We start from the raw sequence: 144,179 nt of genomic DNA, 5'->3' as shown, positions 1-144,179 counted from the left end.
CTCTTGCGTCCTGGAGTCTTATTTCTTACATCACTGGGCACTGTTACCATACTGAGAACCTTCGGTTCTCATACCATATTCTGTTGTTATTTTTCAGATGCAGGTCGCAACCCACCTCGGTAAGTTGCTTCGATGGTGACAGAGCGAAGGATCCTGGATATATTTTGGAGTCTTTTTACTTTTTTTTTTATATCTCTCACTTTTGTATTTATTTTTGCCTAGAGGCTTACTTTGAGGAAAAAACTTGTATAAGCTGTTTTAACTTTCAGATTTCTGTATTGTCTGTATATAGCTATCCCGCTTAAACTCTGCGAGCCGTGGCTAGATCTTTATACTATTATACTCTAATATTTTGTTATATTATATCTATATCTTGTGCGTTAAGTTTGTAGCTTCATGTGTACGTTTTGCGCTTTTCAAATCCTATTTTTGAGCTGTATCCTTCATCGGGCTTCTAGAATATATTATTTCTTCTAGATATAAATATGTATAAGCCTTATAATTGTTGTAACCTTTGATTAACCTTTACTTTACAACACGAGGTAAGGCTTAGGATAATTAGGGTGTTACATTTTTTCTCTGCTAAGTTAACTCCTTCTCGAAGCTTACCCCTCTCCCTATGATTAGAACTAAGTTTCAAGGTCTTAGAGAGTAAAAATAGAGGTTTATAGGTTCAAAATCATGTTTAAATCATAAAACTCAAGTTGCTGAAAAATAGGCCCCCACATACGCAAACGATGTCCCGCGTACGCAGAAGTGTTATTTTTTACAACTTGCGTACGCAACCTTTGCTCGCGTATGTGAGTTTCCTTGGTTGAATGGTTTGCTCGCACCGTGTGCATGTGCCCGCGTACACGAACGCATAAATTTTTACCTCTTGCATACGCGAGACACCAAACCCGAATAGAATGCCCGCGCCGCGTGTGTGTCTCACATATGCGAGTTCTGCATGAGGCTAAAATTGGTTAAGTGATGCAGAATTCACCTTTACAAACTTCGGACGTGCATAACTTTTCCGTTAGAAATCATATTTTTATCGGTTCTTCGAACGGCGTGAACTTCACGGATCCAATTTTCATATAAAACAAGTTTGAGGAAAATCGAAGGTTTCGGAAGCCAAGTTATAGCTCGTCGAAGTTCGGCCAAAAATTCAGTTTTTCACAAAATTTCTCCAACCTCTATTTTACCAATCCATAACTCATTTCTAACATTCCAAGTTTACAAACAATATCAAAACATACCAAATCCTACCTCATTATCCCACATTCATATTATGACATCCTTATATACAAATTCATAAAAGTCCATCAAGTTTGTCAAATTCAATCCCAAGAATTTCATAATCAACACAACCTTATATTCAAACATTAACATATTACCATTATTTATTCAATTCATTATTTTATCAATCATCAACCATAAGCATCAACCATCAATCCAATTCTCATACTAATCCAACATTTCTCATCAATTCTACTACACATTCAACATAATCATACCTTCCAACCTATCCTACGGTCACCATGCCTAAGTTTTCACAAAATATTATATATTACGTATGAGAAATCAAAACCATACCATGGACGATTTCTTGCAAAATCCAAAGCTACCTCATGGTCAATGTTCCTCAAGAGTCCACAGTGCCAAAGCCTCTCCAAATAGAATTTCAGCCACCAAGGTCTAACAATCAAGCTTCCAACATCATCAATATACTCCAATTCAACATTATTCAAGGGTTTGTGATTTGGAATTGTTCTTCCCCCTTTTACTTCCAAGTTCAACGTGAATGGCATGAGAAAGAAGGGAAGAGCTGGGCTCATTAACTTAAGTGGCATTTTAGTTGGGCCCGTTCCGCCCAATTTTAAGTCAAATGCTTTAAAATTAGTGTCAAAATTCATATTTTAGTTAATTCTACTTCATTAAATTATAAAATTTTATTTTCTAATTTCTTTTATTGATAATTAATTTATTGGCTAATTATTCGTTAATTATGCTGGATTTACACAGCACAAAACAGAAATTCAAATCGGAACTGAACTCCAAGATAGAGAAATTGATGAGCGGATAATTTATACGCTTTTTGACATTGTTTTTAGTATGTTTTTAGTAGGATCTAGTTACTTTTAGGGATGTTTTCATTAGTTTTTATGTTAAATTCACATTTCTAGACTTTGCTATGAGTTTGTGTGTTTTTCTGTGATTTCAGGTATTTTCTGGCTGAAATTGAGGGACTTGAGCAGAAATCAGATTCAGAGGTTGAAGAAGGACTGCTGATGCTGTTGGATTCTGACCTCCCTGTACTCAAAATGGATTTTCAGGAGCTACAGAACTCGAAATGGCACGCTTTTAATTGCGTTGGAAAGTAGACATCCAGGGCTTTCCAGAAATATATAATAGTTCATACTTTGGCCAAGAATAGATGATGTAAACTGGCGTTCAACGCCAGCTTTCTGCCCAAATCTGGCGTCCAGCGCCAGAAAAGGAGCCAAAACCAGAGTTGAACGCCCAAACTGGCACAAAAGCTGGCGTTCAACTCCAAGAAGGACCTCTACACGTGCAACACTCAAGCTCAGCCCAAGCACACACCAAGTGGGCCCCGGAAGTGGATTTATGCATCAATTACTTACTCATGTGAACCCTAGTAGCTAGTTTATTATAAATAGGACCTTTCACTATTGTATTAGACGTCTTTTTGACCATCTTTGAACGCATAGTTCTTAGACCATGGGGGCTGGCCTCTCGGTCATGCCTGGACCTTTCACTTATGTATTTTCAACGGTAGAGTTTCTACACTCCATAGATTAAGGTGTGGAGCTCTGCTGTTCCTCAAAGATTAATGCAAAGTACTACTGTTTTCTATTCAATTCATCTTATTTCGCTTCTAAGATATTCATTCGTACTTCAATCTGAATGTGATGAACATGACAATCATCATCATTCCCTATGAACGCGTGCTTGATAACCACTTCCGTTCTACCTTTGACTGAATGAGTATCTCTTAGATCTCTTAATCAGAATCTTCGTGGCGTAAGCTAGAATGATGGCGGCATTCAAGAGAATCCGGAAAGTCTAAACCTTGTCTGTGGTATTCCGAGTAGGATTCAATGAATGAATGACTGTGACGAGCTCCAAACTCGCGATTGCGGGGCGTTAGTGACAGACGCAAAAGGATAGTAAATCCTATTCCAGCATGATCGAGAACCGACAAATGAATAGCCGTGCCATGACAGGGTGCGTTGACCATTTTCACTGAGAGGATAAGATGAAGCCATTGATAAGAGTGATGCCTCCAGACGATTAGCCGTGCCGTGACAGGGCATTTGATCATTTTCCCGAGAGATGACCGAATGTAGCCATTGACAATGGTGATGTATCACATAAAGCCAGCCATGGAAAGGAGTAAGACTGATTGGATGAAGATAGCAGGAAAGCAGAAGTTCAAAGGAACGAAAGCATCTCCATTCGCTTATCTGAAATTCTCACCAACGAATTACATAAGTATTTCTATCCCTATTCTATTAATTATTATTCGAAAACACCATTATCAATTTATATCTGCCTAACTGAGATTTGCAAGGTGACCATAGCTTGCTTCATACTAACAATCTCCGTGGGATTCGACCCTAACTCACGTAAGGTATTACTTGGACGACCCAGTGCACTTGCTGGTCAGTTACACGGAGTTGTGAACCATGGTTTTGGCATCATATTTTTGGCGCCATTTCCAGGGAAAGAAAGAGCAATGAACTCTACATAATTAAAGTGTAATCACGATTCCGCGTACCAAGTTTTTGGCGTCGTTGCCGGGGATTGTTTGAGTTTGGACAACTGACGGTTCATCTTGTTGCTCAGATTAGGTAATTTTCTTTTTGTTTTCTTTTCAAAAAATTTTCAAAAATCTTTCAAAAAAAAAATTTTCTCACCTGTTTTCGAAAAAATTTTAGATTCAAAATTTTTAAGAATGATTTCTAGTGTTTCATGAAGCATGTGAAGCCTGGCTGGCTGTAAAGCCATGTCTAAATTTATTTGGATTGAGGCAGCAATTTGTTATCAAGAGCAAGCTAGTTGTTGTTAATCCACCTGCTGCTGTTCCTGATTTACATGCTAAAGCTTGGCTGGCCATTGGCCATGTCTAGTGTTTTGGACCGGAGCTTTCATTGAAAGCTTGGCTGGCTAGTGAGCCATGTCTAATTCCTGGACTGAAGCTTTAGACTAACAATGCAAGATTCCTGGAATTCATATTAAAAATTTTGGAATCCTTATTTTCTTTTTTTAATTAATTTTCGAAAAATACAAAAAAAATTAGAAATTCAAAAAAATCAATAATATTTTTGTGTTCTTGTTTGAGTCTTGAGTCATGTTATAAGTTTGGTGTCAATTGCAAGTGCATCTTGCATTTTTCGAAAATTTTCATGCATTCATAGTGTTCTTCATGATCTTCAAGTTGTTCTTGGTGAGTCTTCTTGTTTGATCTTGATGATTTTTTGTTTTGTGTTGTATGTTGTTTTTCATATGCATTCGTGAATTCTTAGTGTCTAAGCATTAAAGAATTCTAAGTTTGGTGTCTTGCATGTCTTCTTTGCATTAAAAATTTTTCAAAATATGTTCTTGATGTTCATCATGACATTCAAAGTGTTCTTGGTGTTCATCTTGACATTCATAGTATTCTTGCATACATCACATGTTTTGATCTAAAATTTTCATGCATTGCATCATTTTTCTTGTTTTTCCCTCTCATCATAAAAATTCAAAAATCAAAAAAATATTTTTCCCTTTTTCTCCTCATCAAATTCAAAAATTTGAATTGACTTTTTCAAAATTTTTAAAATTTAGTTGTTTCTTATGAGTTCAATCAAATTTTCAATTTGAAAATCTTATCTTTTTCAAAATCTTTTTCCAAAAATCATACCTTTTTCATTATTTTCGAAAAATTCAAAAATCTTTTTCAAAATATTTTTCAAAAATCTTTTTCGTATCTTTATCAAAATTCTCGAAAATAATATTAACAATTAATGTTTTGATTCAAAAATTTCAAGTTTGTTACTTGCTTGTTAAGAAAGATTCAAACTTTAAGTTCTAGAATCATATCTTGTGATTTCTTGTGAATCAAGTCATTAATTGTGATTTTAAAAATCATTTCTATCATATCTTTTCAAAAATATCTTCTTATCTTATCTTTTTCAAAAAAAAAATTTGATTTCAAAATATCTTCTCTAACTTCCCAACCCCTTATCTTTTCAAAATTGATTTTTGTTTCAACTAACTAACTAACTTTTTGTTTGTTTCTTACCTTTTTCAAAACTACCTAACTAACTCTCTCTCTCTCTAATTTTCGAAAATATCTTCCCTCTTTTTCAAAAATTTCTTTTTAATTAACTAATTATTTTTATTTTTGATTTCAAAATTTTTCGAAAATTACTAACCTTTTTCAAAAACTATTTTCGAAAATCACTAACCCTTTTTCAAAAATTATTTTCGAAAATTCTCCCTCTCCCATCTTATTCTATTTATTTATTCATCTACTAACATCTCATCTCACATCTATACCCTCCTCACAGTTGTGTTTCTTCCATTACATTACATTCTTTGTCTCCCTCTTTTCTTCCACTCACAAAGGGATCCCTATACTGCGGTATAAAGAAACTCTATTATTATTATTTTTTCTGTGCCCTCTTCTTTGTCATATGAGCAGGAGCAAGGACAAGAATATTCTTGTTGAAGCAGATCCGGAACCTGAAAGGACTCTGAAGAGAAAATTAAGAGAAGCTAAATTACAACAATCCAGAGAGAACCTTTCAGAAATTTTTGAACAGGAAGAGGAGATGGCAGCCGAAAATAATAATAATGCAAGGAGGATGCTTGGTGACTTTACTGCACTAAATTCCAATTTACATGGAAGAAGCATCTCCATTCCTTCCATTGGAGCAAACAATTTTGAGCTGAAACCTCAGCTAGTTTCTATGATGCAGCAGAACTGCAAGTTTCATGGACTTCCATCCGAAGATCCCTTTCAGTTCTTAACTGAATTCTTGTAGATCTGTGATACTGTTAAGACTAACGGAGTAGATCCTGAAGTCTACAGGCTCATGCTTTTCCCATTTGCTGTAAGAGACAGAGCTAGAATATGGTTGGACTCTCAACCTAAGGATAGCCTGAACTCTTGGGATAAGCTGGTCAAGGCTTTCCTAGCCAAGTTCTTTCCTCCTCAAAAGCTGAGCAAGCTTAGAGTGGATGTTCAAACCTTTATACAAAAAGAAGGTGAATCCCTCTATGAAGCTTAGGAGAGATACAAAGGACTGACCAAAAAGTGTCCTTCTGACATGCTTTCAGAATGGACCATCCTGGATATATTCTATGATGGTCTGTCTGAGTTATCTAAGATGTCATTGGATACCTCTGTAGGTGGATCCATTCACCTAAAGAAAACGCCTGCAGAAGCTCAAGAACTCATTGACATGGTTGCAAATAACCAGTTCATGTACACTTCTGAAAGAAATCCTGTGAATAATGGGACGCCTATGAAGAAGGGAGTTCTTGAAATTGATACTCTGAATGCCATATTGGCTCAGAATAAAATATTGACTCAGCAAGTCAATATGATTTCTCAGAGTCTGAATGGAATGCAAGCTGCATCCAACAGTACTCAAGAGGCATCTTCTGAAGAAGAAGCTTATGATCCTGAGAACCCTGCAATAGCAGAGGTGAATTACTTAGGTGAACCTTATGGAAACACCTATAACTCATCATGGATAAATCATCCAAATTTCTCATGGAAGGATCAAAAGCCTCAACAAGGCTTTAATAATGGTGGAAGAAACAGGTTTAACAATAATAAACCTTTTCCATCATCCACTCAACAACAGACAGAGAACTCTGAACAAAATACTTCTAATTTAGCAAACTTAGTCTCTAATCTATCTAAGGCCACTGTAAGTTTCATGAATAAAACAAGGTCTTCCATTAGAAATTTGGAAGCACAAGTGGGCCAGGTGAGTAAGAGGATCACTGAAATCCCTCCTAGTACTCTCCCAAGCAATACAGAAGAGAACCCAAAAGGAGAGTGCAAGGCCATTGACATAAGCACCATGGCCGAACCCAAAGAGGGAGAGGAGGACGTGAATCCCAAGGAGGAAGACCTCCTGGGATGTCCAGTGATCAATAAGGAGCTTCCCTCTGAGGAACCAAAGGACTCTGAGGCTCATCTAGAGACCATAGAGATTCCATTGAACCTTCTTATGCCCTTCATGAGCTCTGATGAGTATTCCTCTTCTGAAGAGAATGAGGATGTTACTGAAGAGCAAACTGCCAAGTTTCTTGGTGCAATCATGAAGCTGAATGCCAAATTATTTGGCATTGATACTTGGGAAGTTGAACTTCCCTTGTTCATCAATGAACTAAGTGATCTGGATCAACTGACATTGCCTCAGAAGAGACAGGATCCTGGAAAGTTCATAATACCCTGTACCATAGGCACCATGATCTTTAAGGCTCTGTGTGACCTTGGTTCAGGAATAAACCTCATGCCCCTCTCTGTAATAGAGAAACTGGGAATCTATGGGGTGCAAGCTGCTAAAATCTCATTAGAGATGGCAGACAATTCAAGAAAACAGGCTTATGGACAAGTAGAGGACGTGTTAGTAAAGGTTGAGGGCCTTTACATCCCTGCTGATTTCATAGTCCTGGATACTGGAAAGGAAGAGGATGAATCCATCATCCTAGGAAGACCTTTCCTAGCCACAGCAAGAGCTGTGATTGATGTGGACAGAGGAGAATTAGTCCTTCAATTGAATAAGGACAACCTTGTGTTTACAACTCAAGGATCCCTCTCTGCATCCATGGAGAGGAAGCAGAAAAAGCTTCTCTCAAAGCAGAGTCAACCAAAGCCCCCACAATCAAACTCTAAGTTTGGTGTTGAGAGGCCACAACCAAATTCTAAGTTTGGTGTTGAACTCCCATATCCAAGCTCTAAGTTTGGTGTTGGGGAGTCTCAACAAAGCTCTGCACACCTGTGAGGCTCCATGAAGAGCCCACTGTCAAGTTATTGACATTAAAGAAGCGCTTGTTGGGAGGCAACCCAATGTTTATTTATCTAATTTTTATTTTCATTGTTTTTTCATGTCTTTATAGGTTCATGATCATGTGGAGTCACAAAATAAATAGAAAAATTGAAAACAGAATCAAAAACAGCAGAAGAAAAATCACACCCTGGAGGAGCATCTGTCTGGCGTTCAGCGCCAGAACAGAGCATGGTTCTGGCGCTGAACGCCCAAAATGGGCAGCATCCTGGCGCTGAACGCCCAGAACAAGCATGGTTCTGGCATTCAACGCCAGAAGTGGTAACAAATGGGCGTTGAACGCCCAAAATGGGCACCAACCTGGCGCTGAACGCCCAGAGTTGTGTGCACATGCCTAAATTGATGCAGGGATGTAAATGCCTTGACACCTCAGGATCTGTGGACCCCACAGAATTCCCACCTACCTCATCATCTCTCTTTCCATTCATGATCATCCCTTCTGTTTTCCATTTACCACTCACATCCATACACCCACTACCTTCAAAATTCAACATCTCTCTCCCACCCAATCCCACCCATATGGCCGAATACACACTCCCATCCATCTCCTCCATATCTTCTTCTTCTTCTTCTTCTATTCTTTCTTCTTTTGCTCGAGGGCGAGCAACATTCTAAGTTTGGTGTGGTAAAAGCATAGCTTTTTTGTTTTTTTCCATAACCATTGATGGCACCTAAGGCCAGAGAAACCTCTAGAAAGAGGAAAGGGAAGACAGAAGCTTCCATCAAGGGTCTATAGCTCAGTGGTAGAACATTTGACTGCAAATCAAGAGATCCCTGAGATACCTCAGGGGATACATTTTCTTCCACACAATTATTGGAAGCAACTAAGGGTGGAACATCAAGAGCACTCCATCATCCTTCATGAAATCATAGAAGATCTAAAAAGCAATGAGGGAGGAGCAACAAAGACAAGGAAGAGACATAGAAGAGCTCAAGGACATCATTGGTTCCTCAAGAAGGAAACGCCACCATCACTAAGGTGGATTCATTCCTTGTTCTTATTTCTTCTGTTTTTCATTTTCTATGTTGTGTGCTTATTTGTGTTTGTGTCTTCATTACATGATCATTAGTAGTTAGTAACTATGTCCTAAAGTTATGAATGTCCTATGAATCCATCACTTCTCTTAAATAAAAAATTGTTTTAATTCAAAAAGAACAAGAAGTACATGAGTTTCGAATTTATCCTTGAACTTAGTTTAATTATATTGATGCGGTGACAATGCTTCTTGTTTTCTGAATGTATGCTTGAACAGTGCATATGTCTTTTGAAGTTGTTGTTTAAGAATGTTAAATATGTTGGCTCTTGAAAGAATGATGACTAGGAGACATGTTATTTGATAATCTGAAAAATCATAAAAATGATTCTTGAAGTAAGAAAAAGCAGCAAAGAACAAAGCTTGCAGAAAAAAAAATAGGCAAAAAAAAAATATAGAAAGAAAAAGAAAAAGCAAGTAGAAAAAGCCAATAACCCTTAAAACCAAAAGGCAAGGACAAATAAAAAGGATCCCAAGGCTTTGAGCATCAGTGGATAGGAGGGCCTAAAGGAATAAAATCCTGGTCTAAGCGGCTAAACCAAGCTGTCCCTAACCATGTGCTTGTGGCGTGTAGGTGTCAAGTGAAAACTTGAGACTGAGCGGTTAAAGTCAAGGTCCAAAGCAAAAAAAAAAGTGTGCTTAAGAACCCTGGACACCTCTGATTGGGGACTTTAGCAAAGTTGAGTCACAATCTGAAAAGGTTCACCCAAATTATGTGTCTGTGGCATTTATGTATCCGGTGGTAATACTGGAAAACAAAGTGCTTAGGGCCACGACCAAAACTCATAAAGAAGCTGTGTTCAAGAATGATCATACTGAACTAGGAGAATCAATAATACTATCTGAACTCTGAGTTCCTATAGATGCCAATCATTCTGAACCTCAATGGATAGAGTGAGATGCCAAAACTATTCAAGAGGCAAAAAGCTATAAGTCCCGCTCATATGATTGGAGCTATGTTTCATTGATAGTTTGGAATTTATAGTATATTCTCTTCTTTTTATCCTAATTAATTTTCAGTTGCTTGGGGACAAGCAACAATTTAAATTTGGTGTTGTGATGAGCGGATAATTTATACGCTTTTTGACATTGTTTTTAGTATATTTTTAGTAGGATCTAGTTACTTTTAGGGATGTTTTCATTAGTTTTTATGTTAAATTCACATTTCTGGACTTTACTATGAGTTTGTGTGTTTTTCTGTGATTTCAGGTATTTTCTGGCTGAAATTGAGGGACTTGAGCAGAAATCAGATTCAGAGGTTGAAGAAGGACTGCTGATGCTGTTGGATTCTGACCTCCCTGCACTCAAAGTGGATTTTCTGGAGCTACAGAACTCGAAATGACGCGCTTCCAATTGCGTTGGAAAGTAGACATCCAGGGCTTTCCATCAATATATAATAGTCCATACTGTGGCCAAGAATATACGACGTAAACTGGCGTTCAACGCCAGCTTTCTGCCCAAATCTGGCGTCCAGCGCCAGAAAAGGAGCCAAAACCAGAGTTGAACGCCCAAACTGGCACAAAAGCTGGCGTTCAACTCCAAGAAGGACCTCTACACGTACAACACTCAAGCTCAGCCCAAGCACACACCAAGTGGGCCCCGGAAGTGGATTTATGCATCAATTACTTACTCATGTAAACCCTAGTAGCTAGTTTATTATAAATAGGACCTTTCACTATTGTATTAGACGTCTTTTTGACCATCTTTGAACGCATAGTTCTTAGACCATGGGGGCTGGCCTCTCGGCCATGCCTGGACCTTTCACTTATGTATTTTCAACGGTAGAGTTTCTACACTCCATAGATTAAGGTGTGGAGCTCTGCTGTTCCTCAAAGATTAATGCAAAGTACTACTGTTTTCTATTCAATTCATCTTATTTTGCTTCTAAGATATTCATTCGTACTTCAATCTGAATGTGATGAACGTGACAATCATCATCATTCCCTATGAACGCGTGCCTGATAACCACTTCCGTTCTACCTTCGACTGAATGAGTATCTCTTAGATCTCTTAATCAGAATCTTCGTGGCGTAAGCTAGAATGATGGCGGCATTCAAGAGAATCCGGAAAGTCTAAACATTGTCTGTGGTATTCCGAGTAGGATTCAATGAATGAATGACTGTGACGAGCTCCAAACTCGCGATTGCGGGGCGTTAATGACAGACGCAAAAGGATAGTAAATCCTATTCCAGCATGATCGAGAACCGACAGATGAATAGCCGTGCCGTGACAGGGTGCGTTGACCATTTTCACTGAGAGGATAATATGAAGCCATTGACAAGGGTGATGCCTCCAGACGATTAGCCGTGCCGTGACAGGGCATTGGATCATTTTCCCGAGAGATGACCGAAAGTAGCCATTGACAATGGTGATGTATCACATAAAGCCAGCCATGGAAAGGAGTAAGACTGATTGGATGAAGATAGCAGGAAAGCAGAGGTTCAGAGGAACGAAAGCATCTCCATTCGCTTATCTGAAATTCTCAACAACGAATTACATAAGTATTTCTATTTCTATTCTATTAATTATTATTCGAAAACACCATTATCAATTTATATCTGCCTAACTGAGATTTGCAAGGTGACCATAGCTTGCTTCATACCAACAATCTCTGTGGGATTCGACCCTTACTCACGTAAGGTATTACTTGGACGACCCAGTGCACTTGCTGGTCAGTTACACGGAGTTGTGAACCGTGGTTTTGGCATCATGTTTTTGGCGCCATTTCCAGGGAAAGAAAGAGCAATGAACTTTACATAATTAAAGTGTAATCACGATTCCGCGTACCAGAAATCTTGGAAAAAGATTTATGGAAGCAAAAAACAAGAGAGGTTTCGAAAGAAATGATGCAAGTTTTCAAAAGTTGAAGCAAAAAAGAAGAAAGAGAAAATAATTGTGTTTATATAGCCACTAGGGGCAAAATGGTACATTTATCCCTCATTTAATGCTAGGAATGATTACCAAGATAACTGAAAAGACGTGCGAATAGTTACGAAAAGACGCAACATAAATATTCAAAAACAAGTCGAGTACCTGACCTAGAAAGGCAGTATACCCCACGTTATGCAACTAGAAGCTACAAGAGATCAAGAATGACTTAAAGATGCTTGAGCTCGACCTAAAGATGCTTGGTGAACAAATACTAAACACTGACTTAGAAATTTTCACAAGTTAAAGCACAATATTCGTCAAAATTCTAAACCGGAATTTAACGTTCTTCAAAGTTTAGTAAAAGTTGTCACAAATTTAAATTAATAACCGGGAGTTTAATCTCGGATCTTTCTTCCTAGGAATCACAATCGAGTATCTAATTATTGGCTATAGGAGAAAATGGGATTTGTTCGCAATTGACGGGAATTTAAATAACAAAAAATTAAAAGAGCAAGCAATAAGTAAATATAAAAAAGAATTAAACTAGGATTAATTAAGGAAATTAACTAAGAATAAGTAAGCGAATATCAAATGCAAAAATGGTCTTGGCAAGGATTGAGGGTCAAGGATCACTATCCTTGTCATTAACCACAAGATGATAATTACAAAGAGCAAATCCAATTCGTCAACCTTTATAAATCGATGAGCAATTAGGCTTAATTAATCCTAATCCATAAGTCCTAACTAACTTACTAATTAAATTAGTAAAAGATTAGCATTAGTGAAAACAAGATCAATTAATATCTCTAAATTATCAATCAGCTTTGACATTAGTAACTCAAGTTCACCCAAGTTCCCAACCTAAGCCAAGAGTGCAAAAATCTACTCTATAACTAAGTTTAAATTTTTTATCAATCACTTGGTAAGCATAAAAGTGAAGCATCATAAATTGCAAGAAATAGAATCTATAACTATCCAATTCAAGGAATCAATAATAACAACTCAAGCAAGTAAGAATAAAGCATAAAACATCAAATTCATTCATAAGAAGCATAAAATTCAACAAGTGTTCATAAACTAAAATGATATAAACAAGAAACTAAAAAGAGAAATCTATCAAACCAAAGTAGTAGACTAAGAAATGTAAATAAAACTAAATTAAAACCTAAAACTAGGAAGAAAATTCAAGAAAATTCTTGAATTTTAGAGAGAAGTTGTAGCTTCTCTCTCTATAATTCAAGGTTTAAAACCCTAAAAAACCTAAACTAAGACTACTTAGAGATTCCTTGGTGTTCTCCCTTCCATTCCTTCTTGAAATACTTCAAAAATCTAATGCTTGGGCCTTTTGGGGCCCAAATTGCGAGTCCACGTACTCATTAACCCAGGCACATGATAGCATTGTCGCCTAGGCAAAAAACCTTACCTAGGCAAAATTTTGCTTAGGTCACAAATTTTGCTTAGGAGAGATTTTGCCTGGTCAACACTTCTTCATTTGGGCGAAACCAGAAATGTTGAACTTCTTGTTTTGTGATTCTTTTCTCTTTTAGCCATGTTTCATGCTTCCACTTGAACCTAAATTAAGGATTATAGATTCAAATATATTTAATTTATAGACAAGAATCATACGAACTTGTCATTAATCGTAATTAGAATGAAGAATCACAAATCTAGTCAATTAAGAACAAAAATAGAGAAAAATTACATGAAAATCCTAAAATGCATACAATAATTCACATGAAATTGGACTTCATCACTTAGTCTCAAGCAGGGACATTGTTCATACACTGGCTCACAACTTAGCTAGGCTTAAAATGAATAAAGCCCAAGCAACACTCTACAGATATTAGTATTCAAATCTTCATTGCTACTTATCCGACCCTATAAGAGGTTGGACATGACGACATGGCCCTAGCACTATTTATTTAAATAAGTAACTAGCTCTTTCAGTATCTCCTATTAATCTAGAAAGGAGATCTTAATAAGTTTCCTAATAAAAGGGAATGATTCCTCCATCAAAGGTAGAACTACTCTAAAAAGTAGTTATTGACTCTACATCTACATTTAAAAATACCCTAACACCCTCAAGCCAATCTACCAAAAACTTGCTTAAAATCCTTGCTAACTTAAGCATAAGAGTTCCTTGGGGAACCACCCCCACTTCCTCACAAGGAACTCGGACGATGGCTCCTCGACACCAGAAGACGTCAGACGCTGATAAACCACTATTTTATGATTTATCTTGTGCTCAATTGAGTGTTTTTTATCAATTCTTCACCCACTTATTCACATAATTTGCATGGTTTTATAATTCCTTCCTTATTCTGTGATATATGTGAAAACATGTTGCCTATGCCTTAAAAATATTAATTTTAAATATCCTTTATTACCATTCAATGTCGTGATCTGTGTGTTAAGTATTTTCAGGCTTCATAGGGCAGGAATGGCTTAGAGGACAGAAAGGAAACATGCAAAAATGGAAGGAACGCACAAAATGGAGTTTTAAAGAAAATGGCAGCGACGCGCACGCATGGACGACGCGGACGCGTGCCTTGCGCAGAACACAAGCGACGCGCACGCATGGCCGACGTGAACGCGCGCCTAGCATAAAGCACGAGCGACGCGTACGCGTGACTGACGCGTACGCGTGACAAGAAAATTTGCCAAATGACTCGCATGTGTGACCCACGTGTATGCGTGACCTGCGCAATCTGCAGAATTAATAGAAAATGCTGGAGGCGATTTTGGGCCGTGTTTTGGCCCAGTTCTCGGCCCAGAAAACACAGATTAGAGGCTATAAAGTGAGGAAATCAATTCATTCAAAATAACAACATTCATAATTCACAATTTTAGGTTTTAGATGTAGTTTCTAGAGAGAGAGGCTCTCTCCTCTCTCTTAGGTTTTAGTATTAGGATTTATCTTATTTTATGGTTAATTCTTCATTCCAAGTTCAATATTCCTTTAATTTATATTTCTCTTCTACTTTTATTTACTCTATTACTTTAGTTGCTCTATTTCACTTGCTAATTACTTATGTTGCCAAATTGGCTTATGAACTCTTCATGTTAGAATTGATATCTTTATTTAATATAATTTGAGGTATTTCAGATTTAAGATTGTTTCCTTCTATTTATAATATAAATAATTTAGATTTTTTCCCCTTTGCTTTGGTTGAGTAATTGGTGACACTTAAGTTGTTAAACTCAGCTATTGATTGAAAATTGGAAATTGCTGATTGATGTGGATCCCTCTAAAGCTAGTCTTTCTACAGGAGTTGACTAGGACTTGAGGAATAAAATTAATTAGTCCACTTGACTTTCCTTTATTTAGTAAGGGTTAACTAAGTGGGAGCAATAACCAATTCTCATCACACCTGATAAGGATAACTAGGATGGAATTTTCAGTTCTTATACCTTGCACTGGTGTTCATGATAATTAATTTACTTTATTGCCAGTTTATTTTCCTGTTCCCTATTTCAAAAACTCAAAAATATACCTTTTTTCATAACCAATAATAAATCATACTTCCCTGCAATTCCTTGAGAGACGACCCGAGGTCTCAATACTTCGGTTATCAATTTTATTGGGTTTGCTTAAGTGACAACCAAAACTTTTGTATGAAAGGATTCTTTGTTGGTTTAGATACTATACTACCAACGCGGTTATTTTTATAAAATTCTAGACCACACAAAAATCAGATCGTCAGACGCCACCACGAAAAGAGTCTGGACCTCACGTTTAGGCACACGTTCATCCATTTCAGGTAAATCTTGGATTAATATGTTTGTTTATCGTAGTAGATTTTTTCTTTTCTATGCAGATATTTTGAATTTTTTTATACTATACTATTGTTTAATATTTTTACTATGACAAAAAAATATGCAAGGTTATTTTGTAGGATTTTTTTCTTAAATAAAATAAAAAAAATTAATTATTTTCCAAAACAAGATATTTCAGCTTTATTTTCCAGAATACAGTTTTTTTTTTTTTGTAATAAAGGCAAGTTCACCGTACCCCCGGTGATGAGCAGATATTTTATACGCTTTTTGTGGGTATTTTAATGTAGTTTTTAGTAGGATCTAGCTACTTTTTAGTATATTTTTATTAGTTTTTATGCAAAAATCACATTTCTGAAATTTACTATGAGTTTGCGTGTTTTTCTGTGATTTCAGGTATTTTCTGGCTGAAATTAAGGGACCTGAGCAAAAATATGATTCAGAGGCTGAAAAAGGACTGCAGATGCTGTTGGATTCTGACCTCTCTGCACTAGAAATGAATTTTCTGGAGCTACAGAAGCCCAATTGGTGCGTTCTCAATTGCGTTGGAAAGTAGACATCCATGGCTTTCCATCAATATATAATAGTCTATACTTTGCTCAAGCTTTGACGATGCAAATTGGCGTTTAACGCCAAGTCTTTACCCTATTCTGGCGTTAAACGCCAGAAATAGGTTGCAAACCAGAGTTAAACGCCAGAAACAGGCTACAACCTGGCGTTTAACTCCAAAAAAAAGTCTCTACACATGGAAGCTTCAATGCTCAGCCCAAACACACACCAAGTGGGCCCCGGAAGTGGATTTATGCACTAACTATCTTAGTATACTTCATTTCTGTAAACCTAGGTCATTAGCTTAGTATAAAAACTACTTTTAGAGATTTATTTTGCATCTCATGATATTTTTCACGTTTTACATTGTATCTCTACGGCATGAGTCTCTAAACTCCATGATTGGGGGTGAGGAGCTCTGCTGTATCTCGATGAATTAATGCAATTACTTCTGTTTTCTATTCAACACGTTTGTTTCTGTTCTAAGATATTCACTCGTACCTAACCGTGAAGAATGTGATGATCCGTGACACTCATCATCATTCTCAACTTATGAACGCGTGCCTGACAACCACTTACGTTCTATCTGTAATAGCTTGAGTGTATATCTCTTGGGCTCCTGGTTCAGGAGTTTGATTGCCTTTCCTGACAAGAGAGCGTTCAAATCCCTTAATCCAGAGTCTTTGTGGTAAAAGCTAGAATCAATTAGCAGTATCCCTGAGATCCGGAATGTCTAAATATTGTTTGTGGTATTCTGAGTAGGATCCAAAAAGGGATGACTGTGACGAGCTTCAAACTTACAAGTATTGGGCGTAGTGACAGACGCAAAAGGATCAATGGATCTTATTCCAACACAAGTGAGAACCGACAGATGATTAGCCATGTACATGGACCCTTTTCACTGAGAGGACGGATGGTAGCCATTGACAACGGTGATCCACCAACATACAGCTTGCTATGGAAGGAGCCTTGCGTGCGTGAAGAAGAAGATGGGAGGAAAGCAGAGATCCAGAAGATAGAGCATCTCCAAATCCTCAATCTGTTCTCCATTACTGCATAACAAGTATTATTTAATTTGTGTTATTTACTCTTCATAAACCCAACCATTTTTATTATTAATTTCCTGACTAAGAATTACAAAATAACCATAACTTGCTTCAAGCCGACAATCTCCGTGGGATCGACCCTTACTCACGTAAGGTATTACTTGGACGACCCAGTGCACTTGCTGGTTAGTGGTACGAGTTGTGAAAAGTGTGATTTACAATTCGTGCACCACCCGGCAAACTCTATATAAGTTATAGAGTTCGTTGCACCCCCGGCGAACTCTATAATTTATATAGAGTTCGCCGCAGCCCCAGCGAACTCTATAATGAGTTCGCCGCAGTATATAAACCCAGTGGGACCATTTTCTTTTGTCCCCTTCTTTTTCAATATCTCTTCTAAATTTACACTGTTCCTCGTTTCTGTCTCTTCGACATCTGTAAAATTCGTTGTGGATGACATTCTCATTTCCAGGTCAGTAAACAATAAATTAGTTATAGTTAATTTTTTTAGCTCGGTTAGAGTTATTTTTTTGACTTAGTTAGAGTTACTTTTTATATGTTAGATAAAATTACTAGTTATAGGTTTCATGTTAGTTAGAATAATAGATTTACTGTTTATATGTTAGTTTGACTTACTGTTAACTGTTGTTATGTTAGGTAGATTTTTTATGTTACTGTTTTTAAGTATAGTTGTTATTTATTGTCTATAAACATGGTAATTAGTATAACAAAGTAAATTGTTAGTTAGTTTAGTCAGAATAATTAGTTTACGTTGTGAATTAGAAGGTAATTAGTGGAATAATTAATTAGGTTAAGTTAGACAAGAAAGAAACGTGATTAGTAAAATTTAGGGTTCAATTAGTTATTAATTAATTAGTTAGTTGACGATGTCAGTTAGTCGGGGCAGAATTAAAATTAGTTAACGTACAGTTTAATAATTTAGTTAACGTAAAAGGAACTGAATTCTGTTTGTGTGATTTTATTTTACTAGATTGTATTTAGATGGAGCAGCAGTTATTGGGTTATGAGGATGAGATGTACAGATTGGATCACACTAAGCACATTGCTGAGAAGCTTGATCGAGTGATATACTTTTTTCACTATTTTTATTTTATTGGAATTAATAAGCAGTGAACTTGCTATTATATGGGTTCACCATCCCGTTTTTTTATTTTTTATTTTTCTTTAGTTGGTGCCTCGAATCTTGCACAAATAAATTTCAAACAAAATGAATAACCTCAAAAAAAAAAAATACAATGTAGTTTCTTACTAGAATATCTGAACCATTAGTTTTTTTGGTGATGTCTAATTGTAAGTATTAAAGAATATTATTTACATGATCTTTTAATATTTTTTTAATATATTTTTTATGGTATAAAAAATAAATTTTTTATTTTTAAACTTTTTATTAATTAATTTTTTTACCGGAGCATATACCTAAAAATTAGACATAGGAGATGGGCTTTAGACTAGGAGGTTTGGATGCTCCAAACTGACTTGTCAAATCTCAAGGTACCTATAAAAAACACTAATACTTAAGTCAGTATGTGAGCTAGTTGAATGTGCATAACATGAATTGAACTTTAGTTTAAGTGGATAGTTTATAAAATAGTCTGACATTATTAATTGTTTCAAAGAGGAAATTTTTTCGCTAATGGTAAGCAGTTATCCCCCGCATAATGTGGATGGTTTTGTACGGTTGGTACCATCCATCCCTTTTGCACGTAATAGAAACGAAGAGATAGGAATTAATTTGCGTTAATTTAGTAATTAGTTCGAGTTTGCTTAAGTAAATATTGGGTATTTAAATATTTTTTTGTGAATGTTGTAATTTATTTACTAACGACAAACTCTTGAATGAGAATTAGATCCGCGACAAGTTAGTCCTTATCCTGCTAAATTGAAAGACACCATAAAAATAATAATAAAAATACGAAGTAATAGTGGAGAAAGCTCTTTACTTGCTTTTTAAATTGAGTCAGATCTTAGGTCGTAAAACCTAAAAGTAGACCCATTCAAAAACAATGGACTATTATATTTGTTGGGGCTCCTACCCAATTTATTGGGCTTGATTGGTTGGTAAGCATGTTTAGGCCTTAACAACATAAATCACATTAGTCTCTAACCCACTTCGCTCCGTCCACTCCTAACAAAGCTATCCTATATGTCATGTTAAGTTGCCGCGTCAGACGTTAAGTGTTACGACCCGTATTTTTGAAAAAAATCTAAATATAAAAAAAGTTATAATTTATTTTATTAATTTGAGTTCTTTATTTTTAGAAACTAATTTATTAAGAATAGTTAAATTGATTTTATGATAACTAGAGTTCAAATTAATTAAGATTTTATATAATTTTTATTATAATGAGATCTTTTGAGAAAAGTTAAAATCATTATTATTACTATTATTATTATTATTATATTAATATTTTATTTTTATCCGCTTGAATTAAAAATAAGGATTTGTTTAATAATATTATTATCAAATTCAAAATCTGCCGGGAGGAATATTGGCTCTAACAATTCCGTCTCCGTCTATCAAAACAACTGAAAATATCTCAAAAAAAGTAGGCATACGCCTTTCAAAAAGTTCACGCCTCTCTTTATCTCTAAAGATAAGATGTCCTAATGAGTAAATATCGGTACTCTTCGGTAAACATAGCTTTGCTAATATTTTATCATATATCTTCTATTCTTATAATCATTATGTTACTAACGTCATTTATATTAGTAACTCATACATATCCATCTCTATATATATTATTACTTGTGTTTTAATATATCTATCTTTCGTATTATCCATTTAAGATTTTTATAACTTGAACCGCTGACTTAGTAGTTTCAAACCATGACATTCAACCTACCTTTTGACACCTCATTATCATTGGTGCAGGACTTCGAATTTTCCACAGCTTAACTGGCAAGTGCACTGGGTCATCCAAGTAATACCTCAGGTGAGTGAGGATCGATCCCACAAGGATTGTCGGACTGAACAAGCAATGGTTGTCAAGTTGGACTTAGTCAGGCGAATCAAAGGGGTTTGGTGAGTTGCAATTCACATAAAGCAGTAAGTAGGAAAATAAAGAAAATAATAAACAGTTTGGTGTGAAAATAGGATGAGAAAATAGTTAAGGTTTTGGAGATGTTTATCTTTCTGGATTAAAATTTCTTACCAACTATTTTAACAATGAATGATTCATTCTATGGGAAACTTTAAATGTCTGAACCCTAATCTCTTAGTGATTTAGCCTCCTTTAACCTTCATTAACCACCACTCTCGTGGTCACTTAATTCCGATTAGAGGGTGAAGTTCAAAAAACTAGTTTAGCACCACGAAAACCCTAATTACCCAAGACTAACAGGATTATATGTCACATATCCAAATTAGTTAATGCAATTAGCAATTTAGGAGGAATTTGTTTTCAAGCTGTAGTTCAAGTGAGATAACTCTCTCGAGAATCACAATAACTCATGTAGAAAAAGGTCATACTCTCGTTCCACCCAATTCATAAGATTAAGAACAAAAACAATTCTTAGTATTGAATCAAAACATTAATTAAAATAGAAGAATAATAGTTCTAATCCATCGAAATAAACAGAAAATAGGGTTCTGAAAAGTGCAGAAGGAAGAAGATCCTAGACCTAAGTTATCTTTTCCTTTAAATACTAACCTAATTTGAAACGGAAATAAAATAAAGTAATAAATTATAAACCTAAAAGATAATGTTTGTAAATAAAAATTACAAAGAAAAAATAAAATAAAACTAATAAGTGTTAAATCCACTTGAAAGCCCAAAGAGAGGGTGACTTCGGCCTGCTCCTGGCGTTTAACACCAGAGATGGGCGTTAAACGCCCTAGGGGGAGTAGAATTGCACATGCCTGAGTCCCCTGCTGGCACTAAGGCGTTTAACGCCCAGGGAGGGTGCTGCATGCTTTCTTCCTTTTCGCTCCAAACTCCGTCAAATTGCTCCAAATTTTACTTGAAATCATAAAAATACCAAAATAATTCAAAGTAGCATCCAAAGAGGATTTTTACACCAAAATCAAGTAAAACTAATTAAAATCTAACTAAAGACAACTAGAAAATGATACAAAAAAGGGTATAAGATGCTCACGCATCACAATACCAAACTTAAACTGTTACTTGTCCTCAAGCAACCAAAACAATTTAGGATCAAGAAGAGAAAAATGGATGAGACTTGAGTTATCATTTAAGCTCAGGTCTAGTTACTGAATGAGGCTTATGATACACCAATTCTAAATAGCTTTGGCATCTCACTATGCTTTGAATCTCAGAAATATCAGTATCTTTTAGAACTAGAACTCAGATAATATTATGGATTCTCTTCTTTAGGCTCTAACTGATTCTTGAACACAACTTTTGTTTTTTCTTGGTGCTTTGCTCCTTGAGCCTAGCCATGACTCTAAGTGCTTTGTCTTCAAACTTAACTTGAAACAAGAACACCACAAGCACTTAACTGGGAAACTCCTTTGGGTTCAAATTTCTCTTTCTTTTTCTCCCAGACAGTGGTGCTCAGAGCTTTAGGCATACTCAATAACAGTAATGGGTCACGACTTTAAGTGTTCAGTCTCAAGGGTTACTTAACACTTTCACACCACAAGCATATGGTTAGGGAAAACCACTCTTTTGAGCTTTAGATTAGTTTTGACCCTCCTAACCATTGATGCTAAAAACCTTGAACCTCTTTTCTTTTGATTTTTTTTTTTCTTTTCAATTCTTTTTGCTGTTTATTTTGCTTCAAGAACCAATCTTTTTCTTATTTCATAGAATCAATAATACTTCTCTAAGTTTCTATTCCTCAAGAACCAATATTCTCAACTCCAGTATCAAATATGCATAGTTAATTCATATATTCAGAAATAAAGATAATGCCACCACATCAACGCAACTAGAATACGCAATATATAACTCAAAATCTCATGCATTATACTACTTCTTTTTCTTTTGATTTTTGTTTAAGCTCAGCAAGTGATGCATAAGACATCTTTTATTAAAATAAACATAAAATACTAAAATAAATAACTAAACTAGAAAGCAAGAAAATCCTACTAGTGATCATGCAATCTCATAATAGAAAATAGAAAATAGAATAAAATACTGAAAAAAAACATAAACAAAAGATAAAAGAGGGGAGAATGAAACTCAACCACCTCAATGATGGTGGCTGCTGCTCCCTCCGGAAAATCCTCTAGAGCGCTTAAGCTCCTCTATATCACGCCCTTGCCTCCTTTGCTCTTCCATCATCCGATGGAGGAGTGTAGCGTGATCCAAATGCTCTATCCTCAGTTGATCAACAAATAATATCAGCTCCTCTATAGATGTGGTCAGCTGATCCTAGTAGTCACGGGGAGGGAAGTAAACTCCCTGAAGCATCTCCGGAAGATCCTGTGGGTGGAACTGGCTCCTACTGCGGTCCCTGCCCGAGCTCTCTAGCGTGCTCTATACCCTTTTTTGTGATCGGTCTCTCAATGCCGATCGGGGCATCTCCATCAATGTGAGCTCCAGTTGCTGCAAATAGGTGGTAGATGAGATGAGGGAAATCTAGTCTCACAGTAGTGGAGGGCTTGTCAGCTATTCTGTAGAACTCTTAAGGGATCACCTCGTGCACCTCCACCTCATTGTCGAGCATAATACAGTAAATTATCATTGTCCGCTTGACTGTAACCTTAGAATGGTTACTCATAGAAAGGATGAAGCGTTGGATGAACTCCAACCATCCTCTACCTACTGGCTTAAGGTCATGCCTACCTAGCTGGTATGGCTTGCCTTTAGAATCCCTCCTCCACTGAGCTATGGGGAGGCAAATATCCTCAAGGACCTAATCTAACCGCTGGTCAGTGTTGACCCTCCGAGTGTATGAGTGAGGGGTCCTTTCTAGATGGTGGTAACTGTAGCGCCACCTTCACATTCTCCGAGCTGAAATCCATGATGTGCCCTCTGATCATAGTGTGCTAATTCTTCAGTTCGGGTTCACGCCTCAGACATGCTTGTATGTCACCCAAGTATTGGTGTAGAACTCCCGCACCATCAACGTTCCAACCTTAGTCACGGGGTTGACCAGAACTTCCCAACCCCATCTCAAAATCTGATATAAAATCTTCGGGTACTTTTTCGGCTTCAGATCAAAGCGGACCTCGGGAATCACCTTTTTCTTGTGCACGACCTCATAGAAATGCTCCTAATGTGTCTTAGAGGAGAACCGAGTAAAGTCCCATGGGTCAGGGGTAGGCGCCTTTTCTTTCCTCTTTCTTGCAGAGGATTCTCCCTTCTTGGGTACCATGGAAGTAGTAAAAAATTGAAGGGCCAAAGCAGAGCGCCCAACACCAAACTTAAAAGTTTTGCTCATCCCCGAGCAAAATAAAGATAAAAGATAAGAAAAGAGAAAATAGAAATAAAATGGATAAGGGGAGAGAAGGTGAAGGCTTAGGCCTTGGCTAAGGGAAAAGGAAAAAGAAAGAAAAGGGAGTGTGTATGGTGGAGAGGAAGGAAGTGAAGAGATAATAGTGTAAAGTGTGGTGAAAATGGATGAAGAGAGGGGTATTTATAGGTAGGGAGGGGTTTGGTTTTGGTTACCGAGATGTGGGGGGGAGTTGAATTTGAATTTGGGTTGTTGGGAGGAGAGATGGATGAGATAGATGAGAGGGGATTGGGTGGAGTGGGAGGTGGTATGAGAGAATCAAGGGAAGTGGTGGGTGATGGGATAGATGAATATGGATGAAAAAGTGGGTAAAATAGTAGAGAGAATGGAATAAAGTTTGAATGGGTAAGAGTGGTTGGGAAGTGGGGTAAACTATTGGCCAAAACCATGCCTCTATCTTCGAAACCCCCCCCCCCCTTTCTGGGCATTAAACGCTGGTTCAGGCATTTAACGCCAGCAGGGGGCCATGCTTCCCTTTTTTTTTTTTAGCAAAGGGGACGAGCACCCCTGGCACTAAACGCCCTCCCTGGCGTTTAGCTCCCTAAGAGGGTGCTAATTTCAAGTAAAACACCCAAAACGGGTGTTGAACGCCCATTACTTTGCTCCTCTCTTAGAAGGTCTTCTCCAAGTGTGCTATTTTTCTACCTAAGTTTTTCTGCTCCTGTTCTAAGTGCTATACATGATCACAAGCGTTAGAAAAACTAGGAAAACTATGAAAATCAATGCGAAATAGAATGAAATGAAAATGAAACTAAAATAAAACTGAAATAAACAGAAGTAAACTAAAGAATACTAATGGTTGAGATGCCTCCCAACAAGCACTTTTTTACCGTCATTAGCTTGATGGACAGCTCTATAAAGAGGATCATAGGGGCTCAGATCTTCACTTCTTATTGTGAACTTCTTTCCTATGCTCTCATGAATAAGCTCAACATGCTCCAGAGACAGGATCCTGTTTACATTGTGTGGTATGACTGGATTTTTGGTGAAGACTACTCTCATGCCAGGTGAGAAGTCCTTTGTAAGAGTCTTCTTATTCCTCCAACCCTTGGGTACTTTCTTTTTGGGGCCTCCTCCATCTTTGGTGGGTGGTGAATACCCAACACCAAATTTAGGTTAGATGTCAAGGGGTACTGTATGGCTTTTCACCAAATGAGAAGGCTTGAGCTTTGAACTCTGCAAGGAAGTACCTCCTTTGTTAGAGAGTGGTAGATGTTTAAAGATCTTGAACAGCAAATAGTTCTTATGCATCCTCAGGCATAACTCTCCTCTCTCAATGTCAATCAGGGCTCTTCCTGTGGATAAGATTGACCTTCCTAGGATGATGGAGTTGTTTGTATCCTCTCCTGTATCGAGTATCACAAGGTCTGTAGGGAAGTAAAGGTGGAAGACCTTTACTATGACATTCTCCACCAATCCGTATGCCTACTTTCGAGACTTGTCAGCCATCTCCAATGCTATTCTTATAGGTTGTGCCTCTTGAACTACCAGCCTCTTCATCACAGAGAGAGGCATTAGATTTATGCTTGAACCAAGATCGCACAGTGCCTTCTCAAATGTGATGCTCCCTATGGTACAGGAAATTAAGAAGCTTCCAAGGTCTGGCATCTTCTTGGGTAGCCTCTTTTAGACCAATGCACTGCACTCCTTGGTCAACACCACAGTTTCATCTCGCTTTAAGGCCTTTTTCTCAGAGAGTGCGCTTTTTAAACAGACCATATCTAACACCTCAGCAAAAGGAATATTGATGTGCAGCTTTTTAAATATTTCTAAAAATTTAGTGAATTGCTCATCCTTGGTCTCTTCTTGCAGTTTCTGAGGGTGTTGTACCTCAGGCTCTTGTGCCACCAATGGGGCATGCTTCGTTGCTTTTCTAGCTTTTCCTTGAGCCTTTTTCTCCTTCAATTCCTTAGCAGTATGTTCCTCCTTAGGGTCGGCCTCGTTGCCTATGATTAGGGCCTTGCACTCTTCTCATGGATTTACCTCTGAGTTACTAGAAAAAGTGTTAAAAGGTCTCTCAGGTATCCTCTTACTCAACTGACCCACTTGCACTTCCAAGTTCCAAATTTAAGCTCTTGTCTCTTGCATGAAGCTGTGAGTGGTCTTGGAAAGCTCAGAGACTATTATGACTAAGTCAGAATTGTCTTGGCTCTGAGAGGGTCCTTGCTGCTGCTGAGAGGGCTGGAACTGCCTGCTGTTAAACTTATTCAGATTGGTTCCACCTTGGCTATTGTTGAAGTTCTGTTGGGACCTTTGTGGCTACTTCCTCCACCCAAAGTTAGGGTGATTCCTTCATCTTTGATTGAAAGTATTCGCATAGGGATCATTGTTGGAATTTCTGGAGGAGTTTTCCATATAATTTACTTGCTCAGTGGTGGGTTGAGCATAGCCACAAACGTCCTCTTGGGTGTAGCTCCCAGTCACATCATAGGATGCATCTTGAGTGTTGACAGCTGAAACTTACATCCCTGTCAAGTGCCGAGAGATCATACTAATTTGTTGGGATATGATCTTGTTCTGAGCCAAAATGGCGTCCATTGTGTCCACCTCAAAAACTCCTTTCTTTTGAGTAGTCTAGTGTTCACAGGGTTTCTCTCAGAAATGTAAAGATACTGGTTATTGGAAACCATCTCTATGAGCTCATTCGCCTCTTCAGGAGTCTTCTTCATGTGTAATGAACCACCTGTAGAGTTATTTAATGACATCTTGGCCATTTCAGAGAGACCATCATAAAAGATCTGCAGCCAAGTCCATTCAGACTCTCCTGGTCATCAGCTTGAGTGCCTCCCAGGCTTCATAAAGGGACTCTCCATCTTTCTGCCTGAAGGTCTGGACATCCACCCTAAGCTTAGTCAGCTTCTGAGGTGGAAAAAATTTAGTCAGAAATCCATTGACCACCTTGTCCTACGTGTCCAAGCTCTCCTTGGGCTAAGAATCAAGCCACTGTCTTGCTCTGTCCCTAACAGCAAATGGGAAGAGCATGAGCTTGTAAACCTTAGAATTCACTCCGTTCGTCTTCATAATGTCACAAATCTGCAGGAAGTTAGAGATGAATAAATTAGGGTCCACCTGTGGGAGTCTATGAAACTGACAATTCTGCTGCACCAGAGTGATCAGTTGAGGCTTAAGCTCAAAATTATTGACACCAATGGCAGGTACTGCTATATTGTGCCCATAAAAGTCAGGAGTTGGTGCATTTTATGAGCCAAGCGTCCTTCTTCCCTACTCATTAGCGTTCAAATTTTCACTATTAGCTTCCATGGTGAGCTCTTCAGCTTCCTTTTCAAAAGTCTCCTTGAGATTCTGGTGCACGAAATTGTGATTACACTTTTTACAACTCCACACAACTAACCAGCAAGTGTACTGGGTCGTCCAAGTAATACCTTACGTGAGTAAGGGTCGATCCTACGGAGATTGTCGGCTTGAAGCAAGCTATGGTTATTTTGTAAATCTTAGTCATGAGAGTAATGATAATAGTGGTTATACTTATGAAAATAAATAACATGAAATAAACAATACTTGTGATTCAGTAATGGGGAACAGGCTGAGGTTCCAGAGATGCTCTGTCATCTGAATCTCTGCTTTCCTACTGTCTTCCTCTCCAAACACGCATGGCCTCCTTCCATAGCAAGCTGTATGATCCTCTCGGATGACAAATACCAAGCGCTGTCACTGCACGGCTAATCATCTGTCGGTTCTCACTAGCGTCAGAATAGGACCATTATCCTTTTGCACACTGCCACTGCGCCCGATATTCGCGAGTTTGAAGCTCGTCACAGTCATCCCCTTCCAGATCCTACTCAGAATATCACAGACAAGGTTTAGACTTTCGGGATCCCAGGAATGCTGCCATTGATTCTAGCCTATACCACGAGGGTTCTAACCTCCAGACTCGGTCCGTGGATTAGAAACCCAAGAGATACGCACTCAAGCTGTCGCCCAATGACTACGTTGAGCTCAGATAGAACGGAGTAGTTGTCAGGCATGCGTTCATAGGGTTGAGGATAATGAGGAGTGTCACGGATCATCATATTCTCCATATTGAAGTATGAGTGAGTATCTTAGAATAGAATCAAGCGTAATTGAATAGAAAATAGTAGTAATTACATTAATCCATTGAAACACAGCAGAGCTCCTCACCCCCACCTATGGAGTTTAGAGACTCATGCCGTCAGAGGTATAATATGAAATGTAAAAATGTCATAAGTTACAAAATGAATCTCTAAAAGTAGTTTTTATACTAGACTAGTAACTTAGGTTTACAGAAAATGAGTAACTAAGTACAGATAGTGCAGAATTCCACTTTCGGGACCCACTTGGTGCGTGCCTGGGCTGAGCTTTCAGGCTTTCACATTCATATGCCCAAAGTTGGCGTTAAACGCCACCCTGGGTGCCAGAATGGGCGTTTAATGCCGAAAAAGGTGCCAGTTCTGGCGTTTTACACCAGAAAGTTTTAGGCTGACTTTGAATGCTAGTTTGGGCCATCAAATCTCAGGTAAAATATAGACTATTATATATTTCTGGAAAGCCCAGGATGTCTACTTTCCAACGCAATTGAGAGCGTGCCAATTGGATATCTGTAGCTCGAGAGAATCCATTTTGAGTGCAGGAGGGTCAGACTCCAACAGAATTTGTAATCCTTTTTCAGCCTCTGAATCAGATTTTTGCTCAAATCCCTCAATTTCAGTCAGAAAATACCTGAAATTACAGAAAAACATAAAAACTCATAATAATTCTAGAAATATGATTTTTGAATAAAAACTAATAAAAATATAATAAAAAGTGACTAAAATATACTAACAACTATATAAAAATAATGCCAAAAAGGGTATAAATTATCCGCTCATCATAACACCAAACTTAAATTGTTGCTTGTCCCCAAGCAAATAAAAACAAAATAGGATAAAAAGAAGAGAATATACAATAAATTTCAAACTTATCAATGAAGATTAGCTTCAATTAGATGAGCGGGACTTGTAGCCTTTTTGCTTCTGAACAGTTTTGGCATCTCACTTTATCCTTTGAAGTTTAGAATGATTGGCATCTATATGAACTCAAAATTCAGATAGGGTTATTGATTCTCTTAGTTCAGTATGTTGATTCTTGAACACAGCTACTTTATGAGTCTTGGCCGTGACCCTAAGCATTTTGTTTTCCAGTATTACCACCGGATACATAAATCACTACAAGATTTTTTTTATTTGTGGCAGTTTTTTTTTCTTATTTGTGGAGGTTTATAACCCCATCAAATAGTTTGTGGGAGTTTCTAAAACTCCCAAAATTTGAGCTGCCACGAGGTCTTTCGTGGGGGTTTTTAAAAACCTCCACAATCTATTCAGTGGGAGTTTTATATTAGACTTTTGTGACAGTTCTTGGTCAATGTTTGTAGCGGTTTAAAACCCCCACAAAAGGACTTTTTCATTTTAAAAATAATAATTATTCTGTGGAGGTTTCAAACCTGTTAATATAATTTTTAAAAATTAATCTACACTATTATTACAATTCTAATAATTTATTATTAAAAAGAAATATTTAACCAAGAGATTAAAAATGTAGAAGAAAATTAAAATAAAAGAAATACTTTAAAACAAAATATAGCACATCATTTTTCAATCACATTAATTACAACTACTAAATATTAAAAAAAAATGATAAAATACAAACTTATGTCCAAACTCTTGAACAATGAAAATAACTAGATAAATGTATTTGCAAACAATGCAAATAAATCTTGACTTCTAGCCATACCATTATCATCCAGAAATAATAACAAACTAACAATGCAGTTAACAAGCCCTAATGCTTACACTAGCTGTTGTAGTAGTTGTTGAAGCTAGAACAAGAATATTTAGAAATTTCTGTTACAATGAGGAACCTTTCTTTTAATCTCTATAGCCATTACTCCAAACAACAATACCTGTTTATGTTCAATATATCATATCAAATCTTAAGCTTATTTCACTTTCTAAATTCCAAAATTTAAGAGGACTGAAATTTGAAAAAGAAGAAAATAAAAAAACAGCAACATGCAGAGGAGATATTTAATGTAATATAAGATTCATGCCTGAATCATTGCTTCACTAGCATATCAAAAAGGACCACTGACCTCATATTCTCAAACAATATTTGAGCTTTGCAAGATTGTAGCAGCCCATGTCCACTACACCACCAATTCATAAAAGGTTAAATTGGTATTAAGTATTCATTTTTTTTTTGTCAAATTTATTCATTGAAAATAATGAGTTACAATAGGAATACTCTCAAGGTTACATAAGCAAAAGTAAAATTTGATTTTTTTTATTGCAATCTAACCTTCTATTTATATGTATGTATTTTGAAATATTTTAAAGAATATAAAAAAGTATGGTTGGAATTCTTTTTGAATTTTTTTTTAATTCTTGCACTTCTTTATTAAAGAAAGATATTTGATATAGTAGAAGCTTATTTAGATTCATGAGTATAACTAAAAGACATTGGTTTTTAATCTTGACAGAATTCTTGATAATTATTTTATTTACTATTCCTGATTTTAATATGTGCACCTCAATCAAAAATTGCCAAATTCAATATGTAATTTTTCTATCTTTTTGAACCAAAATATGTAGAACTTTATATTGAGTCAAATAATAACAACTCTCTAATAAATGATAGGTAAGAGTTGCAAGGTGATTTAATCCTAATAATTTTAGCAAAATACAAGTGAGGACAGGGTATATAGCTAGCAGCAGTAAAAGTATGTAGCCGGCATGCATGCAGGAGAAAGAAATTAAATTTAGATTCATTCCCATTATATTTTTGTGTCTTGCTTGTTTTTAATATGTGAAATATTACTTGCCTTTTAAATTTTTAGTCTTTAATTAATTTTTAATCTTTCCAATGTAAGTGTTTGATCCAATAGAAATGATTACCTGTGAAACAATGACACTAGCAATGAGCCCTGTCTTAACATTTCTGCCTGCAGTATTTAACCATTCCAAAGTGTGGCGAGACCCAACATATCTCTTCTCCAACCATATCTGATCCATAAAAATCAAAGTTTCTATCAATAATTTCAGCTTGATGAAAAATTAGAAACTAAAAAATTTCATCGAAAATGAAAAATATGCTTCTCAATTAAAAGGGTTTTAAAGCATAATGGCACTCACTTGGTAATCTTTTCTGGTGTATGATAACCCATGTCAAATCTCATTACATGGATATCTAACCGAGAAAAGGCATATAATTAAGTTTTCTTTCACCAAAAACTAACAAAATAATAATGATAAAGTGTTCGTTGCCAAGGTTGAGACATGGGAGTGTTTAAAAAACTTTTAGATTTAACTTTTTAGTGTGCTTGATTATTTTTTGTGACCAACTATTAACATGCAACTCCACTATTTTAGGAGCTAAAACATTGAAAATTTCTTTTCCCAGTAGGTAGTGGTAAATCATATTTTCTCATGAGATAAAAAAAATAGCACAAGGATATGTGCTACTTACTATTCTTTAAGCCAGCAGGCTTGGCAAGCAAAATATCATTCATATTAGCAATATCACTAGTCAGAGTACCTAACTGTAAATCATATTCACCTTCGATGTTTAGACCATTAATATTGAAACATGAGAAGAAAAAGATTTAAAAATTAAAAAAAATAAAGAGATAGCAGATGTATTCAAACATATATAAAAGGCATATAGATTTTGAGGCTTGATATCACGATGGCAAACTCCAATACAACGATGAATATAAGACAATGCCCTAAAGATCTGCAGCATATCACACAAATTGTCACAACACCAACAAGGCAATGGCTGAACATATTAAGGGCAACAAAACATACCTGGTATGTGTATAGCTTCACATATATAAGTGGCATCCTTTGGTTCAACTTGTAATGTTTGATAACACGAGTAGCCAATGATCCCTATAAACCACACATATGGCATCACCCAATCCCTATAAACATAAGCATGGATAGAATGAATGGAATGAATTCTTGCAGTACTTTCTCTGTGGAATTTACTTACTGAAACCCTCATTATATTATAAACATAACTCCATATATAAACTGCTCCAATCTAGAGATTATAATCAAAACAAAATAAGAGCTATCTTTATCTTTGCATATAGATAGTGAAGAATATGTCATCCCATATTTGTAGCAGACATCAGGATCTCTAAAAGGGCTACCTTTATCTTTGCATATAGCTGGGATAATGATTATAGGCAAGTTTCCTAAGTTTTCTGTTCAAACATTAATGAAAAATTGAAGATTTTTCAGATCCATTAGTGTTAATACTTATTAGTATACAAATTAAGAGAATTTAGAGGGTTAGTAATTACTATGCCTGCTGAATAGACACCAATTATCAAACCTTCTAGGTTTTTGGGAGCCCTTGTGATTTTGACTAAGATCCATCCCAAAATTGATTCTATTATAAATGTAATGAGAATGTTCACTGGCATAAACCACCTTTAACAAAAGAAACAAAGTTAGAACACGTGAATCAGAAGAAACAAAATTAAAGTAACATAAACATAACTACTACTCACAGTGTAACAAAATTTTCAAATGTTATAGTATCTGCCAAATTTCCTCCAACCAGTGCAGGATTGAACACATAATGCACAAGCTGTTACCAAATAATAAACACAATTCACAACCATTAGTTATCCTCTGCATAGGTGAAAAATGGTACACACTTCAAAAGTTCAAGGTGCATACACGTCCACTTAATTAATTAACTAATTAATTACAATACATAAGAATGTGAATGACATAAAGAAACAAGTGCTTTTAGTTAGGAGATCAGAGGACGAATAATTCGGATGAACAAATATATAGTCCAAGAAATTAATAAAATAAACTAATTAGCTAGATATAATAAAATTGGCGAAATGATGGGAAATAGCACTATATGGAATGAAGTCAGTGACATTCATGTCCCAAAAAGAAGCTCTAGCCTAGAAAGATGACCCAATGTGCAACCCTTTATTTTTGGAAAAGTTTAATTTGCTTATTTTATTCATTGCATGGCCTTTAGTTTTTGAAATTTGATATGAAATATCAAATGTATAGAAAGACATCTCACATGACATCTCACTGCATGGATAGTCCCTAGTAAGAATGAAGTGTCAATATATAGCGGAAGACCTCCTCCTTAGAAGTGTAATGACTAATATTTTTCACATTCAAGCTTGCTTTAACTTTCTCAATGTACAGAAATACCAACTCTTGCAAAAAAAAAAAGAAAGAAAGAAAACAAACAATCAATGAATATATAAGATTAAAATGGTCATGTTTGATGATATGAAAATAATGCATGCCTCAATTATAGAAACTTACTACATAGATAATGGAGTGAACAAATTTCTTAGAAGCAATGATGACTCTCTTAGGGGTAATCTTCCAGACGTTATATAACTTATTCTAATTCTGGAAAAAAACTAAGAATGCCACCCATTAGCAAATAGAGTTCCAAATAGAGTTAAATCGGTTGATATTGAGTTGATTTTTGAAATGGTTTCCTTGAGGTATGCCATTGAGGCGACTGTTGGATTTAGCTTGCTTTTGAATTGATTTCTGGTTTTGAGCTGTTGAAAAGGAATGAGAAACGGTTTAGTTGGGACCCGAACCGGGTGGCAAAAGTCCAAGTTTTAGGGGAGGTGCTGCCGAAATTTCTATAAAATTCGAGTCTTTATTGAAATGTTGTCTGGAAAATGATGAGTTAAAGACTTCTACTATTTTATTTGAATTATCGAGAAAAGGATGATTCATGCTTTCGAAATGAATTAATAAAGAGGAAATTGTGATTTAGTCTTGCTTCTTAAGAAAGGCATTGTATCTCTTTCAGGAGAAGGTTTTTTTTTAGATGAACCTTGTGTTTTAAAGCTGTTTGGATGTGAAAAGGGTTTATGCCTTTGAATTCGACTTGGGGGTTTCAATTAAAGAAGTTTCAATGACTTTGAAAGAACCTGAATGTCTATTGACAAGTTTCATTTTGAAATGTTTTGAGAAAGGTTTTAAGTACTCTTTGAATTCTGAATTCTTGCAAGACTAAAACAATTTGAACAGTTGAAACATTCTAGAATTTATCATGGGGGTCGAAGTTAGTTTTGCCTAAGTAAAGGAAACGGCTTTGAAAGAAGTAAATGATTACATGACTCGGTTTGGCTTAGATCTTATTTTATTACTCAATTCGGAAACCCAAGGTTTTAATGATTTTAAATGAATTTGGCAAAATGAGTTATGTTATTCTCCCCTAAGGACTTGGGACTCTGCCAAGGAACGTTTGTTATAAAATCCCATTGTTGGATGGGTGATTTTGAATATCTCAAAGAGGCTTTTAACTTACCATGATTATGGAAGTTTTGGAAAGAGGATGCCGAGAGTGGCATTGTTTTAAAAGGGAAATTTACCTTGAGTAAAAATTGGCTTATGAGCCTGAAATAATTTGAGAAACGAGATCTTTAAAGCCAAGGCTGAAAAGAGTTGAAACTTGATTTCAAAGTGAAATGAATTGAGAAAATGATTTATGGCTTAAATGCCGATTTCATGAATTTGATGATTTTGAATGTGGAAGTGCTGTTTTGTTGAGAGCCGGAATGGCTGTGTATGTTTATACATATTGATTGGTTCTGGATTGAACCATGAGCCGGAATGGCTGTGTCTGATATGAATATTGGCTGGTTTTGGAATGAACCGTGAGCCGGATGGCTGAGATGGATGTTGATCCATGGATGAGATTGAATGCATGTTTATGCTGAATCATTGATATATATGAATGTTGCACTTCCACTATCTGAGATACGAGTTTCCCTGGGTAGTAGCAATGGCTAGCCACCATGTGCTTCAGGTTGAGACTCGAAGCTCTTTTGACCCTATGTCGTAAGTGTGGCCGGGCACTGTGAAAGGCCCGGATGAGCTCGCCCCCATAAATATTCACCAGTGATGGTGATGGATAAATATTCACCAGTGAGGGTGATGGATATGGATCATGATTATGATCAAGTTTATGATGAGTATAACTCGAGTTGGGGATGCACGACAGAGGGACAGTCCAATGGTTAGCTACCAGGACTTGTCGGGTTGGCTCTATAACCGACAGATGATATCATCAGCCACTAGGGACAGGCATGCATCATATGCATTTGTGTGACATTGGTTGGGTGTGCATATTATACTTGGTTTGCCTATGTGATTAATTGCTAACTGTTCTACTTGTAATAACTGTTTGTTTGTGCACTGAACTTCCTATCTGTGTTTGCATCTGGAACTCTGTTGGATTGTGGTGTTTGGTTGTTGGTTGGATTGTTTGGGCCTAGGGCCGTGGTTGGAATGAGATGAACCAATGGTTGATTTTGGTTTCGTGTTTCTAGTTGGGAATAAAATATGAAAGGCTACTTTGGTTCAGTATAGATAAACCATTTTGAAAGGCTTTGATGTTTTGAGAATTGAACGGTTCCTCTTTTAGAAAAGATTTCCGACATTACTTTTATTGTAAACCGTTGTTTTTGAAAAGAGGCATAAGATGGTTATTAATCACTGGTGCGATTATCTTCACGTATCCTATTACAGTAATTCCCAAAAACCCTCTACTGAGAACCCTTTCGAGGATGATGTTCTCACCCCCCCTACATTTTTCCCCTTTCAGGATATGGGCGCAGAAGTTACGAAGAGCTTATTTAATTGTTGTTATGATGCTCTGTATTGTTTTAGTTATGGTTTATTGTACCCTCGCCTTTATCTTGATATAATCTGTAAGAGGGATAGGAATTGTATTGGATTATGTTTGTAATATTACTTGTATATATGTACATATATATATATATATATATATATATATATATATATGGATGTACTCTTTATGAGCTTTTGTAAGTTGTATGGTATTTATGGATATACGTTATCGAACGAAAGTATTTTTGGGAACGGTATTGCGGTTTAAAGTTTCAAACAAGCTCATATTTTAGTATTAAATAATGTAAATGTCGTCGTAATGTCCGAGCTATCAGAGTCGCGCAGCCGGAAGTGTGAACTTTGGTAGTTAGGGTGTTACACATATTTCTCTGTCCTATATTTTCTGTGTATGTGTGTGTGTGTGTTTATTGTCTTGCCTATATGATGTGATATTTCTGTGTATTCCTTGTTTGTATATTGCTTGTTAGTTTTCTATTATTGTCTACTAAGAAGTAAATAATCAATGAACTTCACTGCTACCGCGACTCTATTAAGGACTCCCCAGTTCTTATTCCCTCTTTCCAATCCTTTCAGCTACAGGTGTGAAAGCTTATTGTGAAGCTGCAGAAGTATAGAAGAATTTGTTTGCGAGTTGAGTTGTTGTTAGGATTTATTTTTTCCTCGCCTTGTTAGTTGAAGTTTTATTCAAAAAAGTAGATTTTGCAATTGATTTTGTATGTAATACTATAATATATTATTAATATTAAGTATGTGAATATGTGTAATTCTGTATTAAGTTTTAAGTTTCTAGTAAAACTGTCAACAGATTAACGCATAAAGACTCAATATTAAATAGATAATAAAGAAATTAGGTTAGTAATGTCTTACTTTTGGTACGATCATGACATATTAGAAGTTGAGTCGTTATATTAAGTGTCACATGTACAAAGAAGATAAATTGGTCTCTGAACAAATTACAGTCAATTTGGTCTCAAAATATTAATTGTCACTTGTTAGAAACAAATTACTCTCCAAAATTATTCATTACAAGGCAAATTAGAATTCAAAAATATTAATTATGAAAAAATTAGAATATTACTCTCATACTGGCCTTCTCATTGTCAACATATCTCTCCCTTACTAACTTAAGAGCTCTATAATTTTTTTTTTTTTTGCTACAAATCACATTGAATTCAACATTTATATAATCAAAACTTTACACATGAGAATAAGTAAGCGACCTCTTCTTCAACTTGGCTATCACCCAACTTTGATTAGCTAGACTAGATCCAAAATCCCTTGCACAAGAGTGATTTGGATTATAAGTTTTGTTGGTTGTTACAGGAGTTTGAGGTTGAAGACCTCTACTGCTCCAACATCCTTCATATTACTAGTAGCTAACTATCATGAGCTCCCTTGTATCTAGGGGTGGAAAAAGGTCAGGCAACTTGTCAGGGGTCTGCAGCCTGGCCTGTGTTTGGCCTGGCCTGGCCTAGCCTATTATAAAATAGGCACAGGCTCAGGCTGTTATAAAAGCCTTATTATGTTAATAGGTCATGCTCAGGTTCACTAATTAACCTAGCCTAGCCTGTCAGACCTGTTTAGGCCTTTTAATATATAATTATATATATAAATAATTTTTTTATTATTAACAAAATAATGAGATATTTTAAATTTTATATTTAATTATAAATAATTTTATATATTTTAAATACTTTAAAATTTAAAAATTCTTATAAATATTAAATATGATATTTTATATATAAATATGTTTATTAAAAAATATTTTTTAAATAATATTTTTATTTTTGCAAAAAAAAAAAAGTTAGCAGGCCTTTTAACAGGCTTCAAGTCAGAGCAGACTGAATAACAGGCCAGGTTTAGTATTTTGAAAAAAGTCTATAGCAGACTACAGGCCAGACTCAGGCCAATCAACTACATGACAGGCCAGACCTGTTAAGAGCAAAGCCTGACCTAGCCTGACCTGTTTCCACCCCTACTTGTATCCTAGTCTCGATTACTATTTCTTGTGCTCTAATTTTAATGGCTACTCCCTTTGTTTCTTCGTCATTTTTTGGTAGAACTCCATTAACATTATCTTGTCCAACCTCTTTAGTATTAGTCTTACTTTTTCTCTTAGCTTTGTCTTTTTTCTTAATCAATTCTATATGATTCTATATACTGTAGTCTGTAGTAGATAGTGAGACCAAAGAGAGCTAAAAGTGATTTTTTGGAATTATTGCAAGATGATTTAGACAGTTACTATTAAAGGATGAAATTTCGCCTATGATCAACAAAAGGTAGATATTCTATCTTAAAACAATTTTTATATTTGTGATGGTCTAATTTTTTTATAATGAATATCTTTGGAGACTGATTTACCTTATAATGAATAATTTTAGAGATTAATTTATCTGAAAATGAATATTTTAAAAGACCAAATTGACTATAATTTTTTTAGAAATTAATTTATCTTCTTCGTACATATGACATTTAACGTTTAACACACCAACTTAACATAGAATAATTTTGTTAAAATTTAGAAGTGGACAAAATAAAACCAAAAAAGACTAATATAACTTATATAGTTAAATATTAGAGACTAAAAAAATTAATTGATTTTAATTGAGAACTAAATTGTCTAATTTAAAATTTCTTAAGAACTAATATATATATATATATATATATTCCTTATATTTATCAATTGTTTTTAACACGCAAAATGTAGACTACATGTAACATCTACTTAATATACTAAAACTGGGTTTTTCCCCAACTAATAAAAGTGACGTGGTGATCCTTCGTAAGTCCGTTTTCCCTCCACAATGCATGAAATTTTCCATCTATTCTAAATTATTTTATAAAAAATATCTTTATTATAATTATATTATAATTAATATTTAATGAATAATATATAATTATACCAATTTAGGAACATATCTTCGTTATTATTATATCAAGTCAATATTTAATACACTATTAAACTACTTTTTAATTATCAATTAAAAATATTTTTAATCATTTTAATAACAATTATTATATCAAGTCAATATTTAATACACTCTTAAACTACTTTTTAATTATCAATTAAAAATATTTTTAATCATAACAATAATAATAATAATAATAATAATAATAATAATAATAATAATAATAATAATAATAATATGATAATGGCACTGGTCGTGGTAATCATGATAAGAATATTTGATTCTAATCATAAAATGATCAAATCTTATAATATTAATAACGCACGTTAATTTTAAATATTTTTAGTTATTTTAATTATATTAATTATAAAAATATTGATATAATTTTAATTTTTATTCATTATTTAATAATAATAATAATAATAATAATAATAATAATAATAATAATAATAAATTGTAATAATAACATTGAAATTATCACGTGGGTAAAGTAACATCTTAAAATTATAATAATTTATTGCTGGTAATCGAAAAAATTATAATAGGGTTATGTAAAATTATTTTTAGCATTAGCATATAATAATTCTACAAGTTATTTTTTTATTACTTTAACCCGATATAATTCTATCTTCTTATGATATTTATTTCAAATATTTTTAGTTATTATACCCGTCCATGATAATATATCTCTACCCCCTTTCTATTTTAATATGTGTATATTAGGTATAATATTTTTATTTATTGTCCGAAATTTCCCTAATTATGATTAAAGATAATGATTCTAATTATGATATGATAAAATTATATAATTTTAACAATATTAATATATGATACAAAATTACTGCATATAATAAAAAATTACCTTAATAATAAATAATTTACATATTTATTTTTGTTTTACTAAAGTCTATATATAGTATTTTTCTGTGATACATGAATCTAAATTTGAGAGTCAACTCATAATTTTATATATTTTTTTTACTACTTCATAGAATAAAAATGTATTCTTCGTTTTTTATTAAAGTTGATCCTTTTAAGGTACAATTTATAATTTTTTATAATGTTTTTCATATACTCATTCTATTATATTGTTCTTTTGATAATGTGTTAATTGAGGTTGCTCTAAGTTATTCTTATCGTCTAATATTCCAGTTCGATTGTCTTTTGCCACAATCGTTTACAATGCATCACATCCATAAAATACCTCATCGAGTTGTCATCACTGATTCGGGTTCCAACTACATGGATGTAAGCGTTCAAAGAAGGGGCAATAATCTCTACTTTACCGAAGGATGGTTGGATCTACTCACCTATTATGACCAACCTAATGGAATGTGGTTAAAGTTAGCTTTCTTGGGAGGAGCTCGATTTTTTGATTGAGGAATTGTTTCCACGGAACTTAATGGAGAAAGTTCAAGTTCCATCCCCTCCATTTTTTTTCTCTGTCCGAGAATCTTCGAAGTGGAGCACATAATGAGATTGAATTCCCTCAATTTAAGTTCAATTTTGCTAAATTCGTGACAAATTCGGATATGCAATTTCAACGATTGGTAATATATTTAAATTTTCTTATTTTAAGCTTTTCATTATTAGAATAATTTTATAACATACTGTGATTTTTTTTTTTCAGAAATTACCGGTTTTCTTTTGCATGCAATGCAATGCCATTTAGGGGAATAAGGGTTAGATTGATTTCTCGGTGTGGCAATTTTATACCTTGTCGCATTGCATGGATAGCGGATGATGAAGCTTATTTAACACGAGGATGGTTTGAATTTGCACGAATTCTAAATATTCAAACTTACGATATTGTTTCAGTTAATTGTCGTTACGAGAATGACTCTATTCTATACGTGACTAAGGACTAGAATAGAATCAATATTGTTTACATATTTTGGTTTTAATATTAGTATTTAATTAAATTAGTATTAAAAAATTTTAAATTATTGTCTCAAATTATATATTATGAATATTTTTTGTGAATGTGCTATTTTTAAATATTTTAATAAAATGAAATACTGTAAGATATATTTAAGTTTATTTTTATCCTTTATTTCTTTAGTTGTATTTTCATTAAATTCGAAAAAAATCTCTACCTAAATATATAGTAAATCGTTGACCTAAACACAATTTCTTTGCTGAAAAAAAAAAGATTTTATCTAGAAAAAATAATAAAACATGCATCTTCTGATGATATATACAAAGTGTAATAGAATGAAAATAAATATTATGTCATAATAATATCTTTAATTGCATTATAATTAGCTCATAAATAATGTATGATTATATTATTTTGGGAAAATATTTTCATTATAGTTATATCAAATTAATATTTAATATATTATTAAACTAATTATCAATTAATGTATTATCATTTAACTGAATTAATCTATAAAGGATCAATTTTAATTTTAAATATATATTCTTTCTGTATTAATATACATGTGCATGTCACTTCCATATTTATTTTTTAGATCACTCAATTTTCATTAAGTGTAATAGAAACAAAAAAAAACCAATAAATAATTACTTGAGTTTTTCGTTATTTCTATATATAGGCTTTATTTTTTTTATAATACAGTTTATATCTATTTATTTTTATTTTTTATAAAAAATTATATTATATATATTTATATATTACTTTTTTTAACTCATTCTTATAAATATTGGCATATAATTAATATAGACAACATATATATCGAATAAATATTTTTATTGAATTAATTATAACAACTGATACAAGATAATAATATAGGAATAACTTAATTATAGCAAGAATTTTCATTAAAATAATTGACTAATAATTTGAATATAATTAATATAGTTAAATTGATATAATGAATGTGATTGAGAATATATGGCAATTATAGTAATTATATCAATTTCAAGCATAATTTACGTGACTTCATAATAATAATTCACGTGACTAATAACCTATTATGCAATAATAATAATAATAACAATAATAATAATAATAATAATAATAATAATAATAGTTTCGACTTCATATAATTGATATATGCCAATATAGTTCTAATCAGTATATAATAATAATAATATTATATGGATATAAGATTAATTAGTTAACTAATTAAATTTAGATTATGGAATTTAATTTCTCAACCAAATTTCTAATCATTAGTGATTTTATTTTTTACATTTACAGTAAATTTTGACTATAAAAAGAAAAAAATAATTTTGATTGTTTTTTATTTTATTTATTTACAGTCATAATTAAAATTGATATAATTATAATAAGTCTCTATAATTATAACAATATAAACCTGTTTCATATATAGTAATAATATTATACATATTTATATATCTCCTGTTTTATTTCTTTTTTCAAAATTTTGTAATATAATTAATGTGGACAATATAATCTACTATATATACTTAACAGGTGTCTCTATTTATATAAACTTTTTTTAATAGTAGCAAGTATCTCCATTAAAAATTCATATCCTTTGCAATTAGTGTGTATATAAGTTGTATTAGTCAATCTATCTACTTAATATATTAAAATTGGGTATTTCCCCAACTAATGAAGGTGACGTGTTGATCTCTCATGACTCCATTTTTCCTCCAAAATGAACTTTTCTATTCTCTATTCTAAATTATTTTATAAAAAATATATTTATTATAATTATATTATAATTAATATTTAATGAATAATACATAATTATACTAATTTAGGAACATATCTTTATTTTTAGAAAGTACTATTTTCATGTAATTAAAGCACTCTTCTCTCTTCTAAAATTATTTTTAGAAAAATATCTTTATTATAATTATATTACAATTAGCATTTAATGAATAATGCATGATTATACTAATTTAGAAAAATATCTTTATTTTTAGAAAGTACTATTCTCAAGTAATGAAAGCACTATTCTCTCTTCTAAAATTATTTTTAGAAAAATATCTTTATTATAATTATATTACAATTAGCATTTAACGAATAATGCATAATTATACCAATTTAGAAAAATATCTTTATTATAATTATATAAAATAATCTACTTAATATTCTAAAATTGGATTTTTTCCCAACTAATAAAAGTAAGGTGTCAATTTCTCATGAATTTATTTTCTTTTCAAAATAAAGGCACTATTCTCTCTTCTAAATTTATTTTAAAAAATATCTTTATTAGAATTATATTACAATTAGTATTTAATGAATAATGCATAATTATACTGATTTAAAAAATATCTTAATTATAATTATATAAAAAATTAAACATAAATTTATAATTCTAATTGCTATAAATATGATACTAACGTTCATAGTGGTAAATTGATATTGCAATAATTAATTTCTATAATTATTTTTGTACTATTAAAGGCTGTATATAGTGTTTCTTTATTTGTGGTTAGTGAGTCTAAATCTAAGAATAAAAGTATTTTTTTCTAATCTGTTATTCTTTTTTGATTGGGCAATTATTTCTAAGGAGCTTTTGTAGGTCAAGTTCAAGTCACATCCCATCTACGTTTGTCCAAAAATATTCGAAGTAGAGCATATAATGAGATCAAATTTCCTCAATTTAAGTTCAATTTTGAAAAATTCGTGCCAACCTTGAAGATGCAATTCAAAAATTGGTACTATATTTAAATTTTTTTCTCTTAAACTTTTTGTATTAAAAATAATTTTATAACATATTGTATTTTTTTCAGAAATTACCGGTCTTTTGGGACATTAATGCAATGCCATTGAAGAGAATAAAAGTCAATTTAATTTGACAATTTTAACAAGAAGATAGTCTGAATTTGTACCGATTCTAAGTATTCGATCTTATGATGTTATTTCGGTTGGTTGTTACGAGAATGACTCTAATCTATACGTATCTAAGGATTAGAATAGATTAAATATCATTTAAATAATTTAGTTCTAATATTGGTAGTTGATTAAATTAGTTTTAGAGAAATTTAAATTGTTGTCTCCATTTATATATTATGATTATTCTTTATGGATATGTTATTTTTAAATTTTTTAATATTTTTTTTAAGTTTGTTTTCTTTTTTGATATATGTATCACCTTTTTTTGTATTTCAAATTAGTAATGCAATTATTAAGAGAAATATAATTCATCAATAAATTAGAATGATTAAAAGTTTAATTAAGATTAACTAACATCTGTTTTGGACACAAGATTGATTAATTAAGATTAAGGCGCGAAAAAGGAAAAAGAGTCACAATACGTAATTTTGTTTTCTTGCTAATATATAAAAATACGTGAAAGAAAAAAATTAAAATATCACCATTTAAAAAAATTGTTAATCATACATATGAAAAAGGATTGAGAAATATGTATGGATATAAAAAATAAAAAATTATTACTTGATTGTAGAATAAAAAATAATCATATATATATAAAAAAATAATTAGTATATGTGACTTAAATTTTTATATGTACACTATATATATATATATATATATAAACAAATATTTAAAATTATTTAACAAAATTAATATATATGTATAGATAAATAAAGAAATTATTATAATTTATAAAAAGTACACATACGATGACATTAATAATAAAGAATAAAAAATTATTGAATGATTATAGACTCAAAAAAATTAATTAATATATACAATTTAAATATATTTACATACAATTAATATATATATATATATATATATATATATATATATATATATATATATATATATATATATACTACATAAAGAAGTATTTAGAATTATTTAAAATAATAAATATATTCCAAAAATTAAAAAATTATTAACTAAACAATTGATATATATATATATATATATATATATATATATATATATATATATATATATATGAAAATTAGTATGATTTATAAATATTATTACGCATATGATGGTATTAATGGAATAATAAAATCAGTATAATTATTGTAGGCTAAAAAAATTATTTATAATAAAAAAATAAAAAAATAATTAATATATGTGACTTAATATATGTATTTAAATAAGAAAAGATTTAAAATTATTTAAACAAAATAAATAAATATATCCTACGAATAAAAAAACCATTGACTAATCAATTAATATATACCGGTAGTATAAATAAAAAATTATTAAATAAAAAAGAAATAGTATGTTTTCAATTTTGGGAATAAAACGTAAATAATTATAATATTATAATTTGTTTAATTATTAATATTTATAATTGTTATTTTAAATCATAAATTTAGAGAAAAAAAGTAGATTAACAAAAACGATTAGTAACTATATTAGAGTTGATACACATAACACTAGATTAAGAAAAAATAAACGCAATTACTACAATTTAAATTAATTTTAATAAAATAATTTAAAATTATAATTTCAAACTTATCACGTACATAGTACGAATTATTGAACAATTTATTATCATGTACATGGCACGAATTATTAAACAATTTCTCATGTGTTTTATTTCCAAAATAAAAATACTATTTTACTTATAATTATTATTCTTTATCAACTCTTTCATTTAAACACTAATATTATTTATTAATTTTTTTATTTTTATTCCTCACATTTATTAAAAATTCCTTTTCAATAATTTAGGTATTAATTGTTGTTATTTAATTAACTTATTTTAGGTATTTACTTATTAAAATTTTAAGTATTAATTATACCTCAATTACGATATTAAGACTTTGAACTTAATTTTAATTTAATTTTGGACAATATCAAATATATATATATATATATATATATATATATGATATTTTAGGTATTAATTATTATTATCTATTAATTTATTTTAGGTTTTTAATTATTAAAATATTAGATATTAATTATATTCTGTTTACCATGTTAAGTCTTTAGACATAATCCTAATTTAATTTTAGACAATGTAAGAAGAAAAAATATATATAATATTAAATTAAAAAAGTAGATTTTAATTTTACATAAAATAATATAATAGATATAGGGTATAAATAAATTTACTTAACAAATATAATTATTCATAGTGTGATATTTTATTACGATAACATATCTTTGTGCATTGACTTCCTATGTAGCAATAATATATATATATATATATATATAGTTTGTTATTTTTCCATTACAAGACGTATTTATTATTATATTTCAAATTTAAAATTTCTTTGATCTAACATTGTAGTGAAAGAATAGCAAGCAAAAAAAAATGAAAAAAAAACATGAGAACATTTTAAACATGATTATGGCGAATCTTTTTTTCTTTAATTTTTAAATATATTATTTATTTTATTTATTTAGAATAATAACTAAATTTATTATAACTATAGTAAAATTAAGGGGTTATTACACTTGTTACTTATAAAAATTAGGAGGTTGTATAAAGGGAATGAAATTATTTGAAAAAATTACTAATTTAATAACATTCACATCAAATTAGTTTATAACTTTAGCTTAAATGACATAGTCTTTTCATGCTCAATTAAGAGGTTGTCGAGTCTCCTATTTTTGATAAAAAAAAAAAAAAACTTTGTATCCATTTTCAGGTTATTACTGAAATATTTTCTGAAAGGTTGTTTATTATGCTTATTAATTATTACCTCAATAAAATAATTGGAGGTTAAGTAAAATTTAAGAGAGGGCAATTAGGTCCACCGGTTCTTGGGTCCGCAGCTGCACGGAATATCTCCAAAAGGAGCAGAGGCAGCCCCACGGCGGTGACTGTCTAAGGCGGTTTCTTTCTCCGGCGACTCAACCACAAATAAATTTTCTGTAACTGTCATTTTACGAACTCTACACTCAACTATATCTGTGAGTTACTCCATTCTATTCGTGTATTTTTTCTTTGCTCGAAACAGTCTTTGTTGGTAAAATCTTTTACTACTTCACATCGCTGCAGTTTTTTATTCCCCGTAGCTTTTACGATGTTCAGTATTTGATCTGAATGGGTAGCTATTGAATAACTTCCCTTTATTTGTTGCTGAATTGCTTTTCTATTCTAAGTGGGTAATCAAAGTTTTTTACTTTTGGGTTACTATAAACATTAAAAATTTTAGGATGCTTTCGGTTTGTGTTTTTTTTTTTTTTCAATATTTTCTGTTTTTTGGATTGCATGAAGGAATTTCACTTTTCTGTTTTCACTTTTTCTTCACAAGATTCAGAAAATAGAAAACACACGAAATAAAAACAGCAAATAAAAGAGAAATAGGCAAATACACACCTAGTTTTTCACATTTCGCCCCCATAATTTTAGCAAAAAGCATTTTCTGGTAAAATTTCTTGTTATAAAGTATTTACCATAATAATATTGGTTGTTTCACAAAGTTTAACCATTGAGCTTGTTATTAATTTCTGGTAGGGTTCTTGCAACTTAATGCCGATTTTGGCTAGTTTTATAGTAAACTTGAGATATTTTCTCAATTGTTATTAAGGTCTAGTTTTTATTATATGGAATTTGTTTTATGTAGAGGGAGTTTAATTTATTATTATTTATTACTTACTATTATTATTTTTCATGTATATATTGCCATATCCCTATTTCAAATTTTACAAATTTTCTTAGTTTGTAGCTGTATGCATGCAACATAAGCCAAAACACTTGTACATAAATAATTTGTTTGTTGTTTTTGTGATTTTCTAGCAAACTGCAGAAGATGAGAAATGAGTGAACCAAAACAAAACAATAAATTTATAATTGCCACAACACCACCTATTACTTTTGACTAAGAAGCAAGAAACCAACCAAGTCTTTAACCTTTCCTAACAAGCTTTTATTGCAATGGCATCATCATCATCATCATCATATATTGTGGCCACTTTATCACCTAATAACTCTCTACTTTTCTCACAAACCAGACTCACTGGTGCTAACTGGGTTCATTTTCCATCAACTAGTAGGAGGAGAGTAGGTAGGGTAAGAGCAGAGACTGAAAGTATGGCTACTGTCACAGAGAAACTTGGCATCAAGGTTGAGAGGAACCCTCCTGAGACAAAACTCACTGAACTTGGTGTCAAGCAATGGCCTAAGTAAGCATAATATCTATATCTATATCTTTAGTTTTATGTTGATTTGAATCAGTTCTTTTTCCACATATCTCCATGACTCCATAGTCCATGCAACTGTTGTTATGGACTTGTGGTTTGGTGGATGAATCTTGTTCTGTACTATGACTGTGAACATTAATCTTATGGGGAAGACAATTTTGTGTGGTTCTATATTTAAGGAACCAAGCTAGAGTATAAGATCCATGGACCATGTTGCTGTGTCAATTTTTTGTGATTATTAGGTTCCGTGCAGTCTGCCCTTGCGTCTTCAATTCAAATAAGACACATCACTGTCATTGAATTTTGTGATGGTTAAGTTTGATAGAGTGATGGAATTGATGGTTACAATTTTATTTCAGTGTATCTGAAATTATTTGCTTCTTGGTCTTGGATTTCCTCATATGAAGCTAATTTATAAAATCATTCCCTTTTTTTTTTTCGCCATGCCAGACACACCTTGAAACTTCGATATATAGTTGGCAAGTAGCTGTCTTTCTTATTACCTTTCTCATTCTCAAGTCTTCACTATGAATATTTTGTATTGAATTTTAGCCCTTGTTACAAATGCATATCTCTGGCTATTTGTCTCACATTTTGATGATAAACAAACAGATGGGGTTGCCCTCCAAGCAAATTCCCATGGACATATGAAGCCAAAGAGACTTGCTATCTTTTGGAAGGGAAGGTGAAGGTTACACCAAGTGGGGCAGATGAGTCAGTTGAGATTGGCGCCGGTGACTTGGTTGTGTTTCCAGAAGGGATGAGTTGCACTTGGGATGTGTCTGTTGGTGTAGACAAGCACTACAAATTTGAGTAAATCTGCTGTAGTGATCTATAAGTAGCATCACTCTCTTAATATCCTTGTATTTGGAGATGTTTAGTTCTTAGCATATTAGTGTTGAGATGTTAGTTCTTAATATCACTCTCATGTTAGTGTTAAAGAAAAAATGAATAAATCTTATGTGATGAATAAAGATCATGACTTTCTGGAAAGTTTGGACATGGCAAGATTTTGAAGTGGTTATTAGGTTTTGTGGCTCCAGTTTCTTTGTGATTTCATGACCAAATGCTCAAAACTTGGACAGGTTATTGAGCTTCAAAGATTGTTATTATTTCACATTGATGTCAAGCATGATCATGTTTAAATTGCAAGTAAATACTTTCTGGAGCAAGGCAGGTACCCGTGGAATGGGTGTGTCTTCTTTATGTTATTCAAAGAGACATGTTAGAAAAAAAATTTCTCAACCATTCATGCTTCGAATTTGCTTCTACAATAACAAAATTGAGATACGGGATTTACAAATATTCTGTATTTATTTTATGCCTTCTTGTGGCTGAACAGAATAACGAATCTCATGAAAAAATCATGAAACTTGTCCATTCGGCTTTGCTTTATTTCCCGTTTGTAAACCCAGAAATGGTATTCATGATTTCATTAACAAATATAAGCAAAGAAAGAAAAAAAAATTCCCAAAAGTGGGAAAATAAAGAGAAATGAATCATTGTTGTGATGATAAGGGCCAATGGGCCTGTTTGTATACCAAGCCACTGGGCTGGATTTTACGAAGAATCTTTGAAGAAAAATTAGAAAAGAACGGAAACCAATTTTTTTTTTTTCAAAAAATTGATCATACCACTATTTACTAATGTGTGTGATATTATTATTTTTTTTAAGATCCTAAAAGAAATATTAGTCATATGATAAGTGATGGGAATGTTCAGAAATATTTTTCCCTTGTTACGTGTTTTAGATATTGATCAATGTTTTATTTTCTTGCATATTTGAATTTCAGGATATATGGATCTAAATGAAATAAGATTGATGTTAAGATACATCATATATATAGGGACACCTGACCTCAACTATAGCAAGGAATAGTGGCTCTACAAAAATGTTATTTATATATTAAAATTAATCGCCAAAATCAATCACTATGTATTTGTGTATAAATACATATGTTATTTAGTTTATTTTTAATGTATATTTTATATTTCAACATATATTTTATATTAGTGGCTGATTTTGGTAGCTAATTAAAGTGTATATGTAGCATAGTCGGCGAGTCTAATATAAAAAAGTATTGTAAAATAAATAAATAAATAAAAAAGAGAGGTAGATATAAGCAATCTCGCTAAGTAACTAAGAGAGTGTCTAGCCAACTCCTGCCAACTCTCTAATGGGCTGGATTTTAAAGTTCAACAAAAAATCATTCTCCATCTACCTAGCATTTACCTTAATTTTCAAAATTTACCATTTCACCCTACTACGTTTTACTACAATGGCTTATCACCCTCCCACCTCAATCCCATCGGTGAGCATCCCCCACCCGGCGCATCCCCCAACGGCAGCACACCACCCTCCCAATATCTTGTAAACAATATTAATTAGAATTGTTTAAAAAATTGGCTGGTTTGAGTTGTCTACTTATACTTTTTCTATAGAGACAAACATATTTTATATTTGTCTTTCATATATTATTTCACAAGAATAGCATGGATTTTACTTTTTAAAATTCTAATATTTAGTTAAGTTATGAAGTTTTTTTTTTGGATTCAAGTTCTCACCAAATTATAGATAAACATATTCAAAGCAAGATCTTGCATATCATGAATGCTTGGTCAGTCTCCAACTCAAAGTTCTATATGAACTTCAAAGCAACCCTCATATAGTTTCTTGCTTACTCAAACCAAGATAGATCATCTAGAATTTTCTCAAGGCAGGACTCGTTGTTAGAAATGTGCTTGTTGGAGTTAAAAATTAAATATATTCCCCTTGTTTTCAAAATGCAACTTGGACAGTTTTAACAAATGTCTTCATCAAAATAGCATCTCTTTGAGTTGTAGACATTTAGCACCAAGTATGTCCAACATACTTTTGTTAAAATAAAGAAACCATTTATGTAATATGATAACATATAATATAATTGATTCAATGACAAAAAGAAAATGAAATCAAAATAGCAAAAACATTTACCGCCAAGTATTTGACCAACATACTAAGAAACGTATCTTCATGTAAATGCAAGAAGAGGAGAGTGGCGAGAGCAAGTGGCTGCTGTGTACTGTTGCAAGCAGCGAGGTTTTGGAGAGTGCAGCTTCATCTCCTGTTGCTTCTTCGTGATGTGAAACGATGAAGAATAGGTTTTTATGTTAAGTGGGGCAAAATTGGAATAAATGAAATAGGATGAGGACACACTTGGAGAGAAAGTTTCACAACAAGTTCTGCCCTTACAGTCCCTCACAATATGGAAATGCAAAAAATATAAGTTGTATATGACATAAGTTGTATATTGAAACATAAGTTTTTGTTTCTACAACCTTGGTGTTTTGTGACATAAAAATTAGCATTTCCTACAGAAACGGGTTGAGTATGAACCTATAAAATTTCAAGCTACCATTTGTCATTTGTTACATGATGAGTGAGTTTGTGTGGTGATTTCTGTTGTCCCCTTTCAAAAGCAATTATTCTCGGATCAAGCTTGTGTTCTTTTCTTACTCTTTTATGTATGTTATCTGAGAGCTCCTAGAAAAATGGCTAAACATACTCACATTGGCATAGAAATAGTTATTATTTTAACTTCAATTTAATGGTCAAACCTAATTAATTCCTTGTACTTTAGTCCTACCAATATAATAGAATAATAATTATTCAGTCAGGATCAATATTTAGGAATTCAAACTCCTTAAAAATTCTTATATTTGTTTAATTATGGTAGAAGCTGGTCACCAAAAAAAAAATTATGGTAGAAGCTTATAATTTATTAATATAAACATTTTTTAGAGTTTCAACCGTTTCTTTTGGCTAATAACAATGCTTAGTGAATGAATGTACATAAAGCATCATATTAGTATCGTGAAAAAGTTTTGAATATATTAATAACTCCATAGATTGCAATTCTTTTGAGGTTTCAAGAACAACAGCAAGAAAAACAATACGAAAAAGATGGCAGGCTCAAATGATCCATTAGTGATAACATTCGGCGAGATGCTCATCGATTTTGTTCCGGACACAGCCGGAGTCTCCTTGGCTGAGTCTCGTGCCTTCATCAAAGCCCCCGGAGGTGCCCCTGCCAATGTTGCTTGTGCCATTTCCAAACTTGGTGGTAACTCTGCCTTCGTTGGCAAGGTACTCAATTAATCTCTTCTTAATTTATTTCAAGGATCATTGACTATACAAGCAATTAATCAGCAGCTAAATCCGCAAATATGCTTGAAATTGCTGACAAATTACCAGCAAAACACCTCTAGATATTTTACTTGTGAATTTTTTTGTAACAAAAATCCACCATTAATAATTGCCCCCACTCGGAGGAAAAATTATTTGCTGATCTTACTGCGAATTTAGAATTTCAAGTTTTGAAAATTCACAACAAATAATCAATATTTCTATATAGATTGAGGAATTTGCATTACAACCTAATCCAACAAAAAATATATGTGCACATCAAAAATCAACCACCAAATCAGCCATTATATATTTGTGAATAAATACATGTATTATTAACCTCATTTTCAGTGTGTATTTTATATTTCAACATGTATCCTATATAGATAGCTGACTATACATGTAGCACAGTTGCTAGTCGAATTAAAAGTCACATTTTCTTTGCCATGTAGACTCAAAACTGCAATAACGTGACAGGTGGGAGATGATGAATTTGGAAAGATGCTAGTTGACATATTGAATCAAAATGGGGTGAACACAGATGGTGTGTGCTTTGATAGGGAAGCAAGAACTGCATTGGCATTTGTGACACTGAGAAAGGATGGAGAGAGGGAATTCATGTTCTACAGGAATCCCAGTGCTGATATGATGCTGAAGGAGTCTGAGTTGAACATTGGTTTGATCAAGAAGGCTAAGATATTTCATTATGGATCCATTAGCCTCATATCAGAGCCTTGCAGATCAGCACACTTGGCAGCCATGAAAGCTGCTAGAGAAGCCGGTGCTTTGCTTTCTTATGATCCAAATGTGAGGCTCCCTTTGTGGCCTTCTCCTGATACTGCTAGGTCTGGAATCAAGAGCATTTGGTTTGATGCTGATTTCATCAAGGTACTAATTTTTTTTTTTAATCTATTCTTGAATTGTAGGACGGCCTCTACCACACTATAAATATATAACACCCAAATTCTTTTTTCTTTTTCACCATTAAATTGAGTTATATGTCTATAAATGAGAACTTGGACTGGGATTCTTGAAAATTTGTTGAAATCTTGGGTCAAGGGAATGAGGAAACCGAATCTGCAACAAAAATATTAGAGGACATAACATAATAGCACTCTTTTAAAGTTTTAGCCATGTATCACATACAATTTCTTTTATGCTTAATCCATTCCTTCAATCTAACTGTGGTGTGTAAAATGAGTTACTGACAAATTTTCTGTATTATACAATAAAAAACACTTGACCTGTTTACACTCACACAATCAAAAGTCTTATACTAATGATATTTCATAGAATGATATTGTTTATTATTTCTTCTATGTATAAAAAATGTATTGAGATTAAAAAGATAGAAGTTATGAATTTTATGAATGGATTCTTATTCTCTGTTTTACCAATCTGATGTCCTATTTATATTAATGAAGAGAAATATCTCTTTAACGAGATACAACTGTTTAATAGGATATAACTCTTGAGTGAGTTACAAACTCACAAGAGATACAACTTTTCAAATATGACTTTTCATATATTTTAAAAATATTTCTCACAAACACTTTATTTTTAGGTTTTCAAATACTGTCTCTTCAAATTTTCAGGCAAACGAGGATCTTGTATTATTATTCTTCAGTTAAGTTATAGAATATTTGTTGTTCATGGAAATTTGAAAATGAGATGATGCATATTCTCAAACTTTGAGCTCTAAGTTAAAATGAAAACGAAAGGGCAGTCCAATACACTCCCAAAATAATATATATAAATCGTATCTAATATTATTGAGTGGTTTATTACAAGAATGAGAGGAGCAAATCCTAGCCCGTATAATCCACTATGGGTGGTCAAGATTAAAAATGATTAAAAGGTCGCATGATGACTTAAAAAACCATATAGTTTTATGTTCTAATTAATTGATGATGGTCTAAATAGGTTAGTGATGATGAAGTTAACTTTCTTACACAAGGAGATGCTGAGAAGGAAGAAGTTGTTATGTCCCTCTGGCATGACAAACTGAAGTTGCTTCTTGTCACTGATGGAGAGAAGGGTTGCAGATATTTCACCAAGGTACTATGCATCCTTGTTCTAAAAAAGAAATCTGAATTAATTAGAAAATGAAAAAAAAAAGGCATTTAATTTTCTAATTGAATTAAGACATTACTTTTGATCAAAACTACACATATTTGGACATGTATTGTTTGACTGCAGAAATTTAAAGGAAGGGTAACAGGGTTCTCAGTTAAGCCAGTTGATACAACTGGTGCTGGTGATTCTTTTGTTGGTTCTTTTCTCGCATCTGTGGCCCGGGACTCTTCCATATTTGATGTAATCTCTCTCTCTCTCTCTCTCTCTCTCTCTCTCACACACACACACACACCCCATAAATAATTATGGTAATACTAGGGAGACAATAACCTTGTCTACATCTTTCTCTCTATAGAAGGAGCAAAATTTGAGAGAGGCTTTGACATTTTCCAATGCTTGTGGAGCAATATGTACAACACAGAAGGGAGCAATTCCAGCACTTCCGACCCGCTCAGAAGCTGAGAAATTTATCTCTGGCAATAAAGGCAATTAGACAAGGCTTTAACAATTTTGTATTGCATAATGGTCTCACCATTCGTTCTCATTTTATCTTCCCATCTTATAAGCTATTGATGGTACAGTGAGACAAGTGATTAGGTATACTGATTAATCTAAGACATGAGTGTTTGAAGTATATTGTTAGACTTAAATTTTACAGTTTAATTTTGATGTATGACAATGTATTTTACTCTATCGAAAATTCAATCAAATTCATGATTAGATGACATTTTAAACAATAGATTTGAAATTTAGTTACTTTTAATAATGTGAGAATACAGAATTGGATATCTGGATAAAACTCTTGTATTGTCGTGCATAAAAATTAAATTCTAAATTTTATAAAAAAAATTGAGATTAAAATATATAATCATGCTAATTTCAAGTGATTTTATATCCTCTAAATAACTGATAATCATAACCATCCCTTGATCTTTCATTATCACTTAGTACATTTTCTAATACAATTCATATATCTAAGACAATTTGTATTCAACAACATTAATTCATTCACAGTAAAAAATGACAATAACAAAAGCAACGAATGGAGTGATTTTGGAATTAAGTAATAATATATCATGCTAACGAAACATTGCTAACAATATGAATGATGATATTCAGTTTATGGATGACGATATCGCAAGTCAACTTTTTTTAATTGTTTGCATACAAAAATGACTGTCTACTATAATAAATTGATATTATTAAAAGTTAAAACATGTATAATACAAAAGAATGAATCTATAAATATGAAACTAATTAAATTTTTTACCAACATGACTTGCCGTGTTACTGGATTTGAGATCACACTCAAATTTACTATAATATGAATATATGATCATTCCCCCCTCCCCAACACCAATCATTGACGAGAAAAAAAAAAAAAGGATTGCAAGACAATACTGAACTCTATTGTAAGGGGTTCATTACCCATTTATTAGGAATAATATTATTCTTAGGTACTTAAAAAATGCCAATTAAAATTGCACAATGCCAGGTTTTTATTTAAATGAACAATAAAACCCTTAAACTTTTGTATTAAGTGCTGCCTAAACTAGCAATGCTACATCTTTCATTTCTTTCTGTTTCCTTCCTATCCAATGTAGCTATGCTGTTATACAAGGGATAATTACAGCAACTTATGAATATACTTTTTACAAACAACAATAACAATGACATTATACATCTTGATTATTATGGTATGAAGTATAGACATAAACATTACATGCTCATTGCTCTTGATGTGATCTCTTGTTCCCCATCTTGCATGTCAGATTCAGCTACATCACCCTTAACCTACAATTCATGTGGCAAAAAGTGTCGGAACAACCTTAGCACATTCTTATAGTGCTGCAAATGGAAAGAAACAACTCCTCTGAAATGATGCATTCACAAGGGCTTGTTACATGGATGAGTAACAACTAAAGCCCTGTGCTACTAGTTGGGTCAGTTACATGGATCAAACAACACTAAAGCACCCAAAATCGTGTGTTTAAACTGTTTCTAAAGTCTACACCAAAGGATACATATAACGTTTTTTGCCAGAATGAGCTATAATATCATACCTTTGAGTCCTCCATCTTAGCAAGGTACCGCTCCAAAGCACCTTCGCCGCGGAGAATTTTTCCTCCGCAACCGACGGCATTTACCGATCCTACTGATTCCTCATCGACAACAACTGCATCAATCTGTTCGTTTCCTGTCTTGACATCTGGAATCTGTTACATACAAGCATTCAATGTATCAGTAGAAAAAAATAGACGGATAATCTCAGATCTTCAAAGATGGTCATATATATTTAAAGATATATATTGTTAGACATTTTCATACCTCATACATGGCTTCAGTTAAAATGTTTTCCAGTAGGGCTCTTAAACCCCTGGCGCCAGTATTTTTTGCCATTGCTTTCTTGGCGATCAATCTCATAGCTTTCTCTGTGAAGTGTAGTTTTACCTGAAGAGAAGGTTTATACAAGTATAAAATCTTTTATGAATTATGGCACAGAAAAAATTTTGAACATTCCAAACAAGTAGTTCTGACAAGGTTCGACCAAAAAAATACCAACACCAAATGTTGACAAGATCATAAAATCTAAAGCACGCACCATGTGTCGGCAGAGGAATTAAGTCAGGTTTAATGTTTAGTAGAAAAAGTAACGGGAAGACGATAAATTGAGAAAGCTAAATCAAGATCAGAAGATTAAAGGAAGAAAAAGCTTGAAGATATATAGGGAAACAAGCATTTACTTTAGATGACCACAGGTGTCTTGAAAAGGATGAGGGGAAGCTTAACTCTACAAGAATTTGAAACAAAATATAATATTAAGTCCGAGTCATTATTAGACAAGCCAGTAGTATAGAATAGAAAACACATCAATTGATCATTTCAACCAATTTAAAGTTTCATTTGTATCTGCAAATGCCCATTATTTAGTTGCTTGGAAGACAATGATAACATAGGCTTGGTTTTTCATGCCACAGAGATACACAAGCATGTGAGACAGAGAGAGACAGAGAGAGACAGAGAGAGAGAGACAGAGAGAGAATAGAGAAAACTGCTTACATTATTCATGCTAAATAATTTCTTGTACTGCTTAGAGAGTGCATTTTTCGGTTCTGAGAGGACCTGCAGAACCAACAAAATTTCAAAGGTCATATGATTAGATGTATGAGCAGAATCTAGAATTGAATCTCTTTCCTAAATTAGGCAGGTTTTCAACTATATATATTCCCAATGGGATCAAACTCTTCTAAAGTGAGAAAGTTGGTAAAGTGAAAAAGTGATGGCCTAATCACCCTTGAATTAAGGTAATGGGACTCACACATGATAGAAATTACAAATTTAATGGTGATTAATCCCCTTAATTTGTCACTTTACAATTTTCCTCACTTTAGAGAATCTTTTTCCTTCCCAATGCTATTATTGTAGGACCCTTGTACCACTACGCAAATTTCTGTCCTTGTGCTTGCACATGTCATACACCACATAGTATTAAATCCCACAAACAACAAAACAAAGCCGTATCCCACTAGGTGGAATCGGCTACATGGATCAAACGATGCCATTGCGCTCAAAAATAGAAATTCGGTAGCTTTGGTGGTGACAAAATCAAATGATCAGCATTCACCACAGCACACGACAAGCAGAATTAGTCCTTGGAGCGCTAGACTACTTAAAAAAAACAGGAAAAGCTACAATAAAATTGAAAGAAATATATGCAATGAATACCTGCATAAGCTGTTCTTCAGTTAAAGCTGACAAGCTAATTAAAATCGGAAATCGTCCAATAAACTCTGGTATGAGACCATATGCAATAAGATCAGCACTTTCCACCTGAAATTACTAATGCAACTTTTAGATGCATTTGGAAGGTTGTCGGCCACAATAATTTCATTCTTTAATGTAATTTTCTGATTCTCAATTGCTGAGAAGTGTGGGAAGTATACTGAATCATAATAGTTTAAGTGCATGATCTGTTAACTTTTATCTGCATGAGTGTTTATCTATTATCTAGTTTTCTAGGAAGGGGAACAAGTTTTCCGAGTCAGGTAATTAGAGTAAATTCTCACCGACTCAAGTAAAGATGATGCTATGGCTGCATTTGTTAGTTGACCAGTCCTCATATTGGCACGAACTGGTGCTCCAAAACCAATGGAAGAATCATGTCGTCTGTTTATTTACAAATTATTTGAATTCAATTAAAATGATGAGAGAACCAAAGCATATGTAAAAAATCTGAACAGAGAATCTTACTAGGCAGGAATAAAAAGATATTTACCTCTCTGAAATTGTTTTTTCAAGATCAATGAAGGCACCCCCACATATAAAAAGAATATTCTTTGTGTCGATCTGCATATCATAAAAATGATAGCACAATTATTTAAAAATCTAGGGACTTTCTGGAATTATACTCATACTGCAGTAGATGATGGAAGCTGACCCACATTAACAAAATATTAACAACTACTTGCTAAGTGGATAAAAAGTTAAAGAAACTATTTCTGATATCTATCCTACATTTCCTCCATAATTATCCTTCAACCATCAGTAATCACTTATGTGTTTACATTCATTAGTGTTCATCACACAATAAGACGGTTGTATTGTACTTGTGTTTTCGATTGCTTTTTATAGGAGTGAAAAATATTTAATAATCAAAATAATAACCCCCCCCCCCCCCCCCTTTCCTTTCCCCTCCTCCTTTTCTTGTCTCTCTCACAAAAGCCTTTCAAGACTCAAGACAGAAAAAAAGATATGTGAGTCAAAATATTCTCATCAGATCAAAGTGCACACATGGATATGAAACATACCTGTATATTATCACCTCGTGGATGTTTCCTTGCTCCTTTCTCAGGAACATTTACTACCTACAAAGTAAGGAATAAATCCAAGTTCAAAATACTTATATTTTCCGAAACATTCACTTATTAATAAACCGATTATCAATAATGCAGTCTGATATTAGTTTCCAAGTTGACTCACAGTTCCTTCCAGCATTTTTAATAGTGCCTGCTGAACACCCTCGCCTGAAACATCTCGGCTAATATTTAAGCTCTCAGCCTGTAATATATATAACAGTTAAAAGTAATCATGGATGCAAAACTATGAACTTGGAAAATTACGATAGCAAAAAACCTTCTTAGTTATCTTGTCCACTTCATCAATGTAGACTATCCCTTGTTGAGCTGCTTGAACATTGAACTCTGCTGCCTTTATAGAAGAAATTAAAAGCATAAGAATGAGATGTCAAGAACCAAGGAACAGATGTTTACAGTGTTTTTGAATATCCCATAGATCATAGCATTAATCTACATTGCTAACAAAAGCTGTTACCAGCAAAGCATAGGGAGCTTAGGTTCTTAAAAACTTATATAAAGGTAAGTGGGTATTGTTGAAGACAAATTCCTGTAAAAACTTCAGCTGTTAAGTGAAGTGGTGACATGCAAGATTCTTTTGGAAAGTCCCTAAAAGGTTCATTCCTAGAAAACTAAGTAAGAACCAAAATAAATCATAAACCTACAGAATAATTCACATACCGCCAGTAATTTATACAATATTGATTCCACATCTTCTCCAACATAACCAGCCTGCAAAAAAAAAAACATTTCTTCGTTTAGATAAATGACAATCCGAAACCTTGAGCCAGCAATTGAACCAAAAAGTCAAAAATAGGTTAACACAATTTGACCACCCAGATTGTTCATATGAATTTTTAGTTTTTGTTCTTTTTCTTTCAAAAAAAAGATTCAAAGTTAAATTCAATCTTTTTACTCAATAACTTAAAAATTCAGATTTTCAGACAGGAAAATGAATAGAACATTGTCATTTCATAACTTCCTTCCACTCAACTCTTAAGCTACCAAATTTTAAAATGACTTCATCAATGAATACATACTTGCCTGAGTTAAGGTTGTTGCATCAGCAATGACAAATGGAACATTCACGAACCGAGCTAGCGTCTTAGCAAGTAATGTCTTCCCTATTTGATGGAAGTTAGATCAGCATAAAAGTCATGTGATTTTGGATACAAGATGAAAGAGCAAACGTCATGGACATAATGAATCCATGCTTAAAATTCAAGAAGGAAGAAAAGGTAGTTGCTGAGAACTTCATACCTGACCCTGTTGGACCCATCAAGAGAACATTACTCTTTTCCAGCTCGACATCATCATTATCTAATCCTTCTGGAATTCCAGAATCAGCCTCTGACCTAGTGTTAAAAATCAGTCAATTCAGTCAGAGAAAACAATTATGATAAAAGAATTTGCAGATGACATCATATAAATGATATGATGAACAGAATCTCATGGAAGGGTGTAAGGCAAGGAAACATTAATAGAGGGGGCAAGTAATTGATCTCAGCAGCGTCAACTACTGTTCCACAAAGGAATAGAACCAAGAAAATGGAAGGAAAACTGAAAAAACTTACCCTTTCTGTTGAGAAGCATGGTATATTCTTTTGTAGTGGTTATAAACAGCTACTGATAGAACCTTCAACAGCAAAAATATATATACAATTAATGATTATATAGCCAATGTCCACAACTTAGTAAAATGCATTAACAGTAACTTATAACTCTGAGCATTTCCCCCTCTTCCCTCAGGAACCATACAAAAATAGTGAAACTAAATTTATACACAAATATCATTTTGCATAGAATCCATCTTCTCATCATATCATGTGTAAATTTATAGACAAACATGATTAGCATAGGATCCAATGAACTCTGAGTACTGATAATTTGGAGCAAAATAATCATTAACACACTACACAAAGCATGAATACAAACAGAGTTAACAAATGGGCATGATTCAACCATAAAAAATATCAGGCACGTATGGAAATACCTTTTTGGCCCTGTCCTGGCCAATTACAAACTTGTCAAGACCCTTACAGATCTCCTTTGGAGTTGGCAAGTCCCTCCCCAAATTGGAACCACCCCATGAACTCTTCTCACTGCCACTGCCGCCACCGGAACCACCTTCTCGGGGCCCAGAAGCCCTTATAACATTAACACCAGGAGCAAAAGGTGGCCCTGGAGGACTATGCACAGCAACACCACCACCACCACCATTCCCATCACCTGAACCAGGTGCATTACTATCCCCATCACCACCACCACCACCATTACTATTCAACACTCTACCACCAAACCCACTGATTCTCCTAGGCACCTTAGTAGAATCAAAATCAACATCATCATCATCATCATCAAGATCGTTTTTTTCAGAAACCCTCTGAGCCCCAATCTCCAAAAAGCTACCTTGAAGAGGCGCAACGCCATGAGGGCTGAAGTAATAGGCAGCGTTGCAATTGGGGCAAAGGTTCACAGTACCATTGAATTGGTGACCTCCCTGGCGAGTTGGGAGCTTGAGGTTGTCAATTACAATCATGTCCCTGGAGCAGCGTGGGCAATTCGGATCGGCTCGGATCCTCCGGGACCGAGTAATCGGGTCGTCCGAGCCTCCACGGCCCCATTTGTGGCGGTGCTGGAGTAGCCTATGGTAGAACAAGAAAGTGCTGGTGTTGGCGAGGACGCGGTGACGCTGCTGCTGCTGATGATGATGATGATGGGGTGAAAGGGTGAAGTAGGCATGTGAAGAAGAAGAAGACGAAGAAGAAGAAGAAAGGATTTTTGGGTTGGGATGAAGCTTGTTTCTGTGCTTGTTCCATGTAGTGAAGAGTATTCGAGACATTGATTGGGAGCAATTTCGGGGGTTGAGGAAGGAGAGAAAAGAATTGGGATTTTGATGAGATGAGGTTGGAGCTTTGGGATCTGTGTGTTGATTTGTTTATGCCATTTTTGTTCGTGTTCTTCCGTGTTGGGTTGGCTGATTAGTTTACTCACCTCAGCACACAAAGAAAGTATTGCCTGCAAGAAAAAGTGTTTCTGTACAAGGGAGACGAATAGAGGATAAAGTAAATACTTAAATAGTTTTGTATTTTTTCTGTGAGAATAATATAGAATTTTATTTGAGCAAGTTTTTTATTTTTTTTTTCATCATTCACCGATAAAAAAATTAATCACTACTTTCTAAACGTACTGGAAATTCAATTTCGGCAATAAAAAGATTAATAATTAGGAGAGTGATATTTTTTTTTTTTTAAATTCGAAGATAATTTTTGTGATTTACTCTTTTCAGATTTACAAATATGATTTAATCATTTTTCTAACAAAATATAGTCATACTACATGAATAAATATTTTTAATAAACAAATTATTCATACATATTTGTAAATTCTGCAATTTAAATCTTATGCTTTTTCTTTTTCTTCTTCTTCTATATTTATTATTCTTTATTATTATTATTCTCTTCATTTTGTTCATCTTTTATTTTTCGATATATTTTATTTCAGAGACATTTAAATAAAGACGTCTAAAACGTCTTTTTTTAAAAATATTTTTTATAATTAAAATTTAACATATATAATCGATTAAGTTATATTATTTTTGTCAAAATTAGGTCAAATAAATTAATTTGACAAAAAAATAGTGAATCAAATTTTGAACTGATCTAAATTAATATTATTTTTTATAAAAAATAACTACAATATTAATTTGTAGTCAAAAGTAATTTGTAGTTATTTTTTATAAAAAATAATATTAATTTAGACCAGTTTAAGATTTGATTTACTATTTTTTCAGTCAAAATAATTTGTCTAACCTAATTTTGACAAAAATAATACAGTTTAATCAATTATATGTATTAAATTTTAATTACTAAAAAGACATCTTAAAAAAAATGTTTTAGATGTCTTTATTTAAGTGACTCCTATTTTATTTTTATCCTTTTCTCATTTTCATGTTTGGTTATTAGTACAAAATAATTTCTATATCTTCTTATATATATTTGTTTTAAAATAGAGAATTTCATTCAAATAAATTAACTTTTTAAGTTTAATTATACAAAAACATAATTTTAAGTTAAAAAACACATAAATTATTTTAAAAAGTGCAAACTTTTAGTTGAATAATACAAAGAATAACACAGAAATTTTAATGAATAAAATAAGATGTAACTTAAATATGAATTGATATGTTTATCAAAAAACAATTATGTGTTTACTTCCTATGTTCTTTTTAAAAAACTTTTATTTCTATCTTTAAAAAAATTGTGTTTATCATTACAAAATTTTTATATTTATTGTCAATAAATTTTTATATTTGCTTCTTATATTTCTTTCTTAAAAACAATGTGTGCTTACTTTCAAAAGTTTTTTTTTTATTTATCATCATAAAATCTATGTATTTCTTGTAAAAAAAAGTTTCTGTAATTAATATTTACTTCCTATATTTATCTTCAAAAACTTGTGTATTTATCTTCAAAACGTTTTTATGTTTATTATCATAAAATTTATATATTTGTCACCAGAATATTTGAATGTTTACTTCCTATCTTTTTCTTTTTTCAAAAGTTTCTATTTACCTTCAAAATTTCGATATAAAATTTTTTAATTTAAAATCATAAAATTTTGTTTTAATCTTAAAGCGATTTTATGTTTTCTTCTAATGCTTCTCTTCAACAATTTATGTGTTTACTTTCAAATATTTTTATCGTTATAAAATTTATGTTTATCCTCACAAAATTTTTTTGTTTATCGTCAAAATATTTATTTATTTACTTTTTATATTTTTCTTCAAAAATTTGTATTTACCTTCAATACATTTCTATGTTTATTGTTACAAAATTTGGGTTAAAAAATTTATATGTTTATTTTTTAAAGAAAGAGTTTAACACAATGACTTGGAGCTTGTTAGTTGTTACATAAAACACAATAAACAAACGAATTTTGTTAGGGAGACAATGAAAAATCTTGATAATGTGTATAATGGCCTAGTTATTTAGCCTAATAAGAATAAATAATAAAAACTCTTCCACATATTATCCTAAATTCAAAAATTCTCATTCAATTATTTCACATCAAATTTCAAATTTCAAAATTTTCAATTTTAAATTTCAAATTTTTAAAAAAATCCAATTAATTATTTAAAAAAAATAATCATCCAAAATTCTAATTTACTAAAATATTTCACTCCAATACCGTCTTCTTTTTCAACGAGCGGCCACCCCCACCTTCATCAATAATCATCCCACTTCACCTTCGCTGCTTGTCTTGCCACACGCCACTCACCCTTAGTAAAAATAACCATCCACTTAAGAATAAAAATAATCATCTGCTTACCTAATGAATTGAACATCCAACATATTTAAATTATATATAACTAAACTCAATCCAATCAAAATAATCATCTACATAAAATTTAAAATAACCATCCGCATACCTACTAAAATAACTATCCTAAATTGACCATTAAAATAGAAGAAGAAGGAGATAAATAAAAAGAAGAAGTAACTATGATTATCCAACAATTTAATTTTTATTAAAAAAATGTATAATTTGACATATGAGTCTTATGATTTGATGTAACCATAAAATAAAATAAAAAAAGCTTGAACAGATGAGGAGAAGACGACGACGGTAGGTGTGAGGGGGCCGTAACAACAATGCGACCATGACCCGTCCAACGGTCACGCCTTCAACTGGCTGACGAAGGAGGCAGGAGCCAGGCGGACGCAGGGTGTGCACACCGTGCAGGTTACTGGCGCAGAGACAAGCCGGCGCCGAAAGACGAGCGCGTGCAATGGGTGAGCGGTGCAGGACCGGGGCCGACCGAAGCAGCAGCTGCCAGCAGGGGGAAGACGCGCGCGAAGAAGGTTGGGCGCTGCAGTTCTGATCAATGCTGATGAAGGCTTCAGGTCACGCGGTATCGCAGCAGTGGATGCTGAGGGCTACGGCAACTGGTGTCTGCGGTGGCGCGACAGATGAGAGAGGATGGACAGGGAGAGAGAAAGAGAGAGGGAGACCGGTTGGAGGTGTTCGTGACTGTTTGGAATCCTTATTTGCTTTGTATTTAAAATTGGAAATAATTTTGTAATTAATTAATTAATTATCATTTAATGTTAATTTAAAAAATATCTCCATTGTACACATTGTACACTAATTACATTGGCTTCTCATACTTTCTCTAAACAAAATACCAAATACAAAGCAAGACAAAAACAAAACAAACAGTAAACAAACAGAATAAAAGCTAAAACACAAACTCACAGTTTACCCACACATACTCTATATTATTTCCACTTTCTTTGTCCATCTTTCTCGCTATCTTTCACAAGCAACAATCTACTATCAAGCACACCAACTTGAGGACAGGTACTCAGGGTGGTTCAAGCGTCGATCTAATCCGAGGCAGATTCTGAGCTCGAGGACAGGTACTCAGGGTGGTTCAAGCGTCGATAATTCCTAAATGATGAGGCCATGTTGCGATAACCAGTACCGAGGCGTTTAAGGGCGTTGCGGGTCTCGTAGTGGATGAGTTTCTCCTCCTCTAACAAGTCGTGGTTGAAGTCATCGACAACCATTGCATGCAACTCCAACAGCTTCCTCAGCAACGCCGCTGAAGCTTCTTCGCGAGCAAGATACTTGTCGTCGGAGTATCTCCCGGCAGCACTACAAGAAGAAGACTCTGACGCAGTGGGAACGGCAACCAAAAATCTGGGAACAGTTTCCCTGGTGGTGGATTCGTACGTCTGCATCTGGTACACAGGCGGAGGATCGTGCAGACTACTACACACTTGCCGGAGTGAGGTCTGCCGGCTCTTATAAAGAGCCATATGGCTCCAATCACGATCTGGAATGAATTCGATTCCTGCAAAAAAAGATGGGGCTCAGACACGTAATGCAGGTGCAAAATGGGGATGTTCTAGTAGGTGGAAGATGACAAAGACGTACCGTGTTCGTGGCGGTCTGCTAGGGTCAACTGGGGAAAGACGTCATCCTGGTTAAAGGACCATGGATTAGCTTGGACGCTTAAGCCATCACGTCGCCGCGCCGAATGGGCTATACAAATGAGTGCCCGGATGTGTCTAGGGAAGCTATTTCTTCGTCGGTGGCGGCAGGGTTGATTGGGTGCGACATCGCCGGCGGCTTGGGAATACAATGTGAGTTTGAAGGGCCTTTAGTGTATACGATACAACTTGATGTTAGGAAAACAGATGGGTTGAAGTAGGCTGGAGATTCATCCCCTCCACCACAGGCAATGCGCCCCCACCAACTATATTCATTTGTAATCAAAGTGGGGACCTAAAGACTACAGTGCAAAAAGGATTTTTTGTATGTACATCACAAATTTGAAGTTAGTGTCATTTATTCTTGAATTACAATAACATATTCCCGTTTAGGATTTTTATAAAAAAAATAACTAGTATCGTGTGAAGAAAAATTTTGTTAAGCATGATTAATATTCATTAAAAAATATCCTGTTCGGCAAAGATATTATAAAAATAAAAATTCAAGTAAACGATGATATGTATATGTGTTTTGTGTTCTTCTATGATCCTTTTATGTGGTGTCATTACATTAGTGAATACTGAAATAATAATGCTAAGAAACCAAGAGGGTTCCAGCCAAAAACCTGCCAACTGCTTCTGGATCGGGATTCTGAAACCCACTTCACTTCAGCAACATCCAAAAATTCACCCAGGTAAACAAAATTCACCCTACCCAAAACCCTACCCTTTCCTTTCACCCTTTTATCGCAGTAGATTTTGAATACCATCCACGGCCGCACCAGAATACTAGGAGCATCGCGTAAACTTCTTCTCTGCCTTCATCGGACGCCGCGCCTCCGCCCACCACGTGCGGGCAACAGTGGAGCGCTGTAGACCATTCCAGAACGATGTGACGCTACCATCCCCTCGTAGTTTCCCCAATCTTGGACGTGCCAGGTGTGAGAAACAAGTAGGTTCTGCTGCTCACAGAGGGCGCGCCGCTGCTGCTGCATGCCTGTGTTAGTCGCGCCGTTGAAGCCTCCTAGCTCTGCTCCGCCGACCGCTGTTGGATGTCTACTGATCCAGCCTCGAAACCACCCTTCACATCACTAATTGGTATGTATTTAGATGTTGCTTCTGATTTCATCTGCAGGTTTTTAAAAAGGGATTTGGACATGGTCTGTTACAGTGTGTCTGGTGATTTTTTGGAGATTAGATTTTCTGTTATGTTGTATAGTTCAGGTACTAGTATTGGAAGTAGTATGAGATATTCGTTGATTTTGCTGAATTTCTGGACTTTTTGTTAAATTTCAACTGAATGTTTCATTTATGGGTTCTGTGTGCTTTGCTAAATTTCTCTTGGATGCGCTAGCTGATGTTCTTCCTTGTGGGTTGGGAGTTTCGAAAAAGAAGAGTTAGTTATAAGTAAGTTTATATTTTTTTTTTCAAATTGAACTTGGGTCTGAATGTGATTATTTAAAATTGCAGCATCAAAACGTGATTTTTTTTGACAGATTTGTTGGAGTTTTAACTACATCTATTAGTAGCTATGATATGATTATCTAGTTGAATAGCTGTATGGTTCTTTTATTATAGATTGGAGGGTTTTTTTATCATAGATTGGATGATTTTTTCATTTATGCAACGTGTCTCTTGCATTCAAAAAGTTTATACTTCTGTTCTTTTGTTTGAATAGATGAATTCTATTTGCACATTATTTTTTTATGCGGTTTGGGAGTTAGACCTCAAAAAGATTAGAATTGGTTTAATTTTGTTTGCTTATCTATGCTAAGGTTCAGGAACTGTGGTTGTAGCCGATGTGATTTACCCTTGCTAAATTGTTGGATGCTGTTGAATTGCTGTAATTAGAGGTTGGATGTTGTTAAAATTAGAGATCGAATGATGCTGTTATTAGGAGTTGGATTTTGCTGAATTGCATGTGATTAGAGATTGAATGTTGCTGTCCTCTTAATAGTGGTATGGAATTTCGATGATGAAATTATATTAAATTTAGTCTAATTTTGGTCCTAATCATAGTTCGGGAGTCAATTTATTTGGAGCTCTCTTCTCTTCTTTTATCTTACTACTTGTTAAAACATTGTTTCTATATGCCAAATTTACCTAAGGCTACACTTTTTAAATGATGCCAGAATTTTGTTTCCTTTTCTCTAAAAAAAAGGCAACACTGAGAAAAGCGTAGCCTATTCTATGAATAGGCTACGCTTTTCAAATGTAGCTTAAAAAAAGTGTGGCTGAATGGGTATTTTTCTTGTAGGGATCTTTGACGGAGTCCTTGTAATATGGGATCCCATACTTTGTTTCCGCGCCCATCTTCAATTTGATCACTTTGATTCCATTCGGGTGGTAGAGAAGCCGAATTTTCATGAAGGCACCAAACGATCCTCCTAGACCCATTCAATTGAGCACTACACCAATCCATGCTCCTCAATTTCGAGCTTCTAACCATAATGAGCCTAGACTTACAACGCCAACCACTAAACATCCTCCTCTTACGCTTAATTCCACAAAGCGCCCTAAGTTGGCTATCCGTTTTAAGCGAGCCGAATTCAAGTGGGATAATAAAGCTAAGAGTTAGAAGTTTTACCCACTCAAATGAAGGATTAGATGACAACCTAGGTGGGGGAGTTTCCAACAGTCTTGACAAAGCACGATCCACTCCCGTCCATCCTCTTCTAGAGGCGTCCACCACTTGGCAGGGTTCTTCAAACTCTACCTCTTGCCAAGCTTCCTCAAGTTCGCATTTTTCTTCACTAAATTCTTCTATCTCTTCTCCATCACTCAAATCATAAATAGGAGGTTTAGTGAAGTCTACCTCATCATCAATTCCAATCATTTTGGGGAAGGACTCATCATGCTCAGAAGAATCATATGTTGATGCGGAATCATCATAGATAGGAGGGCTTGTTGCTTGGAACACCTCTTCCAAGTCTTCACTCACAATATGCCTCGGAGGTTGCACATCCTCCCCAACATTGCTTTCTAATCCAATGGAAGAGGGCTCAACAAAATCATCAAGGGGGTTGATCAATGTGGACAAAAAATCACTAATGATGGAATCCATTTCTTGATCAATTTTCCTCAACTCTCTATCCACTTCCTTAACATCACTCTCCTCTTTAACACCCCTTCCAAACTCCATGGAAGAAGGCTCTTCAACTTGAGATTTCTTTATGTACTCAACATATCCTAAATACCCAACAACTACTTCCTCTTGTTCAATAATCTCTACCTCCTTCTCTTGTTGCACTTCTTGCTTTAACTCCTCTTCCTCACCTTAGAGCTTCAAGTCCATTCCCTCACTAAGCTCCTTGGTTGCTTCTCCATATTCAACAATGGGAGTGCCTTGATCGCATAGGCTTAGGTGGGATGAGACCATGTTACTAACGGTTTCTGCTATGATAGCCATCTTGGCTTCTAGCTCCTTAAACTCCCTTTCCGTCCCCTCTTGTTGCTTTAGGATATAAGATCTAAGATCTCTTTATTTTAGCATGAGGGCTCCATTGGAGGGCGGTGGTGAAATAGATGATTCATTCTTTAAGGAAAAGGTATTGTAGTTGGAAGGTGGTTCATATTGGTGAAAGTCTTGAGGTACTGTATACGGAATTTGTGGTTCTCGGGAGTATTGGTGTTGGAATGGCAGTGGCTCTAGATATGGTTCATATGGGGGTTGGTATAGTGGATATGGGTTATGATCATATGGAGGTAAATTGTGGTATGAGGCTTGCGAGTATGGTTGTTGAGGGCTATCTTGAGGGAAGGGGTTACATGTATGTGGTGGTTGCGGTTGACAATCACAATAAGGGTCATCACACACATTAGATTGGTATGCATTAGGATTTGAATTATACCCATAAGAATTCGGAGAGTAGTCATGTTGGGGTGGCGCTTGAACGGCTTGATGGAATAAAATGTCTTTTGGTCCTTGCGCATCTCCATGAGGAGAGTAGTCATGTTCCCAAGCACTCTTGTCAAACTCGATTCGGAAGGAGGTCATTGCCAAGAAAGTTGTCCATAAGCTTAGGGCTCCTCCCTCCTTTGATTTCCAAATCCTTGATGCAATTCCTCATTAAAGCTTCCATTTCGTACAACATAGTTTGAACCAAACTCATAGCCAAAGGGGTGAGAATTCATGGTGACAAGGGAAAAAAAAAACAAAAACTAACAAGGACAAAGAGAGAAAAATCTTACAACTAGCAAAAACCAACAAACAAACCAAAAATCAAGCTATTCACAATATATACAATAGCCAATAACATTGCACCATTGCAACCTCCCCGGCAATGGCGCCATTTTGATAAGAAACAAACAATCCTCCCAATAAAAAATTTGGTTTTGTCACAAGTACAAATCCCAATAAAAATTAACCAAAGTATTTAAACCTCGGGTCGTCTCACAAGAAATTGCAATGAAGTGAATGATTATTGGCTATGAAGGAACAAGGGGTTTGATTGATGAAGAGGCAAGAAATTAAATGGGCGAGAATTTAAATGACAAGAAAAGTAGATCAAGCAATCAATTAAAGAAGAAAATTAACAAAGAGAGACATTCATGGCAAGAATTGAGAATATAGGCTTTCTATCCTAGTCATGCAATGATAAACAAGAATTTATCTTATTACGTCATCCCTGACGATGGAAGAAGGTATCATGTTATCCTCATACTCGGAGAAAGTCTAATAATACTAGCTAATCTCAATCCCAAAAGTCCTAATCAACTCACTAACTGAATTAGCAAGAGATTAGAGTCAATGGAAACAATATTAGCTAACAACTCTAGATCACCAACATAAGTTGGGTTTTCATGAGTCAAGATTGCCTAATTACTCTTTCCAAGCCAAGAATGCTCAAAAGACTACTCTAACATCCAACCAAGTATTTTGTCAAACACTTGGAAGGCATAAAAGGAAGACATAATAAATGGACAAGAAATAGTAAAATCTACCAACTACCAATTGCAAGGAAAGTAAATTCACAACTCAAATCAACAATAAAAGAACATCAAACATCAAATTGCATTAAAAGAAGATCCATATCCAACTTGAGTATTCATGAACATAAAAGAGGCATCAAAGTGAAATTAACAAAAGAACCAAGAAGAGTTGAAGTATTAGAACAAGAAATTATAAAGGAAACAAGATGAAATAAAAAATTTGGACCTAGATTTAAGAGAAATTAACCAAATCCTAACCTAATTCTAGAGAGAAGATGGAGCTTCTCTCTCTAGAAAACTAACTAAAGGCTCATCATGACTAACTAAGCGCTCCCCCTTTGCTCAATCTTCAATTCTGCATCAAATACCCTCAGAAATGAGTTAGAATTGGGCCTGGGCAGCTCAGAAATTGCCCCCAGCGATTTCACTTCAAGTGGGTCACGTGCCGAACATCACGCGTGCGCGTGCTTGACGCGTGGACGTCGCTGGCAAAACCTCTACTCACGCGTACGCGTGCATGACGCGTGCGCGTGTCCCTCAATTCTCCATTTTGCTCATTTCTCCATGAATTCTCCACTTGCATGCTTTCCTCTTCATTTCTTTCATCCAATACTTGCCTTATGAACCTGAAATCACTTAACAAACACATCAACACATCGAATGGAATTAAAGTGAATTAAAATCACCAATTTAAGGGCCTAAAAAGCATGTTTTTACACTTAAGCACAAATTAAGGGAGAATTATAAAACCATGCTATTTCATTGAATAAATGTGGAAAAAGACGATAAAATCCCCTAAAATAAGCACAAGATAAACAACAAATTTGGGGTTTATCAGAGGGTTTTTTTTTTTAATCATAGATTGGATGATTTTTTCATTTATGCAACATGTCTCTCGCATTCAAAAAGTTTATACTTCTGTTCTATTGTTTGAATAGCTGAATTTTGTTTGCACATTATTTTTTTTATGCGGTTTGGGAGTTAGGCCTCAAAAAGATTAGAATTAGTTTAATTTTGTTTGCTTACCTATGCTAAGGTTTAGGAACTATGGTTGTAGTCGATGTAATTTACCCTTGCTAAATTGTTGGATGCTGTTGAATTGCTGTAATTAGAGGTTGGATGTTGTTGAAATTAGAGAGCGAATGATGTTGTTATTAGGAGTTGGATTTTGCTGAATTGCATGTGATTAGAGATTGAATGTTGCTGTCCTCTTAATAGTGGTATGGAATTTTGATGATGAAATTATATTAAATTTAGCCTAATTTTGGTCCTAATCATGGTTCGAGAGTCAATTTATTTGGAGCTCTAAAATCGATTCTCCTTCTCTTCTTTTATCTTATTACTTGTTAAAACATTGTTTCTATATGCCAAATTTACCTGGTTGCTTTCCAACCTTTCACAATCCTGAACCCATATCTGATTTAAACTGTTTAACTTAAGAATCTCTTCAGGCTGTTTTTTCTTCATGTTGAACAAAATTTTGGACGTTTCTATTATGTTTTTATAGGTTTTTTTTGGAGATGGGATGTTTCTATTATGTTATGGAGTTCAAGTACCAGTACTGATATTAGTATGAGATATTCTTTGATTTTGCTGAATTACTGAACTTTTTGTTAAATTTCAACTGAATGTTTGATGTTATTGGTTCTGTGTGCTTTGCTAGATTTCTCTTAGATACGCTAGCTGATGTTCTTCCTTGTGGTTTGAGAGTTTCGAAAAAGAAGAATTAATGATGAAAATTATTAAAAAAGATATAAATTAGAAGTATTTCAAAAAAAAAAACTATTTTATTTTCATTTTAAAGCAATCTAAAAAACATATTTTTAGAAACGGTTCAAGACAAATTTTTATCATCTTATAAATAAACGGAACAAAAGCAAAACACTTGCTACTAAAACGCTTATGTAAGACTCCTATTTTTCATCCACATTTCTGTGATAGAGCTTTCTTTTGTAATTCGTATGTATCTTTTAAATTTCTCTCTTTTAAATGTTCGATTTCATTTGTCTCAGATTGACCAAAAATAAAGTTGAATTCCATGACTAGAATTCTAACCTGATATGCGAAACTTCCAATCCACCGATGACCGACTTTGATGCCAGTCCCAAAATGTAATGCTGTCACCTGTGCAAATTCCTTCCATACTTGCTATGTCAGGCTTCTTCCGTAGGCCACACTTGATTCGGGATAACAACCTTCGTCATAGATTCTCCACTTTTAGAAGCAGACACCAAAAAAGCAATGTCGCTACTCCATTTTACAAAGAAACTTGTCACAATGCTTAAGAAAAATAAATTCCATAAGATCAATTTCCAATTGCAAATGCTAATATACACAACAAACTTTATTTTTTAATCAAAAGGTACATTCCTTTTCCATTGCATGTTGTTATACTTTCTTTGAATTTAAGTTAGAGTCCTATATGTACGTAATATTTTATACAGTGTTCATTCTTAAAAATCACGATGGTAATATTTCAGATAAAACTAACATTTTTAAACAAATCTATGGTGCCCTATTATCTATATCTTCACTTAAATTTTTACTAAAATTATCGTAAATGTCGGCTAAACTAATCACACATAATTATAATAGGAGGTTGCATGCAGAGAAAGGGTGTGATAGTAACTCATATCATAGAATTAGCTCTATATTGTGATTTTTCATTGGTGGCAAAAAAACAGCAGTTAGAGTGCCTCATTTAACTTGAATTAATATCATTATCAATGATATCTATGTTTTTTGGGATAGTTTTTTCTCTTTTCTGTACTCAGTTGAGCCAAATTTTGGTTGGTTCTTAAATTATGATATTGATTGATATGATTTTCTTTTTCCCGTGACATATTAATAGGAATTTAAAATGTATAATCTTCATTTACAAACAAACAATAAAAGAAAAAGAAAAAAATATAATGTATTTATCTTGTAATTGATTCTTCCAATATCAATGTTGTTCACAATCTTCTTTCCGTGTATCTTCTCTTATTCCTTTCTTTCCTTTATATTTAACTTTTATTTATATATCGTCAATAAAAAAAATTGAAAGTGTAGGTAATATTTTCTTTCTTTCTGTTTTTATGTTCTGTAATCTTCAAGAGAGTTGAAAGGGCAGAAATTTCTAAAATTTTAGAACAAAAAAATTTTTCTACTAAGTGCCAACTATAATGATTAACTATTCATATATGATTCAAGGATGTCCTTTATGACTTTTGTTCTATATAAATTGGTTGACTTGTTGGTTTCTGACATCACAATGAAAAAATTTTGATTTTTTGGTAACAGGTGAGCGGAGGAGAATTGCTGAAAAATGATATAAAAATTACTTTGGCCAATCGTTTGTGCTAAGCGTACACTATTTTGGTTTTTAAATGTATAGATTTTGTCATTTGATTTTTCTGAATGGAGATATCAAGAATTTGACAATGGTTAAATCTTTTATTATGTGTACTATTATTAGTAAACTCAGAAGGATCTAGTTTTGTTCCAATCACTTATTTGGAGGATGCAGAGTCAAAAGGAGCTGCTAAGAAACAATTTTTTGGTTATTGATTATAGGATTATCTTGATCTTGAGTATTATAATTGTTTTTAATTTTCAATTGTATTTATTTAGTTTGAAATATTCAAATTAAGCATGTCTGTGTAGTTTATTTGGAACAAAACTAGTATATCATATGTCTAATAGAGTAGATTGACATAAAACTATCTCAGCAAATTCAGAACAACTGCATATTCATCGAATTTAGAACAAAAAATACTCACCAAAATTATAGCATACAAAAAGGACGAACAGGAGCCAAAGTCTACCGATTCAGAACAACAACGACACATAAAAGGAGAGACGGGGGACGCTAGGGGAGACAGAGAGCCAGCACCGGCAGCCAGGGTTTTAGGGTTTCCAACCTCGAGAGAGAGAGAGAGAGATAAAGGGGGAGGGAAGGAGCGAGAGGAGAGGCGACAATGGAGCAAAGCCTACGGTTCTACTCTTTCTCTCTGAGTCGCCGGCGATTATTCTGATTCTGCTCTTCGGAATCGTTGCTTGGCTCCGGTATTTAGTAGATTCTGCTGCTGCTGTCAGGTGAGGTCGTCTCGATCAACATGCCTCTCCTTCGCCCAAACCTTTCTCAATGAATCCACTTCCAGAAACGGCCGTCGGAGATGGCCTACGCCCACCTCCCGCAACTCAAAGCACAACTTCAGAATGACTTCTAATTTTCCCAAATGCTTTGAAGGTCTATTCATTCAACTCAAATTTAGAAAAAAAAAATTATTTTTTCTTTTGATTTCTGTTTCAATTCTCTTCTATTTCAAATATGAGAGTGTTTGAAATTCAAAGAAATTAAAAACTTCACAAATCACATTTGCTAATCCATTAGATTTGTTCATTAGGCATGTTTACCTGGTTTTACTGTGGGTCATTAATAAAACTAATAATTTTCATCAGTCAAACTCATATAGGAGTTAAATTCATTCATTCCACGTGTAAAGCTCTAATTGGCTGAAAATTCCTTAGCCACTTTATTCACACGAATGAATTAGTCACCATAGAAGTCATCTTTTATATATTCAAAATGTTCCACAAAATTCCAAATTCTATAGTCAATTTTAGAGTAAATACCCATAGTCGTCTCTGAGATTCGCGCAAATACTCAATGTAATCTTCAAGATCCCGATTTTTTTATAGTAGTCTTCCAAATAGAGTTCCGAGCACTCAAAGTGGTCCCTGGGCATATTTCTGGTGATGAGTCATCACTAGAGCGTTGACGTGGCTTCGGTTTGCCAGGCTGGAAGGGTCCAACGGCTAGTTGAGCTAGCTAATTTCTAATTTATACCCCGTTGGTCCTTCCCATTATAACTAACCCTAAATCCCCAAATTTTCATAAACTTCATCTCTTCTTCTTGTTCATCGCTCTATCCTTATTCTTCCATCTGGGGCTGTTACTCATGTCTTGAGGGTCTGTATAAGCATCCCTAGTTATCTGAATCTTGGCACCAGAATTATATTGCAGGTATTTTATTGTATTTCTTGTTAGTGTTGCAAGTGTGAGGAGTGTTGAAATTAGTCCCACATCAAAGAAAGCAAGGAAGAGTGAAGAGTTTATAAGATGAGAGACCCATTAACTCGACACCTTAAGGTTTTGAGTTGGATGTGGTGTTAAAAAACACAGAAACATTGTTCTTCACCACATCATTAACAAAATCAACAATTTTATAAAGGATAATTTAGCTGAAAATGATAATTACATCATCAATTGTACAGATGCAAAGTCGAAGTTGGCATCACTATGAAAAATGTGTGAGGCGCGAGATAAAGAGAGGAATAAAGTACCTAGGTCGTCGTCAAGGCGAGGGCGCTTGTTGTCGCCGTCATCGAGAACCGCGGCATCGACGTTGTTATCGTCACGGTTGGATTTGGCATTAGATTCGGTAGGCTCAGAATCGAGATCTTCGAACTTGCGTTTACAATCGGAGGGAAGAGGCCTGGCAGAAGGTGCAACAACTTCTTCCTCCGCCATTGAGCTGCGGTCTTTGGGAGAGAGAGTGGTTATACTTGGAGGATTTTACAGTGACGAAAAGAAAAGAAATGAGAGGTTCGATGGAGGAAGAAAATAGAAGAGAAGAGAAGAGAACGGATTGGGATATTTTGCGGGAAAAAGGAAGGAGGGTGCCACGTCAACGCTCCGGTGATGACTCATCACCAAAAATATGTTCAGGATCACTTTGAGTGCTCGGAGTTTTATCTGGTGAACTACAATGGAAAAATCGGGATCTTGAAGATTACATTGAGTATTTACGCGAATCTCAGGGACGACTATGGACTATGGGTATTTTACTCTCAATTTTAATAATCCTGTTGTTTGTCTTTAAACTTCACTTTAAAATCCCAATTCTAAATTTGATAGTCCACGAATAATAAAGTGTTGATGAACTACAACGATCTTACCTCGAGGAAATTAGCACCGTTGTTTATGGACACATCACTCAACAATAGACTTCTTTCTTTGGAGAAAATTTCGAGGTTGTGAAGGAAGTATAGATAAAGAGCCAGGTTTCTGAGGTTAGAATCTGTGGCTTTGGTCGTTTACTTAGGATGATGAATTTCATGGGGTGGACTCTCATCATGTTATTCAATGGTGACAAGAATGTGAGCAAAAAAATCCAAACTTTTGGGAGAGAGGATTGAAAATGAAGAAAGGGATAGAGAGAGTGATAAGTGCGCAACATGCAAATTCATTTCTAATGTGGCAAGATCAAGCTGGCATATGTAGCTTATGGTGAATCCAGGTTCGCACGCAAAGGTGTTTGATAAAAATTCCACAGAGCATTGGTTACTTTGATGATTCATTACTTCTTTTCAAGGTCATGGTTAATGGTGGCGGGTGTAGTCCCGATCATGATACTTACCCTTGTGTTCTGAAATCTTGCTTGTGCTCTGATAATTTAAGCTTCAAATTGCAAGCGCATAAAGACATGCCGAAGGATCGACTTGATTTATATCTATTTGTTAGAAGCGGTCTAATTCCAGTGTATGGGAAATGTCTTTGCTTGTTGAAGGCAAGGCGTATTTTATTTTTACATGAAGTATCTAGCGGCGATGTTATTTGATAATGCATTGAAGGTTCTCGGGAAAAGGCTTTAACACAAGAGTCAGCTGTCATTTTATGTCTAGTCTCATGCCGGTGGTAAATAACAGACCAGTTGATAACATTCTGTATGTTAAGAAGATATTATGAATTTAGACAAGAGATTAGTTTTATATGCCTAGCAAAGCTGTAGAATTGTATTTAGAAATGGAGAAAAGTGGGGTGAAACCTAGCGTAATTACTTGTGCTAGTGTTTCTTGAGCTTGTGAGGATCTTGACTATATTGTTAGGAAGGAGAATTGATCAATATGTTGAGAGGAAGAAACTGTATCCAAATTTTCTATTGGAAAATACATTAGTAGACATGTATGCTAGTTGTAGATATCTAGATGATGCAAGAAAGTAAGAGAATGTTCGTTATGTTGATTCATTGATCGGAATTCATTGATATCTGCATATGATATGACTAGACAAGGTTGTAATGGGTGGAACTCTTCACAAAAATGCAATTTAGGTCTAAGCACGAATTCTATTGTCTTTGCAATTTTCTTAGCTTGTAATCATTACTACATGAAGGGAAGATTTACATTATATAGATGACAAATAAATATAACTTAACAGCATGGATTAAACATTTTACTTGTTACGCAGATCTTTTAAGACATACCGGTCAGGTAAACGAGGCTTACAGTTTGATTAAGCATATGCCAATGGAGCCTAACAAAACGGTGTGGAGGGAACTACTTAGTTCTTGTCGTGTGTGTTCCTCTCAGTATAAATTATCCATCCATGTATATATCGTTATAGAGGCTATAGTGGAATGAGTAGGGGTCGCAAAACGGGTCGAGCCCGTCGGGCCAATCCGCTAAACCCGCTAAAAAAGGCGGGTCGGGTTAGGAATTGAAGTCCGCCAAATTAAAAAAAATCCGGCAAATTCGCACCGCCAAATTAGCGGGGCGGGGCGGACCGGTCCGCCGGGTCGATAATTTTTTTTTTCTTTTTTTTTTTAATTAAATAAAAGAGTGATTACTATTATAAAATTTATAATTATAGAATTTTTAAACACTTTTTTTTTATTTTTTGTTTCTATTCTTTTTTGAGTTATTAACTTTATTTATTTTATTTTACAATTTCGTATATATGCTCAAATTATGTGACTTATTTTTTAAAATAAAGATGATTCTATTGACAAATATTATTTTGAACAATTTTATTGAAGTTAAAAATTAAAAAAAATAATAAAAAAATATATTATAATTTGACTATTTTTTATTTGTATTTGATTTTTTTATTATTATTTTTTATTAATTTTAATGATTTTTTAAAAAAAAAAATCAAGCGGGCTAACCCACCAACTCGCCATAAAGTGGGACGGGTTAGCATTTTGAACCCATTTTAGTTGGCGGGACGGGTCGATCTGCCCCGTTTATGTGGCGGGTCTAGGCGGAGCGTGGCGGGTTGGGGCGGGCCGATCCGCTTTGCCACCCCTAGGAATGAGTGCGTAAGTTTAATTGAATCATTTATTTCTCACTTGATTGTATTTCCATCATACTCTTACAGATAATAATATAGAGATAGATGCTTATATAAAATTTTGCCTCTTGAATGAAATTAAAATATTAAGCTATTCAAGTTAAATTATTTTAACGTATGTTCGTAGATAAAATTATTATTGATTTATTAGTTGTCATCAACGTATAGTTTAGACTGAAAAGAAAAGTTTGTGCTATGATCCAAAAATATCTTTGAACTCATCAAAAGCTAAAAGAAATGTCTGCATATCTAAAAGACCAAAACATAAATCTTCATGGCCTATTTCTTTCTTCTATTAATTTAAAAATAGAAAAAGAAAATACTTTCTCCCTTCGAACACAAAGGTAATTTTGGTTGGAGTAAAAGTAGAAGTGAATTTTACTCTAATAAATTTCATGTACAAGGTAAAAATTAATCTATTCTTACTTTATTAATTATTAATTATTCTCACTTGAACTAATTGAGAGAAATATAAACTTATTTGGCTTAGAATGTGAAGTGTCTTTTTCCCCTTCACCTTAGGTAAAGTAATGATTATCAAATAAAATAAACATTTTAGAGATTACAAGTGGTAATGGTTTCAATATCTAACCTACAAATTTGTTAGGGCAAGCAGATATGCATTTTTTTTATTATAGTACACGTGTTACTCTAATAATGATGATTGTACCATTCTTATATCTCCCAGAAAAAATAAAAGGAGAAGATTGAATTCATTCTCCTAAATAGTTTTCTGCATTTGAATAATTTCATGATTAAATAATAACCTCAATGTGATCTCATAAGCTGTGAAAACAACACCATGTACTACAAAAGCTCTAGCAACTGTAGTTCCTAATCCGCGCCATAAAATTCCATACCCTTCTTCCTTAATACTCTTTCTAAGGCAATCAACAGTGCCATTGTATTTCAAAGAATCAGGTGTTTGAGCTTGTAACTTTGTCTTTGCAACATCAAAAGGGTAGCAAACAATCCAACTTGCTACACCAGCTAATCCACCTGCCATCAACATAGTACATAGGCTTTCTTGACCACTTTTTCTACAACCTGGGTGAAGCTGTTCCCTCATGTATTCATATGTCCAAAAATAAACACCATGCGAAGGTCCATCCCTTATAACAGTGATGCCCAGTCCTCTGTATATTCCTTTTAGTCCCTCTTTTCTCCATACATTCTTGGCAACAATTATAGGACCTTTATGTGGTTGTTCTATCAAGTGTTTTTCATTGCGATGAAGCTGAAGGCGAATTTTGACCAACTCTATCGGGGAAATAATTAGGCTCTGGAGGACACCTGTGCCAACTCCTCCTAATGCTACACCCTTGAAGGAAGGAGGGTCATTAGGAGAAACAGATTTGCCAAATACTCTTGAGAGAATTGCATTAGTTTGAAAAACCATAGCATTTTGAAATGTAACAGAGGCCAAAGGTGCACCCATGCCACGATAGAGAGAAGCAGGTCCTTCCTTAGCCAAAGCATTTCTAAGAATGGTGAATGCTGATGATGAGCCATGGCCACCGGTGTTTAAGACCTGTTGCCTTATTCGCACTGTGTCTAATGGATGACCAGATACTATCCCAGCAATTCCTCCAAATCCTCCTGCTACAAACTCCCTTCCCCAACTTGCTGCATGAAATTCTGCCCAGAGATCCATTTTCTTCTTTCCTCTGTTTAAATTATGCTCTACAAAATATTGACAAAGGTCCCAACTATTCGGGTTTGCTACAATGCTTTGTTTTTTCCAAAGCTTGATTTTTTTCCTGATTAACAAACCCAAGAGAAACAAATTTGATTGAAAATTAAAAGTTTCTACAATTCATATCATTTTTCTTTGTTAAATTATTTTACTTCCATTTTCTTGGATGTAAAAGGGTAAGGTTGAAAAATTTTGAAGGGAGAATCCCCAAAACCAAACCTCAGTTCTTCGAAGCTTGTTGCATGAACACACGTAAAAGTGTGTCCAACAACTCTTTTACTCGAAGAAAAACTTGAAAGAAAATAATCAAAAGAAAAATGAAAAAGAAAGACAAAAGAATGAAAGAGATAAATTGAGTGATACCTAAAAGTATGTTACGCCTAATTTTAGTCCACTTAAAATAACAAAAATTATTAGTTACTTATTATCCAAAGAACAAGAAAATGAAAGCCATTAGTTACTATTCTCTTGCCAAATTTAAAGTGTAAAGAAAAGGCTAATATTTTTTCTTTCATGAAAGGGACTAAGACCTCTCGTACCAATACGTGGTTGACATGTAGAATGACATAATTAACTACTTTTCTTTTTATTTATTTACAATTGTAATTACCCGTGGCATGTACATGATAAAATTGAAATTATAATTTTAAGTTATTTTGTTAAAATTAATTTAAATTATAATAATTTGACTAATAAAAAAGTAATGAGTTATGCATTGTTTATTTTTTCTTAATTTAGTGTTAATTGTATTAACTCTAAAATAGTTATTAACCGATTTTAGTAATCTACTATTTTCAATAAATCAGATATATATACTGAATGTGATTATAAATAATCTAGTAATATATCTAAATCCAGCAACAAATTGTTATTTGTGTAAGAACATATCAAAATCAGCAGAAAATGAACAACAAATTATTAAAGAATTCTAATGCAGAAAGTTCTCCAATAAACAATAAATAATTTAAACCCACTAAATAGCAACTCAACACTATCCTTTGATGCCTGCAAAATATATACCTGAAACAATACTATATCAATATTAGTATACAAAATTATATGATTAACGTGATTATAAAATTGTTTATCAGGAGAATAAAATAATACAAATTTTTATGATAATTCTAATATTCTCAAATTATAAATATATAATAAGAATGCATTATCCATTAGCACCTAGAATTTGTCAATTTTTTTAAATTGATAGTAATAAATTTTAATAAATTAATAAATTTAATTAAGAGATTTTGTTATTACCTTTATAATGTATAATTATACATAATCCTGTGTTAATTCCACTTATCTCATCTGCAAAATTTCACTTCACTTGCTCTTTCTGCTGCTGCTTCTTCTTCATCATCCCAACTTTCCTCACATTTCAATTTATATATTTATACACATGCCTTTAAGGCTGGATTCCCCACTGTAATTCAGATTCTACATTAATATACATCAGTTTCAATTTCATTTCTTCAGCAAAATTAGAACTGAATGAATAGTCGCAGAGAAATAACCCACCACAATCAAATGCAATCACGGGCTTCAACTTTATTTCTTCTTCCTGTATAAACACATATACGAAATGAGGGATGAAAAATCTATTCAAAACAGGAAGCACAAAGACCTATGACTCACAATTAATTCATATAGTTTCCGACCTAATCATGACTATTGAACTGAATGCTTTAAGAACTAGAAAGCATAATCACAACATAAAAATAAAAAATAAGTCAGATTAAGAATACCAAAATCCAAATTTAGGTATCCGAGGTCATAAGATGTTTTCACTAGTAAAACACACATTTATATATCTTTGTAATTATCATACTAAGTCTCTAAACAAAACATTAAGAATTTACAGAGGAATATTAAAGCAAAAGCAACGCTTTCACAAGCTCTGCTAAGCAACAATAAAGAAAGCATGAAACACCAACCATACCTTTACTTTAAGTTTCTTGGCTCGTCTAGAAACATTGTTCTGAGAAAGCTCTCTACTTTGTTGATCCTATCAAAGAAACGCATTGCAAACACCATAAACATGTTATATATGGGGAAACCAATTGATGAAATTAATACACAGAAAATGCCAATATAGAGAGGAAAAGAAAATATACATGCTAACAACGCTTGCAGGGAGAAAATGCAAAATCCACATCTGAGCAAGCATAAAATAAATAAATAAATATTAATAGGAACTCTGATCAAGCAAAATGTGCCCAAATGGGAAAGGGTTCTGATCCATAACTCCCTTAAATGCCCACAAGAACATGTTGCCACGAATATCAACACTGATAACATGGTCTCCAAACAACAGTAGCAACTTGACTTTTTCACCATGCTTGCTCCAAGTTGCAACCTTAGAATGGTAATAATTTTATTGAACGATCATACTTTTTGATAGATATAGCCTTTCATTGCAACCTTAGAATAAAAGATTCAAATGATGGGTTAAGGGCTAGGAAGAGGAATGTAAAAATTTATACTGAACAAGCATTTGATAGCTTACCAATAATCAATAACTATATCACCAAAAGTTTCCGCTGGATTTATTATCTGCAAGAGAAAGCATTCATCTAAGTGTGTATCTAATCTAAATCCAAAATCAACTTCCTCAATTTTCAGGATCAACTCGTCAGTTGTAATTCCAAAATCTAGAGGAAAGTCCAAAACTTTTTGTTCACAAACAACAATTTCAAAGTTGTAGCTTTTGTGGCATAACTTCAAATACATGTGCTTGACGAATTGAGAAATGAATTTTAGGGAAAGATGGCAGAGGGAGACTTGACTACACTAGCAGATTTTCATACTTTATTATTCACATGGTGTAATTCAAGTAGGCTAATTTCTACAAATTTTAAGGAAGCTATTTGCTCATGTACCGTGGATCACAGTCAGACAAACAAGATATTTAAAATAAATAAATAAATAAATATTAATAGAAAAAATGAACAAATTAATGAGAAAGAAAATGTTAAATAGAGAGAGGATACGGTATCTTTACAAGAAAGAAAAAGATAAAATGAAGATCTTCTTCCACCAATCTATCAATGATTTATTTGCTCAAACTATTCAGATAATCTAGCTTCAGCCAAGACGAGTCTATTACCTGCAATGAGAGCACGACATTAACAACATCATATAACCTCTCTGCTTCAATTGGCTCACCAGCAATTTCGGTGAAATTTTGAAAAGTAATAGAGCAGCCTGAAAGTAGCATATTTAGCAATATGGCAGAATAAATCATCAATATTTATGTCCAAAAAAAAAAGACTCCATTATTTATTTATTTAGTTTCTGATAATTAAATTATGGCTCAACATTTGAAGTTAATGGAATAAATATTAGAATAATAAATTTAAAAAAATAAAATTCTGCAAACATAAAACCTAAATAAACTCCATAAAACTTAAATTTCTACATAAACAAACATAAAAGAAACTAACCACATAGTAGGAAGAGATTACAATATGATGCCATAAATTTTGAAGATGGTTGGAAAAAGAAATCGTAGCTACATGAGTGCAAATGTACCTTGATTGACACAAAGCGAAGATAACTTTCCCTGCTTCCTGAGAAAAGCCTTGAGCCGGCTCGATTGGCATATCTCTGTAGCTTTATACCATATGGAATCCAAAGTTCTTTTCAGATCCTCTTGCAAATTTGCAATCCTAATCTATATGACTTTTCATCACATTGACCTGTAGCAATGTTCTTCAAGCTCTCCCCTGTTGATGAAGTACTACAGAAATCACCATCTGAATCCATTTGAAGACAAGCTTAGAGAAGAAAGTTCAACAATATGAAACCACTCCAATTTTGCCAACACCATATAAGGAAGGGAAAAGTCAAGCTCACCTCTATTGGTAGCACCTTTCAAATACAACTTGTCATCAGTTGCATCAGCAGGTGGATATTCTTCGGCACTTAATTGTAGAAGCGCTGCTGTGAACCATGTTCTTTGATTCTTTGAAATTACTTTTAACGCATGACTCAATTTCTGCATGTCTGCTTCAGCTAAAACGAAGAAAACACTCCGTCAGAGACCGTAGAAATAAGATAATGAGCAGCATAGAGTTCTCAATGGGAAGCACAGGCATTAATGGCATTAAAAGTTAAACAGCCAATATACACACTCAAAGCTAATAATTATACTCTTAAAGCACTAACAGATTTGTCTAATCAAGAATCTTCTTCTGATTATAACAAGAGTTAACAAGATAATAGATGAAAGAACCCACTCGGTACTAAAGTCATTCACATAAGGACGTAAAAAGAGGACTTGGCCAATTGCCTGAAATGAAAAAACAGGAGTGATGATTATAACAACTTCATCAGAAAAGTAGACATTTTAAAAAATTAAAAAGAGAGTATTTTAAGTTAGAATAAAGAAGATATGAGTTTTAAAAAGATGAGAATTTTAAATCTAAACATGAGTAAAGAGAAAATGCAGTGTTCACATAGATCACAAATTTACTGACCTGTACAATTGCAAATCCAACTGACGCATATCGAGTGTATTGAAGAACTTTCTTTCTTCCAGCCTCGCCTTCTCTTTTCTGAAGATCTTGCAACTTCGGATATACCTGTGCAAGAAGCTGGAAAACAATTTGTGCATTGATGAGTCCAGAGTGCTTAATAAACTATTCTGATCTAAATTTCCAACAAAAGCCTCCCTATTAACCCCACCTAGAGGAATATACACACCAAGACGTGACAAGGCAAGAAACCCTAAAAGCTTGAGAAACTTTCCTGGCAATGGACCTTTAAAGAAGTCTCCAAAATCTATAGCAGCTGCAAATACGAAGATAAATAATCACTGCTACATAACATCAAGTTCATCAAATGATCAAGTCAGGAATTTTTATCCTAAAACAGGAAAGGAACAGGGTTAGGGCTAGGGATCATGAAATCGGAACAGAATCACAATGGAAGGGTTAGGGCTAGGGACGAGAAGGAGGCGGAGGCCTACCTGAACTAACAGCGACCAGAAGAGACGATGACAAACCTCCAGCGAGGAGAGAAGAAGCAGCGCGAGAGCGGCGGCGGAGGGAGCTCGTAAGACAAGAGCACGGCCGAGAGAGCTCGTGTGACGACGAAAAGAGCAACCGCATTGAGAGCGGCGGTGGAAGGAGCTCGTGCGACCGAGCGGCGGCGGCGGCGGCGGCGGCGACAGCGGAGGAAGTCACATCTTCAATGGAGAGAGAATGCATGGGAGAACCGGAAAAAAAAGTGAACCAAAAGGATTGGGAGTAAAGTGACCCTCTCTTTATTTTAATATTTTTTACGGAAAATTTAAATTACAGACGAAAAATTTGTCTATAATAATTTAATAAAATGTAATATTTTTGTCCATTTAATTAAAGATGGATTTTTTATCTGTAATTATTTTTTACGAAAAAAAATTAATTTTTTTGATAAAATTATTGACGAATTCTCTTTTTTGTTTGTAATTTATGCTAATTTATTTTTTTATATTTTGACAAAAAAATTTTTTGAAATTCTGTCTGTATTTCTAGTAGTGAACTTACCATTAATAAAATCATTGGATAATGAATAAGAATTAGAATTGTATCAATATAATTAAAATCAATATAATTAAAATGATTAAAAATATTTTCCAGTGATAATTAGTTTGATAATGCATTAAATATTGATTTTATATAATTATAATAAAGATATTTTGTTAAATTAGTATAATTATACATTATTTATTAAATACTAATTGTAATATTATAATATAATTATAATAAAAATATTTTTCTAAAATAAATTTATCTAGAAAAATATAAATTAGTTATTAATAACTGGTGTCATTATCATATAATTATCATATCATATTATTATTATTATTATTATTATTATTATTATTATTAAAAATATTTTCGATTGATAATTGATAAATAGTTTAATAATGTATTAAATATTAATTTTATATAACTATAATAAAGATATTTTTCTAAATTAGTATAATTCTGTATTATTACTTAAATGCTAATTATAGTATAATTATAATAAAGATATTTTTATAAAATAAATTTAGAAGAGAAAATAGTGTATTCATTTTGGCGGAAAAATAGATTCACGAAGAATCGACACCTCACTTTCAGGGAAAACCCAATTTTAATATATTAAGTAGATAGATAAATAGATTTTTTTGACAAACGTAGAATTCATCCCATTTGTATCAATATGTGGTTGACTTGTGGAATGACTTAATTCACTTCTTTATTTATTTTTAGAAATATTTGATAATTAAAAAAAATTAGCCAAAAATAATTATAATTTGTCTTATTTAATATTTATTAATACTAAATAAGTTAAATTTTAACTATTTTTTTTTTGTCATTGTCGATTTATTTTTTTGTTGTTGACAAATATAGAATTCATTTTATTTCATGACGAACAAAATTATAAATTGGACTACACATGTCATTAGTAATTAGCATTACGAGAGAGCCATAACCCAAAAGCAAAATCAAATGTGATGAAAATGCTGAAGGAACAAAAATATAATACGTCAATAAAAAATAAAAAAGAATAAAATAGAAGGAGATAAAAGCTAATTAAATGGATGAAACAGGAGAAGAAAAACAAAAGTCCTTGATAAGTCTTGCTGTCTTTTATAAAATCATATCATGTATGTTTAATAACTTACGATAGGATAGAATATGAAATGATATTGAAAAATTATTTATGTTCATAAAAAATATATATGAGAAGATTTTAAATTTGGACCAGGCATTTGATTAAATGAAGAAGCTTAGTGGTTTAATTGATCTATCAAAGATTTAAAAGGAGGTTGAGGCCAAATTATTTGGTCGTATTTTACTACTAAATTTGTCCCTGTTCTTTTTTTTTTTTTCTTGCCACTAGTTGTGTCTTAATTTCTAGTATGAAAAACATAGAACTATAAATTTTATAACTTTTTATTTTAGAATTAAGTATTTTCTTTTATTCTTAATATCTTAGATTAAAATTAAAATCGTTTCTAAATTTTTTTATCAGTTTTATTTTTAACATTAGAAATCATTTTAAAATCATCTTTTTTTTTTATCTTTTTTTTATTTTTTAGACTAATTTACCCCTACTAATAATAAAAAACAAAAATAAAAAGCAGAACAAAACTCTCCACAACTCCACATACTGCATCTACCATCCTCTACTCTCATCTACCAGCCATCTTTCACCTAAACCACTACGCCTCCCTTTTTATAGTTACTGTTCCGAGGGTTACCTAAAACGTTAATTTTGGGCCTAAATGTGAGGTTTAGACTCCTTCTGAAGCAAAGCAGAGCATTTGACTCGTTCTTACCCGAGGTGCTACCGTCCAAGTTTTTCGTGAGGAGGTGGGGGGGGGGGGTGGTACCTGCAAGAGACTCCGATACTTATGTTAGCAAGGGATTTAGGTAGGTTTTTAGTAGATTAGAACGTAAAATATACCTAAGGGGTGTTAGCGTATTTATAGTAGGGTTCATAACCACCTTTATTGAAGTAGTTCCACCTTTATTGATGAATAACTGTTCCCTATATCTAGGGAGTTTTTTTGGATCTATCTTTTAGGGAAGATAGAGATAATTAAATAGATTTGCGAAGACAGTTACTGTTCATACCCTGGGTCGAGTTACCCGACCCGGGATGATTGGCGACAAAGCGACCGACCTCTTCAGGTCAGACTACCCGACCTCTTCTAAAGAGCTCGGCCAAATCGACAGGAAAGCCCAATAAAGGGCCCAAATAGAGGAACACGACCCAAATCCAAAGACAATCCCAGCCTATAGAGATAAAGGTGGTTCCCTTAAAAATAAGCTGACTTCATCCAAAACAGGATAAGATAAGATAAGATAACTAACTTATCTTATCAGAAAGGTCAGCCCCCACTACTATAAATACACTGGAGTACCCAGGTATAACTCATACTCTGATTCTACATAACACTTGTTTAATACCCACGCTAACTTAAGCATCGGAGTCTCTTGCAGGTACCCCCTACCCTCCGGTGGTCAAGGATCAGCAGCGCAGCAAGTCCAACAAGTCGGACACAACAGTTCCGGCCGCCACCAGCCAGCCGGGCACGTCATCTCTGACCAGTATCGAAGATCTCATCCGAGATCGACCTCCAGTTTCAGGTAACCCTCAGAACATTGGCGCCGTTGCCGGGGAACCTGGAAGTCATCCCAACACCATGGCGGACAACCATGACAATGATCACGATTCAGATCTGGAAAACAGAACGCCGCACAAAAATGCGGACACCCCACTAAACGACACCCCGGAATCCAACGGAGAAAAAAATCCAACAAACCCGGGGGCGATAGAAGTACTTCAAGATCGCTTGAAGCAACTTGAGAAAGAAATCCAACAACAACGAGAAATCGGGAAGGATCTACAAAGAGAGATACGGCGACGTCGAGAATTGGAAGAAAAATTACAGCAATTGGAAGCCGATCTCAAATCAAAGGCCCCTCGGATCACTCCTGAGGAAAGCTCACGTAAAGAACAGGATCCATTCACCAGAGAGATCATGAAAACCAAAATCCCAAAGGACTTCAAACTCCCAGATATGATTTTATATGATGGCACCACAGATCCCAACCACCATCTCAGCAATTTCAGAAGCAAAATGTACCTTACTGACGCCTCAGACGCCGTTTGCTGCAAAGCTTTCCCAACAACTCTCACAAAGACAGCAATCCGATGGTTCGACAACTTACCTCCAAAGTCCATCCCAAACTTCGATGACCTGGCCAAAAAGTTCCTGGCCAGATTCTCCATCCAGAAAGATAAAGCTAAACACGCCCCCAGTCTACTAGGGATCAAACAAGGAGATCGGGAGAGCCTCCGCAACTACATGGAAAGATTCAACAAAACATGCATGAACATACAAAGCTTACCAACAGAGGCCGCCATCATGGGACTCATCAATGGCCTACGAGAGGGGCCATTTAGCCAATCTATATCAAAGAAGTACCCTACCTCATTAGACGAAGTACAGGAGCGAGCAGAAAAATACATCAACATGGAAGAAAACGCTCGATTAGGAGAAACCTCAAAATCTGGGAACCCCTACCGAGATAAAGACAAAAAGAAAGAAGACCGACAAGGGGAGAAAATTAAAAAATACCATAATTATACTCCCCTCAGAGCATCCCTAGTCGAAATATACAAAGAGGTCTGCCATACAGAAAAGATTCCCCCAGCACGGCCCCTCAAAGGAAAAAGAGGAGGAGGAAATTGGAAGGAATATTGTGAATATCATCGGGTCAGAGGACACGCCACCAACGAATGCTTCGACTTGAAAAATATCATAGAAAAATTGGTGATGGAAGGAAAATTAGATCGATTCCTGGCCACTTGAGATGATGATCAAAGAAAAAGACGAAGGGATGAAGATACCGAACGAGCAGAACGATCACCTCGGACACCAGAAAGACACGTCCACATGATACATGGCGGATTCACAGCAGGAGGGATCTCCAAATCTTCCCGCAAAAGGTATCTCAAACAAGTATGTCATGTCGAAGGAGAGGAGGAAGCACTCAACATCCTAGCGATAACATTCACTAAGGAGGACGCGTCTGGCATCATCACAGGACACGACGATCCCATGGTCATCACCATCATATTGGCAAACGCCAACCTACACCGCACCTTAATAGATCAAGGGAGTTCTGCCGACATCTTATTCAAGACAGCCTTTGACAAACTCGGCTTAGAAGAAAAAGAACTTAAGGCATATCCAAACAGTCTGTTCGGGTTAGGCGATAGCCCAGTTCGACCACTAGGATATATATCACTACATACAACCTTCGGAAAAGGAGACCAATCCAGGACCCTCAAAATAGACTACATCGTAGTCGATGTAAGTTCAGCTTACAATGCTCTCATAGGTCGGACAACACTCAACCAACTTGGCGCAATAGTCTCGACCCCACACCTATGTATGAAGTTCCCAACTCCAAAAGGGATAGCCACGATAAAAGCAGACCAAAAGATGGCACGTCGCTGTTATAACGAAAGCCTAAACCTCAGAGGCAAAGGAGAAGAGTTCCACGCAATCGAGTTGGGCGGAGTTCAACGACGAGAAGATCTTCGCCCCCAACCAGAGGGCGAGATAGAAAAAATTCAGATCGGGGACACCTCGGAAAAAACAACTAATATCGGCACAATCCTCAAAGGAGATTTAAAAGAATTGCTAATACAATTCTTATGAGATAATGTCGACCTCTTTGCGTGGAAAGCCACGGACATGCCAGGCATAGACCCTAAGCTAATGTGCCACAAGTTATCGGTCTACCCAGGATCTCGACCGGTACAGCAGAGAGGAAGAAAGCTTGGGCCAGAACGATCCCAGGCTGTGGAAGAGCAAGTACAGGCACTACTGGAAGCCAGATTTATAAGAGAAGTTAAATACCCGCTATGGCTAGCCAACGTCGTCTTGGTGAAGAAATCAAGCGGGAAGTGGCGAATGTGCACCGATTACACCGATCTCAACAAAGCTTGTCCAAAAGATCCATACCCACTCCCAAGCATTGACGCCCTGGTAGATGCTTCCTCTGGATATAAATATCTCTCGTTTATGGACGCATATTCAGGATACAACCAAATTCCCATGTATCCATCAGATCAAGAAAAGACCTCGTTTTTAACACCAAAGGCCAACTACTGTTACATCGTGATGCCCTTCGGTCTCAAGAACGCAGGAGCTACTTATCAAAGACTAATGAATAAAGTTTTTTCGGATCACATCGGAAACATCATGGAGGTCTATGTGGACGGCATGCTAATAAAAACACAAAGCGAAGGGACACTATTGTCCGACCTGGCTCAAGTATTCGACACCATAAGGAAGCATGACATGCGACTCAATCCCGCGAAATGCACCTTTGCAGTAGAAGCAGGAAAATTCTTAGGCTTCATGCTCACTCAAAGAGGAATTGAAGCAAATCCAGACAAATGTCAGGCCATACTCAACATGAAGAGCCCAACCTGTGTTAAAGAAGTACAGCAACTCAACGGGAGACTGGCCGCCCTATCCCGATTCTTAGTAGGAGCCGCAATAAGATCTCTTCCCTTCTATGCTACTTTAAGAAAGGGAAAACAATTCGAATGGACAATAGAGTCCGAGCAAGCCTTCCAAGACCTCAAGAAGTTCTTAGGACAGCCACCTATCCTATCCCGACCGCGAGTTGGAGAACCACTCATATTATACCTCGCAGTGGGAAGCAAGGCAGTAGCATCAACACTAGTCAAAGAAGACAAAAATGGACAACAACCCGTCTACTTCATTAGCAAGGCACTACAGGGATCCGAGATAAACTACCAGAAAATAGAAAAATTTGCCTATACTCTTATCCTAACGTCTCGACGACTCCGCCCGTACTTCCAGGCTCACACCATTAAGGTTCGAACTAACCAGCCCATAAAAGGAATATTGCAGAAAACAGATCTAGCAGGCAGAATTCTACAATGGGCAGTCGAGTTGTCAGAGTTTGACCTCCAATATGAAGCTCGGACGGCCATCAAATCACAGTATCTGGCCGATTTTATTGCAGAATTCACAGATGCCCTAGAAACCCCCACAGAATGGAACCTTTACGTGGACGGTCTTCAAATAAAACTGGAAGCGGTGCGAGCGTGATAATAGAAAGCAAGCAAGGAACCCAGGTTGAGCTCTCCCTCAAGTTCGGGTTCCCGACCTCAAACAACCAGGCGGAATATGAAGCATTATTAGCTGGTTTGAAACTGGCTAAAGAAGTCGGAGCTCAAAAACTCAACATTTTACAGCGATTCACAAGTGGTTACATCACAAATAACAGGGAGCTACCAAGCCAAAGATCCCACCATGAAAAAGTATTTGGATAAAACCAAGGAACAGCTCGGACAAATAGGGGAGTATAAGATCTGCCACATACCCCGCGAACAAAATGCCCGAGCTGACGCACTCTCAAAACTAGCCAGCACCAAACCAGGGGGCAACAATAGAAGCCTCATCCAGGAAATGTTACAGAACCCATCAATCTCGGAAGAGGAAAAAGTCTTGACCATAACAAGTCAGGACCAAGGATGGATGACCCCTATAGCCAACTACCTCAGAACAGGAACGCTCCCCACAGAAGAAAAGGAGGCAAAGAGGTTAAAAAGGGAGGCACAGTACTACACCATCATAAACAACATCCTGTACAAAAGAGGAATCTCAACACCTTTACTAAAATGTGTGCCAACCTCCAACACAAAGGAAGTGCTAGAAAAAATACACGGCGGTATTTGTGGTAATCATCTCGGAGCACGAGCTCTCGCCAAAAAAGTGCTCCAGGCGGGATTTTATTGGCCAACTCTACAGAAAGAAGCCACAGAATTTGTAAAGACATGCCCACAACGTCAGAAACATGGCAACTTTCACATCGCCCCGCCAGAAGAGCTCATCAGCATGACCTCGCCTTGGCCATTTGCAAAATGGGGACTCGATCTTCTCGGTCCATTCCCACAGGGATCAGGACAAGTTAAGTTCCTCATAGTAGGGGTAGATTACTTTACAAAGTGGATCGAGGCAGAGCCCCTAGCCAATGCCACCGCTCAAAGAAGCCGGAAATTCTTATATAGAAATATTGTCACAAGGTTCGGGGTTCCATATTCAATAACCACAGACAATGGCACTCAATTCATAGATGCAGGTTTCAGAAAACTAGTAGCCGACTTGAATATAAAGCACCAGTACACCTCCGTTGAACATCCACAAGCCAATGGGCAGGCCGAAGCTGCTAACAAAGTCATATTGGTCGGATTAAAATGGAGATTACAAGATGCAAAGGGAGCCTGGGCAGAAGAGCTTCCACAGGTCCTGTGGGCATATCGAACAACGCCACATTCCACCACGAAGGAATCCCCCTTCCGATTAGCATACGGAATAGAGGCGATGATTCCAGTAGAGATTGAAGAAGGGTCGCCTAGAGTAGTTCACTACAATGAGGGAGCAAACTCCCAACTTCAGAGAGAAGAGCTCGACTTGTTACCCGAAATCCAAGAAAGAGCCCGGATCAGGGAAGAAGCTCCAAAACGCCGAATGGCTTCCAGATATAATCAAAAGGTAGTGCCGAGAAGTTTTGCAGAGAATGATCTCATCCTAATCCGAAATGATATTGGAACAACTCGACCAGGAGAGGGAAAGCTGGCAGCAAACTGGAAAGGACCCTACTGAGTTATAGAAGTACTTGGAAAGGGCTACTACAGACTGTCTGAACTCGATGGACGAGAGCTTCCCAGGTCATGGCACGCCTGCAACCTCAGAAGGTACTACAGTTAGAAAAGATAAAGGATCTCATCATTGGATGCACTCTTTTTCCTGAAAAGGTTTTTTAATGAGGCACCAAGTTGAGACTCAGACAATCCCATATGTATATATTTGCATTTTTCCTTTAAATAAAATATATTTTAGATATTCTACAAAGGATTTCAAGACGCATTAATCTGAAGCATTCATCGTCCGATTATAAAGCAACAGATTGGCAGAAAGTGAAAAACTATTTCACTGCACGATCACGATAAAGACAACCGTTCGATAAAGGTGAAAACACGATTCACCCAAAGGACGATCTAGAGATGACAACCACTTTCTACAAATCGGCAAAGATGAACACAGAATAATGTAAGAAGTTATCAAAAGTGATCTAAAAAAAACCTGACGAGGTCTTACGGATTGCTAAAATAATAACTTAAAGACTGGCCGACGTTGAGAAGTCGGACCAAGTCAACCCAAGTTATAAGTAAACCCTGGAAAGAGGTCTGGCCAACCCTATTAAAGAGGATTACTTTAACTTAGAAGGGCTCGACATGACAAAGTCAGCCCAAAATGAAAAGTTATAAAAGTAATCCCTAAAAGAGACCTGACAAAGGTCCAAGAAAGAGGATTACAAAAATAACTTAAAGGAGACCGATATAATGAAGTCGGACTCCTACTACTTAACAAGTTATAAAAGTAATCCCTGAAAGAGACCTGACAAAGGTCCAAGAAAGAGGATTAGAAAAATAACTTAAAGGAGACCGATATAACCAAGCCGGACTCCTACTACTTAAAAGTTATCAAAATAGTCCCTGAAAGAGATCTGACAAAGATCCAAGAAAGAGGACTACAAATAACTTAAAGGAGACCGACCTAACGAAGTCAGACTCCTACAACTGGAAACTTATAAAAGTAATCCCTGAAGGAGACCTAGCAAAGGTCCAAGACACAGGATTACGAGAATAGCTTAGAAGGGGACCAACGTCAAGAAAGCATACAAAGCAAAGAAAACCCAAGAAACAAGTTGGACCCCCACAACCACGACCTCAAAGGATTCAAGCTACAAATAACATAACAAAAACAACCCAAGGAGGTTGAGCCGCAAGATTTCGACATCAACAGAAAACAGAAAAGATGCCTAGTCAAAAGACTACTTTTTACAGAGTTATAAGGCCTCGAAAGGCCACCAAAGACTACTATAAAAAAGATAGCGAGCTATTGTTTGTTTTTCAAAATAAAAAGTTGCTAGATAAGCAACTAAGAAGTATCAACAAATAAATAAAAGAGTTCTAAAAAAGCCCACAAGCCGGGCAGACTACACAAATTTTAAAAGATCAACAAGCATCAGGAGCTTTCTTGGCAGCATCAGGACAAGGAGAAGGAGGGCGAGTCTGGATCGGCACAGCATCCACAGTTCCATCCTCCCGATTCAGGATCTGGCAATCCGGGTCGGACACAGCGGGGGGAACCGAAGAGGTTGGCACTTTGGTAGAAGACACAGGAGGAACGACATCATCATCATCACCCTCATCATCAGGGACAATCTTGCCATCCCTGACAATATTATCCAGGCTAAAGAGGGTGAGGTCGGCCTCGGGAGCAATGACCCAAACTTGCTCCTTCAAGTTCTCGTAAGCAGCAGTCACGCTGCCAACGAGATGACCCTGAAGCTCAGAATAATCTTCCCAGGCATGGTCGAGCTCCTCCCTCAGGCGCAGCACCTCTCGATAAGAGGTAACATAACTATCCTTGTGCATCAGGACTGCGTCCTCAGCCAACCTCAAAGAAGCCGCCAATGACTGAGAGCTCGCCTCCTCATTCTTCAAGTCCTTCTCCAGCTTGGCTACCTTCGTCTCAAGCTCCTTCTTTAGCTCCTTCATCCGATCAAACTCCTGTTTTGCCTCCTCCATAAATGCTTTAGTAGCGTGGAGAGGGAGATTCTGAGCAGTCCGATATATTGCAGCCGACATGTACGCCATCTTCACATGATTTCGGGCCATGAATTCCAAGTGATGGAGGATGGACACATCGTCCATGGAGAGAGTGCCATAAGGACCAATTTGTTGATCCACGAACTCAATAGCATTAAAATCTGGAGCATCGAGGTCAAAGGGCTCAGCAGTCTTTTGTTTTTTATTGGGAGGAGCAACAAAAGGAGCAGCAGAGGTGACGTGAGGATCTGCCAAACGAACTTGGGGTGTAGGGATCACTTTCTTTACCCCGGCGGAACTCTGCACCGATGGCTTCTCGCGCACTTGGGAGGATCCCTCCCCAGCCGCCTGGGCAGCAGCATTTCTGGTAGCAGTCGCCCTCTGCGCCCTCTTATAAGCTTTCATGGATTCATTATTCTTCATTGCCTCTGCAAACAAAACAAAAAACTCAGCTACAAGTCGGATAAGTCGGAAAAGACAGCTACAAGCAACATAAACAAAATAATAAAAGAAACACAAGATACCCAGTTCAGTTTGAAGAAGAGTAGGATTGGTTAGAAATTTCTTTGTGTCAAGATGGGGAGGTTGACTCCAGCGTTCTTCCAAGATAGTCACAAAGGCTCGCTCAGCCTCATCCAACATTTCTCATGAATACTTGGAGACCCTTACATCTTTTTGCCATTCCAAGGGAAAAGCAGGTTTGTCATTCTCATCCAGAAAAAGGGCCGAGCTCCTTCAACAGCTCGGACCTTGAAAAAGTAATTTTTAAAATCACGGAACAACTCGTCAAACATGGAAAAAACCTTCTTCCCCTGGGTAGAATGAAAGGAGACCTAGGCCGACTTCTTTTTTACTACACCGGGCTTAGTCAAGACAAACAGATAGAAAAAGAGAGATTGGGAAGCAGGAATACCAAAACCATCGCACAGTAATTGGAAAATTTTAATAAAACCCCAGGAATTGGGGTGAAGTTGAGAAGGGGCAACATTACAAGACCATAACAGGTCGGTTTCGAATTTGGTAAAAGGAAGGGTGATACCCAGCTGACCAAAGAAAAAATCATAAGCATAAAAGAAAGGGCGACCATCAACAACTCGAGTCGAAAAGCAGACTCTCTCGTCAGAAGAGGGAGGGACAAGTTCATAGTTCTTCTCATCACCAGAATTACTACAGACACTGTGAAACTGCCTAAGCTGAGTACAAAATTCAGAATCAACCAGCGAGACACACATAAGAACCATAGAGTCCACCCAATCAGCCATACCCGCGGGAACCTGGGAAGGCATTTTGACAACGTTATTTCGGGAAGACATGAGGTCAACTAAATCCTACAAAATGAAAAGAAGAATGGATTACTCAAAAACATCTCGGATAGAGGGCAAAACATCTCGACGGGCGGATAAACAAAAAGGGAAAACCCCAAGACTCAAGACAAAAGTCCTGGGGCATCCCTTGGAGGCAGTAAACAAGCAAGGTTTTCAAGTTATTTCTACGGCCTACATCCCAGCACTCATCAAAATAAAATCCAGAAAGAAAACAAAAGAAAGCGAAAACATTCATACAAAAGGATGAAGAAACTTCAGAGCACGCATTACGACAGTAAACCAGGCACAGTAAAAGCAGAAAGATCCAAACTTCCCTCAGAGCAAAATCACAACTTAATCACAAAAAGCCAAAGCAGCGAAAGAGAAAGAAAGTACGAATGGAACTCACCTGGAGAAGAGAAAAGCTTCAAAGGAAAGAAGGAGATGTAAAAATGAAAGTTGTCCCGAGAATCGCCAAGCGACGCCGCAACGCAGGAAAAGAAGAAACGTAGGCGAAAAACAGAGAACGAGAAAAACGGAGGAAAATGGTGAAGAAGTTACGAAAGAGTAAAGAAGAGAAACCGTTTCTGAGTTTTCAAAAATCAAAATAAAGAGCCAAAGGAAAAACGGGGCAATTAATACTAATTAATTAGGGTATTAAACCCTCGCACGTTCCCCAGGACAAAGCGCTAATACAAAAGCGCGCGCTTTTAGAGAAAAACATTCTACATTCAAAAGATTCTACAAAGGGAAGAAATCGACAAAATGCTTGAGTTCAGCTTCGTCAGAGAAGGACCGAAGTCAAAGACCCGACCTCAACAAAAAGACCGAGCTCAAGCAGGGGCACTGTTCATACCCTGGGTCGAGTTACCCGACTCGGGATGATTGGCGACAAAGCGACCGACCTCTTCAGGTCAGACTACCCGACCTCTTCTAAAGAGCTCGGCCAAATCGACAGGAAAGCCTAATAAAGGGCCCAAATAGAGGAACACGACCCAAATCCAAAAGGCAATCCCAGCCTATAGAGATAAAGGCGGTTCCCTTAAAAATAAGCTGACTTCATCCAAAACAGGATAAGATAAGATAAGATAACTAACTTATCTTATCAGAAAGGTCAGCCCCCACTACTATAAATACACTGGAGCACCCAGGTATAACTCATACTCTGATTCTACATAACACTTGTTTAATACCCATGCTAACTTAAGCATCGGAGTCTCTTGCAGGTACCCCCACCCTCCGGTGGTCAAGGATCAGCAGCGCAGCAAGTCCAACAAGTCGGACACAACAGCTCCGGCCGCCACCAGCCAGCCGGGCACGTCATCTCCGACTAGTATCGAAGATCTCATCCGAGATCGACCTCCAGTTTCAGGTAACCCTCGGAACAGTTACTTTCTTAGACAAGTAGAGCTGAGCCCCCTTCGTTGCATCCGACCTCTTCAAAGAGGTCGGGTATACGGCATAGGCCTCCTCTTTGGATTGGGCCTTCTGCCTTTATTGGGCATGGCTTTCATGAATTTGGGTCAGAGTATGAACAGTACCCCTGCTTGAGTCCGAGCTTTATATAAGGTCGGGTTCAAGCATTTCATGGCTCTAGTCTCGACGTCGGGTATGGTGCCTTCAAGAGTTCGGCTACTCGACGTGTTTTTAAAAATTTTGAAATTTTGAACGTTGCCTCTTTAAATGAGGGGCGAACGTTTCGCGGCAGTTCCTTTGAGATTCACGCACATCTTTAATAGGGGGACGAAAGGACTATTTTGCTCCTTCTCTCTTATAAAACACTCCACGCTCTTCTTCTTCTTCTGTCTCCATTTTTGAAAAAAGCTTCCGTTGCTCTCTTCTTCGCAAAAATTCCCTTTCTTTGTTTGTTTTGCAATCATTTTTCGTTTTTTAAGATTTTCTTTATCTTGATTTGTTTGAAAGAGCGTTTGGTAAAGAGGATCGTTCGTGTCTTTACTGCTTGACGCGCCCCTTTCCTTATTCAAATTCTTTATCAAGGTTGGTACCATTGACTTTTGGCTTCTTTTCGCGTAACTGCTTGTTGGTCTTTTCGAATCTATTTGCATTGAGGCAACCTTTTAGGTAATAGTAGAGGTTCTTCATAATGTTGGTTTTATTTTTATCTTTAAAACTTTTCCTTGAAAAAATTGTTGGCTGCTGCCGCCTTGTCTACTAATGGAAAATTCCTTCAGAACTACCTTGTTGAAATTGCTTTTTGTTGTTTGTGGTGTGTTTGAATTATGTTTCTAGAGTTTTGAGGGATTGTAGTCTTTTGTGACTTGTTGATTATGTTCATGTTGTCCCCAATGGTGTCGCTGCTATTAGTGCAGGAGAGATGCCATTTCTGCACTTTCTGGTTTTGAAAAATATGTTTTTCAAATTTGGTTTCTTTTGTCCGATTTCTTTTGCTGGTGTCCGAGCTCTTTAGTGACAATTTGTTTATTTTATATTTGTAGGTGTAGCTTTTATGTCTCAATTTGTCGTTCTCAATATGTCGACAAAAATTCCCGTTAATCTTTTGGCTTAGGTAGATACTCCCGTCCTTTCCTCTGTTCCTGTAGTCGATAAAGAGTATGTTGATGTATTCCATAGGCATCATAGGATATGTGAAAATCGAAAAGATGAGCAAAATTACGAGTTAGTGGAATCCGACCCTGAGGAGAGAGTGTGTTTCCCTTCTTTGGATAACTCAGATCGCCCTTTTTTCTATGCATATGATTGCTTCTTTACAAAGTTAGGTATTAGGCTTCCTTTTTCTGATTTTGAAACAAACATCTTTTGTTCTTATAATGTTGTTCCTTCCCAGCTTCACCCAAATTCTTGGGCTTTTCTGAAAATTCACTAGCTTTTGTATCAAAAGCTTGAGGTCTGACCTTCTCACAAGGTCTTCTTTCACCTTTTTGTTTTAACAAAACTCGGATCTTTTAAAGGGGAGTATTCTTGGTTTTTATTTCACGATGTTCAGGGTAAAAAGGTTTTTTTTCCATTTATGATGAATCCTTCCACAATTTTAAAAACTATTTCTTTAAAGTCCGAGTTGTAGAGGGGGCCCGACCTTTCTATCTAGATGAAAACGATGAGCCTTCTTTTCCACTATATTGACAGGAAAAACCAATAATAGCTAAGTACAACGTAGATGCTTTAGGTGATGTTGAAAAGTGTGTTGTGGACGTGTTGGAAGAGTGCTTTGGCCGAGCTTCTCAAGATTTTTAGGGGACCCCAGTCAGCTTTGGTCCAAGCTAGGTAGATTTCTGACCTTTAGCTTTTATAACCTCTCAGTTGTAATTTGTTTAACTAATTGGCCTTTTATTTCTATTTATCAAAGACCATGGCTCCGAAGTCGGGGGCAATGAAAAAGCTATGCCAAACCAGGAAGACAGTTGTGGCTCGAGGTATTCAGGAAAAAGAAGCTGGGGCTGCTTCCACCCAATCTTCTCCAAAAAAGTCAGAATCGGGTCCTTCAACTCAAAAGAAAATTACTCCCACTCCCTTCGTTTGGATCATCCTACCAGATTCTCCTCCAGAGAGTGTGACCATCCCCCTTTTCCTTCCTCTTCAGAGCTCCCTCCAAAAAGGCAAAAAACCGTTGATGAGGGTAGCATCTACGATAAAGGCTTTGATGGAATTGCTTAGAGTGAAAGAAACATTCTCCTTCACAACCGTATTAGTATGGATGATGCGGCTATTCAAAATCATCTCTGTAACACCCTAATTACACTAAGTCTTACCTTATACCGTAAAGTAAAGGTTAATTAAAGGTCACGATAATTATAAGGATTATACATTATTATATATAGAAGGAAATAATAATTCTAGAAGCCCAATAAAGAAATAAGCTCAAAAACAGAGTTTTAAAAGCGAAAAAGGTTCACACGAAGCCACAAATTTCAGGCACAGGATATAGATACAAAATAAGAAATCATAAATAGATATATGAGTATAATAGTCATAAGGAACTAGTCTCAGCCCGTGGAGTTTAGGCCAACTAGTTACATACAGACATACAGAGCTTTGAAAGTAAAACCAGCATATAAAATATATCTCTCTCAAAGTAAGCCTCTAAGGCAAATATAAATACAAAAGTGAGAGTACTAAACAAAAGAAATCAAAAGACTCCAAAAGATAATCAAGATCCTCCGCTCTGTCACCATCTCGCAATTCACCGAGGTGGGTTACGCCCTGCATATGAAAAATAACAACAAAGTATGGAATGAGAACCGAAGGTTTTCAGTATGGTAACAATGCCCAGTAATCTAAGATATAAGACTCTGGGACACCAGAGGAAATCATAGAACTTCATATCAATCATAAATATTCAAGCTTAAAGCATACTAAAGTTTAAAACCATCACTTTAAAGCCATAATGAAAGTAAGGGTAATCTAACTTAAGGAATTTCTAATCTAACATTCACACCGCTGTCCCACAGTCTTCACCAACCTAACCTTTATGCAATCACATCGCCACTACTTCCGAACCTCCTCAATCCCAGCAGAAAACACAAGTAATAGCAATGCAAGTAAAACACAAGTATAATCATGTATATCAAGAAATTCAAGAAGCAAATAATCATGATATACAATTAGGCAAACAATGCAAGTCGGCAAAGAAAATAAACAGATAAAATATGCATATGATGAATGTTTGTCCTATTTGGCTGTGATATCTCATCGTCGGTTCAATTGGCAACCCGACATATCCCCATGGAGATGTCGCCTTTTGGTCTCGAATATAAGTGGGATCCTCCCACGGATATAGTGTCGGGCACACTACCTACAGATATAGTGTCGAGCACACTCTTGTGATCGGAAAAGATACGAGCGGAATACTCTGCCATAGACCTCTCATCTCAACGTAAGCGAGACTAACCACCGCCTTATGCCCGCTGTCGCGACCTCGACAGGCGGGATTAACCTACCTTCCCAGCCAGGCGCATAACGTCTCAACAATATCAGTATAATACCATACATATCATATCTCATTCAGTGATCACTTTCCACATTCAATAATTCATCGTTTCTCTTCGAGTCCCAGACTCATCATAACCATCATCGGTCCACAATTCCATAACTCATAACATTCATCATCATTACAATACTCTACCATCTCACTCAACTAATCCATCCTCAGAACTCCAGAAACCTAAGTATCTGTCTTCTAAATTTTTTATCAGAAAATATCTAATTAAACTCACTTAGAGCATTTTCTATGTTTTAAAGCCTAAAAACAAGCTAAGGAAACCTAGATAAGCATTACAGAAGTTTACAAGCTTGTCGAGAAGGTAAAATGGTTAAAAAAGGTTTTTTTATTGAAAAATAGGGCAGTGTGCTTACGCATAGGATTGTGCGTATACACTCTGATGAGCGGATATTTTATACGCTTTTTGGCATCATTTTCATATAGTTTTTATTAAGTTTTTATAGGTTTTAGTGTTAAATTCATATTTTTGGATTCTACTATGAGTTTTTGTGTTTTTGGGCAATTTCAGGTATTTTCTGGCTAAAATTGAGGAGCTGGAGCAGAAGTCTGATTCAGAGACAGAGAAAACACTGCAGATGCTGTCCAGATCTGACCTGCTTTCATTTGGAAGAGCTTTTCTGGAGCTACAGAAGTCCAAATGGAGCGCTCTTAACGGATATGGAAAGCTGACTTCCAAAGCTTTCTAGAAATATATAATAGTTCATACCTTGCTTCAGATTAGAAGGCCCAAAACTGGCGTCCAACGCCAGCTTCCTGCCCCCTTCCAGGCGTCCAGCGCCCAAAGAGCAGAGTCCAGCGTTCAAAGGCCCGGAGAGGAACCCCTAGCTGGAATTCCACGCCCAAGGAGCCTCATAGCACGTGGATCTCATTAAATCTCAGCCCAAACACTCACTAAGTGGGGCTCAAAAGTGGATTTTAGCACTAAATAAACTGTTTTACCCTTACTAGTCATTTGTTTAGTATTTAAGGGATTAGATTCATGTTATTCGTACACTTTTCATATCATGCACCATACACGTTTTACACTTTGTTTTAACTTTCAGTATGAGTTTCTAAACCTCCATGGTTGAGGGGAGGAGCCCTGCTGAGTCCTATGAATTAATAAAAGTATTACTGTTTCTCTTCGATCCCTGTTTGATTAATTTAAAGATGTATATTCGTTCTTCATCACTATGAATGCGTTGAACTGGCATAAGGTTATCACATTCTACATGGGTTCAGAGTGCGTCTTTCATCGGATAATGATGAACCACCAGCTTGAATATACGTCTCTCAGACGGCTAATCCATGATTTCGTTGGGAACTTCTCGAGACATCAGTTCAGCCGATTTACGGGGAGATTAGGGTCTCTGTGGTAGAGGCTAGAACCAAAGGCGCAGCATTCCTCCGATCCGGAAGATTCGACCTTGTCTGTGTCATTTTGAGTAGGATCATCAAGGAGAATGAACTGTATGAGCTTCACTCTCAATCAGAATGGATCCGCACTAAATCTGGGGTTCGGATCTGGAGGAGTATTGGCAGCTGCTCAAACCAGTGTCAATCACATACAGCCTGTGATAAACCACTATTTATCATTTATTTTGTATTGAATTGAGTGGATTTTATCCATTATTCTCACACTTATTCATATAATTCGCATGTTTTAAACTTTCCTTCCTAATTTTGTGCTATGATTGAAAACATGCTTCTTTGGACTTAAATTTGCTAATTTTAATCCTCTCTTATTATCATTCGATGCCGTGATATGTGTGTTAAGTGTTTTCAGGATTTATAGGGCAGGAATAGCTTATAGGATGGAAAGGAAGCATGCAAAAGTGGAAGGAACACAAGAAATGAAGTATTTCAGAATCTGGTAGCGATGCACACGCATGGACGACGCGTACGCGTGACCGGTGCAGTAGGCAAGCGACGCGTACGCATGGATGACGCGTACGCGTGACCAGGAATTCGTTCAGTGATGCACACATGTAGATAACGCGTACGCGTGACGAGCGTGACATGCTGCATTAAACAAAATTCGCTGGGGGCAATTTCTGGGCTGCTTTTTACCCAGTTTTAGGCCCGAAAATGAAGATTAGAGGTTGCAGAGTAGAGCTGAAAGGGGAATCAATAATTCAATTCGCAATTTCACAATTTTAGATTTTAGATGTAGTTTTCTAGAGAGAGAGAGAGGCTCTCTCCTCTCTCTAGGTTTAGGATTTCTTCTTCCAATTTCTCTTTAGGTTCAGGTTCAATCTTCCTTTAATTTAGTTTTTGTCTTACTTTTATTTGTTTAAGCACTTTAGTTCATCTTCTTCTCTTGTTAATTTCCCTTTTTCGCCTGACAAACCACTATTTTATGATTTATCTTGTGCTCAATTGAGTAGTTTTTATAAAGTCTTTACTCACTTATTCATATAATTAGCATGGTTTTATAATTCCTTCCTTATTCTGTGATATATGTGAAAACATATTTCCTAGGCCTTAAAACTGTTAATTTTAATTATCCTTTATTACCATTCGATGCCGTGATCAGTGTGTTAAGTATTTTCAGGCTTTATAGGGCAGGAATGACTTAGAGGACAGAAAGGAAACATGCAAAAGTGGAAGAAACGCGTGAAAAAGAAGTTTTGATGAAAATGGCAGCGACGCGCATGCATGGATGACGCGGACGCGCGCCTAGCACAGAGCACGAGCGACGCGTACGCGTGACTGATGTGTACGCGTGACAAGGGAAATCTTCAAATGACGTGCATGTGTGACATACGCATACGTGTGACAGACGCCACGTGCAGAAAGTTGCAGAATTTGCCCCCAACGATATCTGGGCTCCTTTTCGGCCCAAATCCAAGCCCAGAAACACAGAATAGAGGCTGGAGAATGGAGGAATCAATCATTCATCAATCATTCACTCATTACTAACAATTTTAGGTTTTAGATGTAGTTTTCTAGAGAGAGAGGCTCTCTCCTCTCTCTTAGGTTTTAAGATTAGGATTTCTTCGTTCTCTCAATTCCAGGTTCAATGTTACTTTAATTTAATTTCTCTTCTACTTTTATTTATTCTATTACTTTAGTATAATGAGAACGGAGTCTCAGTAAGCCGGGCAAAAGCCCACCCTCTATTTGTTTATTTTCTCAATATTGATTTATGAACTCCATGTTAGATTTGATTTTCTATTTAATATAATTTGAGATATTTCAGATTTAAGATTGCTTTCTTCAATTCATGATTATTGATGCTTTCAATTTAATTTAGATTTCTTCTCTCCTTTTTGCTTTGGTTGAGTAATTGGTGACACTTGAGTTATCAAACTCAGTTGTTGATTGAAAATTAGAATTTGCTGATTGATTTGGATCCCTCTAAAGCTAGTCTTTCCATAGAAGTTGACTAGGACTTGAGGAATCCCATTGATTGGTCCACTTGACTTTTCTTTATTTAGTAAGGGTTAACTAAGTAGGAGCAATAAGCAATTCTCATCACAATTGATAAGGATAACTAGGATGGGATTTCCAGTTCTTATACCTTGCAAGGGTTTTCATGATAATTAATTTACTTTCTTGCCAGTTTATCTTTCCTGTTCACTATTCAAAAAACCCCAAAAGGATAATTTTCCATAACCAATAATAAATCATACTTCCCTGCAATTCCTTGAGAGACGACGCGAGGTTTAAATACTTCGGTTATCAATTTTATTAGGGGTTTGTTACTTGTGACAACCAAAACTTTTGTACGAAAGGATTTCTTGTCGGTTTAGAAGCTATACTTGCAACGAGAACTTAATTGTGAAAATTCTAGACCGCACGAGAGTTCCGTTTCGTTCAAAATGGCGCCGTTGCCGGGGAGTTGTAATTGTGTGCCTTATTATTGGTTATTATAAATATTTGCTTTTGCTTGTTTATTTGTTTTTGTTTTTGTTTTTGTTTTTAATTTCTATTAGCCACTATGAATTCTCTCCACTGTCGCTTTGAGTTTAGTTCCAATGTTGTTGTAAGGAATGGAAGCTATAACAGGAACATGCATCAAGGTCAGAATAATCAAGGATGGGCGAAGCCACAAGGAATTGATCAACCCTCTTAGCAACAACCCCCTCCAATGCGCTATAACCAACAACCATTCTATGATGCATACCAGGACAATAGTTATGGTGGACCTTTTCGTGACAACCAACCTCCACCAAATTACTATGGTCAAGAACCATTCCGAGGTGCGTACCAAGATGATAGATATGGTGGACCCCCTTGTTGTTACCAACAAGCCCCACCCTATGCTTATGAACTACCTCCACAATATACCTTTGAACCACCAAACTCACAAGCCCCTTACTACCAAACACTTCTATATGACCCTAACCCTTATCCACCACTTTCATATGCACCATGTCCATATCCATCGACCCAAGAATCAAAGGATCGTCTCAAGGAAACAGTGGATCAATTTCATGCAACCCTTCATCAATTGGAGCAAGCGATAAATCAATTATCCTTCCAATGTTTGGATACTCAAGGAACTCCCATGGCTTCATGTGGAGAATCTAATGAAGAACGTAGCATGAAGGAGGCACTAGAAACTCCGCTGGATAGTAAGGAGTATGACTTTGTATTGGAACAAGTGGAGGAAGCCGAGATTATCAAAGAAGAAGAATTGGTTGAATACTTAGGAGACGCTAAACCTCCATGGGAATCAAGAGTCGTAGAGAATTCCGCCAAGAAATTTGCAATTGATGCTAAGGAGGATAGTGCACAACCCCCAAGGCATGTACCTTATGAAGAACTGGACGGAACAGATCAAGAAGCAAGTTTCCTTGGTAATGATGATCATGAACCAAGCTCTCCTAATGATGGACTTGCATCCGCAATTGAACTCTTTGAGCTTGAAGAACCCTCCCCAAGTGAATATGAAGAAGATGTAGAGGTAGACCTTTTTCAACCTCCAACTTATGACTTGAGTGATGGGAAGAAATAGAAGACTTTGATCAAGACGTGGTTGCAGTTAAAGAAGTTTGTAAGGAAGTGGCAGAATTCACAGAAGAGTACAAGGAAGTGGAGCTTGCAGAACCACTAGAAACACCTCTCCCAAGGCCATTACCACCTAATACAAACTTCAAGTGGGTAAAATCCTTAGCCTTCATCTTTACCTTCCCACTTGAATATGGTTTGCTTGAAACCGATGGCCAGTTTAGAGCTCTTTGTGGCTTTAAGAGTAAGAGGGAGATGGTTAGTAATAGGAGTTGGTATGCAAGATTCAAAATGGTTCCATACTCCAAATTGAAGTGAAAGGATTGGTATAGAGCTCGATTGAATGGGTTTCGGAAGATGTTTGGGTATCTCAGTAAAAATTCAGATTGCATACCACCCGGCTAGAACAATGAAGATCAAAGAGAAGACGGGTACAAAAGCAAGGTTTGGGATCCTAGAATTTATCCTGATAATAAGCACTCCTGGAGCCCAATCACTTGCTTTAACTTGATCGAAGGCCTTACGTGCCTAGTTTGGGACCCAGGAGGCCATTGGAATTGCAAACATTGGTGGAGATTTCTGGATGAGTTCAAGCATAAGCCACCATGACAAGGAGCTCACCAAATGTCCAACTTAAGGACTTTAACCAAAAGTGCTAGGTGGGAGACAGCCCACCATGGTATGATCGCTCTTTTTCACTCTCAATTTTATTTTGTTTTGTTTATTTCTAGTTTTATTTTATTTTTATTTTCTTTAGTATCATTCACAACATCCGCATCAGCATACCCATTTTACATGCTGCATACTGCATATAAAAAAAAAGCCACACCACGCGTGCGCATGGGCCACGCGTGGGCGTCGATTCCAAATCGGCGCCTCCATCCAACGCCCAGAAAGTTGTGCTGGAATCGTGCGGCTGGTGTGTGTTAAGCACAAATTGGTCCACGCGTGCGCATTCATATCGCGTTCGCATCAATTACATTCTGGCACATCATGCGTGGGCATGGAAGACGCGCACGCGTCGCCTGAAAATTTTTGCCCCTCAAATGAAACAGAGAGTTGCGCCAAAACAACGCAGGATTCGTACGTTTAGCACGATTCTGGTTGACGCGTACGCGTGCTACACGCAGACGCGTCATCTCCACCTATCCCTCTTCGCGCGTTCGCATCAATGACACTTACATGTAGTTGCAATTCAACCTCATCCACGCGCACGCGTGACCCACGTGTACGCGTGGATTTGAATTCACTGCCCCCCTGACGCGAAAACCCTAGCCCCTCGCGTGCCCACTTTTCCCTCCCTTCCCCTCAGCGCCTTCTCTTCTTCCCCCCTTTTTCCCAACATTCCATCTCCACTCTCCTTCCCTCCCTTTCCTCCATAGCCACCACAGCCCACCGCCACCGTCGCTGCCCCTTGGCCGCACCGCCCTCACTCTCCCCTCTTCCCCCTTTTCTTCCTCTTCTCTCCTTACCCCCCTTTTCTCCCTTGTCCTTCTCGCTGACCCAAACCCGCCGCCATGCCACCACCGAATCGCCGGCCACCACCACCCCGACGCCACTGGTGCAGAATTTCTAACCCACAAACTAACCGGCAAGTGCACCGGGTCGTACCAAGTAATACCTCAGGTGAGTGAGGGTCGATCCCACGAGGATTGTTGGACCAAGCAACAATGGTTAAGTGATTTACTTAGTTAGGCAAACAGAAAATGGTGTTTGAAGGTTCAAAAGCATTAAACAATAATTCAGAAATTAAAACAGCAAGCAGTAAATTGATGAGAATAATATATGGAGAAACAATTAAGGCTTCAGAGGTATCTATTTTTCGAATTGACTTTTCTTACTAACTATTTTAATCATGCAAGATTCAATTCATGGAAAACTATATATGACTAAGCCCTAATTCCTTAGACCTTCTTAGTCTACTCTAACTTTCATCAACTGCCAATTCCTTGGTCACTTAATTCCAATTAGAGGATGAAGTTCAATTATAGTTTATATGCCATAAAAATCCTAATTACCCAAATATAAGAGGATTATATGTCTCGTATCTCGTTAAGTTCAGATAATTAGTAATTTAGGAGAATATGTTTTCAAGTTGTTGTTCAAGTAAAGAGCTTTTCCAAGTTATACAAGAACTCAATTAGAAAGAGGGTCATACTTCCGTTCCACCCAAATTCATAAGATAAAGAACGAAAACAATTCTTGAAATATAAATCAGTACATGAATTAAAATAGAAAAATAATAATCTCAATCCATACAATAGATAGAGCTCCTAACCTTAACAGTGGAGGTTTAGTTACTCATGATGTAGAGAGAAAAACTAGGATTCGTAAAATTGTAAATTGCGGAATGAGGTAAAAGAGAAGAGAAGCCGAAGGGCTGATTCTTTTCCCTTTTATATCTAATCCTAATTAATGTAAAATATATTTTCTAAAATTAAAATAATATCTTTTCCTAATTGTAAATAAAATAAAAGTTGAATCAAAATTAATTTAATTGATCTGTGCGGGGCTTGAAGAGTGTGGGGACCATTGGATTTGTAACGACCCAACTCCCTGTATGCCATGGTCATACAAGAAGCCAAGTGTTACCAACTTGTTCTTCCTGATTATTAACTATTACTTAATATATGAGCCTGTTCCTTGTTATAACGTTGTCAATTTACGAGTAACTTTTTTTTTTAAACTTATATCGTTGCGAGCGAGGGAGTAAAATAAATAAGCACACACTGATAGAAATAATAAGGAAGCATAAAGAAACATGGAAACACAGCTGATAATATATATCATGTACACTATAACAAAACATGTAGCATTTACAAAAGATCAAGTCAGTTTACATCCTCGTCATCCTACGTATTTAATATATATACAAAACTCCCAAGGCCTGGCCCATACAAAAAGCCGCTAAACTGGCGCCCAGGCTAGCCTAACCACTACATAGCTCCTAGCTCTCGGGTGTACTAACACAAGTGAGAGACTAACTAACTGATAATGTCAGACTAGAGTGTCATCAAAAGAATGTCTCTACTGCTGTCAAACTATATCTACACATGGCCATTCGGAAGATCGTCATGAGGCTCGCCCATCTCCTCATCCTGCTCTATCTCTATCTCATGATCCTCCTCCTCCTCGTCGTCCGTAGCTACATCTATACCCTCAGAACCACCAGAAGTACTACTATCACTATGTACAAAACCATTCGTGAGCACAGGTCCATTTGCATATATAGGAGCTACCACATCGTCCAGTAGTGTCGGCTCATCAGGCTGTGGAAAGTCAGGGATCAGCTCAGGGGAAAAGTCCCACTCTGGTGGTATCACAGGTACGTAGTCACCAGCTAACTCGAGCTCACCAGGGATGATAGGCTCATGTTCCACCACATTCAAAGGTTGAGCTGGCATAGGATGTCCGGGACCATCGGGAAAAGGATGTCCAGGTGCGTCAGGGTGTAACCAGGACAAGAAAAAGTCGTAAGGAGCATCGGGGTCAAAATGCGGGCTAGACAGAGGATGTTGGAAGGGACGGTTTTGTAACGCGTAACGTCTCATACAAGGCTCCACACTCAAAATGTAGTAACCATAGTAAACTGGATCCTCGTAAATGTATAGGTCTTCGACTTCATAGAATATCACGCCCGTTTCCATCTGATGGGGGAGGAGAGAGAAGGGGGTAAGAACTGGGGAGTTCTTAGTAGGGCTGGGGTTATTAGTTATGTTCATTAATTTCATGTTTTTTAGCAGATAAATAGCAGAATACCGAGAAGCACTAAATAAAAGAAACAGATAACTAGAGAAAATAGAGAAAACAGAAAGCAAAATACAAACAAAAGAATACAAGAAAACAAAACACAGACATAGTGAATAGAATACAAACAAAGAAAGCATACATTCAAATAACAACCATAACAGAGTAAATGCGCAACCAAGTATGATGCATGTCTAGCCCTAGTGCAGGTAATGAGCTCATTTGTCAGTTTCTACCCGCTCCCGACGTAACCCGAAGCAGCTAAAACGGGTATGGTTTTCCAGTCAGCATAGGTACAGTTCTCATTAACCGACGTATGCGTCATATCCTCTATAAGCAGACTCTGTCTTACAGGTGGCGGCATTCTAGCCGTGTATGAAATCATATCCTCTGTAAGCAATCCTTGCGTTACAGGTGCGGCATTCTATCCGTGTATGAATTAATATCCTCTGCAAGTGATCCCAGGTTATCAGTTGCAGGTATAGCTCTCAATAGCTGTGTAGCATTGGAAAACGCTTTGTGGTCGTACCACTATCTATCTAACTGCCTTCACGCAGCAAATTATCACATAATCATTCTCATTACCATCATTCATTATCATTCTTAATACTTTACAGACTTTTTCTTCGATTTTTATCTTTTCTTCAACTTTTTATCTTTCTTTTATCTTTGCCTCACTAATATGTTCTTACCACTCCCTAAGTGTTTTATGAAAGTAATTATGAGATTCTGCGCTTAAAGTTATCTTTCTAAAGCTTTTACAAAAAACTGCCTTTTCCGCATTATTTTATTATTTTTATTAAAATTTTATTTTTAATTAAATATTATTATTTAATATTTTATTATTATTTATTATTTTATTAATATATTTTTGAAAATTACCCCACTTTAACTTTTAACCTTTAAAATTCACTTTTTACCACCCGTAACTTTTAATATTTCTACTTTAACCACCCTAACTTTCAGAAATTACCAAATAACCCCTTAAACGCCAAAAGTTTTACTTCCTTGCCCTTTTAAAGATCTAAAGCCTGTTCTTCATTTTTCTTCATCACACTTAAAGTGTTCTTCATAAATTCTTTAGATTCTTTCTCTGTTTTTACCCGTTTTCCAGTCTTTTTAGCAACCGATTTTTACTATAATTCATAATAAATTAGTAGCCACTAAAACCCCATATTTTTTACATGATTTCAACACAAATTGAACCTCAATTTAAGCCTAGGGTTTCATTTTTCCAGCAGCCCCAAGAACATGAACTCAAAGCTTGAATTTCATCAAATTTCATCAAAATTTCACCAAATTTTCACCAAGAATCAATCATATATGCAACCAATTTTTAGCACAGCCAAATCATACAACATTCACACAAATCAAACACAAATAATCAAGATTAATTTCGTGACACCCTACCTAGTTTTGCTGCTCCTAATTCGGTTAGACTTTCAGGTGGTCCTTAAGCACTTTTTTCTCCTAAATCACATCAAGAACAACTTTAAATCCAAAAATCCTCAACTAACCAAATCTCACTCAGAATGTTAGGGAGGGATTTATCACCTTATACTTGATGGAAACTCACGTTTCTTGGCCCTCAAGTCAAGTTAAGCATGACTCCTAAGGAAGAACATCAAGAAAACACATGTTTAAGCATGTTTCTTTGAAACCGAATCAAAAGAGAGATGGTGCAGCCAACTCACCTTGATTCCAGCCTTGATAAGTCATATGATCATGTAGAGAAAGAAGAGAGGATCATTTTGGTCGGATTGGAATTTTGATTTGAGTTTTAGTTTAGCAGAAATCAAGCTTTGAAGATTTGGAACTAAGAACTTTTCTCTCTTTTTCTCTCCTCTTATTTTCGGCCACAAAGTGAAAATGAGCCAGCCTTGGGGGTTTTGGGGGTGTAGGGTGAGTTTTGATTGGTTGGCTTGGAGGTGGGTTAAAATAATATTAAAATATCTCAGGTGTATAACTACTAAAACTAGATATATCGGAACACTTGTAAAAACATCTCTAAAAATTATTTTCTGAGCTACTAGCATAAATGACACGAGTAACATATTTGTTATGAGAATAAAACATGTATAATGAGGCCTTAGCATTGCTATAGTCATCAGAAAGTGCTGGGGCTAAGCTGCACCAGTAAACTGTGAACCCGGTTAAACCGATTTTCTATTTTTAACTAAAACTGACCAGGTAACCTTATAATATCATTCAAGAAGCTTCTAATACTAATATAATGATAATATCATCCTATTATCTCTCTTTTCTCATAAATCAAGTCCGGTTTGTCAAACTGAGACTATTTACGAAAAACCGAATCAAAACTCCTAACCGATAGGGTTCAAAAACTAGGTTTTTCGTGACCGCGTTATCGAGCTTGCCTCGGAAAAGGTTCTAGCTTAAAGATAAAATAATGACAATGAGAATTGAGATACTTGATGATATATCAAAGGTTTTCCCCTTACTGATCTTTCGGAGAAATTCGTACTTCCAGAAAAGATCTCGCGTACTCGAAAACCGGGGTTGTTACAGGATTCATTAAGCTCCACGCTGAACTTGGATTTTTCCAAGTTCAACATGGAGAAGGCAGCAAGTGCTTCAGCGTGTTTCTTTGAATCCATGCTGAACTTGGCTTTTCCCAAGTTCAGCGTGGAGAAGGCAGCAAGTTCTTCCTTGGAAGTTCTCCAATCCATGCTGAACTTGGCAGGAACCAAGTTCAACATGGAGGATGCAGAGGTTTCTGGAGGAGAAATGTGCACTATTATATATTGTTGGAAATTCCTAGAAGTTAAATTTCTAATGCCGCTGAAATCACGTCAATTGGACCTCTGTAGCTCATGTTATTCCAGTTTGAGTGCAAGGAGGTCAGGATTGACAGCATCATTCACTTTCTCCCTTTTCTGCTACAAAACTCCATCAAATCCCTCCGGATGCTACCTGAAATAAATAGAATTGTACAAAACTCAAAGTAGCATCCATAGTGGCTAAAAGATATTTAAATCTTGATTAAACTCAACAATTTGAATACAAATTTACTAGGAAAAGATAGAGAAGATGCTCACGCATCACAACACTAAACTTGAATTGTTGCTTGTCCTCAAGCAACCAAAATAAGTGCATGATTAAGATGTGAATTTGCATGAGAAGTGAGAGTTCAGTTATGCTCAAGTCTATTCTTAAAGTGGGGTTTATCTCCTGCAATTCTAAACAGTTTCGGCATCTCACTCTCCCTTGAATCAGAGGACTATCAGTGTTATTCGGAATTAAAATCTGGATTATATTATGAATTTTCTGATCTTTATACTTCAGCTTAATCCTTGAACACAGCAAATTTTCTTTAATTCTCTTTTCTTTGGTGCTTTGCACTTTGAGCCTAGCCGTGACTTTAAATGTTTTGTCTCAAACTTTACTTGACACAGAAACACCACAATCACTTGACTGGGGAACTCTCTTGAAGTTCTGATTTTTCTTTCAGTTACTCCCAGACAGTGGTGCTCAAAGCCTTGGGCATACTCTGCCAAATGCATTATTTGGTCTCGACTCTAAATATTCTGTCTGAAGGATTACTTGACACAAGAACACCACAAGCATATGACTAAGGAAACAACTCTTTGAGCTTTTAATCATGTCTGACCTCCTTAGTCATTAATGCTCAGAGCCTTGGACCTTGCTTTTATTTTTCTTTTGCTGTTTCTTTTGCTTCAAGGATTAAGCTTTCACTAATTTCAGAGAAGTCATAATAGTTCTCTAAATTCTTGTTCCTTATACATCAACATCCTTTGATTCAAATTCAAATATGCACTGTTCATGTCATTCATTCATAATCACAAATAATACCACCACATTTAAGTAAATAAGACTATTCTTTTAATATAAACTCAATTTCTCATGCAATACATTACTTCTTTTCTTTTCTTCTTGATTTCAAGCTCAGTAAGTAATACATGAGACACCCTTTCAGAATAAAAATCAAATAGCAAAATAAACAATAAATTAAACTAGAACTTAGAAATTGAAATAACAATTGATCATGCAATAACAAAAACAAAACAGTAGAAAATCGGAACATAATATAGTAAGAACAGGAAGGAATATAGAATGAAAGGAATTCAACCACCTCAGTTATCCTAGTGGCCGTTTTATTCTTCAGGTTGTACTCCTCCGTGAAGATGATTCACCTCCTTTGGTGCCATTAAAATAAACAGAAAAGTCACAAGCGAAGCGACAACACCAAACTTAAAAGTTTGCTTGTCCTCAAGCAAAGAAAATTTAAAAACAAAGAGAAATATAAAAAGTGCACGGAGGATGAAAAATAAAAATTAAAAAAAATAATAAAAGAAAAAGAAAAATTAAAACTAATTAAAATATATATATTATTGTATATTTTTTTTGTTTTTTTTTTGTATTTATTTATTTATTTATTTTTATATATATAGTGATTTATTTATATATATAAAAGGGGGGGGGTTACGTATATATAATATATATATTATGTGTAGATAAAGGGGGGGGGGGGTTACGTATACATATATAAAGGGGCATAAGATATATATTATATAAGGGGGTGGGGGGCGTATATGTATAAATATAAGGGGAGGGGGTATGATATATATATATATATATATATATATATATATATATATATATATGTTATATAAAGGGAGTAGCTGAAAAAGGAAGAGGATCAGGGGATTTGGTAATGTAATCTGATTCCACGCTGAACTCGATGAGAGGTAAGTTCAGCGCCGCAGCCTCCGAATGCATGCGTTCCTCTCCACGCGGAACTTGCAAAGGATCAAGTTCAGCGTGAACTTTTGCTTGATTTTGTTTCTTGTTACGTCATTCTTTACGCTGAACTTGGGACTGAAATCCCAAGTTCAACGTGGACCGTACAATATCTTTTGTCTAGCTATTACGCATACTCTACGTTGAACTTGGAAAATTCCAAGTTTAACGCAGAGTTGGCAGACTCAACATTCTCTAGAGTGTTTAAAAATTTTTTTAAGTGTTCGGTTTCTGTTCTAAAAATTCTGCATGATCAAACATATGTAAAACAAAGAAAAATAGTAAAAATTCAATAAAAATTCAAACAAATAATATAATCAACGCAACAGAAAAATAACTAAGGATACGAAATCATTGAGTTGCCTCCCGACAAACGCTTCTTTAATGTCACTAGCTTGACACTTGATTGTTGAATTTTCTTCCTCTTCTTCCAGTTGGTTAAAAGAAATATCTCCAAGGGGAAAGATGTGAAAATTAGTGCCCCTGATATAAATTCCTCCGAACAAACTTTCTTTTATTGTGATTAACTTGATTCACCTTGCTTGTTGGTGTAGAGGTTGGATTATTTTTTTCTGACCTTCTCTTTTCCATGGATATTTTCTTCGATTTCTTGGTCACAATCCCCTTTTCAGTGCTTTCCTTGGTTTCCTTCACTTCTTTGATTTCAAAATTTGGGTGTTGTGTGATGGTTAGAATGTACCCTTCATCAAGAACTTCTTGAATTGGTGGTTCAATAAACTCACTATCTATGCCAGTCTCTACTTCATTAGAGTGTAGATTCCCATAATTGTTTTCATCCTTTACAACCTCCTTTGTTTGTGCATCTTCCTCCTTTGTTTTTGAATCTTCCTCTTCTTCCAGTTGTGAGGGTGAAAAGTTCTTTAATTCATTGGAGTATAAACTTCTTTGATTGATTTTCTCACTTTCTTCTATAGGATTTACAAACGGTTTTTTCTATTGGTAAAGAATGAAAGTAATCGCGTTGTAAGTATAGTTTCTAAACCAACAGAAAAATTCTTTCGTACAAACGTTTTGGTTGTCACGAGTAACAAACCCAAAAAAATTTATAAACCGAAGTATTCAAATCTCGGGTCGTCTTCTCAAGGAACTGCAGGGAGGTGTTCTTATTATTAGTTATGGAAAACAGTGTTTTTGGGTTTTGAAAGGTTTGAACAAGGAAAATAAATTGCAGGAATTAGTAAATTAATATCTAATAAAACTCTTGGCAAGGTATGAAAATTCGGAAGTCCTATCCTAGTTATCTTTATCGATGGTGATGAGAATTGAGTTTAATCCCACTTAGTTAACCTTTACGAAAGCAAGGGAAAGTCAAGTGGACTAATTAGTTAGATCTCCAAGTCCTAGCCAACTCCTAAGGAAAGACTAGAGTTAGTGGAATTCAATTCAATTAGCAAAAATAACAATTATCAACCACGATAAGTTTGATAACTCAAGAGTCTCTAGTTAATCAATTAAAGCCAAGAGGAAAAAATATAAATTAAATTAAAAGCATTCATATAAATAAAGCAAAGCAAAGTCAAATCTGAAATACCTCAATTTATATTAAATAAAACATTCAAATCTAAATACGGAGAATTCATAAGCCAAATTGGTAACATGAGTCAGATACGAATAAAAGCATTAGAATAAATATAAAAGGAATATTGAACCTGAGAAGAAGTTGAAATAATAAGTTGAAATAATAAGAAATCCTAATTCCTTTAAGAGGAATCCTAATCCTAAAACCTAAGAGAGAGGAGAGAACCTCTCTCTCTAAAAACTACATCTAAATTATGAAAAGTAAATTATGAGTTGATAATTATGAATGAATGGGTTCACCCACTTTATAGCCTCTAATCTGTGTTTTCTAGGCCAAAAACTGGGTCGAAAACAGCCCAGAAATTGCTGGAGAAGAAATCTGCCACACTGATTTTTGTCACTGCAACGCCGTCCGTGTGGAGCACGCATTCGCGTCGCCTAGCATAAGAGCAACTATAGCATATTATATATCAAATCGAATTCCCGGACGTTAGCTTTCCAACGCAACTGGAACCGCGTCGTTTGGACCTCTCTAGCTCAAGTTATGACCGTTTTAGTGCGAGAGGGTCAGGCTGACAGCTTTGCAGTTTCTTCAACTTCTTGTATTCCTTCCACTTTTGCATGCTTCCTTCCATCCTCCAAGCCATTCCTGTCCTGTAATCTCTGAAATTACTTAATGCACATATCAAGGCATCGAATGGTAAAGAGATAGGGTTAAACATATCAAAATTAAGACCAAAGAAGCATGTTTTCAATCATAGCACAAAATCAGGAAGGAAAACGTAAACTCACGCAAATCATATGAATAAGTGTATGAAAGATTGATAAAATTCACTCAATTGAGCACAAGATAAACCATAAAATAGTGGTTTATCAACCTCCCCACACTTAAACATTAGCATGTCCTCGTGCTAAGCTTAAGAGAACTAAAAGAGTGAAGAGGAAATGGTAGAATGTATGAAATGTAACCTATCTATGTGAATGCGACTACATGCAAAAAATGATTCTACCTACTTGGTTAAAAGTAAATCAAATTCTCCAAGAACAGACATGAACTGGATTTCACTAATTCAAATCATCAAGTAAAGTACAAGTAAACTTGGAAGAAGAAGATAGCTCATGAAAGCCGGGAACAAAGAATCGAGCGTCGAACCCTCACTGGAAGTGTATGCACTCTAATCGCTCAAGTGTTTAAGATTCGATCTCTCAATTCTCTACTAATCTTTCTTTCTAAGGCTTGCTCTTCATCTAACAATCAACAAAAATTTAATGCATAGATACACATATCAAGAGGTCTTTTAAGGGTTGTAATGGGGTTAGGGTCAAGGTAGGACTGTATTTGGTCAAGTGGACTAAAATCTGAATCCTTAATTGACTTAAACTTTTCCACCTAACTTAGACAATCCATGTAATCATAATACAACATCTAACTATCCATTAACCATGTTTTCTACATATTCATGCATTCTAATTTCAAGTACAGTAAATATGCATTGCTTTCACCACTTACTTTGGGGCATTTTGTCCCCCTTTTTTTTATTTGATCTTTTTTTTCTTTTCTTTTTCTCTCTTTTCTTTTTTTTGTCTTTTCTATTTTATTTTATTTTATTATTTTTTCTTTTCTTTTTCTCAATGCATATGATTAAATTATTGAATGCATGAATATGTCCTAAACATTTTTTCCCATTTTCAGAAAATTCTAACATACTCAATTCTCAAACCAAATGTTTCCAAAGCCAATTTCTCCACACTTAAATCATAAGCACTCTCACTAGGCTAAGCTAACCAAGGATTCAAATTAAGAACATTATTGTTTTCCGCTTAGAATTAATGATGTGCTAAAGTAAAGAACAAAAGGGGTATAATAGGCTCAAAATTGGTTTGCAAGGGATAATGAAAGGTAAGGCCATATGGGTATGTAAGCTCAGTAAAACAAAGGCCTCAATCATATAAGTGCATGCATACATTAAACAATAGAAATATAGAATTAAGCAAGACAAAGATCACAATTTTAGAGAGAAAAATACACACTAAAACAGAATTTTGGTTGATAAAATGCAACCAATCAAATAGGCTCAAAATCTCACAGGTTTTGTGTGTTCAAGCTCTAAACCATGTTTCAGTATAATATTTCTTCAAACAAGTTTAACATTAAATTTTATTCAAATTAGTGAAATGCTCTAAAAAGTTTCTTTAAAAAGAAAATATTACTTTAACCAAGTGGTGGTAAGATATACACAAAAAAAAATCAAACAAATATGCAATCAAACATGCAACAACTAACTACAAAGAAAATTTAAACATTGGTGTTGGGACAGGAAGGTACTAACCCACGGAGATCGGTATCGACCTCCCCACACTTAAAGATTACACCGTCCTCGGTGCATGCTAAGATGTACAAGTGGACGGGCTGCTCCAACTGATGTCTTTCTCTATAGATTGTGCAGATTGACTTGCCTGTCTCCCCAGTTAGAAGCTTTTCCCTTTCCCTTCCTCGGTGGCCATCCTGAAAGAAGAGAAAAAAGAAAGAAAGTAACCCAGAAATAAAGATAAGAACATAAATAAAATATGGGTGTTAATGCCAAATAATAAAGGTCTCAATTACATGGTAGCTACAACATGCAAGTGAGAAAATAGTGGAAGCATATGACATATCAATAGTGCAAGAATTGCAACAATGGGGAAGAGGGTGTGGGTAATGCAAAATAGTGTAAGTGCATATCAATGCAAAAGGAATATCAGTATTATAAAATTAGCATTGACTTATGAATAATAATACCCAATTAGAATAAAACAAGTCATGAAGCACCAGAATAATTCAAAAAGATGTAACAGTTGAATGAGAAAATTTTAACACCAATGAAAAAATAATAAATTTAGAAAAGAAAATAAACAAACAAAATTAAAATGTAATGAATGAAAGTATGTAGATAAATTAAATAAAATAGAATAGAAGTGAAGAGGGATGAGAAGTTAAAGAGATGAAGAAGAAGAAAGTAAGAAAAGGAAGAAGAAAGAAGAAAAGATAGAAGAAATTAGGATTAGAAAAGAAAAGGTAAGATAATTGGCGCTGATTTGGATAAGTTGTGCGGCGCAGGCGACGCGAGCGCGTGGGTCACGCGTTCACGCGGATAGCACTTCTATGAAGTGACGCGGACGCGTGGGTCACGCGTTCGCGTGGAGTGATTTGTTCCATTAGCGCGAGGGCAGCCTCGCGGTCGCGCAACTCTCTGTCTCAAACTTAATTTGCCAAAATATTTGGGTGACGCGATCGCGTGGGTGACGCGATCGCGTGAATGGCCATACTTTGAAAAACGATGCGGACGTGTGGGGCACGCGTTCGCGTGGTGGGGCTTGTTCTTCTAGCGCGGTTCCAGCCCCACTCCATCACAACTTGCTGCCATACACCCTTTTTACGTCGATTTTAGGGCACGCGTTGCGTGGGTGACGCAGACGTGTGGGAGGCATTTTTCGCAAATGACGCGGATGCGTCAGCGACGCGGTCACGTGGATCAATTTGTGCCAAAGGCACGCCTCCAGCCACGCTCTCGCGTGACTCTCTGTTCACTTTTCTTTTCTTCCTAATGCACTTGTGACGCGGACGCATCGGCGACGCTTACGCGTCGCGTGCAAATTTTTTTTTTTATAATGCAGTATGTAGAATGCAATGCTAATATGAATGTTATACAAAACTTCAGGTTCAATACAATAAAATAAAATAAAACTCGAAAACAAATAAAACTAAATAAAAAAATGAAAAAGGAACGATCATACCATGGTGGGTTGTCTCCCACCTAGCACTTTTAGTTAGAGTCTTTAAGTTGGACATTTGGTGAGTCCTTTGTTATGGTGGCTTGTGCTTAAACTCATATAGGAATCTCCACCAATGTTTGTAATTCCAATGGCCTCCGGGATCCCAAACTAGGCGCAGAAAGCCTTCAAGCAAGTTAAAGCAAGTGACAAGGCCCCAAAAGTGTTGATTGCCAGAATGAATTCCGGGGTCCCAAACCTTGCTGTTGCACCCGTCTTCTTGTTGATCATTAGTGTTCCAACCGGGTGGCAAACAATCTGAATTCTCACTGAGGCATCCAAACAACTTCCTAGACCCATACAATTTAGTATTCTTCCAACCATGATACTTCAGTTTGGAGCATGCAACCATATTAAACCTTGCATGAAAATTTTTACCACTAACCATCTTCCTCTTACTCTTATAGCCACAAAGAGCTCTAAGTTGACCATCTGTCTCAAGTAAACCATATTCAAGTGAAATGAGAAAGCTAAGAGATATGAATTTTACCCACTTGAATGTTGTGATGGATGATGGTGACTTAGGTGGAGAGGTCTCCAACAGCTTTGGCAAAGTGATATCAAGCTCCTCTCCCTTATATACTTTCTTGACAACTTCCACCTCCTTGCAAGCTTTTTCAATATCAACCTCTTCCTCTTGGTAGCTTTCTTCCAATTTAATCTCCTCTTCACTGCTTTCCAAGGGCATGGAAGGTTGTGCTTCTTCTTCTTTAATCTCCATCTCTTGATTGACCTCTTCCAAGTCCTTAACTATGTCATGCCTTGGAGGTTGTACACCCTCCTCAACATGAAATGCAACCGTCTTGGAAGGAGGCTCTATGTCTTGATTTTCCCATGGAGGTTCAGCATCTCCCAAGTCCTCAACCATTTCTTCCTCTGCAACTATTATGGCTTCCTCCACTTATTCCAATACAAAGCCATGTTCCTCATTGTCCACCGAAGTTTCTAGTGTCTCCTTCATGCTACGATCTTCTTTTGATTCTCCACATGCAGCCATGGGAGTACTTTGAGTGCTCAAATGTTGGGAAGCTAATCGATTTATTAACTCGCCTAAGGCGGCCGTGAAATTTAGCACACTTTTATTCATCTCTTCTTGCCCTTGAAGAATAACACTAAGGGCGCTATTATCCAATGGAGGTTGGGGTGGATAGGAGGGTTCATTATTTTGGAGAAAGGGTTCATAATAGGAAGGTGGTTCTTCTTAATAAGGATATGGAAATGGTGAATATTGAGGTGGTGGTTCTGGGTGTGGTTCATATGGTGGTTGGTGTGGTGGATATAGGTTAGGGTCATATGGTGGTGTTTAGTGGTAAGGGGCTTGTGAGTATGGTGGTCCAGAGTTGTGTTGAGGATATGGTTCATAAGCATATGGCGGGACTTGTTGGTAACTACAAGGGGGTCCACCATAGTCATCATTTTGGTATGCATCACAGAATGGTTGTTGGTTATAGTGCATTGGAGGGGGTTGTTGCTAAGAGGGTTGATCAAATCCTTGTGGCTCCTCCCATCTTTGATTCTTCCAACCTTGATGCCTATTTTTATTATAGTTTCCATTCCTTACAACAACATTGGAACCAAACTTAAAGCGATGGGGTGAGAATTCATAATAGCAAATAAAAATTAAAAATAAAAATAAAAATAAATTTAAATTAAAAGGTTATTGAAATTTAAATTTTGAAATTTGAAATTTGAAATTTTGAATTTTGAATTTTCAAAAAGTCAACAATATAAGATAAAGATTTGAAAAAGGTTTAAATTTTGAAAAGGTTTGATTTTTTTAAAATTTTAAATTTCAATTTTGAAATTTAAAATTTGAATTTTGGAATTTAATTGAAATTTGAAATTTGAATTTGTAATAAGATAAGATAAGATTTTGAAAAAGATATGATTTTTGAAAAAGATTTGAATTTTGAAATTTAAAAATTAAGATAAGATAAGATAAAAAAATTTAAAATTAAAAATCTGAATTTTTTTTTTTATGCAAATTTCAAAAATTCAATTAAAATAAAGAGAAAAGATATTTTTGAATTTAATCAGGAAAGAGAAAAACAATAAAATGACACCAAACTTAAAATTTTTAGATCAAAATGAAGAAAACAACTAAGAACAACTTGAAGGTCAAGATGAACACGAAGAACAAATTTTTTGAAAAATTTTTAATAACTAAATAAAAATCAATAACCTCTTAATTTATGAAAAAGAAAAAATAAAAACAAAAAATAAAAATAAATAAACAAGCAAAAAGCAAATATTTACAATAACCAATAATAAGGCACACGTTTGCAATTCCCCGGCAACGACGCCATTTTGACGAACGGTTTTTTCTATCAGTAAAGAATGAAAGTAATCGCGTTGTAAGTATAGTTTCTAAACCAACAGAAAAATTCTTTCGTACAAACGTTTTGGTTGTCACGAGTAACAAACCCAATAAAATTTATAAACCGAAGTATTCAAACCTCGGGTCGTCTTCTCAAGGAACTGCAGGGAGGTGTTCTTATTATTAGTTATGGAAAATAGTGTTTTTGGGTTTTGAAAGGTTTGAACAAGGAAAATAAATTACAGGAATTAATAAATTAATATCTAATAAAACTCTTGGCAAGGTATGAAAATTCGGAAGTCCTATCCTAGTTATCCTTATCGATGGTGATGAGAATTGAGTTTAATCCCACTTAGTTAACCTTTACGAAATCTGCCACGCTGATTTTTGTCACTGCGATGCGTCCGCGTGGAGCACGCGTTCGCATCATCTAGCATCAGAGAAACTATGCCATATTAGATATCAAATCGAAGCTCCAGACGTTAGCTTTCCAACGCAACTGGAACCGCATCGTTTGGACCTCTATAGCTCAAGTTATGACCGTTTTAGTGCGAGAGGGTCAGGCTGACAACTTTGCAGTTCCTTCAACTTCTTTTATTCCTTCCACTTTTGCATGCTTCCTTCCATCCTCCAAGCCATTCCTGTCCTATAATCTCTGAAATCACTTAACCCACATATCAAGGCATCGAATGGTAAAGAGAGAGGGTTAAACATATCAAAATTAAGACCAAAGAAGCATGTTTTCAATCATAGCATAAAATCAGGAAGAAAAACGTAAACTCATGCAAATCATATGAATAAGTGTATGAAAGATTGATAAAATCCACTCAATTGAGCACAAGATAAACCATAAAATAGTGGTTTATCAAGGATCTTGCATTATATCTCTTGGGAAGGAATTTGCTTGTTCCACTTTCTGGGACTTGATAATTGATTGCACATGTTTCTCTATATTTTTGACATTTGTCTTTATATCATGTATGAATTCTTTCATGAGAAGCTCAATATCTGATGGTACTTGAGATGAATAAGGAGATGGTGGCTCTTGATATGAATAAGAAGGAGATGATGATTCTTGATAAGAGTAAAAAGATGATGGTTCTTGGTATGAATAGGAAGATAGTGGCTCTTGATATGGGTAGAAAGATGATGGTTCTTGATATGGGTAGAGATGCGGTGGTTCTTGGTATGAATATGGAAGTGGTGGTTCTTGATAGTTGGAACATGGAGCACTGAAGTTTCTTTGGTTTTGACTTTGCCAACCAAAATTTAGGTAGTTCCCCCATTCACAATAACATGAATCACTCCTTGGGTGTGAGTAGTAACCCATGTGATCTCTCTCCATTATTTTTTTTAGCACAAAATATCAAAAAGAATTAAACGCACCATGTGGTAAACAGGAAAGCAAAGAAGAAAGAACATAATTCTCTTTTTTTTATATATAAAATTGAACAGAAAAAATTAAAATAAAAATAACTAAGTAACACCAAACTTAATTTCAGAAATTAAGAAAAATATTAGTGCTATTTATTTATTTATTTATTTAAATGCTAAAGAAAAATTTAAATAAAATTAAAATTAAAACGCCTAATCTAAGCAATCAAACAACTAATAGTTGTTAATCACTATCAATCCCCGGCAACGGCGCCAAAAACTTGGTGTGGAATTTCTAACCCACAAACTAACCGGCAAGTGCACCGGGTCATACCAAGTAATACCTTAGGTGAGTGAGGGTCGATCCCACGAGGATTGATGGACCAAGCAACAATGGTTAAGTAATTTACTTAGTTAGGCAAATAGAAAATGGTGTTTGAAGGTTCAAAAGCATTAAACAATAATTTAGAAATTAAAACAGCAAGCAGTAAATTGATGAGAATAATATATGGAGAAACAGTTAAGGCTTCAGAGGTATCTATTTTTCGAATTGACTTTTCTTACTAACTATTTTAATCATGCAAGATTCAATTCATGGCAAACTATATATGACTAAGCCCTAATTCCTTAGACCTTCTTAGTCTACTCTAACTTTCATCAACTGCCAATTCCTTGGTCACTTAATTCCAATTAGAGGATGAAGTTCAATTCTAGTTTATATGCCACAAAAATCCTAATTACCAAAATATAAGAGGATTATATGTCACGTATCCCGTTAAGATCAGATAATTAGAAATTTAAGAGAATATGTTTTCAATCTGTTGTTCAAGTAAAGAGCTTTTCCAAGTTATACATGAACTCAATTAGAAAGAGGGTCATACTTCTGTTCCACCCAAATTCATAAGATAAAGAACGAAAATAATTCTTGAAATATAAATCAGTACATGAATTAACATAGAAAAATAATAATCTCAATCCATACAATAGATAGAGCTCCTAACCTTAACAGTGGAGGTTTAGTTACTCATGATGTAGAGAGAAAAACTAGGATTCGTAAAACTGTAAATTGCGGAATAAGGTAGAAGCGAAGAGAAGCCGAAGGGCTGATTCTTTTCCCTTTTATATCTAATCCTAATTAATGTAAAATATATTTTCTAAAACTAAAATAATATCTTTTCCTAATTGTAAATAAAATAAAAGTTGAATCAAAATTAATTTAATTGATCCATGCAGGGCTTGAAGAGTGTGGGGACCATTGGATTCATTAAGCTCCACGCTGAACTTGACTTTTTTCAAGTTCAACGTGGAGAAGGCAGCAAGTGCTTCAGCGTGTTCCTTTGAATCCACGCTGAACTTGGCTTCCCAAGTTCAGCGTGGAGAAGGCAACAAGTTCTTCCTTGGAAGTTTTCCAATCCACGCTGAACTTGGCAAGAACCAAGTTCAACGTGGAGGATACAGATGTTGCTAGAAGAGAAATATGCACTATTACATATCGTCAAAAAGCCCTGGAAGTTAACTTTCTAATGCCGCTGAAATCACATCAATTGGACCTCTGTAACTCAAGTTATTCCAGTTTGAGTGCAAGGAAGTTAGGATTAACAGCATCATTCGCTTTCTCCCTTTTCTGCTACAAAACTCCATCAAATCCCTCCGGATGCTACCTGAAATAAATAGAATTGTGCACAATTCAAAGTAGCATTCATAGTAGCTAAAAGATATTTAAATCTTGATTAAACTCAACAATTTGAATGCAAATTTACTAGGAAAAGATAGAAAAGATGCTCACGTATCACACCATCCCCCCCTCGCCCCTCTCCTTCTTCTCTTCCTCTCCCTATCCCTCATATCCCCTTCTCAACTCCGACAGGCTGCACCTCACCATGCACCGCCACCACCACAGTGCCACCGCACCGCCACCACCAACGCCGCCGTACACCCCCTCTCCTCTTCATTTCTATTTCTATCACTGCGCCCCCCAGGTTTCACTGCACTCAAATTTCATTTCTGTTCCATTAAGTCAATTTACATATTTCAATTTTGTTTAATTTAGGTTAGTTAGATATGCATGTTTGTAGTGGATTCTAGGTGGTTAGGTAGCTAGGATGTGGTTAGAGGATTCTAGGTCTGATAATTGCTCCGTACCTGCTGTTTGAATTTTCTGCTTTTCACTATTGGTTAGCTTTTGTTGTTGCTGTTTCACTGTTTCATGGCTGTTTCATGCTATTAGCCATATCTTGAAATTCATGTGCTGCCTAAAATTGCTAACTTCTGGCATAATTTCTGATGCTGCCTTTCTAAAATTTCCTCTGATTCATCAAGTGCTCCATTTCAATTTCCATTTCAATTTCGCACTTGTACCTTTAAACTAAACCAGACTTAATTGTTGATTGCCTTAATCTTATGCTACTGTTTTGGTTTACATTCTGCCTTGAATCTATCTTGATTGAGATTTCTGCTCAATACCATTTTACTTGCTGGTTTGATATAACTTGTTCTGAGATTCTTATAAACTGCTAATTCTGTTTGACAATTGCTGCTACTTGCATTATTATGCTGTTTGATTTTCCGGGAACATTCCTTTTACAGCCGGAATGCTGCCCAATTTTTCCGAAAACCGGTTTTACTTAACTGCTAGTCATGACTTGCTTTTGGTATTTTCACATTGTGCTTTCCTTGGTTTATACCCAAATTCAACTCATGACATGCTAGGCTAGCATTCCCTATCCTTTTTGGTTCCCTTCCAACTTAAATTGCATTGTTGATGATTGTATTCCTCCTTGTGCTTTCTTTCCTACCTGATTTATCATCAATAATCTGTATTATCTGCTTGAATGTGAGTTGTTTGTTCTTTAAGTTTGTGCATTTCTGTTAGCTAGGAACCACAGTACCATGCCACTAACTTTAACTTCCCTTTTTAACTCTTGACTTCATTGACTTTCTAACTTCTCTCTTAGTTTACACTAACTACTTTCAACCCCTTTCAAGGCATGTTTATCGTTGTTTTCTGACAAACAAGCATTCTGCATCTCATAGTTTTTGGATTGTGAATTTGAATTGAATTCTAGGAATTTTATCTTACATTCAGTCCAACATTCTATATCTTTCTGACTCACTTCATGCTGTGGCTATTATTCCTATTTTGCCTATCTATGCTTATATTGCTTGAATCCTATTTGCCTTCCTATTTTTCTGCTTTGGTTTAATATATTATATCCTGGGAACTCTGTTTTTCAAGATTTCTGATTCAAAGGGGAAAGGCAAAGCTAAAGCAGGCACGGGTAAAAGAAAAAGAGGAGCATCGTCTGTCGCTCTGACAGATATACTACATGATGATTCCTGGCGTGAGAAGAACTTCACTCCGCAGAAAAAAACAGATCAATTAGTGCCTGCAACTGATCCAATCAAGTTTGTAAATCGCTACTGTGAACTGAAATATGAGGTCTTTGCGACTAAAAGGCACCTATATCTGGAAAAGACCCTCAGAATTCCACCTGAATTACAATAGTACACTACAGAGCAAATAAAGCAGAGAGGTTGGTTCTTTCTGGAAAGGAATTTAACTGAGGTTAATGCAACTTGGGTCAGGAAATTTTACTGCAACTACTACAAGACGACCCTGGATGCAGTACAGCTTAAAGGGAAGCAAATTTTAGTTACTGAGGAGGTCATTGAAGATATCCTCCATTTCCAGCCTAAGTCGAATGAACCAGATGGTTACCAGAAGGCTGAGGAAGCCATGAGATTTTATGAGCTTTGACTGGGAGGCAGTGAAGCGAACCATATCCATTGATCCAGCTGTCCCATGGGTTATGGGTAAGTCGACAGTGAACCCAAAAGGCATAAAAATTATTTATCTTAATGATGAGGCTCGGCTATGGCAACAAATTCTGAGCAACTATGTGATGCCGAGCACTCACGAGACTGAGGTGCCAGCTGCCATGATTACTCTTATCTGGTGCATTATGGAAGGCAAGAACCTATACCTTCCCCGATTCATCCGGCAGTACATGGCTAGGGTTCATGTCTGAGGCACTCTGTCTTTCCCTTATCTGATTACCCAGTTGGGCCGCTGGGCTGAGGTACCCTGGGAGCTTGAGGATGAGAAACCCCCAGCTACCGACTGCAGAAAGATTATCCCACACAGCAAGAGATTCGAAGCTCTGGGACACATACCTCCCTCTCTTACCGCCTCCGCTGACGCAACCACATCCTCTGCTGCCCTTTCAGCACCTGTTGCACCACCCACACCCACAGCACCCTCACCAGCTTCCTAGCCCATATACCACCTAGTGCACCGACTCTTTGAGCGCCTGGATCGGATGGAGCGTCGCAATAAGCGACGCTACCAGCATCTGAAACTAATGATCAGGACAGGACACACTAACATCCCCTCCGAGCCTGACACACCATCGGAGCCATCTGAGGAGGAGGCGGATGAGCATGAGGAGGATGCACGGACAGAGGATGAGCAGGCAGAGCCCCAGCAAGCAGAGCCTCAGCACCAGAAGCCTCCGCAGACACAGCTAGCAGATCCACAGGCCCCTATACAGGCAGAGCCTCAGGCACCTTCACTGCCAGAGCCCATAGAGACAGCATCATCACACCCCTCAGGTGATGACGACCCTTCACACCCAACTTGATTGAGCATCGAGGACGATGCTATTATATAAGTGTGGGGAGGTCGCCATCTCTGGCGAACTTTATTTTGGTGAACTACTTTCATACCCTTTTATCCTATTTTGTTTCATTTTCTATTTTTATTTTATTTTATTTTATCTTATTTTCTTTTCAGTACTTGCACATTTTCTTTTACTGTACTTTTGTTTATTTATACTTTATTACATTTTGCACTTTGGGTTGTATATATCTTAGATATTTAGCTTGATTTGCACTCTTAGTTTATTAGTTGTGATATAGAAAAATTGATATTATTAAGTTTAGTTTACCCTTTTAGCATATGATAATTTGGTTTAATTGAAAATAAAGAGTAAACTAGAAATTTTTAGTTTTTCATAATCACAACAATCTATTTAGCATATATATATAGTAATAAGTGTTGGTAAATTGACGACATTTTTCAAAGAATGTATTTATTTCTTTACAAAAGCCATTCAAGGATTCACATTTATTAGAGTTAAAATTCTTTATCCCTACTTGCATGATATACATAAATGATATATGGTTTGTGAGCCAAAGAACACACAACCTGTGAGATTTGAGCTGAATTGCATGGTTACATTATTTAGCCATAATATTTTATTCTTGTGTGTTTCCTTCCATATGATTGCAATCTTTTACTTTGTTCCATTCTATATGTCCAATATAGAATGTATTTACATGGTTGCATATGATTGAGGCCATTACTTGTTTTTGCTCACTTATCCCAAATAGCCTACCCTTTTAAGTCACCCTTGTTGCCACCTTGAGTCTTTTAATCCCCATTTATTCTATATTTTGCCACATCACTAGCCTTAAGCAGAAAAACAAATTAATTACACCCAAATTAAATCTTTGGTTAGCTTAAGATAGAGATTGTGTATCCACTAAGTGTGGGAAAACTGTGGGAACATGGGTTAATAGGAAAAGTATTAAATTGATAAATTATTTGGAATTTGGGTGCATGCTCATGTAAAACTAAAATAATTAAAATAATATGTGCATTGATATGTTATGCTTAAAATTTTTTTTCTATAATTAAATAAATAAATAAGGGGACACAAAATTACCCCAGTATTAAGTTTAGTAAAAAAAATCAATGCACATGTAATAAAAAAAATTAAAAATGAATTAGTACATGAGTATGTGATACAAAAGTGGGAAATTTGGAAAGCTAGGCATAATGTTAGAATTGTATAAAGTATGTATATGTTAGGTGAGATCTTAGAATAATCAAGGATTCAATTTATAGCTCACTTGGCCATACATATATCCTCACCTCTACCTTAACCCCATTACAATCTTGGAAAGACCTCATGATGTTTGCATGTGTACATTAAATAGTTGTTGATTGGTTAGATGAAGAACAAAGTTTTAGAAAGCATGACTAGAGAAGAATAGAGTGATTAACCCCAAACACTGAGTGATTAGAGTGTATACACAAATCCAGTGAGGGTTCAATAGCTCATTTCCATATATCCATGTTTGATTATTGCTTGTCTTGCAAGTTTGTGAACTCTTTTGATTAACTCAACTCAACTGTGAATGTGTTTTAATAAGATTTAGCCTTTGGCTGTGCATATGTGATTCCTTAAAAAATATGAATCAATTTAACCACATGTAAGCTTTATATATCTAGGTGGATAGTAATTAGAATTGCATGATTCATTTAGATAGCTTGCATTTAGATAGATTGCATTGCATAGATTCCACCATTCTACCTTCACTCTTTTTCAGTTTCTCTTGAATTTAGCATGAGGACATGCTAATGTTTAAGTGTGGGGAGGTTGACAAACCACTATTTTATGATTTATCTTGTGCTCAATTGAGTGGTTTTTATCAAGTCTTTACTCACTTATTCATATAATTAGCATGGTTTTACAATTCCTTCCTTATTCTGTGATATATATGAAAACATGTTTCCTAGGCCTTAAAACTGTTAATTTTAATTATCCTTTATTACAATTCGATGCCATGATCTGTGTGTTAAGTATTTTCAGGCTTTATAGGGCAGGAATGACTTAGAGGACAGAAAGAAAACATGCAAAAGTGGAAGGAACGCCCGAAAATGAAGTTTTGATGAAAATGGCAGCGACGCGCACGCATAGATGACGCGGACGCGCGCCTAGCGCAGAACACGAGCGACACGTATGCATGACTGATGCGTACGCGTGATAAGGGAAATATCCAAATGACGCGCACATGTGACCTACATGTACGCGTGACATACGCCACGTGCAGAAAGTTGCAGAAATCGCCCCCAGCGATTTCTGGGCTCCTTTTCGGCCCAAATCCAAGCCCAGAAACACATAATAGAGGCTGGAGAATGGAGGAATCAATCATTCACTCATTACTAACAATTTTAGGTTTTAGATGTAGTTTTCTAGAGAGAGAGGCTCTCTCCTCTCTTTTAAGTTTTAGGATTAGGATTTCTTCGTTTTCTCAATTCCAGGTTCAATGTTCCTTTAATTTAATTTCTCTTCTACTTTTATTTATTCTATTACTTTAGTTTGTTTATTTTCTCAATATTGATTTATGAACTCCATGTTAGATTTGATTTTCTATTTAATATAATTTGAGATATTTCAGATTTAAGATTGCTTTCTTCAATTCATGAATATTGATGCTTTTAATTTAATTTAGATTTCTTCTCCCCTTTTTGCTTTGGTTGAGTAATTGGTGACACTTGAGTTATCAAACTCAGTTGTTGATTGAAAATTGGAATTTGCTGATTGATTTGGATCCCTCTAAAGCTAGTCTTTCCATAGGAGTTGACTAAGACTTGAGGAATCCCATTGATTGGTCCACTTGACTTTTCTTTATTTAGTAAGAGTTAACTAAGTGGGAGCAATAAACAATTCTCATCACAATTGATAAGGATAACTAGGATGGGATTTCCAGTTCTTATACATTGCAAGAGTTTTCATGATAATTAATTTACTTTCTTGCCAGTTTATCTTTCCTGTTCACTATTCAAAAAACCCCAAAAAGATAATTTTCCATAACCAATAATAAATCATACTTCCCTGCAATTTCTTGAGAGACGACCCGAGGTTTAAATACTTTAGTTATCAATTTATTAGGGGTTTGTTACTTGTGACAACCAAAACTTTTGTACGAAAGGATTTCTTGTCGGTTTAGAAGCTATACTTGCAACGAGAACTTAATTGTGAAAATTCTAGACCGCGCGAGAGTTCCGTTTCGTTCACCGCCAGTTTTATGTTTATGAGCTCTTGTCACATTTGATTTCTGTTAATGCAATTTATATTTTCCATGTTTATTGTTACTCTCTTTAATTGTTAGTCATTGATGCTTGCAATTGGTTGTTTAGATTTAATATTCCTTGTTAATTCTATCATGCTTTTATCTTATGCTTACCAAGTGTTTGATAAAATACTTGGTAGGATTTTAAATTAGATTTTTATATTCTTAGGTTGGATTGAGTAATTTGGAGACTTTTGAATTGTCAAAATCTCTTGTTGGTTAGTGATTAAAAGTTGCTAGTTGGCTTGAGCTTTACTAACTCTAGTCTTTGATTAGGATTTGTGAACTCAAGTTGACTTGCTTACTTGACTTTCATTCAATTGTTAGAGGTTAACTAAGTGAGAGCAATTTGCAATTGCCACCACAATTGACAATGATAATGAGGATAGGAATTTCGATTCTCAACCCGTGTTAGGACTTTTTCTTAGTTGTTAGTTCATTTGCTTGTTATTTACATTCCTTGCTTATTAAACTCAAAACCCAAAAAGACACAATTCTCATAACCAATAATAAACATACTTCCCTGCAATTCCTTGAGAGACAACCCGAGGTTGAATACTTCGGTTAATTTTTATTGGGTTTGTATTTGTGACAAACAATCTAAAAATTGACCGAGGATAATTTGTTGGTTTAGAACTATACTTGCAACGCGACATTTTTGTGAAAAAATCTTTACCGACATTTTCCCTCCGTCAAGTTTTTGGTGCCGTTGTTGGGGAATTACAAATGTGTACCTTATTATTGGTTATTGTGCATATTGTGAATATGTTTGCTTCTTGTTTCTTTGTTAGTTGTTTCTAATTTTAGGAGTTTATTTTCATTATTTCTTATTAGTTTTTATTTTTATTTTCTCTTGTTACTATGAATTTTTATCCCTTTGACTATGAGTTTGGTTACAGTTATGTTGTAGGAAGTGGAGATTACAATGAAGGCTTGCATCAAGGACGGGACAATCAAAGATGGGAGGAGCCACAAGGATTTAATCAACCCTCTTGGCAACAACCTCCTCCAGTGTACTATGAGCAACAACCATTCCATGATGCATACCAAGACAATAGTTATGGTGGACCTCTTCGTGACAATCAACAACCACCACCATATGCCAATGAACCCCCTCCTCAATATAGCGCTCAAGCATACTCACCAGCCCCGTTTTACCAAACACCTTGATATGATCCTAACCCTTATCCACCATACCAACCACTTTATGAGCCAAATGAACCATACATAAAGCCACCCACATTCCAACATAATTACTCCCAAGCACCACCACCTCAACATACACCACCTCCAATGTATGCGAGCTTTCAACCACAATATGATCTTAATTATATTAGCCAAGCAAAACAAGAGCCACATGATCATTTTAAGGAAGCAATGGATCGACTTCAAGCAACCATCCATCAAATGGAGCGAGAGGAAAGCCGAAAAACACACGAAGCTTTCATGGCTAACAAATCTCAACTTGAGAATAAGGGACGGGAGTGTGTTGTGCAACAAGTAGAGAAAATAGAGAGTGTTGAACTGTCACATCCTTATCAAGATGAACTGCTTTCCTATCATGAACCCTTCCTCCCAAGCAATGAACCCTCATATCCACTTCACTCTCCAATGGATGACACCCTTGGTGTTCTTCTTCAAGGGCAAAGAGAGATACAGCGGACGACGCTAGAATTCATAGCTAACTTGACCAAGGTAGTAGATACTTTAGCTTCACTGCATGTCAACACTCAAGGCACTCCCATGGCTACATGTGGAGAATCTAATGAAGAATGTAGCATGAAGGAGAGACTAGGAATGCCGATGGAAAGTAGGAATGTGACTTTGTATTGGAACAATTGGAGAAAGTCGTAATTGTTGAAGCGGAAGAAGTGGTCGAAGACTTAGGAGGTGCTGAACCTCCATGTGAATCTAGATTTGCAGAGTATTCCTCCAAGAAGCTTTAAATCGATGTTGAGGAGGCTAGTGCACAACCTCCAAGGCTTATTTCCTATAAAAAATTGGACGGAATAGATCAAGAAGGAAGTTCTCTTGGTGATGATGATCATGAATCAATCCATCCTAATAATGAATTTGCACCCACAAGTGAAATCTTTGAGTTAGAAGAGCCATCTCCCGATGAAATTGAAAGCAACATTGAGGTAGATTTTTCTCAACTTCATAGTTATGATGTGAGTGACGGAGAAGAGCTGGATGAACTCGGTGAGGAAGAGCTTGAAAGTGAAAAATCTTTTCAAAAGGTGGAAGTCCTTCGGCAAGGTTGGACGGGAGTTGAATATGCTTTGTCAAGATCGTTGGAGACTTCTCTACCTAGGTTGCCGTCTACTCCTTCATTTGAGGGGGTAAAACTTATCTCTATTAGCTTTAATGTCTCACTTGAGTATGGTATTCTTGAAACTGATGGCCAACTTAGGAGGCTTTGTGGAATGAAGCATAAGAGAAGGATGTTTAGTGGTTGGAGTTGCAAATCAAGACTCATTAAGGTTGAGATTTCAAGAGCTAGATGCAAAGGTTGGACTAGTGATCAATTGGTTGGATCTAAGAGAAAGGTTTGGTATTTCATTGAGAATTCGGATTGCTTGCCACCCGGTTGGAACAATGATGATCAACTTAAAGACGGGTATAGAAACAAGATTTGGGATCCCGACATACACGAGGATCAACTTTGGGAACTCAAAGCTTGTGAGAAATTTCATCAAGGCTTGGTGAATTCACTTGGAAATGTTGGAGCTTATTGGAAGTCCAAGCGTTGGTGGAAATTTGAAGAAGAGTTTAAGCACAAGCCACCATGACAAGGAGCTCATCAAATGTCCAACTTAAGGAATTTAACTAAAAGTGCTAGGTGGGAGACACCCCATCATGGTTTAATTTATGGTTTAGTTGTTTAATAATTTCTGGCATTGTAAAAAAAAAAAACCACGCGTGCGCATGGTAGACGCGCACGTGTGGACCCCATAAAATGCACCATGCGAAAACGGTGCTGGGACGATACGGCAGCGCGGCTTGGACAGAGAGTTGTGCCAGGACCGCGTTGGTGGGGTGCTAGACGCATTGCCAACCCCACGCGTACGGGTCACTGACGCGTACGCATCACTTGTGTTTTTTTACCATCAACGCGTAGGCGTGGACGACGCGTGCGCGTCGACGCCAAAATTCTGATGGTCCAGTGCTAGAAACAGAGAGTTGGCTACTACTGTGCGAGTGTTATGCGCGAGGCACAATTCACATCCCCGCGTACGTGTGACTGATGCGTACGCGTGACATCCCTATTCTGCAATCCACACGTGCGCTTGGACGACGCTTACGCGTCGCTTCTCTGCCCCATTTCTTATCCTTTCTTCTCTCCTTTCTCTTTCTTTCTTCCTCCTTTCTTACTTTCTTCTTCATTTCTTGAACTTCTCATCCTTATCCTCTTTCATTCTCTTTCACTTATTGCATTGGCATACTTTCATTCATTGCATTTTAACTTTGTGCATGTTTTTATTTTCTTTTCTAAGTTTGCTATTTTTCTATTGGTGTTCACTTTTCTTACTCACCTGTTGAATATTCTTGCATTGTTTTGGTGCTTTGTGACTTATTTTATATTGTTGGGTATTATCATTCATAGGTCAATGCTAATCTTGTATGAAACTTGTATTCCTTTTGCATTGATATGCCATTCGCTTATATTGTTTTCTCACTTACATGTTGTAGCTGCCATGTAGTTGAGAACCTCATTTTTATTTGGCATTAGCCCACCCATATTTTATTTGATTGTATATCTTTGTTTGTGGGTTATTCTTCTTCCTTTTCTTCTTCTTTCAGGATGGCCACCAAGAAGGGAAACAGAAGACTACTAAATGGAGAAACAAACAAGTCCCGTCGCACCATCTTTGGAGAAAGCGCATCAGTTGTAGCAACCCATCCACTTGCACATCTTTGCATCCACTGAGAACGGTACAATCTTTAAGTGTGGAGAGGTTGATACCGACTTCCGTGGGTAACTACTTCCTATCTCAACACCAATGTTTAATTTTCTTTGTTAGTTAGTTGTTGCATTGCATAATAGATTGCATGTGTAGCTAATTGTTTACATTTATGTACTACTTCGTTGAAGTAATAAATTCTTTTCTAAGAAACTATTTATAGCATTTAACTAATTTGAATTAAAATTTTTGTTGAACTTGCTTGAAGAAATTTATTTTGGAACATGGTTTTAGAGTTCGAACACACAAAACCCGTGAGCTTTTTGAACCTATTTGATTGGTTGTATCTTATCAACCAATGTTTTATTTTGGTGTGTGTTGTTCTCTCTAAAATTGTGATCTTTGTCTTGCTTAATTCTATTTCCATTGTTTGATATATGCATGCACTTGCGTGATTGAGGCCTTGTTTCATTATAGCTCACATACCCATATGGCCTTACCCTTTTATTATCCTTTGCAAACCAAATGTTGAGCCTATTTTACTCCATTTATTCTTCACTTTAGCACATCATTAATTCTAAGCGGAGGATAGCTTAGACTAGTGAGAGTGCTCATGATTTAAGTGCGGGAAAATTGGGTTTGGAAACATTTGGTTTGAGAATTGGGTGTTGTATATTTTTATGAAAATGTGAAAAAAATGTTGAGGATATGTTCATACATTCAATACCTTAATCATATGCATTGAGAAAAACAAAAGGAAAGAAAAAAAAAGAAAAAAAAAAGAGCAAATAATACAAAGGGGACAAAATACCCCAAAGTAAATGGTGATAGCAATGCATATGTACTGTACTCAAATTCGGATGCATGAATATGTGATAAATATAGTTAATGGGTAGTTAGATTTTGTATGTTGATTACATGGATTGTCTTAAGTTAGGTGAAAAGTTTAGGTTAATTAAGGATTCAGATTTTAGTCCACTTGACCAAATACAATCCTACCTTGACCCTAACCCTATTACAACCCTTAAAAGACCTCTTGATATGTGTATTTGTACATTAAATTTTTGTTGATTGGTAGAAAAAGAGCAAGCCATAGAAAGCAAGGTTAGTAGAGAATTAAGAGAATCGAACCTTAAACACTTGAGTGATTAGAGTGTATACACTTCCGGTGAGGGTTCGATGCTCAATTCTTTATTCCCGACTTTCACGAGCTTTCTTCTTGCAAGTTTATGTGTACTTCATTTTATGATTTGAATTAGTGAAATTCAGTTCATATTTATTCTTGGAGAATTTGATTTACTTTTAAACAAGTAGGTAAAAGCATTTTGCATGTAGTTGCATTCATATAGATAAGTTGCACTTAATAAGTCCTACCGTCCCTCTTCACTCTTTTGGTTCTCTTGAACTTAACATGAGGACATGCTAATGTTTAAGTGTGGGAAGATTGATAAACCACTATTTTATGGTTTATTTTGTATTGAATTGAGTGGATTTTATCCATTATTCTCACACTTATTCATATAATTTGCATGTTTTACACTTTCCTTCCTAATTTTGTGCTATGATTGAAAACATGCTTCTTTGGCCTTAAATTTGCTAATTTTAATCCTCTCTTATTATCATTCGATGCCGTGATATGTGTGTTAAGTGTTTTCAGGGTTTATAGGGCAGGAATGGCTTAGAGGATGGAAAAGAAGCATGCAAAAGTGGAAGGAACACAAGAAATGAAGTATTTCAAAATCTGGTAGCGACGCGCACGCATGGGCGATGCGTACGCGTGACCGGTGCAGCAGGCAAGCGACGCGTATGCGTGACGAGTATCACGTGCTGCATTAAACAGAATTCGCTGAGGGCGATTTTTTGGCTGCTTTTGACCCAATTTCAGGCCCGAAAATGAAGATTAAAGGCTGCAGAGTGGAGCTGGAAGGGGAATCAATCATTCAATTCGCAATTTCACAATTTTAGGTTTTAGATATAATTTTCTAGAGAGAGGCTCTCTCCTCTCTCTAGGTTTAGGATTTCTTCTTCCAATTTCTTTTTAGCTTCAGGTTCAATCTTCCTTTAATTTAGTTTTTGTCTTACTTTTAGTGTTTAAGCACTTTAGTTCATCTTCTTCTCTTGTTAATTTCCCTTTTCCGCCATTTTTATGTTTATGAGCTCTTGTCACATTTGATTTCGGTTAATGCAATTTATATTTTCCATGTTTATTGTTACTTTCTTTAATTGTTAGTCATTGATGCTTGCAATTGGTTGTTTAGATTTAATATTCCTTGTTAATTTTATCATGCTTTTATTTTGTGCCTACCAAGCGTTTGATAAAATGTTTGGTAGGATTTTAAATTATATTTTATATTCTTAGCTTGGATTGAGTAATTTGGAGACTCTTGAATTGTCAAAATCTCTTGTTGGTTAGTGATTTAAAGTTGCTAGTTGGCTTGAGCTTCACTAACTCTATTCTTTGATTAGGATTAGTGAAGTTAAGTTGATTTTGCTCACTTGACTTTCCTCCAATTGTTAGAGGTTAACTAAGTGATAGCAAAAGGCAATTACCATAACAAGTGAATAAGATAATGGGGATAAGAATTCCAATTATCAATCCTAGCTAGGACTTTTCTTAATTGTTAGTTTACTTCCTTGTTGTTTACATTTTTTGTCTCTTATTCCAAAACCCCAAAAATACTTTTCTATAACAAATAATAAACGTACTTCCCTGCAATTCCTTGAGAGACGACCCGAGGTTTGAATACTTAGGTTAATTTTATTGGGTTTGTATTTGTGACAAACAATTTAAACGTTGATTGAGGATAATTTGTTGGTTTAGAACTATACTTGCAACGCGACATTTTTGTGAAAATCTTTACCGACATTTTTCCTCCGTCAGCCTACCATTGAAGAAATCACTCACAAGAAAAGGAAGCAGTAATACCAGAGTTAATTCAGAAAGATAAAGCAACTCCGACTCTCAACTCTAATCCTATCACATATTCCTTTCACAGTTTCATGATACTTCATCCAACTCCATATACTTAATCCAACAACTTTTTTATTCCGCCAGATTAAGACCTGCAACATAACCAGAGCTTGCTTCAAACCACAATCCTCGTGGGATCGACCCTGACTCGCTCAGGTATTATTTGGACGGCCCAATACACTTGCTGGTACACTAGTACGAAGGTGTAGAGATTTGTGCTACCACACTCCCAAAAGAGTTTTTCCAAAGTGTGCATATGCATAGAGGTGTGCGTACGCAGATAAGGTAAAATTTTCTGTTTTGTATGCACACATGGATACGTGCGAACGCCGTCAACAGAAGGTACTTCCTGACATGTGCGTACGCACGATGTTGTGCATACACACAACTTACAAATTTTGCAGTGTGCGCACTAGTATGTGTGCGCACGTTTTCAAAATTTCACAGGGTGTGCATACGCACAAGTAAAAACATGGCCCCTACTCAGAGCATGCGCACAATAGTGTGCATGTGCACAAACTTGAACTCACAATTTCTGCAACATCACAGAAATCAGATTTTTGACACGAACTTCCAACGATCATATCTTTTTCACAAAAGTCTAATTTTCACAAAATATATACCATTTTAAAGCCATTTAAATTATATTTAATTTGATACAAAATTTATTCAATTTTAAAAACCGTAACTCAAGATATGATCCGTCAAAGTTCACAAAAAATTGGTTTTTACCAAAAGTTTACTAGGTTCTCAAACCTTCAAAATTCACAATCAAAACCCATTATCCTACAATCAAAACAGTTCCAATGGACCTAAATGATGTTCTTATATCTCTCAATTAATTTTTCAACCTATCCATACACATTTTCACCATTTCCTCTCAAAATTCCTACTTACACACCTTCATATTTTCAATAACTCACAACTTAACCTTAATTCAAAAATCCTCAACATTCATCAACGTCCACAAGCATCCAAACCCAATATCACTACTCAATATTGTCATTATTCAACTTCAATCTCAATAATCAACAACAATATCACAATTCCTTAAAATCATCACAAGCATCAATAATCATAATTCACTATCAACAATTCAAACCTATCCTATGGTCCACTAGTTTAAGTGTCCAAAAATATTACATATTACATAGAGGAAACTAAAACCATACCTTGGCCGATTCCCAATATGTGCTATACACCAAATTGAGTCCAATTCAAGCCTCCAAATCACCAATAAATCACCAACCAACTCCAACAAGTATCAACAATCAATTTCAGGAGCAAAACCCAATAGCAACAAAGTGCTAGAATGTACCTAAAATCCAAAATCACAAAAAATTCTCTCAAAAACCAAACCTAAATTTCAAAATTATTAGAACAGCATAATGCGGAGTGAAATTTGAAGTCTTACCAACAAAGGTTAGATAGAACTAACGGGCTCAGCGAGAGCTTCATGTCGCCACTGACGGCACATGAATCGGAGTATCGTAACTCAAAATATGGTTGAATGAAGTTGGATGTGAATTGTGTTTTCTCTCTTCCCTTCCCTCTTCTTTCTCAGCTGCTAGGGTTGGGCTTCAAGGGTGTTATGAGCTGAATTGAGTTCATTTACACACTTATATATGTTGGGTTTGGACTCAACTTGGGCCCGGTCCAACCCGTTAGCGTTTTAGGCTCATTTGGCCCAACTTTGAGCCAGACCTTTAAAATTAGTGCCCGATTTTCAACTTTAATTAATTTTCTAAGTTTTCCTACAGTTTTTATCATCCTCGCATAGTACCGAACAGATTTAAGCCGGTACTACCGGTTAATTTACCGGTACGGGTTTTTACGCGATTTTTCACAGAAAATTACATTTTTCAACTCAGAAAAATCTACTGAGTCAGAAAATCACATTTAAATTTTCTAATTAACATTCTAAATTTTTGGATCCTATTTTTGAAAATTAATTTAATTTAATTAAGCGGTTAACTAGTCGCAGTTCTTACATTCTCCCCACCAAATAAGAAATTTTGTCCTCAAAATTTAGTGATTATCTGAGAATAGCTCGGGATAATCCTTCTACATCTCGGACTCCAACTCCCAAGTATGCTTTTCCACCCCTTCTCTCTTCCAAGCAACTTTGACCAACTAAACTTCTTTTCTGCATAACTTCTTCACACTAGTGTCATCAATTCGCACCGGTGTTACTTGAAAAGTTAAGTTCTCCTTCAGCTCAACTGACTCAGGCTCTAACACATGAGCCAAATCTGACATGTACTTACAGAGTTGTGACACGTGGAATACGTCATGTAAGTTAGACAAACGCGGCGGCAAAGCTACTTGATATGCCACCGACTCGATTCACCTCAAAATCCAAATGGTTCTATATACCTCGGATTGAACTTCTTCATCTTAATCGCTCTTCCAATCCCAGTTGTAGGAGTAACCTTCAGAAATACATGCTCGCCCACTTCAAATTCCAACGGTTTTCTTCTCTGATCAACATAACTTTTTTGTCGCCTCTGTACAGTTAAAATCCTAGCTCGAATCTTTTAATCTTCTCAGTAGTCTCTGCTACCAAATTCGGCCTTAACACACTTGCTTCACCGGCCTCATACTAACAAAGTGGAGATTGGCACTTCCTTCCATACAAAGCCTCGTACGGAACCATCCCAATGATCGCATGAAAGCTATTATTGTACGCAAACTCCACCAATAGCATATAACGGTCCCAACTTCCCGGTTGATCCAAGATACACACCCTCAGCATACCTTCTAACGTTTGAATAGTCCGTTCCGTTTGCCCATCCGTTTGCGGATGATACGCCGTGCTGAGACACAGTCTCGTACTGAAAGCTCTTTGAAGGGCTCTCCAAACCTTGATGTGAATCGAGGATCACCATCCGACACTATGCTCGATGGCACACCGTGCAACCTTACAATCTCCTTGATATACAACCTCGCCAATTCCTCCATAGAGTGGTTCACTCGGATAGGCAGAAAGTGAGTAGACTTGGTTAAGTGATCCACGATCACCTAAATCGCATCAAATCCCGACCTAGTCCTTCGTAAACCAGTCACAAAATTCATGGCAATTCCTTCCCACTTTCACTGAGGAATCTCAAGTAGCTCTAACATTCCTGACGTTCTCTGGGGCTCTATCTTCACTCTCTGACACGTCAGACACTTAGACACAACTGTAGCTACATTTTATCTCATGCCACCAGAACATCTTTTTTAGATCATAGTACATCTTTATACTTCCTGGATGAATAGAAAACCTGCTGTTATGAGCTTCCAATAACAACTCTGGTCTCAGACTTTCGACATCCAGAACACAAATTCTCCCTTTATACCTCCACAACCCCTCCTCATCCTCAATAAACTCTCCATGCCTCTTCTTACCAATTGGTTGAAACATCTTCTGAAGTTCTTGTTCGTCTTGCTGAGCCTTTTGAATTTCTGACTTAAACATACTCGAAATGCACAACTGGTTCAAACAGGCTTGTCCGTTAGCTTCACCAATATCCAGCTTAAGTTCTGCAAACTTATCTACTAACTCCTCTTCCTTGATCCTCATCCAAGAAACAGTCAAAGACTTTCTACTCAAAAAGTCCGCTACCACATTATCCTTCCCAGGGTGATAACTCAGTTCAAAATCAAAATCCTTAAGCAGCTCCATACACCCCCTCTGACGCATATTGAGCTCTTTCTAATCAAAGATATGCTTAAGACTCTTGTGATCAGAAAAGACTCTAAAACTCACTCCGTACAAGTAATACCTCCAAATCTTCAACGCAGACACAATCACTGCCAATTCCAAGTCATGAGTTGGATAATTCACCTCATGTGGTCTCAATTAACGCGATGCGTGAGCCACCACATTCCGGTGTTGCATCAACACGCAACCCAAACCATTCAGAGAAGTATCACATTATACTTTAAACGGCTCATGTAGTTCAGGTAGAATTAAAACTGGCGCTGAAGTCAACTTTTGTTTCAAAGTCTGAAGGGTCTCCTCACACTCCGCCGTCACACAAACGGTGTCTCTTTCCTAGTTAACTTAGTCATTGGTAGTGCGATTTGTGAGAACCCGTGAATAAAAATTCTGTAATATCCAGCTAACCCCAAAAAGCTCCTAACATCTGTTACCGTCGTCGGTCTTTCCTATTCCACCACCGCCTCTACTTTTGAAGGATCTACGGCTATTCCATCTTTACTCACCACGTGACCTAAGAACTTCACTTCCTCCTTCCAGAACTCGCATTTGGACAACTTAGCATATAATTCTCTCTCCTTCAAAACTTGTAGCACAATCCTCAGATGTTCTTCATGCTCCTTCGCCGTCTTTGAGTAAACTAAGATGTCGTCTATGAAAACCACCACGAATTTGTCCAAAAAGGGACGAATACTCTCTTCATGTAATCCATGAACACAGTAGGTGCATTCGTCAACCCAAAGGACATCACCGCAAACTCATAGTGTCCATATGGCATCCTAAATACAGTTTTTGGAATGTCATCCTCCTTCACCTGTATATGATGGTAACCAGATCTCAGATCAATCTTGGAAAATACCCCATCTCCTTGCAATTGATCCATTAAGTCATGTATCCTCGGCAACGGATAGTTGTTCTTCATTGTCACTTTGTTCAATTGTCGGTAATCCACACAAAGTCGCATTTCCCCATCTTTTTTCTTTACCAACAAAACTGGTGCTCCCCACAGAGATACACTCGGTCGAATAAACCTCTTGTTTAGAAGCTCTTCCGACTGAGTCTTAAGTTCAGGTAGCTTATCAGAGCCATTCGATACAGCGTAATCGACACTGGTCCAGCTCCTGGCACCAATTCAATTGCAAATTCAATTTCCCTTTGAGGCGGAAATTCACGAATATATTCAGGAAATACTTCAGGAAAATCTCTAACAACCGGAATTTGATCTAACCTCTATTCATCGCCTAATGCATTCATAGCCAACAATATATAACCCTGACACTCCTCTCCACTACAGTTCACCAACACAGAGTTCAGGTAATAACCCTCAACTATCACTGCTCCACCTTTCCCTTATGGCATAAACTGAATTGATCGCTCAAAGCAATCCAATAAAACCCGATTATTTGACAACCAGTCAAACCCCAAATTCATTTTCAACCCAACCATTGGTAAACAAATCAAATCATGAATGAATTCTCTACTCTCAAGCTTGAAAGATACTTG

General features: G+C 35.7%; 4 protein-coding genes, 1 non-coding gene and 1 pseudogene across 20 annotated transcripts; 2 read left to right on the top strand and 4 right to left on the bottom strand.

The window, feature by feature from the left end:
* Positions 1-6,218: 6,218 nt before the first annotated feature.
* LOC148545943 (small nucleolar RNA R71) lies at positions 6,219-6,326 on the bottom strand. Its single transcript, XR_015902113.1, has one exon. It is a non-coding gene; the product is annotated as a small nucleolar RNA R71 (small nucleolar RNA).
* Positions 6,327-45,956: 39,630 nt separating this feature from the next.
* Positions 45,957-48,505, top strand: LOC107617604 (uncharacterized). 2 transcript variants are annotated; one of them, XM_016319404.3, is made up of 3 exons: positions 45,957-46,115; positions 47,160-47,330; positions 47,961-48,505. In XM_016319404.3, exons 2-3 carry the CDS (start codon positions 47,239-47,241, stop codon positions 48,163-48,165), a joined length of 297 nt encoding a protein of 98 aa, XP_016174890.1. In that variant the 5' UTR covers positions 45,957-46,115; positions 47,160-47,238; the 3' UTR covers positions 48,166-48,505. The 2 variants fall into 2 exon arrangements, with proteins under 2 accessions (XP_016174890.1, XP_016174889.1); XM_016319403.3 differs by lacking the exon at positions 45,957-46,115 and having other exon boundaries at positions 46,991-47,330.
* A 2,786-nt stretch (positions 48,506-51,291) lies between these two features.
* LOC107615758 (pfkB-like carbohydrate kinase family protein) lies at positions 51,292-54,304 on the top strand. The gene is made up of 5 exons (XM_016317793.3): positions 51,292-51,474; positions 51,991-52,401; positions 53,437-53,571; positions 53,713-53,829; positions 53,945-54,304. Exons 1-5 carry the CDS (start codon positions 51,292-51,294, stop codon positions 54,080-54,082), a joined length of 984 nt encoding a protein of 327 aa, XP_016173279.1. The 3' UTR covers positions 54,083-54,304.
* Positions 54,305-55,070: 766 nt separating this feature from the next.
* Positions 55,071-61,514, bottom strand: LOC107617603 (CLP protease regulatory subunit CLPX1, mitochondrial). Of its 2 annotated transcripts, XR_015899980.1 has the most exons (16): positions 60,436-61,514; positions 60,017-60,078; positions 59,703-59,797; positions 59,487-59,566; positions 59,124-59,174; positions 58,723-58,797; positions 58,570-58,647; positions 58,398-58,454; positions 57,866-57,936; positions 57,657-57,756; positions 57,316-57,420; positions 56,650-56,712; positions 56,334-56,380; positions 55,918-56,040; positions 55,653-55,805; positions 55,071-55,383 (listed from the first exon to the last, which is right to left on the bottom strand). XR_015899980.1 is itself a non-coding variant. In XM_088500074.1 (15 exons), exons 1-15 carry the CDS (start codon positions 61,282-61,284, stop codon positions 55,309-55,311), a joined length of 2,037 nt encoding a protein of 678 aa, XP_088356200.1. In that variant the 5' UTR covers positions 61,285-61,514; the 3' UTR covers positions 55,071-55,308. The 2 variants fall into 2 exon arrangements, 1 of the variants encoding a protein (XP_088356200.1); XM_088500074.1 differs by lacking the exon at positions 56,334-56,380.
* Positions 61,515-79,062: 17,548 nt separating this feature from the next.
* Positions 79,063-80,821, bottom strand: LOC107615760 (mitochondrial arginine transporter BAC2 pseudogene; annotated as a pseudogene).
* Positions 80,822-80,975: 154 nt separating this feature from the next.
* Positions 80,976-85,441, bottom strand: LOC107619251 (uncharacterized). 14 transcript variants are annotated; one of them, XM_088500073.1, is made up of 13 exons: positions 85,154-85,441; positions 84,871-84,975; positions 84,663-84,779; positions 84,040-84,198; positions 83,716-83,909; positions 83,291-83,388; positions 82,691-82,737; positions 82,430-82,540; positions 82,299-82,339; positions 82,124-82,189; positions 81,703-81,745; positions 81,442-81,607; positions 80,976-81,204 (listed from the first exon to the last, which is right to left on the bottom strand). In XM_088500073.1, exons 1-5 carry the CDS (start codon positions 85,392-85,394, stop codon positions 83,827-83,829), a joined length of 705 nt encoding a protein of 234 aa, XP_088356199.1. In that variant the 5' UTR covers positions 85,395-85,441; the 3' UTR covers positions 80,976-81,204; positions 81,442-81,607; positions 81,703-81,745; positions 82,124-82,189; positions 82,299-82,339; positions 82,430-82,540; positions 82,691-82,737; positions 83,291-83,388; positions 83,716-83,826. The 14 variants fall into 14 exon arrangements, with proteins under 14 accessions (XP_088356199.1, XP_088356190.1, XP_088356191.1 ...); XM_088500064.1 differs by having other exon boundaries at positions 82,430-82,605; positions 83,716-83,939; positions 85,154-85,439; XM_088500065.1 differs by having other exon boundaries at positions 83,716-83,939; positions 85,154-85,439.
* Positions 85,442-144,179: the final 58,738 nt, after the last annotated feature.

Source organism: Arachis ipaensis, chromosome B9, assembly GCF_059453495.1.
Source record: "Arachis ipaensis isolate K30076 ecotype BB chromosome B9, ASM5945349v1, whole genome shotgun sequence".
Lineage (NCBI taxonomy): Eukaryota > Viridiplantae > Streptophyta > Magnoliopsida > Fabales > Fabaceae > Arachis > Arachis ipaensis.
This window is presented reverse-complemented; position numbering and strand designations above follow the sequence as displayed.

Coding starts and splice junctions, on each gene's coding strand:
- LOC107617604 (XM_016319403.3), top strand. CDS start 47,083: ATGGCATCATCATCATCATCATCATATATTGTGGCCACTTTATCACCT. Junction 47,331..47,960: donor GGTGTCAAGCAATGGCCTAA/GTAAGCATAATA, acceptor ATAAACAAACAG/ATGGGGTTGCCCTCCAAGCA.
- LOC107615758 (XM_016317793.3), top strand. CDS start 51,292: ATGGCAGGCTCAAATGATCCATTAGTGATAACATTCGGCGAGATGCTC. Junction 53,572..53,712: donor GTTGCAGATATTTCACCAAG/GTACTATGCATC, acceptor GTTTGACTGCAG/AAATTTAAAGGAAGGGTAAC. Junction 53,830..53,944: donor GGGACTCTTCCATATTTGAT/GTAATCTCTCTC, acceptor TTCTCTCTATAG/AAGGAGCAAAATTTGAGAGA.
- LOC107617603 (XM_088500074.1), bottom strand. CDS start 61,284: ATGTCTCGAATACTCTTCACTACATGGAACAAGCACAGAAACAAGCTT. Junction 59,175..59,486: donor ATGCAACAACCTTAACTCAG/GCAAGTATGTAT, acceptor TTTTTTTTGCAG/GCTGGTTATGTTGGAGAAGA. Junction 56,041..56,649: donor AATTATTTAGCATGAATAAT/GTAAGCAGTTTT, acceptor CCTTCTCTTCAG/GTAAAACTACACTTCACAGA.
- LOC107619251 (XM_021110847.2), bottom strand. CDS start 85,394: ATGCATTCTCTCTCCATTGAAGATGTGACTTCCTCCGCTGTCGCCGCC. Junction 84,976..85,153: donor TCTGGTCGCTGTTAGTTCAG/GTAGGCCTCCGC, acceptor TCGTATTTGCAG/CTGCTATAGATTTTGGAGAC. Junction 84,199..84,662: donor TTGGATTTGCAATTGTACAG/GTCAGTAAATTT, acceptor TCTTCGTTTTAG/CTGAAGCAGACATGCAGAAA.